At 34.9% G+C, this 144,179-nt stretch overlaps 2 protein-coding genes, 3 long non-coding RNA genes and 3 pseudogenes across 8 annotated transcripts; 3 read left to right on the top strand and 5 right to left on the bottom strand.

The window, feature by feature from the left end:
• Positions 1 to 12,470: 12,470 nt before the first annotated feature.
• Positions 12,471 to 17,928, bottom strand: LOC120075741 (uncharacterized; annotated as a pseudogene).
• Positions 17,929 to 77,026: 59,098 nt separating this feature from the next.
• Positions 77,027 to 77,550, bottom strand: LOC150038217 (uncharacterized). Its single transcript, XR_016525124.1, has 2 exons — positions 77,414 to 77,550; positions 77,027 to 77,330 (listed from the first exon to the last, which is right to left on the bottom strand). It is a non-coding gene; the product is annotated as an uncharacterized LOC150038217 (long non-coding RNA).
• Positions 77,551 to 79,510: 1,960 nt separating this feature from the next.
• Positions 79,511 to 80,477, top strand: LOC150038216 (uncharacterized). The gene is made up of 4 exons (XR_016525120.1): positions 79,511 to 79,600; positions 79,775 to 79,879; positions 79,961 to 80,065; positions 80,144 to 80,477. It is a non-coding gene; the product is annotated as an uncharacterized LOC150038216 (long non-coding RNA).
• A 5,824-nt stretch (positions 80,478 to 86,301) lies between these two features.
• On the bottom strand, positions 86,302 to 116,009 carry ADNT1 (adenine nucleotide transporter 1). 2 transcript variants are annotated; one of them, XR_016528622.1, is made up of 9 exons: positions 115,658 to 116,009; positions 115,154 to 115,202; positions 114,842 to 115,005; positions 114,194 to 114,231; positions 113,949 to 114,061; positions 113,623 to 113,736; positions 112,730 to 113,074; positions 111,127 to 111,328; positions 86,302 to 86,419 (listed from the first exon to the last, which is right to left on the bottom strand). XR_016528622.1 is itself a non-coding variant. In XM_039046845.2 (8 exons), the coding sequence occupies exons 1-8, from the start codon at positions 115,813 to 115,815 to the stop codon at positions 111,245 to 111,247; spliced, it is 1,065 nt and encodes a 354-aa protein (XP_038902773.1). In that variant the 5' UTR covers positions 115,816 to 116,009; the 3' UTR covers positions 110,939 to 111,244. The 2 variants fall into 2 exon arrangements, 1 of the variants encoding a protein (XP_038902773.1); XM_039046845.2 differs by lacking the exon at positions 86,302 to 86,419 and having other exon boundaries at positions 110,939 to 111,328.
• Positions 86,364 to 88,867, bottom strand: LOC150038215 (mitochondrial adenine nucleotide transporter ADNT1-like; annotated as a pseudogene). Its single transcript, XR_016528623.1, has 3 exons — positions 88,754 to 88,867; positions 87,885 to 88,227; positions 86,364 to 86,615 (listed from the first exon to the last, which is right to left on the bottom strand). The product of XR_016528623.1 is annotated as a mitochondrial adenine nucleotide transporter ADNT1-like (transcript).
• On the bottom strand, positions 88,964 to 92,122 carry LOC120081068 (uncharacterized). 2 transcript variants are annotated; one of them, XM_039035760.2, is made up of 2 exons: positions 90,206 to 92,122; positions 88,964 to 89,106 (listed from the first exon to the last, which is right to left on the bottom strand). In XM_039035760.2, exons 1-2 carry the CDS (start codon positions 91,869 to 91,871, stop codon positions 89,096 to 89,098), a joined length of 1,677 nt encoding a protein of 558 aa, XP_038891688.2. In that variant the 5' UTR covers positions 91,872 to 92,122; the 3' UTR covers positions 88,964 to 89,095. The 2 variants fall into 2 exon arrangements, with proteins under 2 accessions (XP_038891688.2, XP_038891680.2); XM_039035752.2 differs by lacking the exon at positions 88,964 to 89,106 and adding an exon at positions 89,450 to 89,775.
• Positions 106,957 to 109,546, top strand: LOC120067493 (uncharacterized). Its single transcript, XR_005478990.2, has 3 exons — positions 106,957 to 107,139; positions 108,346 to 108,691; positions 108,861 to 109,546. It is a non-coding gene; the product is annotated as an uncharacterized LOC120067493 (long non-coding RNA).
• Positions 116,010 to 137,501: 21,492 nt separating the features above from the next.
• On the top strand, positions 137,502 to 138,886 carry LOC150038214 (uncharacterized; annotated as a pseudogene).
• Positions 138,887 to 144,179: the final 5,293 nt, after the last annotated feature.

Below are 144,179 nucleotides of genomic sequence, written 5' to 3'. Positions count from 1 at the left end.
GTTTGCAAGTGTTGTAAACTACTACAAATGGTAGATCCTAACCATTCATGGGGAGACGTGCAAGCGGGGGTGTCTTATACAAAGAGTTTATATAAGACCTAGACCACGAGATGACTAGATTCCGTAAGATGGAATTCACTCTCAAAACAAGGATAAGTAGAGAGATTGCTCCTTTAAGGGCTGATTTCGGGGCTTGAACATAGTGGCCATAGTTTCTCTTTGGAAGAGAAGACTCAGTCATAGTAGGACTATGAATTATGTTCATTAGAGAGATCAGTGGTATTTAAGGAGACAGATGTAACTACATGAGCATAACGGTTATTGGCCCAGCTATACTTACGAACGATCTGTGAAGGGTTGTCGCACTACTGATTGGTTAAGAAGGACACATTATATATCTGTGGTAAGGAGAGTTCAGCTGTTGGTTTTTAGTGGAGTGCCTAGCAGTTAACGGATGGTGGATCCTGTGGCTAAAGAGTTTAGTCAGTTATTCACGTACTGTTGGATCTTCGAGCTACAGGTTCATAAGGTCCTCTTGGTAGCTCAATGGATTTAGTTGAGGATCAGTTCTTGGTGTTGATTTGAAATGTTCAAATTGACAAGAGGTATTTTGATTATATATGATATAATCGGTATGATGTATGAGATACATCTAGTGGAGGATTGATGTAAATGAGATTTACATTAAGTACCATGGAATAGAAAAAGAACTATGGTTTATATGTTTCATGAGATGAAATATTAAAACTATAGGTTATAAATATATTATGATAAGTTGGTTATTATTTATATTTATAATAATATTAATTATTAGATAATTAATTCTTTTTCTTTAGTAACCAATTGAGTGGGTGGTTATTGGATTTTCATGGTAACCGTGAGATAAATGGAAAATGGTTTTCCTAATTTTAGTAAAAGATTTACAAACTGTTAAAAAGTTTTCATAAAAAGTTTTGGAGATTTCTCTCTCGGCGAAAAAGGATCTCACGGAGTCGTCAAGTTAATATAGATTTACTAAAAGACGGCTTGGGCGAGCTAAACGATCCTATAATATTTACTAAACGGTCGCATAGTTTTGCCAAACGATCGCTTGCCCAAAGTAAACGATCGTATAGAGTCTGTAGGCGATAGACCGAGCTAAACAATGAGCTAAACGATCTCATAGCTTTTGCTAGATGATCGCTTAGCTTTAGCTAAACGATTGGGCATCGATCTATACGATAGGTCTCCGCCATCTCCCACTTGCCTAGTCGCGTACACGATCGATGTTTCCTTATTTTTCTGCCTCATTCCAAGTTCGAACAGAGCCCACCCACTGAATTCTCACATCGAGAATGCCAAGGTAGCCTTGTTGGTGGTGTCTTACTCAACTCGACACTGTCGAGGTGCTGTGGAGGCTGTTCGTGCTGTTGCTGAGAAGTTCGTTCGTGGCCGAGGTGATTGTTGAGGACGAGCACGAAGTGTTTGTGCTGTTTTGCGGTCGTGTAGATCGAGCATTCGAGGTTGCTGTTGTTTGAGCGATCGTGCACAAAGGAGCGTGGAGACGCATTTTAAATGTTCGTAGAGTTTTTCTCTTTGTTCATTTGAGTTTTTCATGCTATAATTTCTGTAAGAATTGTATAACCGCATGTTTCTGTAGACGACTATAATATGTGATGTTCATTCATGATTGTGATTTGGATTAATCTTATTTTCACTGCTTATGAAAATCTTGAATTCAATTTCCTTTAATTGGTATCAGAGCCAGGTTCTCTGATATTCCAAATTACAACTCTGAGTTGAACCTCATTTTACAGTCGCAGTGGATTTCTACATTTGTGGTTAATCATTTTCTACATATGTGGTTGCGTTGATGAATGTTTCGTGTTTAAATTGCCTAATGTTAAAGCTTTCGGTATTACAAAATGTTAATTGTAAGGGCCCCGTGTTTTTGGACGAAATTAACATCGCAATCGAGTCTGTAATTCAAAAGGTTTGAGTTTATCGTGTCGTTCGTGATGATGCTTCGAAGCATGGCGATGCGGTTCTCAACGAAGAAGAAGACCAAGCGTTGGTCGGATCGTGTAACCTCAGGTAAACAATCGTTGGGATTTAACTAAGCGATTGTTTAGATTTTTCTAGACGATCATGTAGTATTTTCTAAACGATCGTTTAACTAATGCTAAGTGATAGGGTAAATCGTTTACTCTATCGGGTAGCGTTGGTTGCCCGATCGCGTAGGCGCTGGAGGTAAACGATCGTAGAGGGAGCATGTGATTCTCATCCTTTAGTAGAAGGCGCATGCTAGATGATCGTGTAGTTAGCAAGCTTCATCGCGTAGTAACTACCTATGCGATTGCGCGTATGCGATACGGAGGCGCTAGCTAAGCGATCGCTTAGGTGATGGTGCTTTGCAACATCATAGTCGTTTAGACGATCGCGGAAGGCGGGCATGGTGCAGAGCGTGCTAAGCGATCGTGTACTTCAAGCTTCATCGCTTAGTAAAGTTAAGCGATCGTGTAGTAAATGCGCTAAACGATCATTTAGCTCTGGGAGCACTAGTAAGTGATAGGGCAAAGCGTTTGTTTTATCGTGTAGACGATCGCGGTGTGCTTAGTACACGATGGTTGGAGAAGCGATGCTTTGCTCGAGAAGTTCAAGACCCGGTTCACCTGTTTGAACCGAAGACTCCTTGTCTTTGTAAGTTAGCTTTCTTTTTGTGTTTTTAAGGCAATTTCACCTGGTTCATCAACTTTGGTTGTTTATACATGTGATGTATGGTACTTATATGCCAAAGTATTTGTCATATAGTTAAAACCCACCTTAGGTTGTGCAATTATTTATGCATCATGTATTATAAATGTTATAATATTGCATGAAGAAATTACTTGAAAGCATGCGCATGCATCATGAAATATAAGAGTTATATTTTACATGCAGTGAGCATTATCATGCGTCATCCTTTTATTATAAGTGTTATAGTCTAAGGGTGAATGGAAGCATGTTTTGCTTGTTTCATTGCTATTTTGTATAAGTGTTATATAAAAGAAGTAGCAATGAATGGACAATGCATTGAGCATGACACTTAGGCTATTTATAAGAGTTATGAATGTCTTGCATGTGTTAGCTTCGTATTGTGGTGGTTGTTTCTGTTAGTGTTATAAAGGAAATTATACCTAAAATCAATAATTCAAAGTTGCATGCAGACTTAGGGTGAACTCAAGTTTTTTAAAAGGGTTTTAAAATTAGATTGAGATAGACCTAAGTTCAAGTGGTTCTAAAGAGTTTAATAACCTAGATTAATCTTTTAAAATCGGTTTAATAGGTTTAAATTGGTTAAATAAAAGATTAAATTTTTTGTAAACCTATCTATAAGGGACCTTTTGTCTAAGGTGAGTTCTGGCAAGGCTGGGGTTCTTAAGTTGACGGAAATGTAACACCCCTACCTGGAAACCTACCTGGAAAGGTGAATTAGATAGATTTTCAACAAGCATGCAACGTTTTGGTCAAAGATTCCGTTAAAGAATTTAATGGATGATGATCAAAAGTTATTTCACTATCCAAGGTAAAAGTTACTCTTGGGAAAACCTAAAAGTCACTTAGTTAAAATCCTTAGCCGTGTTTTTTCTAAGTAAGCTAAACCCTAGGTCATAGAATACTCAGTGGGAGGAAGAGGCGTATCAGATATGTCTATGATTCCACTCACGTTTCTCCCTGTATGTTCACACCGTGAGATTCATGCTTGGCCTCGTGGTGCCCAAGATGCATCCCCCTTCGGATGGTGTTTGCATGAGTCAATATCAAGGTGGATGGAGAGAGTGTTTATAGTAAGTGGGTGAAGGGTGTGTGTTAACATGTCATATGGTCTTTGTCATCGGTTCACACCGTGAAATCATTTTGTACTCCCTCGTGTTGCCTTTGGTGTGTCCCCCTTCGGATGGGTTTTGTGTAGTTGGTCAATATCAAGGTGAACTCCAGAAATGAACAGGGTCGCTTAGGTTTTGCCCCAATCGGATTTTTTCCCCTTCGAATTGGCCTTTTGGGATGGACCTTTAGGGCTTAAAATGATGGGTCACACTTACGGGAGATTGTTAAGTAAGTTAATGATCTCTTGGCCAAATCAATGATGGCTAGTCGTTATAGGAGCAAAAGTTGTTCTGGTATTAATGACTGGTTGAGATTTTCTCAATTTAGAGGAGGGATAACTAACCTCCCTTCAGTAGCTTTTGTCCTAAACCTTTGAAGCGTCATTGCGAAACTAGATGTCACATGGGGTTCACGTTAGTTTTGCTAAAACCTTATTGGATATTGTTTTGTTTTACAATCGGTATTTGCTTAAAACCTAACGTAGGTCAATGTGTTTTTCTTTTCAGTAACTCGTTAGTATTTCTGTCTAAAGCTTTTAAAATGAATGATTACTTACAGTGGAAAGAATTGTGTGAAACGAATTTCGTGAAAAACGACTTCCATCCCACTACTCTCCAAAAGAGGAGACAAGACAGTAAATATGATTTATTGGTCTTGGAGACATGTCTGGTAGAGAATGATAATTCTGTCTAGATCCTAGATTCAGGTGCTACCAATCATGTCAGTTCCTCTTACCAAGGATTCAGTTCCTGGCAAACGTTGCCATAGGGAGAGATGACTCTTCGAGTCGGTACTGGTGAGTTTGTTTCAGCTGTTGCTGTAGGCAAGCTGAAGTTATTTGTTGACATGAAACGTTATCTGTTACTTGATAATGTTTTTGTAGTTCCTCATATTAAGAGGAACTTAATCTCGGTTTCTTGTCTCATTGACCAAGGCTATACCATCTCCTTTTCTGAGAATAAAATGTTTATTTTCACGAATGGAATGGAGATTGGTTATGGTTCAATGGAAAATAACTTATATGTACTAAGGCTGTTAGTCATAAAAGTCTTGTTTATCACTGAAATGTTCAATACGGCAACAACAACTAAAAGACCAAAGGTTTCTCCTACGGAAAACGCCCATCTTTGGCATCTAAGGTTAGGTCACATCAACCTCAATAGGATTAAAAAGTTGGTGAAAAGTGGACTTCTAAAGAGTTTAGAAGAAAACTCCTTGTCAGTATGTGAATCATGCCTCGAAGGCAAGATGACCAAACGACCTTTTACTGGAAAAGGTTATAGAGCCAAGGAAGCCTTGGAGCTTGTACATTCAGACCTCTGTGGTTCGATGGATGTTAGAGCTCGAGGTGGGTATGAATATTTCGTCTCTTTCATAGATGATTATTCAAGGTTTGGGTATCTCTTTCTAATGCAATGTAAGTCTGAAACCCTTGACAAGTTCAAGGAGTGTAAGGCTGAAGTTGAAAACTTGTTAGGTAAGAAGATAAAAACACTACGATCTGATCATGGTGAAGAGTATATGGACCTCTAATTCTAGAACTATATGATAGAACATGGGATTGCGTCCCAACTCTCAGCCCCTGGTACACCTCAGCAGAATGGTGTATCATAAAGGAGAAACAGAACCTTGTTTGACATGGTTCGGTCTATGATGAGTTATGCTCATCTTCTAGATTTGTTTAGGGGTTATGCAGTGCAGACTGCATGTTATATCCTGAACAACGTTCCCTCGAAAAGTGTTTTTGAAACACCTTTTGAGTTATGGAGAGGTCGTAAAGGTAGTTTACGCCACTTCAGGATTTGGGGTTGTCCGGCACATGTGCTAGCGACTAACCCAAAGAAGTTGGAACCACGTTCGAAGGTTTGCCTTTTTGTAGGCTACCCCAAGGAAATGAGAAGAAGATACTTCTATGATCCGAGTGAGAACAAAATGTTTGTTTCCACAAATGCTATCTTCTTGGAAGAAGATCACATGAGAGATCATCAGCCACGAAGTAAGCTCATTTTACGTGAGATCTCAAGTGAGACTGAGACTATTGAGGGTTCAACAAGAGTTGTTGAACAGGCCGACATATCAACAAGAGTTGTTGAGATTGGAACGTCTAGTCAACCAGCTCAAGAGTTGAGACTGCCTCGATGTAGTGCGAGCGTTATGAACCCACTGCATCGCTACATGGGTTTGACTGAAGCCCAAAACATCATTACGAATGATGGGGTCGAGGATTTGTTGTCTTTTAAGAAAGAAATGGAGGACGTTGACAAAGATGAATGGGTTAAAGCCATGAACTAGGAAATGGAGTCTATGTACTTCAATAACGTCTGGGAGCTTGTTGATCCACCTGATGGGGTAAGACCTATTGGGTGTAAGTGGATCTATAAGTGAAAGAGAGGTGTATATGGAAAGGTGCAAATCTTTAAGGCTAGACTCATGGCAAAGGGTTATACCCAGATCGAGGGAGTTGATTATGAGGAAACTTTCTCACCTTTGTCATGCTGAAGTCTATCAGGATTCTCCTATCCATAGCCACATTTTATGATTATGAAATATGGCAATTGGACGTCAAGACTGCCTTTCTTAATGGTAATCTTAAGGAGGCCATCTATATGACACAACCAGAGGGGTTCATCGTTCCAGATCAAGAGAAAAGAGTTTGCAAGCTTAATAGGTCCATTTATGGGCTAAAACAAGCATCTAGATCTTGGAACATCGATTTGACACTGTTGTTAAGTCGTTTGGCTTTGACCAGGATGTTGATGAGCCTTGTGTTTATAAGAAGATCATCAACAACTCAGTAGCTTTCTAGGTACTGTATGTAGATGATATCCTACTCATTGAAAATGATGTAGGGTATTTGACTGATATTAAGAAGTAGTTAGCTGCCCAGTTCCAAATAAAAGATTTAGGTGAGGCATAGTATGTTCTCGGGATCCAGATCATTCGGGATCACAAGAATAAACGGTTAGCCCTGTCTCAAGCATCGTACATTGATCAAATGTTGATCAGGTACAGGATGCAAGATTCCAAGAGGGGTTTGTTACCCTTCAGGCATGGAATCATTTTGTCTAAGGATAAATATACTACGACACCTCAAGAAGTTGAGGAGATGAGACAGATTCCCTATGCTTTTACTGTAAGAAGCTTGATGTATGCAATGTTGTGTACTCAACCCGACATTTGCTATGCATTAGGAATTGTCAGTCGTTATCAGTCCAATCCAGGATTTGATCATTGGACGGTAGTCAAGAAGATCCTCAAGTATCTTTAGAGAACGAAGGACTACATGCTTATGTATGAAGATAAAGATCTGATCCTTATAGGATACACGGACTTTGACTTTCAGACCAATAGAGATTCTCGTAAATCGACATCGAGGTCAGTGTTTACTCTGAATGGAGGGGCTGTAGTCTGGCGAAGCATCAAGCAAGGATGCATCGCGGACTCCACTATGGAAGTTGAATATGTAGCGGCTTGTGAAGCAGCTAAGGGGGCTTTTGGCTGAGGAAGTTCCTTTCAGATTTCGAAGTTGTTCCAAATATGAATTTGCCGATCACACTGTATTGTGATAATAGTGGGGCTATGGCAAATTCGAAGGAGCCTCGGAGTCATTGTCGGGGTAAGCATATAGAACGAAAATATCACTTGACCAGGGAGATTGTGCATCGCGGTGATGTGATAGTCACAAAGATCGCATCGGAGTACAACGTTGCTGATCCCTTTAGAAAGGCCCTCACGACAAAAGTATTCGAGGGTCACATGGAGAGTCTGGGTCTGTGGGACATGCAGCATCTTGTCTAGGGCAAGTGGGAGATGATACTGGGGTATGCCCTAATTTATTGTATATTGTACATTTTTTATTGTATTGTACATTACTCTCTTGAGTCATTAGGACAAGTGGGAGATTGTTGGGATTGGTGTCCTAATTCTTTCGGAGTCTCGTTGTTTTGTAAAGATACACATTGTTTAATGAATAAAATAAGTATTATTTAATTCTGGCATTTACTCATATCCAATAAACAAAGCTTCTTGGTTATCTTATGTGAACTTAAGCATGTATATGTGATATACAAGAGAATCATGCCTTAAGTGATAACCTAAATAGGTCTGTAGTATAAGGATTAAGGTGGGATACCTGATCTTGGTGACACTACGGATATAACCCGCTTTATAGAGGTTTGCAAGTGTTGTAAACTACTACAGATGATAGATCCTAACCATTCATGGGGAGACGTGCGAGCGGGGGTGTCTTATACAAAGATTTTGTATAAGACCTGAACCACAAGATGACTAGACTCTGTATATAACGCCGTTGATACTAGAGACTTACATCTCACCTAAAAAACCATAGTTGACACGACCTCAATCCTGAGTGTTTTGGGAACTCCTACCTTTGAAGGCGATCCTTTGATTAGTATGGGTGAGAGTGGCCAGATTGCCAACTCAACATGCCTACCTTTTTGGGGACTTGTCTGATCTGGGAGCTGGGAACTCAATCCACAAGATGAAATTCACTCCTTTCCCGAAGCAGGGATAAGTAGAGAGATTGCTCCCTTAAGTGCTGATTCCGGGGCTTGAACATAGTGGCCACAGTTTCTCTTTGGAAGAGAAGACTCAGTCATAGTAGGACTATGACTTATGTTCATTAGAGGAATCAGTGGTACTTAAGGAGACAGATGTAACTACATGGGTATAACGGTTATTAAGCCAGCTGTACTTACGAGCGATCTGTGAAGGGTTATCGCACTACTGATTGGTTAAGATGAACACATAATATATATGTGGTAAGGAGAGTTCAACTGTCAGTCTTTAGTGAAGTGCCTGGCAGTTAACGGATGGTGGATCCCGTGGCTAAAGAGTTTAGTCAGTTATTCACGTACCATTGGAGCTTTGAGCTACAGATCCATAAGGTCCCTTTGGTAGCTCAATTGATTCAGTTGAGGATCAATTCTTGGTGTTTATTTGAAATGTTCAAATTGACAAGAGGTATTTTGATTATATATGATATAATCGTTATGATGTATGAGATACATCTAGTGGAGAATTGATGTAAATGAGATTTACATTAAGTACCATGGAATAGAAAAAGAACTATGGTTTATATGTTTCATGAGATGAAATATTAAAACTATAGGTTATAAATATATTATGATAAGTTGGTTATCATTTATATTTATAATAATATTAATTATTGGATAATTAATTCTTTTTCTTTAGTAACCAATTGAGTGGGTGATTATTAGATTTTCATGGTAACCGTGAGATAAAAGAAAAATGGTTTCCCTAATTTTAGTAAAAGATTTACAAACTGTTAAAAAATTTTCATAAAAAGTTTTGGAGATTTCTCTCTCGGCGAAAAAGGATCCCACGGAGTCGTCAAGTAAATATAGATTTACTAAATGATGGCTTGGGCGAGCTAAACGATCGTACAATATTTACTAGATGATCGCATAGTTTTGCTAAACGATCGCTTGCCCAAAGTAAATGATCGTGTAGAGTCTGTAGGCGACAGACTGAGCTAAACAATGAGCTAAACGATCGCATATCTTTTGCTAGATGATCGCTTAGCTTTAGCTAAACAATTGGGCATCGACCTATACGATAGGTCTCTGCCATCTCCTACTTGCCTAGTCGCATACACGATAAGTGTTTCTTCCTTTGTCTACCTCATTCCAAGTCCGAACAGAACCCACCCTCTGGATTCTCATACCGAGAATACCAAGGTAGCCTTGTTGGTGATGTCTTACTCAACTCAACACCGTTGAGGTGCTATAGAGGTTGTTCGTGCTGTTGTTGAGGAGTTCGTGACTGAGGCGATCGTTGAGGACAAGCGCGAAGTGTTCGTACTGTGTTGCGATCGTGTAGATCGTGCGTTCGAGGTTGCTGTTATTCGAGTAGTCGTGCGCAAAGGAGCGTGGAGACGCATCTTCAAATGTTCGTAGAGTTTTTTCTCTTTGTTCATTTGAGTTTTTCATATTGTAATTTCTGTAAGAATTGTATAACCACATGTTTTTGTAGATGGCTGTAATATGTGATGTTCATTCATGATTGTGATTTGGAATAATCTGATTTCCGTTGCTTATGGAAATCTTTAATTCGATTTCCTTCAGTAAGAGGGTCACGAATTCACTTGTTTAGTATATGGGTTTAACAGAAATACTGGCTATGGTAGCGGATGGTGAAGTTGAGGATCCATTATCTTACAAGAAGGCAATGAAGGATATTGACAAAGATGGATGGATCAAAGCGATGGATCTCGAAATAGAGTCTATGTACTTCAATTCCGTATGAGATCTTGTAGATCAACCTGATGGAGTTAAACCTACAAGTTGTAAATAGATCTACAAGAGAAAACGGGGTGCTGATGGGAAGGTACAAACCTTCAAGGCTAGACTGGTGGCAAAGAGTTATACCCATACCTAGGTTGAGGGAGTTGACTATGAGGAGACTTTCTCACCTGTTGCCATGCTTAAGTCTATTCGGATCCTCTCGTCCATTGCCTCATATTATGACTATGAGATTCTTAGATGGATGTTAAGATTTCCTTTCTGAATGACAATCTTGATGAGACAATTTACATGGAGCAGCCCGAGGGATTCATAACCCAAGGTCAAGATCAAAAGGTTTGCAAGCTTAATCGGTCCATTTATGGACTAAATAAGCTTCTCTCTTGGAATATAATGTTTGATACTGCAATCAAATCTTATGGCTTTGATCAAATTGTTGATGAGCCTTGAGTATACAAGAAGATCATCAATAGTTTAGTAGTTTTTCTAGTGTTAAATGTAGATGATATCATACTCATTGGAAATGATGTAGGTTTATTGACTGAAGTTAAGAACTGACTAGTAACCCAATTCCAAATGAATGATTTGAGAGAGGCTCAGTTTGTTCTGGGTATTCAGATCTGTAGAGATCGAAAGAGCAAAATGCTAGTTCTGTCTCAAGCATCTTATATTGACAAGATACTTGTCAAATATTCGATGCAGAACTCTAAGAGGGGCTTATTACCTTTTAGGCACGAAGTTACATTGTCTAAGGGACAGTGTCCTAAGACACCTCAAGAGGTTGAGGAGATGAAACGGATCCCCTATGCATCGACTGTGGGCAGCTTGATGTATGCGATGTTATTACTAGACCTGGCATCTGCTATATAGTGGGGATAATCAATAGATATCAATCTAATCTAGGATTAGATCACTAGACCGCCATTAAAAACATCCTGAAGTATCTACGGAGAATGAGGGATTACATGCTCGTGTATGGTTCTAAGGATTTGATCCTTAAAATATACACAAACTCTGATTTTCAGACTGGTAAGAATTCTAGGAAATCCACACCAGGATTAGTGTTCACTCTTAGCGAAGAGGCAGTAGTATGGAGAAGCACCAAGCAAGGGTGCATTGCTGACTCCACTATGGAGGCTGAGTATGTAGCGGCTTGTGAAGCTGTTAAGAAAGCTGTTTGGCTCAGGAAATTCTTGACTGATCTGGAAGTTGTTCCAGACATGTCAAAGCCCATCACACTTTATTATGATAATAGTAGTGTTGTGGCTAATTCCATATAAGAGAGAAAAGAACCTACAGGTTGTATTGTATATGATACAATATTAAAAACTATTGCTTTTAGATGTAGATGAACAATTTTTATTCATATAGCCTAATCCCTTTTTATCATTAGAAGATTTACCTTTATCTGATTTTTGTGTACCAATAATTAATTTCTTAAGAGACTCTTTTGCAAGTTCAAGCTCTTTAGTAACAAGCAATTCTTTTTCTTTAAGCACATGTAAAAGATCATTTTTCTCATAATTGTCACATTCAAGAAACTTAATTTCATCAACAAGAGAAAATTTATCTTTTTCTAAAGATGTATTACTATTTTCTAAAATAAGAATTTTATCTTTTAAGCTAGCAATTTCACCTTTCAACTCTAACGAACAAGATCTAATTTTCTCATTTTCATCTCTCAAATAATTCAATTTAGTTTTCAAACCACATGATAAAGATTTAAGAACATCATTCTCATTTTCAAGAAAAGTAATTTTGTCATTCAGTGCATTTTTCTCATTACAACAATCAACAACTTTATTATGCAACAACATATCAGTAACTCTACTTTTCAAACAATCATTTTCATCTATCAAAGATTTATTTTCAATAGACAATGGCTTAAACATCTTTGATATTTTAAGTAATAAAATAAGATTTTAACAATGATTTATGTAAAAGAGTAACCATTTGTAGGAGTGACAAACTCAAACAATGAATATTAGTTTAAAATGATTTATGAAAATTTTATCACAAACAAGAGAGCAACCAACTCTCGTACTAGCTGTAGGATCTGTATGGTAACCCTATAGGAGGTGTGAAAAGGGTTTAATAAAACTAATCAAAACTTTTTACTAATGTGAGCCAAATTAAACAAATTAACAAACTTTTCATTAACAAATAATTTAAACAATAAATTCATGCAAATCAACCCAAAATAGCCAATTAATTAAAACTAACACTTTTAAGCATCCAATTTGATTCTAATAAAAAGATTGGTATGAGATATGTAAAGATCAATTCAACCAATCTAAATAAACAATAAGAAATTATAAGGAACAATTATTGCAATTAATTTCATGCAATAAAATATAACAACAAATTAATTGCAAAATTAAAGTAGAAGAGGGATAGAAAAATTAACACCGAAAATTTTATAGTGGTTCGACACAACCGGCCTATATCCACTTCCCAAGCTCCTCTTGGGTATGTCACTACGAACTTAACTCTTTCCACGGCTTAGAATCGAACCGCTACAACATTCTTTTTTTAGGTGCAAAAACAAACCTGATTCTTTCCACAGTTAGGATCAAACCGTTACAATACTCTTGTTATGAGTTCAAGAGTAAACTTTTACAATAGATTTAGAAATGATGAACAATATGAGAAAAAACTTTCTAAAAGAGTGAATTTACAAATTGTAGCACTCAACAAATTAATCCTCACAATAAAATAAATATCTCAAGAATAAGATGAAAAAGAAAAAATGAGAGTTTTGAGAGAATAACAATGGTGGCTTTGAGGATTGTAAATATATGTAATTGCTATTATGATCTGGAGAAGAAGACGAGTTTAAATAGAGAGGAAAAATTGTTGGAATCCACATTTAATTTGGGCCATTGGATCTTGGAAAAGAAAATTGAATTGTGGAGATTTAAACCCAACTAGTCGTTAGACACACACACACATATATATATCTCAAATCATTTTCTTTTAAAACCCGTGTCCAACTAGCCGTTAGACATAAATATAAAATAATATTATATTCATTTTCTTTTTAAATTCATTTTCATTTTAAACCGATCCAAAAATTAAAAGCTTCACCATGTGTTATTCCTCCTATGCTCCAAGTGGCACCTTTCAATTGATCCATTTTGATGAAAAAGGTATGTCACATCATCAAATTGGGATTTTTCCATTATGCTTGTTTTGCCTATATTTTCTTCGTTTGAGCTCCGATTTGGGTGATTCAAGTTGTGTTGGAATCGTTGTTCCAAGATTTTCAAATACTCAAATCATCAATAAATAAAAGTAGTCTTGTTATCATCAAAACATTAATTAATTTGAGATTAAGGGCCAAAAAGCCAACAACGAGATGTGGGGCTGACATCTTAAAAGGAAACCATGAGTTGGGCCTTGCATGGTGAAGACACATAAGATTTGCATGCAAGTAGGAGGTGTCAACGCTGTAGGACTTGAGGGGATGATGAGGATGGCTTGGAATTGCCTATAAATGCCACAAGAGGAAACTTAGGGTGTTAAGTGAATGCCTATGCGTAGGGGAAGAGCAACCATGTTTTGAGCATGTTGTCCAGGCGTTGAAGAAGGTAACCATGCATTGGGGACAGTGGACCATGCGTCCAACTAGTGCTGAGGAGGGCCACCCTGTGATCGCTACTGTCCTAAGTTGTTTCAGGGCCTAGGTTCACGTTTATTGGAGTTGGTAAGCTAGGTTTAGGACCATAAAGGTATTATAAGATTATTCTAGCCCTAAACATGAGATTCTTGTTAAATTTGGACCAATATAGGCTCGAGATCCAAGAAGGAACTAGGAAGCCAGAAGACTTGGAAAGAGAGGAATTCTCACTGACGAACGATAGTGAAAAGAGTCCGAGTTGCTACTTGAAGTCGAGGTTTCCCACAAGATGAACTTCTTAATTGATAGATGGGCCAAGTTAAAAAGTGAATAATTGTAAATTTACTAAGATGTTTGAACTTTATTATGTTGTAATAAAATAATAGTTTTTAATCATTTATCTTTGGCTAAGATTGACAGTAGAAAGTTGGACTATAGATGCCATGAAAGGGTGGTACCTGTCGTCCTTACATCTCATTTCAGGTGAAAGAGGTGAGTTCGGGAGTGGGTGTTACATATCAACCACTTCATCCCCTCTACCGCACATCCCTTATGTGATAACGAGTGGAGACCATCGACTGAAGACCTCTATTATGCAAGTCGTTTCACATTTTCTTTGCTTTTTGCACACTACCTACTTGACAAAGCTTTTGAATGAGATGCGTATAAGAGGAAATTGAAGGCTACAACCCTTACTCTAGCAGCTCCTTTAATAGGTTTGTGCTCTGCAATATCTTCCCCTCTCTGCAAAATCCTTGAATCGGAGTATTGTATGTTACAACATCACAAACTACATCTTTACAAGGCCTTTCTCGAAAGAAGTCGTATGCTTCATCTATCCTTCCGTGTAGACACACACCTGTAATCACTATGTTGCAGCTCAGAGTGGTTTCTTTATAACCTTTATCATGCATTTCCTTATATAGCTTTAAGGCCTCATCCAAATTTCCAATCTTATAAGTTGTATGTATACTCATTTGGAAGAAATCCCTTATCAATCATCTCAAACCACAACTTTCTAACATATCCAAACCAACTCATCTTACAAAGCCCACAAATCATTGTTGTATACATGACCATATTGAAGGAACTATTATCAAAGAGAATCCATGAGCGAAAGCAAGATCGTTCCAAATACATTGTGATAAAATTACAAACATTCACAAACATACCAACAAGTTATGCATTTCAGAACAAATTACGGCATGCTTTTAACAATTAATACAAAGGAACGAGAGACATACCTTTTGAAGAACTCTTCTTTTAACTTTCTCTCGCTCTTGCAAAGAACTGGGATCAGCAACCTCTCGCTGTCACTGCAATCGTCTACCCAAATCTCTCGCTGTCGCTTAGCACACGAACAATCTTCTCCATGAATAAGCGGCCTTACGGACACCACCATCAGTGACCTTGGTATTCTCGGAGTGAGAATCCAGGAGGTATGGGCTCTATTGGATTTGGTAGAGGGAAGGAAGAAATAACGATCGTACTCAATGACCAAGCAAGTGGGAGAGTAATGTGTCTGTCGTATGATGGGTGCTTGATCATTTAAAAAAGGTGCACGATCGTTTAGTAAAACAGGTTTGATCGTTTACACGACCGTTTAGAGAAAATCGCAACCACGCGATCGTTTAGTAAAATGCTACACGATCATTTAGATAATGGCGTGTGTACATGATCATTTAGACAAACACTTGAAGCTGTCACGTAGGCTCTTGTGAGCTAAACGATAGACAGTGTACTTGATATGAAATGATTCTTACAAAATGAAAACAATTTTCATTTTATCCTTTAATTATGAAAACTAAATATAACCTCCCATTATCACGCACGGTTAAGGAGAAACCACCAACAATTATCTCATAATTTTTTAATTATAAATAAATATAATAACTAACTTATCATATTATATTTATAACCTATAGTTTGAAACCATAGTCCTTTTTTCCTTTACTTGATATAAATCACATTAATATCATTTTCCTCCAATTAATGTATCTCATACATCATATCAATTATATCATATATAACTGAACCAGTTTAATCATATCATATATAATCAAACTCCCTCTTGTCAATTTAAACACTTCAAACTGACCCAAAAACTAATTCTCAACTTGAATTCATTGAGCTATCAAGGGGACCTTATGGACCTGTAACTTGAAGCTCCAACGGTACGTGAATAGTTGACTAAACTCTTTAGCCACGAGATCCACCATCTGTTAATTGTCGGGCACTCCACTAAAGACCAACAATTGCACTCTTCTCATCACAGATAAATTTCTGTGTCCATCGGATATAAACAGTCAACAGTACGATAACCCTTCACAGATATTCGTAAGTACAGTTGGACCAATTTACCATTTTGCCCTTGTAGTTACATCTAACTCCTTAAGTACCACTGATCCCTCTAATGAACAATATATCATAATCCTACTATGAGTGGATACCTCTCGGGCCACGAGAAGGTGTGTAGCGCCACATCGTTCAAGCCCCGGAATCAACCCTTAAGGGAACAATCTATCTACTTACCCCTGCTTTAGGGAAAGAGTGAATTCCATCTTGTGTAACTGAGTTCCCAACTCCCCAATCAGACGAATCCCCAAAGTGGTAGGTTTGAGTCGGCGATTTGGCCACTCACACCCATGCAAATCAAAGGACCGTCTTCAAAGGCAGAGTTCCCAACTCACTCAGGATTAAGGTCATGTTACCTATGGTCATCCTAGTGAAGTGAAGTCTCTGTCATGAACGGCGTAATATAACGAGACTAAACACTTCATGGTCTGGTCTTATACAAACTCCTTTATCGACACCCCCACTTACATGTCTCCACATGAATGATTAGGATCACACCATCTATAGCACGTCACAACACTTGTAACTATCTACAAAGTGGGCCACACCCGTAATGTCACCAGGATAAGGTTTCCCTTCTATATCCATATACTACAGACCATTTTGGTTATCACTTAAGGTATGATCCACTTGTATGTTTTTGCATACATGCTTAAGTTACAACGACAACTAGGGATCTTAGTTTATTGGTTTGTGGTAAAGCAAATAAAGCATCTCATGTTTCATAGACAATAGTGAAGAAAATATCTCATATTATTACATCACAAGCGTTTGTTCAATACAGGTGTTTACAAATTACAGGACCCAACGAGAGTTTAGGGCATCAACTCCAACACATATCAGGAGCATATCCCCAACCCTTAAAGCCATTGAAAACCTCAAATGCCTACAACTGCTTCCTTTTCTTGCAGAGCCCGTCAAGGATTTCTTGGTAGGTTAAAATATCTGGATTACGATTTTTAGCTATCATTGTGTGAAGAAGTTCTATTAATCTATCATAATTCTTCTCCTCACAGAACCCAGAAATCAATTTGTTGAAAACATCATTACAAGGGGCCAATCCATCTTCTAAAGTCTGCTCAAAAGCGCATAAGCTCTCGACACCTTGTTATCGCTGCAAAATGTCTAGATAAGATATGCTAGTCTCAATCCCCACATCCTTCTGCACACCATCTTCCATCATCTCTTTTTACAGTTTCCAAACAAGATCAGTCCTCCTAAGCTTAAGATAATTCTGTAAAGCAAAGTTCCAAGTCTCAATGGATGGACGATATCCAGTCTCTTTTAACACATCAGATACATCAACAGCTTCCTCAACCAAACCACCCTCACAAACATATCGAATGTAATTCTCCAAAGAAGCAGACTCAGAACTAAAACCAAAAGAATGAAAAAAAGATTTAGCGGGAACACAATCCTTGGCTTCCAAAAGAGCATAAAAAAGCGTGTTGCAACTGACTGGATGGGGCAAGAACTCAGGCTGTGAACTCAACCAGAGAAAAAACCTCAACAAAAGCAAAACAGTTTAGCTACTTCAAAAGCTCGCGAATAAAGATGGGTCATGGAAATTGAAAGAAGAGTAATCAAAAAGTAGAGTCTACTCCCATCTGATTTGTTCCTAATGACCTTACATACCTCTTCCACAATCTCACTGACGTCTTGCCGACAAGTAGGATTCAATAATTTCTCACTCGGTTCAATCTCTTCATAACTATTATTTCCTCCGTTCATTTCCACTGAAAGATTCCAGATGTGGATCCTAAGGTTCTTGAAAAATCGAGAGTTTTGGCGAATGGAGATCATAAGAGATGCAATATTAGCCATAAACCACTAATCCTCTGATTCTCATAGGTAGAATTTCTTATTCTCCACAGATATATGAGCTGATAGTAACCTAATTAAAGATAAATGGAGGAAACGGCGACAATCTAGAAACTTAGAAGAACAAGTATAAATTAAAGAGGTTCGTTCAAAATGCAATCGGATTATAATAGTTCACACAATTGAATCCAAGAAATACAAGATGAAGTTAAGCAAACCAGAGATCTTGGAGCTGCCAATACTGCTAAGGAGAACGAGGAGGCGGAAAGGAAAACCATGGAAGAAAGCGTGGGTGGCAGAAACGGAGAATCATTTTTTTCTCCTGCATTCTGTTATCGTAGGATAATTGTTTTAAATGCTCAATCTACTGAAAATGTTTTCAAAGCAATGATTGTGTAGATAGATAGTGCATTTTGATTTATTTATAAATAAATTGATTCATTTTTTTTATTTAAACTATTATATTGCCTAAAAAACTCATGTCCTAATCCTTGAATTTGGAATGATTTTATCTGGATGTTTGTCTATAGTTCTCACTTCTCACATTGGTTGAAGAAATGTTTGAATTAATCTCTCGGAGAAATAAATAAATAACTAAATGCTTGAATTCATATTTAGAATTTTATAATAAAAATAATTTTTGAAAACATTAATGGAAAGTGAAATATATATATATATATATATATTTTAAGTAGTGTTTATAAGGTTATTTTTAAAAAATAAAATGGTGGTACAAAAACAATTAAAAATTAAAAAATTTAGGAAAAACAAAACATAACATGTTCTCAATTTTATATGTATCTCCCGACTTCATGTTTTTCCAGCATCCATCATTTGCATCAATAGTTTCTTCAATGTTCAAGTCAAACATAGCAAACTCTAGATGTAAGGTTAGTATTCCACCGTGTTTATTCACTTTTTTCTTTAATTGATAAACAATAATGATTTTATAGTCAATTAAACATTTTGTTTTGCTACAAACGAGCATAGGTAAACTAGCATACAGATATGTAAACGACCCAAAGGGCCATGATTCAAATCCTTTTGTCCTATTATACTATTAAAAAAAAACTTTTGGGCCATAAAAATGATGAAAATAGTCCTTGATTTTCTTCCAAACATAAGCCGATAAACATAATAAACTAGAAAATTAGAACGTTTGATCCGGATTAGGGGTTAAAATTGTTGGGTTTTATGTCCTAAAACTCGTAGATATTGAATGTAATTAAATGACTGTCATTAATAAATAGTTATTAATGTTTTTATCAATAATCGTTGTATTTAACTGTATGTAGAGACATACAGGGATTGATGTTCAGCAAACTCATAAGACAACCTTGTCTATTGATATTGAATGTAACTCATAAGACTAAGGATTATAATCGTTGGAGCTTCTGATCTACAAGTCCATTAGGTCCCATTCCTAGCTTGTAAAGGGTATTGAGGTAATTTGTCATAAATTAAATTTGAAACGTTCAAATTCAGAATTGAGAATTTCTTAATGTATGTTGATACATTTAAATATACAATTTAATTTTAGACTTTATTATTAATTTTGGATATTATTCAAAATTAATAAACGAGAGAACGAAATATTGGAAAATAGTTCATATATTAATTTGATATGAATAAGATTCATATTGAAAACTATAGGTTAAAAATAATGTACATTGGATGCACATTAAAACTATAGGTTAAATGAGAGAAATGTTTTTTAATATGATTCAAATGAGAAATTAAATTAAATATGTGATATTTAATTGGATGCTGAATTAATTGAAGAATTAATTAATTAATTAATGTAATTTAATTGATTAAATCAAAACTATATGTTAAAATTAATGTACATTAGATGCACATTAAAACTATATGTTATATGAGAGGAAATCATTTAAATATGATTTAAATAATCATTTAATTAAATATGATTTAATTAATTTAAATTAAATTAAATTAAAAAAATTAACTCCCTATTTTAGGGAAGTTACTAGAAAACGTAGGATCAATCCCACATTTTTCCATCCCTCTCTCTAACCAAAGAGTTTTGTTTTTGCAGAGGGAGGAGAAGGCTCTCAAGCTCTTTGTGCGTGTTTTCTTTTCTGAGAAAAGAAAGAAAAATTGTTCTGTGATATTCCCAAATTCCAAAAGAGAAAATCTCACAATTCTCCATAATCTTAATTCTCTACAAGAATAGGGGGTTTCCAAGTGGTGGTACCTAATCCCAATTTAACAGAGAAATTCTACAGAATTATCAAAAGGTTTGCAAGGTAGGATTTCTTTCCCTGTATAATTAGTCTTTTTGGGAATTGCATACTTAATCGATATTATCTTTTATTCCAATGCAAAATTATTTGATTTTAAATGTCAATTTGAAAAAAAAAAAAAAACGAAATGGTTTTGTGTTTTGGCTAGTGCCTTAGGGTTTTCATACCGGTACCAAAGCCAAATTGTATTATTAATTTGGCAATTTATTTATTTTTTTCATTAGTTTGGTGAGATTTATTGTATTATGAATGTTATGGTTTGCAATTGAATGTATTCTGTAATATTTAGCCTTAGATTTACAATTTTGATATGATCAATGTAAAGGCCCCTATGTTTTTTGGGCATTATTGTTGTAAATTCCTCTGTAAGTCCGGGTCTAGAATTAGGGTTCGTGTCGAGGAAGTTTGAGACCAATTTGGCCAAAAATCGCAATTCTTGCACAATTCTGCAGAGGATTAGGGTTAGTAAAGCGGGTCCGGTTTGACTGCGGTTCAGTTAGTGGTCCGGTTCGGTTGGATTGGCTTGGTTCGCAGGTTGATGATTTGTTTCAGGCTGGTTCAGGTTGGTCTGGTCCGGTTCTAAATCGACAGAAGAAATTTTAGGATAAATTTATCTAAAATAGTGTAATTTACTTCTTTATTTTATCCCAGGGGCCAAAATTGCAGGTTCATTTGTTATTTAAATGCTTTGTAGATGTCATTTAAAGAAATCCCACCTTAGGTTAAACATGTTTGTGCATTTTTTGCATATTATAAGTATTATAATGTATGGTATGAAATGCATGATTTATAATTCCAAGGTTTATTTAATGTATGTGATATATAAAATATATGAAATTGGAGAAACTTGTTACATGACATTAATTGGAAAATGTAATTAGTTATATTTATTAATGTATATGAATATGCTTGGTTGACTTTCATAATATTATTATAAGTTATTAATTAAAATTCAATATGCATTGAGCATGACACATCCAAAACTTAATATAATGGTTATATTAAAGTTATGAAATGCATGTAATATGGTTTAATTTTTGAAGTACAATATGATTGTTAATTAACTAAAATCATAGCGAGCATATTATAGGACTAATCATTAAAATTTGTAATAGTTATAAAAATTAATGATTAGCAACCATTAACCTATAATAAAGAATTGCATGCAAACCTAGGATCTGAAGAAAAATATATTAATTTTAAGTTCTTTAAAATTAATTAGACCTAAGATCATATTTCTAATTAGATTAGAATAATTACTTAGTTTCTTTCAAAATAGTTTTAAAATTGACAAAATAGGACAAATAGGATTAAAGTTATAAGGGAACTCAACCAATACAGTTTTGTCTAAACTTGAGGTATTTAAGTTGATGGTTTATGTAATACCTCCTAACTGGGAACTAGATCGGAACCTGAGTTGAATTAACCGAGGTCCTATTAGCATGCAATGCCACTAGGTAAATTAAATGGTTTCATACACCTAGAACTTTAGTATAAAGTCCTTTTTATAAGAGTTATAATAGGCATAGACTTACATAGATTCATTAGCTGGAATTTAGCTAAGTATAACAAAATCCTAAAATAATTATAACATTTTTATGAGAGAAAAATGATATATAAGATATATCATTTTTACACTCTCACATTCCTAAGAGTTCACACCATGAGATCCATGCTCGACTTCATATTGCCCTAAGCACGACCTCCCTTCAGAAAGTGTTTGTAAGGGTCAATATCAAGGTGAATAGGGGAAATGTTCAGAGTAAATGGGAGAAGTTCACGTGTCAATGTATCATACGGTCTCTTTCATTAGGTTGCACTGTGAGATTCTTTTGATCCGCTTGCGTGCCATCCTAGAGCGACCATTAATGCGTTATTTTATGATATGGAAATGTGGATGAAATGCGGTGGTGAAATTGCATTGAGCACTCAAGTTTTCTCAGTGGAATCCAAGTGTAAATTCCACTGAGTTTCTTGGTAAGTCCATGATCGAACTTAGAGACTTGTGAAAACAGGTTGCGGGTGGTAATTTTTAGGAAAACTTTGCAGTAACCAAATAAATCAATAGTTGTTGAGGTTGTTGTTTGCGGTAATGAAAAAAATAAACAAATGCGGCGGAGTTTGAAAAGAGTTAAATAAATGGAAGATGCGATGAGTATGCGATGAACAGGTTGAGAAAAGTTTCGGCTAATACTTCCTAGGATGCGTTCATGCTATGCGATCATGCAACATGCATACAACAGTAAACCACCTCTCGGTGCGAATGCCATGGCTTCTAAGACTAAAACGCATGCGATATATGCGATAAGTCTATAAGACCTACACATAAGCCTCTATTCTTATTTATGCGATGTCAAAATGACACACACACAAATAAGGCGACCATATAATATCATTTGCATCTCTAGGATGCATGTGATGCAGGTTGACAAACAGAGCTTATTTCTAAGTCTCTATCTCTTATTTATATAGTTCTAATCTTGCTCTCTCGAGTCTAGATTCTAACCTAGCTCTCTCGAGTATGAGGTTCTTTCTTCAGACTCTCTCTCAAGTAGCTCTAAAGGGGTATTTGGCATAGCATAACACAAGATAATCGCAAGCAATGAACTTCCTAGGTCATGTTAGCTTAATTCTTCTCAACCCATTCAACTAGTTTAGCTACTCATGCGTGCTAAGAGAGTGAACAGATGTAGAATAAGAACTTCCATTGTATAAATATAAAGATGAAGTACAAAATAAGAATGCAAGTATAGAATAAAGAGTCTGGTAGCAATCTCTTGCTGCCCAGGTTTTTACACTGTTTTTCTACTCATGTTCAAAAGATAATCTTGCTCTCGCGAGAGTTGGCCCACTCTCTGCTTCTACGCCTCAAGATTCTCTCTCGAGTTTCCTTGAGTGATCTTCGGCATCTCCACTCTTCTCGTGCTCTGCCTTAAAATAAAAAGGATAAACTATGGACAAAGACGAGCTAAGTTCTCAAATTCGTGAACAGGTGAACCCCTTTTCTGAAGGATGCCTTTGGTATTTATAGGACTTCCAGGGTGAAAGGTGGCTTCTCTCTCATGATTGCTCAGATGGGACGACTTTAATTTCCTGACTGATGTGCAGAATATTTGTCACCGAAAAGTTGAATGTACTTGTTATCGTTAACGGCTGTCAACTTAATTCGGATTCGACTGTCATCAACTTTCTATCCCATCGTGATTAATTATGCCTTTCACCCAAATGCGCCCACCAAGTTGCACTGACCAGGTTGCGGCAATCCTTCTTGAGCAAAGGTTGCAAACATAATCATCACAAAGCCTTGCGGTAATGCTATGCTCGACTAATGATTTCCTATGATCGCAATTTCCGCCTGCGTCAATACATTTTTTTGCACAAAAACACAAAAATCAACTGTTCCCATGCGATGAACGCATGCGACCGCAATATTATGAATTTAATGCTCTTGGACGCAATTTAACATGTTTTATCAACGCAAGCCAACATTGTTTAAGAACTTAGCACTATGATAACGTGCATTTCTACCCATTATCACTCCCCTAAATTTAAACAATGCTTGTCCTCAAGCATAAGTTAAAGATCTTCTTTAGCAAGTCGACCGTAATGTTCTTTTCCTAGATTTCTCAAGGATACTTCGTTCAAATTCTATATACCAAAGTTTCCTTAAGTCTTGTTCAAGTCTCTTCTTAAAATATTTCTAAGACCTAGGTATCGCAAGCCTAACCTTCAAAAAGACTTTACTAAATTCCGGGACATCGCATGATTTATTTCAAAAAGAAAATTTTCCACCGGGGTATCAAATGATTTTATCCTTGCATATTTCTTGACATTATTATTTTTTCTGACCTTGTGCTGATCCAAGTGCCTTGTCTTCATTTTGACTTGCCCCCACGTGTGTCATGCGGACATCCAACTACGAGCAATGCACTCTTCCTCAGACTGAACTGATACCTTACTTGGCAATAGAGTTGCGGTCATTTATTTATGCATTGATCCTGGTGACTTACTTTCATTTTGGCTTGCCTCCACGTGTGTCATGCGGACATCCAACTACGGGTAAGTGCCTTTCATAAGTTAACTCTTATCAACATGGGTTTCCTATTGTGTTGATAGTGGAGTTGTTATTCTCAATTTTTTTTCAAAATAGCAAGGTCGAAAATAAATACCTCATCCCCAAATTTAAAATGCGGCAATGTCTTCATTGCCAAAAGATTGAAATAAATCATGCGATGTTCTTAGAAAGCTCCGTAAAGAGAGTTTGAAAGAAAGCTAGTGGACCCCTAACTTCTAGAAATATTTCATGAGGTGACTATCTTAAAGTTAAGTTGACTCTAGTATATACGAAAGAAATAGAAGCATGTTTTTCATTATTGAAATCATAATTGGCAAAGAGACAATATGCGGTACCCTACTAAATTTATCTATGTCAAATGATTGCGGTAATCAAAGAGGATGTGGTGATAAATCTTTTAAACTAAAATGCGATGCAATGGTGCAAAATTTGAAATAAAGACAAGGAAGAATACAAACCCCAAATTTGGCTATCACCCGTACTGTATATTGACGCATCCTTCTTTGCTGCGATCTCTCTTCTTTGGATTGCGGTGATGGAGTGAGATACGTTGCTTCTTCGTGTAACACCTCCGTAATCGTGTGCCTCGATTGTTGAAAAAATAAAAAACAGTGAGAATCAATACAACAAAGTAATTACGATAGTAGATAACAACAAGTATGATGAAAGTTCAAGAAGTAATGGTGCAGGAAAAAAATGTTCAAAAGAGTTGCGTCCCTGATGAGATTGAGTCATATATTAACTCAGGGACCGCTTATTCCAAGCTTGGCTTTTCACTTCCATGGTGGCTTTTCCCTCTTTTCTTTATCCTCTGGAATCTTTATCACCTTAATCCGGAGCTTTTCCTCATGAATGTTCATTACGATCTTCCCCTTGCGCACATCAATTTGAGCGTGACCAGTCGAAAAGAATAGTTGTCCGAATATGATAGGCGCATCTTCGTCCACTTTATAATCCAAAATGAGGAAGTCTGCCAACATGATGAATTTATTGATTGAGATTGCGGTATTTTTCAACTCTTCTTCAAGGTATATCTGAGATCTGTTCGCGAGCAGGAGAGTTTCCTTTGTGGACGTGAGTGTTCCGACATTCAATTGTTTGAAGATTGATAGCGGCATTATGTTTATACTTTCCCCAAGATCACATAGTGTTTGGCCATTATAGACCCCCCCCCCCCCCAATAGAGCATGGTATCGTGAAGATTCCTGGGTCGCACATTTTTTGTGGGATCATAGCATTTTGCGCTGCAGCCACTATTGCGATCTTGTCTTCATCATTCTGTTTCTCTTTCAATCTTTATGGAGTTGCTGGTGGTTGGAATTCTTTTACCTCAGGATCTAGAGGCTTGAGGGTGGACGCAACTTCAAGGTTCATTTTCTCGGGCTTTTTCGAACTATAGGTCAACGGGTCCTCGGTTGTTACCGCATTCAAATTGGTCACGACGGGTTCCTCCCTTTCTTCCGTAGTCATTTTGTCGCTTAGCACAGAAACTGCTAAGCATTGTTCCTTTCTGATACCCCCAGTGTTGCGAGGAATCTTAGTTGAGCTCGGCAGTGCTCTTTGCGGCCTATTTTTCAGTTCACCGCAATCTGTCCCATCTGAATTTTGAGGTTTCGAATGGATGTGGCTTGATTCTGAAGCACTGATTTTTTTTTCTCAATAAACTGCTTCAGCAAGCTCTTTAAGGACGAAAATTGCGATGATTGCGAGATGCTAGCTTGACTATGCGTTAGACCGTTATTTTGCGGGAAAAATCTGGGTGGCCCTCCTTTTTGTGCCATAGGTTGGAAGTTTTGTTGTTGATTTTTCCATGCAAAATTTGGGTGGTTTCTCCACCCGGGGTTATATGTGTCGGAATAGGGGTTGTTCTTTACGAAGCACACTGACTGCGGATTTGTTGGGCATTCCTCCATTGAATGAGCGTCTCCACAAATGACATAACTTGTGGTCGTTTGAGCAATTGCGTTGACCTGTCCTTGCTTCACTCCCATATTATTAATTGTGATGCCTTGTATCAAACTCATCATCGCAGTCATTTGATTTTGCAGAGAGGTGATGGCCCTGTTGTTTGCGTCATTATCTTTAATTCTTAATATTTGGTCGCTTTCCCTCCAATCCTCGTGATTTTTGGAAATGTGGTCAAGTAAACTCTTGGCCTCCTCATATGTTTTGTCGAGCAGACCACTAGCGGCTGCCGCATTGGCAGCGGTCTGCGAAAAGGAATTCAGTCCTTGGTAAAAGATCTCCATCTTCAGGCAGTCTAGTAAGCCATTATGTGGATAGTCTCTTACCAGCCATTTGAATCTCGCCCAGGCATCGCTGAGCGATTCCTCATATTCTTATTCAAAATTTGTTATTAATTTCCTTCTCCTAGCATTCTTAGTTGGTGGGAAATACTTCTTCATAAACTTTTCCACCACCTGTTCCCACGAAGTTATCTCCCCCGGTTCGAGAGAATATGCCCATTTTCTTGCCTAATCACACAAGGAAAATGGAAACAGAGTCAGTCGAACTTCTTCGGTAGAGATATTTGGGAACACAAAAGTATTACAGATTTCTATGAAGCTCCAGAGGTGGGCGTGGAGGTCTTCGCCACGCCTTCCTCCAAACTGCCCACAGCTTGGATCATCTACAACATTACCGACTTCATTTCAAACCTTGATCCATCTAACACTGGCCTCATGATTCTTGGAGAGAAATCGTAGAGGTTGGGCGACGCACAGTCTCGGATAGGTCTATTGCGGTCATTCGCCAGAAGGATGGGGTTGGCCATTATATTGTTCGCGTTCGTGGCCCTTTCTGCCGATTGTTCCACCATTCTTGGAGTTCTGTCTTGTTGTTGATGGTTGTCTCTCAGTCTTCTTCTGAATGTCCTCTCAATCTCCGGGTCCTAATTCACCAGAGATTGAGAGTTTGCAAAGAAATTAGAAAAATTACCTTTAGCACACTATTTTGCCAAAGTCCCCGGCAACGACGCCAAAAACTTGATGCGTTATTTTATGATGTGGAAATGTGGATGAAATGCGGTGGTGAAATTACGTTGAGCACTCAAGTTTCCTCAGCGGAATCCAAATGTCAATTCCACTGAGTTTCCTGGTAAGTCCAGGGTCAAACTCAGGGACTTGTGAAAACAGGTTGCGGTGGTAATTTTTAGGAAAACTTTGCAGTAACCAAATAAATCAATAATTATTGAGGTTGTTGTTTGCGGGAATGAAAAAATAAACAAATGCGGCGGAGTTTGAAAAAATTTGAATAAACGGAAGATGCGATGAGTATGCGGTGAACAGGTTGAGAATAGTTTCGGCTAACACTTCCTAGGATGCGTTCATGCTATGCGATCATGCAACATGCATACAACAGTAAACCACCTTTCAGTACGAATGCCACGACTTCTAAGGCTAGAACGCATGCGATATATACGATAAGTCTATAGGACCTACACATAAGCCTCTATTCTTATTTATGTGATGACAAAATACCACACACACAAATAAGGCGACTGCATAATATCATTCTCATCTCTAGGATACATGCGATGCAGGTTGACAAACAGAGCTTATCTCTAAGTCCCTATCTCTTGTTTATGCAGTTCTAATCTTGCTCTCTCGAGTCTGAGGTTCTTTCTTCAGACTCTCTCTCAAGTAGCTCTAAAGGGGTATTTGGCACAACATAACACAAGATAACCGCGAGCAATGAACTTCTTAGGTCATGTTAGCTTAATTCTTCTCAACCCATTTGACTAGTTTAGCTACTCATGCGTGCTAAGAGAGTGAACAGATGTAGAATAAGAACTTCCATTATATAAATATAAAGATGAAGTATAAAATAACAATGCAAGTATTGAATAAAGAGCCTGGTAGCAATCTCTTGCTGCCCAGGCTTTTACACTATTTTTCTACTTGTGTTCAAAAGATAATCTCGCTCTCGCGAGAGTCGACCCACTCTCTGCTTCTACACCTCAAGGTTCTCTCTCGAGTTGCCTTGAGCAATCTCCGGCGTCTTCACTCTTCTCGTGCTCCACCTTAAAATAAAAAGGAAAAATTATGGACAAAGACGAGCTGAGCTCTCAAATTCGTGAACAGGTGAACCCCTTTTTTGAAGAATGCCTTTGGTATTTATAGGACTTCCAGGGTGAAAGGTGGCTTCTCTCTCATGATTGCTCAGATGAGACGACTTTAATTCCCAAACTGATGCACCGAATATTTGTCACTGAAAAGCTGAATATATTTGTTATCGTTAGCGGTTGTCAACTAATTCGGATTCGACTGTCATCAACTTTCTGTCCCATCGTGATTATTATGCCTTTCAACCAGTTGCGCCCATTAAGTTGCGCTGACCAGGTTGCGGCAATCCTTCTTGAGCAAATATTGCAAACACAATCACCACAAAGCCTTGCAAATGCTGTGCTCGACCAATGATTTCTTATGATCGCAATTTTCGCCTTGCGACAACACATTTTCTGCACAAAAATACAAAAATCAACTGTTCCTATGCGATGAACGCATGCGACCACAATATTATGAATTTAATGCTTTTTGGACGCAATTTAACATGTTTTATCAACGCAAGCCAATATTGTTTAAGAACTTAGCACTATGATAACATGCATTTCTGCCCGTTATCAACCATCCCTTCGGAGGGCCTGATCATAGGTTTCAAAACAACACAAACTCCAGAAATGGATAAAATTTCTTAGGTTAATTTTCAACAGTTGTCTTTCTTAACGGTAGCTTGTTGAAGCGTACTTTTGAAATTAAAAAATGAAAGTGTTGCACTTACAGGATGAATTAACTCATTTAATGAATCCTTGACCAAATTAATGGTAGCTAAGAGTTATAGGAATAAGAGTTATTTTGGTAGCTGAGATAGTCCCAATTCAGGGGAGAGATAGCTAATCACCCTTTAGTGGTTGTTGTCCTAAACCTTTAAAGTAGCGTTACAAAATCAAATCAATAGTTTATTTAAGGTTCTATGATTACCTGGTTTTGTTAAATTGATTAGATGTTTTATGTGATGGGTTAAGGCAAAGATAACTAAAACGATCGTTTGTTTGTTTGTTCTTCAGCATGTCTTCCTCAATTATTACTTTACTTAAAAACGAGAAATTAACCAGTGAGAATTACACAACATGGAAATCAAACTTGAATACGATTCTTGTTATCGATGATATAAAATTTGTCTTAATTGAGGAGTGTCCTCAGGTCCCTGCTCAAAATGCACCTTTAAATGTTAGGGATGCATATGACCGTTGGACAAAGGCCAATGAAAAGGCTCGAGTCTATATCTTGGTGAGTCTATCTAATGTACTCAACAAGAAGCATGAGGTCATGCTCACTGCTCGTGAGATCATGGATTCCCTCCAGGGTATGTTTGGGCAACCATCAATTCAAATCCAGCACGAGGCTCTCAAATACGTTTATAATGCACGTACGAAGGAAGGCTAATCAGTTAAGGAACATGTTCTTGACCTGATGGTCCAGTTCAACGTGGCTGAAATGAACGAGGCAGTCATTGACGAGCAAAGTCAGGTGTTCTTTATTCTAGAATCTCTTCCAAAGAACTTTCTTCAATTTCGCAACAATGCAGTTATGAATAAAATCCAGTTTACCATAACGACTCTCCTGAATGAGCTGTAGACCTACCAGTCTCTTATGAAAGGTAAGGGACCGGTAGAAGAAGAGGCAAATGTTGCCCATTCCAGAAATTTTTATAAGGGTTCATCCTCATGAACTAAGTCTGTACCTTTATCTTCTGACCTTAGAAGGTCTAGAAGAAGAAAGAATGAAAGGGGAAGGCTCCCTCTATTTGGAAGAGTAAGGGAAAGGCCAAAGTGGCCGACAAGAGCAAGTGCTTCCACTGCAATGGGGAAGGTCACTTGAAGCGGAACTATCAAAAGTGCCTTGCTGAGAAGAAGAAGAAAAATGAAGGTAAATGTGATTTACTTGTTTTAGAAACATGTTTAGTGGAAAATGATCACAATGCCTGGATACTTGATTCATGAGCCACTGATCATGTTTGTTTTTCTTTACAGGAAATTAGTTCCTTCTAGTAGCTTATTGAGGGTAAAATGACGCTCAAGATTGGAATTGGAGATGCCATTTCAGCTCTGTAGTTAGAGCTACGAAGTTGTTTTTTGGAAATAGATTTCTTTTCTTAGAAAGTCTGTATATTGTTCCTAAAATGAAAAGGAACTTAGTATCTATTTCCTACTTAATCGGACATATGTATTCAGTATTTTTTACAAGTAATGGAGCGCTCATTCTAAAAAATGAGGTGTATATTTGTTTGACTAAATTAGAAAACAACTTGTATGTGTTAAGACCAACTGAAACAAAATCACTTTTAAATTATGAGATGTTTAAGGCTGCTAATACTTAAACTAAAAGACAAAGAATTTCTCCAAGTAACAATAATACTTATCTTTGGCACTTAAGATTAGGTCATATTAATCTTGATAGGATCGGGAGATTGGTAAAGAATGAACTTCTAAGTAAGTTAGAAGATGTGTTTCATTACCTCCACATGAAACTTTCCTTGAGGGTAAAATGACTAAAAAACCTTTTAGTGGAAAAGATTATAGAGCCAAAGGGCCCTTAAAGCTCATACATTAGGATCTTTGTGGTTCAATGAATGTAAAAGCTAAAGAAGGGTACGAATACTTTATCTCTTTTATAGATGGTTATTCGAGGTATGGTTACTTATACCTAATGGAACATAAGTCTGAAGACCTTGAAAAGTTCAAGAAGTATAAGGCAGAAGTTGAAAATATGTTAGGTAAGACTATTAAAACACTTCGATATGATTGAGGTGGAGGGTATATGGATTTAAGATTCCAAGATTATATGATAGAACATGGAATATAATCTCAACTCTCAACATCTGATACACCTCAGCAAAACGATGTATCAGAAATGAGAAATAGAATCCTATTAGACATGGTTCTTCTATGATGAGTGATAGTTCTAAAAAAGAGCTATTATTCCTAATTTAATTTAGGCTTGTTATCAGGTTTACATGTTTATTTTCCTATTTTGTAGGCACCGAGCAACTGAGAAGTAGAATTGGTGATTTGAAGCTAATCGTGGTTAATTTGAAGCAATTTGGAGTAGATTTGAGCATCCAGGCTTCAAAGGATTCAAAAAGACCAAAATGCCCCTGTTGGAGCATCACAATGCTGCCCACAGTGTCGCAACGCTCTGAATGATCAATATCGCCACCATCACAACGCTCGATCTTGACGCTGGAAGATAGAAGTGCAGCATTGCAACCTCCTTTAGAGCGTTGCGACGCTGCGAACTTTGACGAAAATCTGGTCGAGCGCGCGCGCAAGTGAGTGTTGCAACGCTGTTTTCAGCGTTGCGATGCTGCCTCAATTTCTATAAATATTCTCTTCGGCCTTATGTCAAAATATGCTGAATTTGGGAGGCCAAATTGATGAAGGCTGAAGAAAAACTCGACCCTTCTTCTATTCCCTTCAATTTTTAGTATCTCTAGGTTAACTTTTCTTTTCGTTTTGGGCTGTAATCGATGGAATGATTGTGTATCTTGAATTTGTCTATAAATTGAGAGGTAAATTCCATCTAGTTTTTTTTAGCAAGAGCCCTGTGTTTAATTTCTTGAAGGTTTTCTAATTAATTTAACTGCAATCTTGTGAATTCTTTGGTGTGATTCATTTTAATCCTTATGGAGTTTCAATAAATGCTTCTGACAAATTAATTTGTAAAAATTCTTGTTTGCAAAATCTTTCTAGCCTATGCATCGTTGATTGATTAAGTTGCGTATATTAGGATCATATGTTTAGGGTCTAGACTTTTTCTGGCCAAGCTCATGTATGCCATAGTATAATCTTTCCAAATAAATCATGCTATAAGATATGGCTTTTCGGCTTGTAGCATGTCTCAACAATTGAACCATTTCTTAAGGCTTTTCAATTTTAACTTGGATTTCGCTAAGAAGGAAGAGTTGTAAATTAAATTAAGGTTGATTTGGTTTAATATCGAATTTGGCTAATTAGGCTATTAGATTTTCTAATAGGTTGAGAAATTGACAGATTCCGTGTAATTAACTGGTGCCTAATGAAAGAAATTACATAGGAGTCTATCTAATTTCTAGAGCAAGAGAAAGTTTCTAAACCCTAAACCCTAAATTACATAGGAGTCTATCTAATTTCTTTCATTATGTAATTACATAGGAACTCTCTCTTGCTCTAGAAATTAGATAGATTCCTATCCTATATTACATTTACCCTTTTATTTTAATTTCTCACATGTTACCTCTTCCACACAAAATCCCCAATTTATCGTTCTAGTTAAAAAATTAACTGAATGAAACCAATCGCTTTTCTCTGTGGATCGACTAGGACTTACCACCGTTACTACGTTTTAGTAGTAATAGGAGTAGTTCGATTTATAAATTTTCTTTTGTTTTGGTTTGGAGTTGAATTAATGACGTCGATCTCCAATCCGAACAATGAGTTATGTTCAATTGCCTAGCTCGTTTTAAGGGTATGCAGTAGAGATTGAAGTTCATATCTCGAACAACGTTCCGTTGAAGAGTGTTTCTAAAACACCTTTTGAGTTATGGAGGGGGCGTAAACCTAGTTTGCACTACTTCAGGATTTGAGATTATCCAACACATTTGCTAGTGACAAATGCTAAGAAATTGGAACTACTGGGTTGTATGTCCTAAAACTCGCAGTTTGTAATGTTGAACATTTTCTATTATCAATAAAGATGTTATTGATGTTTATTCAATAAAACTGTTGTTGAATTTGTAAATTGCGCTTGTAAAGACTAAATCCAATAAACTAAAGATCCATGGCTATTATACTAATACAAGAACTTTATGTGGTGGCATAAAGATGGATCAAGTTCAAGGAAATAGACAAAACGGTTTATAGTATATGAATAAGGTTGGGTGCCTTATTTTGATAACACTATCAGATGTGGTTCACTCTGTAGTTGTTACAATTCGTTGTAAAGTGCTACAAACGAAGTGATCCTGATTCGTTCATGTATTGACATGAGGAGCGGGGGCGTCCTACGTAATGAGTTTGCATAAGATCGAACCAAGAAATAAGTCACTCTTACTTTATAACGTTGTTTACTGTTTAAGACTGACTGTTTCAAATCAATGACCTACGTAACTCGACCTTAATCCTGAGCTAACTATGAACTCTTGTTTATTTAGGATTATCCTTATATTTTCATAGGTGAGGATTGGCTCAACAGCGCCGGCTCAATATACCTACCATTTCAGGGGTAAGACCAGGTAGATAGTTGGAGACATAAGGTGCAAGACGAAATTCAAACTTACCCAATTTAGGGATAGTAGAGAGGTTGTTCTCTTAAGTACTGAATCCAGGTCTTGAACAAGGGGCCCCACCCTCTCATTGGCTCGAGAGGGACTTGGTTTAATGATTGGATCACAAACCAATTGTTCATTAGAGGATCAACGGGACTTAAGGAACAATATGTAATTTCAGGGGTAAAACAACAATTGACCCGCCCATAATTACGAACAACATGTGAAGGGCCGACTTACTAATTATGGTTAAATCAAGTGGACATAAATATCTACAGTGAGGAGAGTGTAACTATCGAGCTATAGTGGTGTAACTCGGTAGTTAACGAATATTGATTAATTCGATCTAAAGAGTTTAGCCAATTAATCTCAAATCGTTGGAGCTCATGATCTGTAGGTCCATAAGGTCCCTCTACTAGCTCGTAAATCTTTGATTAGTATATTGAGTGAATTTGAAGCGTTCAATTTCGATTTGGGAATTAAATTTGAAGTGTTCATATTTTAAATTAAGATTTGAATTTGAATTGTTCAATTTCAAATTAGGGTCTGGATAATTATATTCGATAAAATTAACATTTAATTTATCGAAATTAAATATAATTGAAGAGTTTAAAAATATTTAAATGATCATTTAAATATTAATTACATGAATTGGACTAATGTTTGTATTGGATATTTAATTAATTTAATATTTTATATTAAATTATTATTTAATTAATTAAATTTGTTTAAGTAATTAAAAATCAAATTGATTTTCATTTTTCAAATTCAATTTTAGTAATTGAATTTTATGTTTGATTAAATTTTTGAATTAAATCAGTAGAAAATGAAAGTTAATTTAATGATGGTGGAATTGTCCAGATTTTGGATTTTTTTAGTGGACAATTCCACAATCCAATACCTATTCCACTTCTTCATTGCTTCTTGAAGTGTCAAGAGGATGATGAAGTGGGGATTGCATGTATATGATACATAAAAGTTTAGAATTTCTGAGTTTGACTGGGATGAAGACTAAATTTTGGAAATTCAGCAAAAACTCTCTCTATCTCTCAAACCCTATCCAATTCCATACACCATTCACTTTAATTTTGAGTTCCAACACTCAAATCCAAGTTGGAGAATAGTAGAAAAGACTCTCTTGGTGGTCTACTGCTGATTTGAAAGGTCAAATTTGTGGAGAGCAGCTTGGATTTGAAGGATTCTTCAAAAGTATATGTTCTAGAAACCCTCTATCTAAAAAACTATTTTTGCATACTTTTAGAATCAAATTAAATGTAATTAGAGTACTTATTCATACCGATTACTTTCGTTGCATGCTTGTATGTTCAAACAATTGGTATCAGAGCAAGATTTAAGCACTTAATTAATGTTAATTTCGTTGGGAATGTCCTAGAACTCACAGTTCATAAATTTTGTGTTAATGTTCTATTTATCAATAAAATATTATTTAGTATTTTATTCAATAAAGTTGTTGATATTGCATTCTATTATGAAAATCCAATAAACATATCCATGGCTATAGTATGAATACTTTAACTTTATGTGGTGACATAAACGGGATCAAGTTAATAGTGTGTAGCCTAAATGGTCTATAAGTATATGGATGAAATTGGGTATTTCATCCTTGTAACACTATTGAATGCGGTCCATTTCATATAGGTAGTACAAATGATGTGATCCACAGATCATTCATGTAGAGACATGTGAGTGGGGGCATCCTATGTAATGAGTTTGCATAAAAACTGGACAACGAAATTGTAACTTTTCTTTATAAAGATCGTTTACTGTTATAACTGACTATTTTATACTAATGTAACCTAGGATAACTCAATCTTAATTCTAAGCTAGCTATGAACTCCTGTTTATTTAGGATTGTCCTTTGATCTGCATGGGTGAGAGTAGTCCCACAACATTACTCAATAAGCCTTCCATTTTGGGGATAAGACCAGATAGACAGCTGGGGACATAGCCCTGCTAGATGGAATTCACTCCTACTCGTTTTAGGGTTAGCAGATAGGCGTTGCTCTCTTAAGTGTTGATTCCAAGTCTTGAACAATCGGGGTCCCGCCTTATCATTATAGAGAAGGACATGATTCATAGGTAATATTATGAATCAATCGTTTATTAGAGGATCAGTGGAAACTTAAAGAACAAGATGTATTTACAAGGGTAAAACGGTAATTTTGACCCAACTGTAATTACGAACAACCTATGAAGGATTAACTTACTAATTATAATTTACATGGACAGAATACATCTACAGTGAGAAGAGTGCAACTATCGAGCTATGTGGTGTGGCTCGATAATTAACAAATAGTAATTAATTCAGTTTAAAGAGTTTAACAAATTAATTACAAATCATTAGAGCTCAAGATCTGTAGGTCCATTAGGTCCTTCTACTAGCTCATAAATTGGAATAACAAATTGAGTATTGATGTATGAAATTAGGGTTATGAATTTGAAATGTTCAAATTCAATTTTAGGGTTTTCAATTGATTTTATATGATACAATTAAAAACGTTTAATTTAGTTGAAATTAAACGAAATTGAAGAATCAATTAATATTTAAATTATAATTTATATATGAAATTGAATCATATTGGTGGAATTGGTGTTTTATTGATTTAATATTAAGATGTTAAATTAACTTTCTATTAATTAAAAATAAAAATTAGTTTTATATAAATTGATTTTATAAAAACAAAATTTAAATAAAATAGTTTTATTTAAAATAAAAATCAATTTTAGGAAAATTGATTATAAAACTAAATTAAAGAGAAAGTGGATTTTGAAAAAATTCACTATCTCTTTAAGTGGTAAATCACCAAATTCCATCAAATTCTTCATTAATTCTCCAAGTAGGAGTTGCCCTCTATGCAGCCCTACTATTTTGCATGATTTTAATCTATATATACAAGTTTCATGCAGAAAGAAAGTAGAGAATTCTGAGTTTACTTACTGAAGTGCTAGAAAATTGAAAACCCTACTCCACCCTCACTAGTTCATCCTTAGTTCAGTTTGATTTGAGTGTTTCTACCACACATTCCTTCTTGATAGGGTCCACAATGGGACCAAGACGGGGTGGGAGGGCGTCCCCCGTCCCCAACCCCATGGGGGAAATTCACCCCAGGCGGGGACGGGGGCGGGGATTCCCCGTCAGGGAACGGGGTCCCCGCAGAGCCTTATTCCCCATTTTCTCATGAGGATTCCTCCACTAGTTCCCCACGGGGAATCCCCTACCATATTCAATTTAGGGTCTTTTTTTAGTTTTTTTAAGTTTGGGCTTGGCCTTTTAGGCTTAGAGTTAGAAATTGGATATTTAATATTGGGCTTCAATCCAACACTATACATTATAAATATATATATAAATAAATTATTTTATATTTTATAAATATATATTTATAAAAATATAAATATATCAAATTGGGGTCGGGATCGAGGCGGGCATCCCCAGACGGAGCCCCAAAAATTTTCCCCGATTTGACCCCATCCTCGGTCAAATCAGGGATTCGGGGCGGGTCCCTGAGGAATTTTGCCAACCCTACTTCTTGAGCATAGTGGAGAAAATCTTGGTGGTGGCCTTGTTGAAGAATCAAACTTAATCTTGGTGAAATTCTGTTGAATTCGTGGAAGAGATCTTCAAAGGTAATATTTGTTTCAAACCCTCTTATGAATGTCATATGAATAATATGTTTAAAACTTGAATTAAATGTAGTTTAAATGTTTATTGATTTTAAATTCTTTCGTTACATGTTATATTACTCCTTCAAATTTGAGTTTGGTGGGTGAATTTCTATGGATGCATGTTTGGTTGACTAATATGGTTAAAATCCAACTTTGACATTATATTTCTCTTTGGTTATAAAGTTTAATTTGTAATTGGCTCTTGATTGATAAGCTTATATGTGTGCGATAGAGTTTAAATTTTTATTGGAGCCAATAGAGTTAAAATTAAGTTGTAATCGAAGATGGAAGTAAGCTAGGTCAGCAGCAGAATACTGGATTTAAAGCTACTGCCAGGTAGAGTTGTAATGCTGCCCCAAAGCGTTGCAACACTACTCTTGATGAAACCCATGGCGTTTCAACGCTGGGGTTGAGTGTTGCAATATTGCTCATCGCAGCCCAGAAAGGCACATGTTCATGAGCCGATGCGTGCGTGTTGAATTTTATATCCTAAAACTCGTAGTTTGTAAAATGATAAATATTTACTATTATCAATATACTTGTTATTGATCTCATAAATTGTATGAAAGTCTAAATCCAATAAACTAAGACCCATGACTATTATTGTATGAGTACTTGAACTTTATGTGGAGATATAAGAGTGGATTGGGTTCGAGTAAATAGTCAAAATGTTCTATGGTACATGAATGAGGTTGGGTACCTTATTCTGGTAACACCATTAGATGCAGCCTACTCTGTAGTTATTACAAAGAGTTGTAAAGTGCTACATAAGATGTGATCCTAATTTGTACATATTATGACATGAGAAGTGGGGGCGTCCTATGCAATGAGTTTGCATAAGATCAGGACCAAGAAATAAGTCACTCTTACATTATAACGTTGTTTACTGTTTGAGACTGACTATTTTACCTAGATGACCTAAGTAACTCGATCTTAATCTTGAACTAACTATGAACTCTTGTTTATTCGGGATTGCCCTTAGATTTGCATAGTTGAGGGTTGGCTCAACAGCGCCGGCTCAATAAGACTCTTATTTCAGGGGGTAAGATCGGATAAATAGCTGGGGACATAGGGTGTAAGAGGGAGTTCACGCCTACCCGATTTAGGGATAGAAGAAAGATTGTTCTCTCAAGTACTGAATCTAAGTCTTGAACAAGGGACCCCACCCTATCATTGGGCTGAGAGAGTTTGGTTTGGTGATTGGATCACAAACCAGTTGTTCATTAGAGGATCAGTATGAACTTGAGGAATAAGATGTAATCTCGGGGTAAAACAGATATTTGACCCAACCGTTATTACAAACAACCTGTGAAGGATCGACTTGCTGATTATGATTAAATCATGTGGACATAATATATCTACAATGAGGGGAATGCAACTATGGGCTTTAGTGGAGTGACCCATTAGTTAACGAATGGGGATTAATTTGGTTTAATGAGTTTAGCCAATTAATCTTCGATCGTTGAAGCCCATGATCTGTAGGTCCGCAAGGTCCCCCTACTTTATATAGTTATATTTTTAATATTTTATAAATATATATTTATAATATATAAAATAACTTTTTTATATGTATGTTTATAATGTATACTATAGACTTATAGTATTGTGAGCCCAATATTAAATATATAAATTCTAAATTTAAACTCAAAAGTCAAGCCCAAACTTAAAAAATTAAAAGAAAAAAATGCAGAATCCCTGCAGGGATCTAATAGGGGATTCCCCACGGGGAAGTAGTAAAGGAATACCTGCGGTGGGGAATCCGCGCCCCCGTCCCCGCCTTCAAATGGCAGGGACGGGGGTGGGGATGGAGGGGAATTTCCCCCACGGGACCGGGGATGGGGGACCCTCCCCCGCCCTGCCCTAGCCCCATTACCAACCCTATATACTTATATGTTTAATTTTAGAATTAAACGTAATAGGAGAATTTATATATTTAAATATGATTTAAATATATAAAGATGAAAATGTGTTAAAATTAATTTAATATTTGATATTAAATTAATTAAGTTTTTTTTAATAATTAATTTATGAAATTAATTAATTTTTCATTTTTAAAATCAAATAGATTTTTTTAAAATCAAAATTTGATTTTTGGATAAAATTGAAAAATTAAAAAACTAAAACACTTAAATGGAAAAATGGGTTTTTCCATTATCCATCTTTGAAGTAGCTCATATATGAAGCAACTTCTTGCCTATGTCTTCTCCAAGCATGAACTGCAACTCATGCAGCTCTTCTCTTTGCATATTGATCTACAATATAATGAAGAGATTGGAGTGAAAATCGGGCATTCAATCTATAGAATTTTGAGAGAAAATTCGGTTTGAAGAATGGTTCTTCAACAAGGTTGCTACAGTGAGCTTTTCTCTTTCATCCCTTGATTCAGTTTATTTTGAGTCCTACAACTCAATCTAGAGTACCAAGATAATAGTGGGGAAGATCTTGAGGTGGTCTACAACAAGATATGGAGAAGATAGCAACTGAAGATGGAGCTTTGAAGAAGTTCTACAAGAGGTATGTCTTGAAGCCCATTTTTCTGCAGAAACATGCTTTATATTATGCAAAAATTAGTGAATTTGAGTGCTTAGATGATTCTTCTGCTTCCATTGCTGATGATACAATCCTACAATTAGTATCAGAGTATCAAATAAGCATTCAATTCGGTTTAATTTTGGTTTTGTGGGTGTTTTATATGACAAATATGAAATTGATGCACTGATATGGTTTTATGAGTTTTGGTTGTTTAATTCTCTTTAATCTCTCATTTAAATTTGTAACTGGCTCTTGCTTGATGAGCTTTAATGTGTTCCCAAGAGCCTGTAATTTATTTGGAGTCATTAGAGTTGAAACTAAGCTGTAAATCGGAGAAACAAGCGAAGGGGTCGAGTTGCAGTTCCAGAAAATCAGCCTCTGTTCTTATCGTCGCTGTGGTTCCAGTTGCTAAACGATCGTCTAGCTTCAGATGCTACACGATGTGAAGAAAAGCTAGACGATCATATAGCAATGGGCGCTGGTCGTTGTGATGTTGAACGCTAGACGATCGTGTACCTATGGGAGCTAAACGATGCGTTCAATTTGCTATACGATAGCATTAAGCAATCGTTTAGCTTTGACGTGGGAACTAAATGATATGTTGAATATACTATACGATGGTACTATGTGATCGTTTAGCAACAATGCGCTCTAAGCGATGCGATGAAGTGGTACACGATAGCACTGAGCGATTGTCTAGATGCAGAGCTAAGCGATTGTATAGAGGAAGTGCTAAGCGATGCGTTGAAGTTTCTATGCGATGGAACTAAACAGATTGTTTATCTTTGATGCTGAATGATGCGATGATGTTCTATACGATGGAGCTAAGTGATCGTTTAGCTACGGCGGATACTAAAACGATGACATCCAGTGTTAGACGATGGTTTTAAGCGATTGTTTGATTCTATGCGATAGAACTAAGCGATAGCTATATGATCACTAAGCGATGCGATGAAGAGCTATACGATAGCCCTGAGCGATCACTTACCACGATAGTTTATCTTTGATCGGGAGCTAAATAATGCGTTGAGTTGCTATGCGATAGCACTATGCGATCGTTTACCTCTATGTAGCAGCTAAGCGATGCGTCGAGTTGTTATGCGATAGCACTAGCGATCGCATACCTTTGCACGGTAGCTGGTCGATGCGTTGAATGCTATGCGATGGCATTAGATGATCGTTTACCTTTTCGCACGCTAAACGATCTCGCAAAATGCAAGACGATGGTCGTCATTGTTAAACGATGAGACTTAGCGAGATGTTGAACATGTGCAAGGGCTGCCGGTTCGACCGGTTCTCTTGTGTCTGGTCCGGTTCATCTTCGAATGGTTCTTGGTTGGTTCGGTTCAGACGGTTTGGGTCTGGTTCAAGCTACTTGAGTTCGTTTTAGAGCAGTTCGAGCGGTCCGGGAGTGGTTTTGAAGTTGTTTTGTAATAATTAGGCTTCGTTTGCTTGTTTTTGCCAAAACTAAAACCATATCAGTGTGTTTAATTATTTATGCATTTGATGTATGTTATAAATAATAAATCTTGTATCTGCATATAGTATGCCATTTAGATTTAAAATCCCACCATAGGAAGCATGTAACATGCATTGAAAGTATGTTATAATTGTTATAATATATAGTATGCATGTTAGGGTTTCTTGTATTTAATATAAATATTATATTAAATGTTGAATGCCTCATGTATGTTGTGGATGTATAACATGTCTAAATTTTATAAGTTTTTATAAAATTGGGTTAGACATTTAAAATCCATAAACAATAATTGCATGCTCACGTAGGTTGATTACCTGTTTTAATTGTTAAAACTTGTAAAACGAAGGTTACAAACTCAATCGGTATATAATCCTATCTAAGGCTAGGGGTTCATAAGTTGACGGTTTACGGAACACCTCCTACCTGGGGATTATGGCCGAATTATTGAGCATTGGTAACCAGTTTTATGAGCATACGTGAGTGATGTGAGGTAATAAAATGGTTTATCACCTAGACATCATAGGTTAAAATCCAATTATAAGAGTTATACTTTGATAAACCATATAAACTTAGGGTTGTTTTATTAGCCGAAAAGAACCTAAGTATAAATATACCAAAATAGAACACTTTAATGGCAGTTTAATAACTTCTATATGATAGAGTTATTAGAAAACTTCAGTGGGAGATTAATAACATATACGATACGTTATTTTTAGCTCTCACGTCTCTAAAAGTTCACAATCTAGATTTAAGCGGTACTTCGTGTCACCCCGAGAGTGACCTCCCTACGGAGAGTATTTTTTAGCTTAAATCTAGATTTGGGTGAATAAGAGGAAGTTGTTCAAATATAAGTCTATTATACGATAAATAGATTTCAACTACCAGGTCTCCACATAGTTTAAACCGTGAGATCCATATGACACTTCATGTCACCCTGGAAGTGGCCTCCCTATGGAGAGTGTTTTGTATGAGTCAATATCAAGGTAAACGAAGGAAGTAGTTCATAGTAAGTGGGTGAAGGATATGTGTCAATATATCCTACGATCTCCTCCATTAATTTTAAACCGTGAGATTCCTATGTTGTGCCTGCTGGTTTGTTTTAGGCGGCCCTTTGCTAGTCATTTAGTGATGGCTATCCCCACGGAGGGTTGTAACATAGGATTCGAAACAACCCAGGCTTCAGTAAAATGAATAGGGTCTTATAGTTCCGTCTTGGATGTTGTCTTCTATTTCAGAGGCAAATTCATACCGTCCTATAGGATCTGAAAATGGCGGGTCACACTTACAGGAATTACTAAGTTGTTAGTAAAGATCTTGATCGAAAACGATAACTAAACGACTATAGGAATAAGAGTTATTCCAGAGACAATAGGAATAAGAGTTATTCCGGGGATAGTGTTTGGTAAAAATTGTTTGTTTTAGTGAAAGAGTATCTGACTGCCCCACGGTAGCACATATTCTGACTCACTAAAATATCGTTGCAAATAAATAATGGTTATGGGTACATTGTTACTTTTTGCTAAAACTTGACTTTGGATTTAGTTAAAATTTACTAACTAGAATTTTTTTGAATTTTATCAGCATGTCGAATTCTAGAATACTCGCTTCCGATGTACATAACAGTAAAACAAAATCAACAAACAAATTACTAGCGGTTGATTATACCAAAAGAGTTTTAACAGAGGATTGTCCTCTATCTCCTAACTCATCTGAAATTATGAATTATGTAGATGAGAAATCGTGGATCAACTAAAGACTCTGGGGTTCCAGCAGGCCACTGCTACATCCATTTCATTAGGAATTGATGATCTTTTAACAATCCCTTCTAAGGGATGGCTAGTCCAAGATGCTGAACAACAAAGTTTGCTTTTGGAAAAACACCATCATTATGGAAACGTACACGTAGTAGAAAAATTACGCCAGTCCATTGAGATATGGTATGCTATAAATGAATATTTGCGACAAGAAATGAATCCTAATTTTAGGATGACTGACCCTTTTAATCCAGTCCATATAATGTCTTTTTCGGGAGTACGTAATACGTTTATCTTTCATCTTTTCTGGAGTTTCGATGGAAGGATTCATTCCTTTATTAATGCAACGTAGTCAACTCCATTTGTTAGAACAGCTTCCATTGAGTCTCTGCACCTACCCTTTTTTTTTTTCGGAAATAGGATTTGGCTCAGGATTGCCTATTTTTCATTCCAGGGTTTCTCTGAATTTGAAAGTTATCACCTAGTACTGAATTCGAACAACAAGATAAATATGATTTACTTGTTATCGAAGCATGTTTAGTGGAAAATGATAAAATTTAGATAATTGATTTAGGTGCTGCTAATCATGTATGTACTATCTCACAGGAAACAAGCTCCCGGAGACAGTTGATAGAAGGTGAAACAATCTTTAAGGTAGAGACCGGGGAGATTGTTTCAGCCAAAGCAGTGGGAGATATGAAGTTATTTATAGGAGATAAGTACATTTATTTGAAAAATGTATATTATATTCCTTCTATGAAAAGGAATCTAATTTCTATCTCCTATTTACTAGAACAAAATTATAAAGTTTTCGAAAATGGTGAAGTGTTCATAAAAATGGGAAATAAACAGATTTGCTTTGCAAAATTAGAAAATAACTTGTACATGTTAAAACCAACTGAGGTCAAAGCTGTTTTGAACATAGAGATGTTTAAAACTGCTTGGACTCATAAGAAGAGGAAGATTTCTCCAAATCTTTGGAACTTGAGACTGGGTCATATAAATCTCAACAGGATTGAGAGATTGGTTAAGAACGGTCATCTAAATAAGTTGGAAGACAGTTCATTACCACCATATGAGTCTTGTCTTGAGGGTAAAATGACAAAAAGATCTTTTTCTGGAAAAGGTCTTAGAGCCAAAGAAACCCTAGAGCTGATTCACTCAAACCTTTGTGGGCCTCTAAATGTTAGAGTAAGATGAGGGTTTGAATATTTCATCAGTTTTATAGATGATTATTCAAGGTATGGGCATATTTACCTAATGCACCAAAAGTTTGAAACTTTTGAAAAGTTCAAAGAGTATAAGGCTGAGGTTTAGAACCAATTAGGTAAAAAGATTAAAACACTTCGATCGGATCGAGGTGGTGAGTATATGGACACAAAATTCCAGAACTATTTGATAGAACATGGAATTCAGTCTCAACTCACAGCCCCTGTGTAACGATCCGACTACCTAGGACTTAAATTAGGCCGTTACTAAAATACATGCATGCATAGAATGTAAAACGACACTCTTTTATGATGAAATAAATGTTAAATAGATAAGGGGAGTTCAAAAGTTCTTTATTAAATGCAAATGTTAAAACACTAATAGGGTACCCATAAATCGCAAAGGTTAATAAACACATATGAAAAACAATTCTTAATAATAGGTTTCAAACATCAAACTAATCATTAGAAGAAGCATGAAAAGAACTCTAAATCTCATGATGCGGAAGCGTAAAAACTAGTCCCAGTGGCTCGATCACGAATTCCACATGTCCATCGCCAGTGCATCTCTACCCTTACCTAAAACAATAACATGAGAAAGAATGAGTATAAAATACTTAGTAAGTAACCCCACTACTAGGGTCAGGCTGGGCATCTATGTCCTCTAGATACCCACCTCTGGCACATATACACATGAAACAAGAAGGAGACTGAGTCATATCCTACTGTCGTTAAGTATGCCCACTAACTCTGGTGAATCCTGAAGGAGACACAAACTGGTGAATCTCAAAGGAAACACAAGCTGGTGAATCCCGAAGGAGACACAAACTGGTGAATCCCGAAGGAGACACAAATTGGTGAATCCCGAAGGAGACATAAACTGGTGAATCCTGAAGGAGACACAAACTGGTGAATCCCGAAGGAAACACAAACTGATGAATCCCGAAGGAAACACAAACTGGTGAATCCCGAAGGAAACACAAAATCTAATGGGCATCTAACTAATCAGTAAGGACATTCACACAGTCTCAACATCAAAATCATCACTGTACGAATCTATGACATACATGTAATCCTCAATACCATGGCTCTACCACATACACATATACCTCAACAACATGGTTCTACAACATACATGTATACCTTAACATCATAGTTCTACAACATACATGTATACCTCAACATCATCAGATCAGATACAATCATATGGAAACATATACCATCTCATACTAGCATTCAAGTGTCTATGTGCATATTTAAATAATTCAGATCTCGTGCTAGAATATACTTTGATTCATATCATACTATAAATGTATCATGCTAACATTTTGCCATAACATACATTTATCATGCTAGCATACAACTAAAGCCTGGCCCGTAGGCAGTTCCAGTAGTAAGATTACTTACCTTGATATTAGGTCGAACTAAAAAGCAATTGAATCTTTGTGAAATTCTTAAATCCTTAATCACGCCTAAACATAAACCAAGCTTTAAAATTAATAGTTAAGGCCAAATTCCAAACACCCAAATATTACAAAATATTTCCAGATAACCTTACCTAAGGTGGTCCAATTCGAATTCACCTTTCAAATCTCTAATTTTAAGCCCAAATAAGTAGCAAACCAAACTCTTCTTCATCTTGAATGAAATTCTTGAATCAACTCCTTAATCATAATTTGAAATTAGACTTACATGATTAAAGCTTGAATCAAATACATACATCACTACCAATGTCTCAAATAAATTATCCATATGTAGATTCGTCAAAAAATCACTTCCAAATGACTTTACCAAAATTTCTCAACAACCAAAATTAATTCGCAAGAGGGTAATCAAAGCATAGAACTTACCAAACTCGCTAAAAAAAACTCCAACTTCACTGAACAACACCTCAATACCTTCACAAACTTGAATCCAAAGTTGAAACACAATGGGTATCAACCAATTGATGCCAAAAGTAAATGAGTATTCAAGAATCAATTGAAAACAAACCCAAACGGCAGAAATCTTACCCAAATCGATAGATCCAGTGACGGCAAAAGTGAACGACACTTGAGCAGTGGTGGACGGAGGTTATGAAGAGGAAACTGATGCGGCGGCTTTGGGCGGCGTCGGACGGGCTCACGAACGTGAGGAAGAAAACGGGGGTGGGGTTTGACTTTTTATAAAAAAAAACAACAACAACAATAATAATAATAAAACAAAAAATGAAATAAATATAATTACATTTGATTCCTTTCCGTTTTATACTATTAAATTCCTTTCCGTTTCAAAAGAAAATTAATTCCTGCTATTAATTTCCAATTTGAATTTCAAATTGAATAATTTCACGTCAACAATTAAATTCCCGCACTTACACTTGAATTCCACAAATACCCCCCAACTAATAACAATTACTGAAATTCCAAATAATAAAGTTACTAAAATTACATTATTATTAAAAAAATATGCGAGGTGTTACATTCTTCCCTCCTCAAAGAACTTTCGTCCTCGAAAGTTCATTCTTGAAAAAAAAAACTCTGGGGGTGTTACATTCTTTCCTCTCAAGCTTCGGGTACTGGGCCTTCATCTCATCCTCTCGCTCCCAGGTAACTTCCTTGAACTGGTAATTCTTCCACAGGACTTTCACAAGCGCAATCTCCCGGCGGTGCAATGTTTTTACCTCTCTGGCGAAGATCTCTATAGGCTTCTCCTCGTAGCTCAAGTTGTCATTTAATTGTAAGGGCTCGTAGTTAACTACTTGGGACGGATATGTCACATACCTTCCTCAAAACAGAAATGTGGAAGACATTATGAACTGAAGATAGTGCTAGATGTAACGCCAATTAGTAAGCTACAGGGCCAATTCACTCTAAGACCTCGAAAAGCCTAATAAACCTCGAACTCAGCTTTACTTTCCTGCCAAACCTCATAATACGTGCCACCCTTAAGAACACTTTATCACCAATCTCAAATTTCAGGTCCTTACGTCTCACATCGGCATAGCTTTTATGTCTGCTCTGAGCTGGTTGCATACGAGCTCTGATCTTCTATATTGCCACATTCGTGGTATGCACTAACTCAGGACCTAGCAACTTCCTCTCACAAACCTCACCCCGACATACTGGAGACTTGCAACTCTTTCCATATAGGGCCTCAAATGGCAATGTGCCAGTGGCAGTCTGGTAGCTATTATTATCTGCGAGTTGCATTAAATGCAGGTGAGAGTCCCAACTCCCTGAAAACTCTAGTGCACAAGCACACAACATATCTTCCAGTATCTGGTTCAGACGTTCTATTTGACCATCAGTCTATAGGTGAAAAATTGTACCAAAATCCAATCAAGTACCCAATGCAAAACGAGGGTCATTGTTTGACATAGCTAACTAGTACTAAAAGAGGTGTAACAACCCCTTCCATGAATAACTATGAAACTTAAGATGTTGAAAATCAACAACACTTCTACACGTTCGAGCTGAGAACTATGAAAACGGTCATGAAGTTAAGAAAATCTTATATACTAAAAACATATATCTGAGCCTACCATGTCACAGAGAAAACTTCATATGTGCAGTGAAGGAACTGGTCATACTATATAATGCGTCATCTGAAGATACGTACCAGAAAAAATCTAGTCAACTGAAAATTGCTTCTACTCTAGAAGCGCCAATTGTGATGTCTTTCCTAGGGTCTACATGTCTGAGAATAACTCTGTCTAATTAAGTCTCACATTCATGAGAAACTCATCATGAGGCTCTATGTTGTCATTAGCTATAAAACTTGCTTGAGCCATCCTCATATTATTCTTTAGGCTTGAAACAATCACATATCATTACTTAGACCCCGCTGCGAACGAGTCCAGAATTCCCCCCGAAAATGAGGTTTTGAAGTCCCTGGATGCTAAAGCATAAGTCAATTGATAACACATTTTCATAACCTCATAATAACTGTAATTGATCCTTGAAGTCATTTTTTTAACAATAAAACCTTCTTGATTCATAAGTCCTAGCTTGGATTACTCGTACTCCCTAAAGCTAGTTAACTCATTGCCCATGCAAGAGAATACATACTATCTTGTAATACTCCAAACCCACTTTTAGTAACTTCTTACTATCAACTCAACTTTATTGCCATGTCTATCCCTTATACCAATGGTTATATTGGAAGATCCAACTTACTTACTTTTGTGCATATACCATTATTGTCTACCTCGAGTTGGATTATTTTCTTTTCTCAATCAAATTGATAGTCTTGCTAGTTCATGTTTCCAACACCTGCACACAAAATCAAAATCCCTTAAAGTTTATTAATGCCCTCAATGTTTTACGTCTTAACTAATGAAGCCTTAACATACCATATCAATAGTTCTCAAACATCTACTATTACTAGTAACTCCATTTTAACTTATCCCTTCTCAACCTTCTATTTCGGTAATAGATTCTTGTGTTAAAACAAAGTTCTATACCAATCACCTACATAAGCTATCTTTCCTAAAGTTCCACATGATAATGAGGTATTCTTCTTTTACACCAAAATAAATACCTTGTAACCCCTCTTATCAAGCCTTCAAACCATACTTAACTAGGAGTTTCGAACATATTAAATTTCTTTCTCTTCAAAAGAGTAAACTTTCTTGGATACTTTTCTCTCATTCACACTTATCTCTGATAAAACCACTAAATTCAAGACACCTCCCTTTTTTTTTCCACTTTCCATATGGAACATAATCTCTTTACTAAATTATATTTTACTTAACTCCTCCATAAATCTTATCTCTCTCACTAAGAATTTCCATCTTGTAGAATTCCTCTTTGCCAATTTGCATACGTTTAAAATCCAAAAGTCTTTTGTTTCTTCAAATCCGTCTAACTTGGATCTCCTTAATACAATAAGGCTCTGGGTTTAGTCTAGGTATACTAAAATAATCCTTCAACCTAAACAAATAACAACTTTAACCCCTTTAAGCCCAAGGTCATGTCCAACCATTTTAGCTTCCTTTAATGACATCTACCTAGCTAGATATTCCAAAAGAATTTTTTATATCATTACACATACTTTACCTAGTTCATCAAGTTGTAGTATTACCCAAATGATTATGACTTATGAATCCTTTCTAAAATTCTTCTCGAAATGTTGGGTTCTTAATACCTCAAAACCTTCAATAAATTTATAGACTCTTTTTTTTTTCTTCCTTATTCATAAAACAACTTTTAACCTTATACTTGAGTACTGGCCTGTGTATTTATACTACCACCGATTGCACTATCCAACACAAAAACATAACACTAGTCCTTGATCAATTCTTATCTCGATAATTTTATTCATTGGCTTAAACATTTAAATACCTTCATTCCTAAATTGTAATAACTCTACATAGTTTCATCAATCTTTAGCATCTCTGAACTGAGGCATATATTTGTTCGTTCCTAACATAATTTCCATGAGATAAACTAGTACCAAGTGACCTCATAATTTACTCTATTTTACTTTTCTTCTTTTGTAGTGTCGTACATGATAATTCTCTTATAATAACTTCTAACGAATCACTGACCTAGCATTAGAATATAACTGGTGCATTTAAGCTAAACAAATATTTTAATGCACAACTATCATAAAACTTGTAATTGATAAGATGTACCTGGCGATGACGAGGAATCCGTTCATGGGCCACGGGGACAACCTAGGCTTATATAGTAAGTCAGTCTACAGAACCCAAAACATGGGCTCTGATACCAACTGTAACGACCCGACCCCCTAGGACTTAAGTTAGGCCGTTATTAAATACATGCATGTATGGAACGTAAAACGACACTCCTTTATGATGAAATAAATGCTAAATAGATAAGGGGAGTTCAAAAGTTCTTTATTAAATGTAAATGTTAAAACACTAATAGGGTACCCATAAATTGTAAAGGTTAATAAACACATATGAAAAACAATTCTTAATGATAAGTTTCAAACATCAAAACTAAACATTAAAAGAAGCATGAAAAGAACTCTAAATCTCATGATGCGGAAGCGTACAAACTAGTCCCAGTGGCTCGATCACAAATTCCACTTGTCCATCGTTAGTGCATCTCTACCATTACCTAAAACAACAACATGAGAAAGAATGAGTATAAAATACTCAGTAAGTAACTCCACTACTGGAGTCAGGCTGGGCATCTATGTCCTCTAGACACCCACCTCTAGCACATATACACATGAAACAAGAAGGAGACTGAGTCCTATCCTACTATAGTTAAGTATGCCCACTACCTTTGGTGAATTCCGAAAGAGACACAAACTAGTGAATCCCGAAGGAGACACAAACTGGTGAATCTCGAAGGAAACAACACTGGTGAATCCCGAAGGAGACATAAACTGGTGAATCCCGAAGGAGACACAAACTGGTGAATCCCCAAGGAAACACAAACTGGTGAATCCCCAAGGAAACACAAAATCTAATGGGCATCTAACTAATCAGTAAGGACATTCACACAGTCTCAACATCAAAATCATCACTATACGAATCTATGACATACATGTAATCCTCAATACCATGGCTCTACCACATACACATATACCTCAACAGCATGGTTCTACAACATACATGTATACCTTAACATCATAGTTCTACAACATACATGTATACCTCAACATCATCAAATCAGATACAATCATATGGAAACATATACCATCTCTTACTAGCATTCAAGTGTCTATGTGCATATCTAAATAATTCAGATCTCGTGCCAGAACATACGTTGATTCAGATCATACTATAAATTTATCATGCTAACATTTTGCCATAACATACATTTATCATGCTAGGATACAACTAAAGCCTAGTCCGTGGGCAGTTCCAGTAGTAAGATTACTTACCTTGATATTAGGTCGAACCAAAAAGCAATTGAATCTTTGTGAAATCTTGAATCCTTAATCACGCCTAAACATAAACCAAGCTTTAACATTAATAGTTAAGTCCAAATTCCAAACACCCAAATTTTACAAAATATTTCCAGATAACCTTACCTAAGGTGTGGTCCAATTCGAATTCACCTTCAAAACCTCCAATTTTAAGCCCAAATAATTAGTAAACCAAAATCTTCTTCATCTTGAATGAAATTCTTGAATCAACCCGCTATCATAATTTAAATTAGGCTTACATGAATAAAACTTAAATCAAATACATACTTCACTACCAATGTCTCAAATAAATTATCCATATGTAGCTTCGTAAAAAAATCACTTCTAAATGACTTTACCAAAATTTCTCAAAAATCAAAATTAATCCACAAGAGGGTAATCAAAGCATAGAACTTACCAAAACTTGCTAAAACAAACTCCAACTTCACTGAACAACACCTCAATATCTTCACAAACTTGAATCCAAAGTTGAAACACAATGGGTATCAACTAATTGATGCCAAAAGTAAATGAGTATTCAAGAATCAACTGAAAACAAATCCAAACGGCATAAATCTTACCCAAATCGATAGATCCAGTGACGCAAAAGCGAACGACACTTGAGCAATGGTGGACAGAGGTCATGAAGAAGAAATTGACACGGCGGCTTTGGGCGGCATCGGACGGGCTCACGAACGTGAGGAAGAAAAGAGAGGTGGGGTTTGACTTTTTATAAAAAACAACAACAACAATAATAATAGTAATAAAACAAAAAGGAAATAAATATAATTACATTTAATTCCTTTCCATTTTATACTATTAAATTTCTTTCCGTTTCAAAAGAAAATTAATTCCTGCCATTAATTTCCAATTTGAATTTCAAATTGAATAATTTTACGTCAACAATTAAATTCCCGCACTTACACCTAAATTCCAAAAATGCCCTCTAACTAATAACAATTACTGAAATTCCAAATAATAAAGTTACTGAAATTACATTATTACTAAAAAAAATGTGCGGAGTGTTACACCCTGGCACACCCCAGCAGAAAGGAGAAACAGAACCTTGTTGGACATGGTTCGTTCCATGATGAGTAACGCTCAGTTACCAAATTCTTTTTAGGGACACGCAATTGAAACTGCAGTGTATATTTTGAACATAGCTCCCTCGAAAAGCATTTCTGAAACGCCTTACGAGCTCTTGATGGGACGTAAAGAAAATTTATGTCACTTCAGGATTTGGGGTTGTCCAGCACATGTGTTGGTGTAGAATCCTAAAAAGCTGGAACACCATCCAAAAGTATGTCTATTTGTAGGCTACCCAAAAGAAACAAATGGTGGTCTCTTTTATGATCCTCAGGAAGATAAAGTATTTGTATCGATAAATGCAACCTTCCTAGAGGAAGATTATATAAAGAACCATCAACCTCGTAGTAATCTAGTAATAGAAGAAATGTCTAGAGAAACGACAAATGTATCAACAAGAGTTGTTGATCGAGCAGGTCTTTCAACAAGAGTTGTTGAGAGAGCAGGTCCATCAACAAGAGTTGTTGATGAAACTGATACTTCACATCCTTCTCAAGAGTTGAGAATGCCCCGTCGTAGTGGGAGGGTTGTGCAACAGCCTAACCGGTACATGGGTTTAGCTAAAACTCAAGTCATCATACCAGATGATGGTTTAGAGGATCCCTTTTCTTTCAATCAAGCAATGAACGATGTGGACAAAGACCAATGGGTTAAAGCCATGGACCTTGAAATAGAATCTATATATTTTAATTCTATCTAGGATCTTGTAGATCAATGGGAAGAGGTAAAACCCATCGGTTTCAAATGGATCTACAAGAGAAAATGAGACCAATCTGGTATGGTACAGACCTACTAAGCTAGACTTGTGGCAAAAGAGTTTACCCAAAGAGAGGGGTTAGATTTTGAAGAAACCTTCTCTCTAGTTGCTATGATAAAGTCTATTAGAATACTCTTATCCATAGCCACATTTTATAATTATGAAATATGACAAATGGATGTCAAGACAACATTTCTTGAATGGCTATCTTGAAGAGAGTATCTATATGTCTCAACCAGAAGGGTTTATACAGCAGGGTTAAGAGCAAAAAGTTTGCAAACTTAATCGATCCATTTATGGGTTAAAACAAGCTTTTAGATCTTGGAATATGAGATTTGATGTTGCGATTAAATCTTATGGCTTTGAACAAAATATTGACGAACCCTGTGTCTACAAGAAAATCGTCAACAAAACTGTCGCTTTTCTGGTGTTGTATGTTGATGATATTCTACTCATTGGGAATGAGGTAGAATATCTAGCTGACGTTAAGAGATGGTTGGCTTTACAATTCCAAATGAAATATTTGGGAGAAGCACAGTATGTTCTTGGAATCCAAATAGTTCGAAATTGTAAGAACAGAACATTGGCATTATCTCAAGCATCTTATATAGACAAGATGTTATCTAGGTATAAAATGCAAAATTCCAAGAAAGGATATTTACCTTTCAGGCATGGAATTCACTTGTCTAAGGAACAGAGTCCTAAGACACCTCAATAGGTTGAGGAGATGAATCGAATTCCATATACATCTGCAGTTGGGAGTTTCATGTATGCAATGTTGTGTACTCGTCCCGACATATGCTATGCCATAGGAATTGTCAGCAGATTTCAATCTAATTTTGGTCATGACCATTGGACTGCTATTAAAAACATTCTCAAGTATCTTCGGAGAACAAGAGATTATATGCTCGTGTATGGTTCTAAGGATCTGATCCTTACTAGATACATTGATTTTGATTTTCAACCGATATTGATTTGAGGAAATCAACTTCGAGGTCAGTATTCACTCTGAATGGAGGAGCAGTTGTGTAGAGAAGCATCAAGCAGATTTGTATTGCAGACTCCACAATGGAAGTTGAGTTTGTAGCTGCAAGTGAATCAGCAAAAGAAACATAGCTGATCCATTTACGAAGGCCCTCTCGGCTAAAGTGTTCGAGGGTCACCTAGTAGGACTAGGTCTATGAGTTTTGTATCACTAGGGCAAGTGGGAGAATTTATGGGTATTGTAATGCCCTAGTTGTATTTGTACATTTTATTCTCTCCATGTAAACTCAACATTATATATATTTGTATATATTGATCCACTGGAGTTTTAGTACAAGTGGGAGTATTGTTGGGTTTTATGTCCTAAAACTCGCAATTTGTAAAATGATAAACATTTTCTATTATCAATATAATTGTTATTGATCTCATAAATTGTATGAAAGTCTAAATCCAATAAACTAAGACCCATAACAATTGTATGAGTACTTGAACTTTATGTGGAGACATAAGAGTGGATCGAGTTCGAGTAAATAGTCAAAATGATCTATGGTACATGAATGAGGTTGGGTACCTTATTCTGGTAATACCATTGGATGCGGCCTACTCTGTAGTTATTACAAAGAGTTGTAAAGTGCTACATACGATGTGATCCTAATTTGTACATGTTATGACATGAGGAGTGTGGGCGTCCTATGCAATAAGTTTGCATAAGATCAGGACCAAGAAAAAAGTCACTCTTACATTATAACGCTGTTTACTGTTTGAGACTGACTATTTCACCTAGATGACCTAGGTAACTCGATCTTAATCCTGAGTTAACTATGAACTCCTATTTATTCGGGATTACCCTTAGATTTTCATAGTTCAGGGTTGGCTCAACAGCGTCGGCTCAATAAGACTCCCATTTCAAGGGTAAGACCAAATAAATAGCTGGGGACATAGGGTGCAAGATACAGTTTACGCCTACCCGATTTAGGGATAGGAGAAAGGTTGTTCTCTCAAGTACTGAATCTAGGTCTTGAACAAGGGACCCCACCCTCTCACTGGGCTGAGAGAGTTTGGTTTGGTGATTTGATCACAAACCAGTTGTTCATTAGAGGATCAGTAGGGACTTGAGGAATAAGACGTAATCTTGGTGTAAAACAGATATTTGACCCAGCCGTTATTGTGAACAACCTGTGAAGGGTCAACTTGCTGATTATGGTTAAATCATGTGGACATAATATATTTACAATGAGGGGAGTGCAACTATGGGCTTTAGTGGAGTGACCTATTAGTTAACGAATGGGGATTAATTTGGTCTAATGAGTTTAGCCCATTAATCTCGGATCGTTGGAGCTCATGATCTGTAGGTCCGCGACGTCCCTCTACTAGCTCGTAACGGACTAGCTCTAGAATAACGTGATAAATCAATTTAATATTTGATATTAAATTAATTAAACAATTAATTTATGAAATTAATTAATTTTTCATTTTTAAAATCAAATAGATTTTTTTTAAAATCAAAATTTGATTTTTGGATAAAATTGAAAAATTGGAAAACTAAAACACTTAAATGGAAAAATGGGTTTTTCTATTATCCATCTTTGAAGTAGCTCACACATGAAGCAACTTCTTGCCTTTGTCTTCTCCAAGCATGAGCTGCAACTCATGCAGCTCTTCTCTTTGCATGTTGATCTGCAATATAATGAAGAGATTGGAGTGAAAATTGGGCATACAATGTACAGAATTTTGAGAGAAAATTCGTTTTGAAGAATGGTTCTTCAACAAGGTTGCTGTAGTGAGTTTTTCTCTTTCATCCCTTGATTCAAGCTTGTTTTGAGTCCCATAACTCAATCTAGAGCACCAAGAGAATAGTGGGGAAGAAAATTCGATTTGAAGAATGGTTCTTCAATAAGGTTTAGTTCGAGTCGGGTCGAGCGATCCAGATTCAAGTTGAAGCTGTTTTTGACTTATTTATGTATTTTTTAGTTTTTATGCTTGCTTAGGATGTCAAAGTTGAACCATATTAGTGTTGTTTAAATATTTATGCATGTGATGTATGTTATATTTCAATTGAAACATGTATGTGCATAATGTATGCCATGTAGATTTAAAATCCCACCATAGGAAGCATGTTACATGTATTGGAAATATATTATAAAGAGTTATAATATACAGTATACATGTTTAGGGTTTCTATAATTTAATACAAGTGTTATATTAAAATAGAAATGCCTTTGATATATGTTATAGATGCAAAACATGTCTATTATTTTATAAGTTATTATATAATTGGATTAGACATTAAAATCCATAACAAAGATAGGTTGCATGCTCATGTAGGTTAACCACTTGTTTTAATAGTGAAAATAGGTCATTATCTTATAAAACTACAGTTACAAACTCAACTAGTATATAATCCTGTCTAAAGTTGGGGGTACTTAAGTTGATGGTCTACGAAATACCTCCTACCTGAGGATTATGACCGAATAATTGAGCGTTGTTAACCAGTTTTATGAGCATGCTTGAGCGGTGTGAGGTATTAAAATTGGTTTATCACCTAGACATCGTAGGTTAAATTCGAATTATAAATGTTATTCTTTGAGAAACCACATAGACTTAGGTTGTTTAATTAGCCGAAATAAACCTAGGTAAAAGTATACCCAATCAAGTATAACACTTTAGTGGGAGATTAACGCTAACATATATGTTATATTGTTAGAACACTTCAGTGGGAGATGAATAACATATATACTATGTTGTTAGAACATTTCAGTGGGATATGAATAACATATATGATATGTTGTTAGAACAATTCAGTGGAAGATTAATAACATATACGATATGTTGTTCTTAGCTCTCACGTCTCTAAGAGTTCACATCTTGAGATTCATTAGCAAGGTCATAGGAAAAGTAGTTCATGGTACGATTAAATGTATACGATATATTGATCTTAGCTCTCACATTTCTAAGAGTTCACACCGTGAGTTCATGCTGGGAGTGACCTCCATTCGAAAAGTGTTTGCATGAGTCAATAGCAGGGTGAATGGGGGAAATAGTTCATAGTAAATGGGTGAAGGACATGTGTCAATGTATCCTGCGGTCTCTTCCATTAGTTTGGACCGTGAGATTCCTATGTTGCGCATGCTATCGTTTTTAGGTGGCATTAGCTAGTCGCTAACCACAGCTATCCTCTCGGAGGGTTCTAACATAGGATTCGGAACAACTGAAACTCTAGAAATGGATAGGATTTCTTAGGTCCATTCCTAACCTTGACTCTTCAATTCAGTAGCATCGTTGAGGCCGACTTCTGAAATCTGAAAATGGAGGGTTACACTTACAGAATTACTAAGTGTTAATAAGCTCTTGACCGAAAATGGAAACTAAATGACTATAGGAATAAAAGTTATTTTGGAGATAGTATTTAGTTAAGAATGTCTTGCTTTAGTGAAGGAGTATTTGACTGCCCCTCGGTACACTTATTCTGACTCACTATAGTATCGTTGAAAATAAATAATGAAAATTGGGTACATTATTACTTTTGCTAAAATTCAATTGGGTTTAAAAGTAATTTACTCATTAGAATTTGTTTAAATTTTCAATATGTCGAATTCTTCAATATTACATGCTTCCAATTTAATTAAAGTTAATTCAACATGGAAATCGACTATATTGGCAAACGATGATCTGAAATTTGTTTTAATAGAGGAATGTCCTCTATCTCCCAACTCATCTTTAAAGGAAAAAAGTTTTCAACTTCATAGATGAGAATACGAAAGTAGGGTGACAAAGTAAATATGATTTACTTGTCATTAAGATGTGCTTAGTGGAAACTAATAAAAAAAACCTAGATAATAGATTTAGGTGTCGCCAATCATTTCTACTTTCACTTAGGAAATTAATTCCTAGAGATAGCTTACAAAAGGCGAAGCAACCTTTAAGGTAGGGACCGAGGAGGTTGTTTCAGTTAAAGTAGTAGGAGATATGAAGTTATTTGTTAGAGATAGATATATTTTACTTGAAAATGTTTATTATATTCCTTCTATGAAAAGAAATTTAATTTTTGTCTCGTGTTTGCTAGAACGAATTATAAAGTTTCTTTTGAAAATAATGAAATGTTCATTATTTCAAAAGGTCTTAAGATATGTTCTGCAAATTTGGAAAACAACTTATATGTTTAAAACCAACTGAGGAAAAAGTTGTTTTGAATATACGGATGTTTAAAACAGTTGAAACTCATAATCAAAAAAGAAAAATTTCTCCAAATGCCTATCTTTGGCACCTAAGACTAGGTCATATTAATCTCAATAGGATTAGGAGATTGGTTAAGAGTGGGTTTCTAAACCAGTTAGAAGATAGCTCTTTACGACCATGTTGTCTTGAGGGTAATGATAGATAAAAATAACATGCAACGGAAGATATCAGAATCAATAAGCACTACAATTACACTTTTTGAGTTTATAAAGCACACTAAAATAGTTTTGCAGAAAAGAGGGTTTCATATTAGAATACCTTTGATGAACAACTGGAATTCTTCTTCTCCTCTATGAATTTGATCTCACAAACACCAATGGACCATCACAAAAATCCTCTCTACTATCCTCTAACTTGGAATGAGAGGTGGAATCTCAGAATTAAGGTCAATTGTATTAGATAAGATAAGGGTTTGGAGAGAAATTCTAGAAAAAACAAATTCAGCTTGCATGATCCTTTAAATCTGATGAAATCAGATGTATTTAAGCAAATTAATCATGCAAGCATTTTAGTTTTAGCTTAATGACACCTGAAGAAGCTGATTGTGAATGGGCTAGGAGTTTCAAATGGATGAAAACACCCCAATTAGAAAGGAAAAAGTTGGATCATTCCACTCAAAGTGGAATTTCCATTTAAAATTCAATTTTGATTTTAATTCTTATTTTCACTAAAATTAAAAATAAACTTAAAACTGGATCTTGATTTTTTAAAAAAAATTATTTAAATAATTAATTAAATAAATTTAATTAATTAATTAAATAATAATTTAATATCAAATATTAAATTAATCAAACATTTAGTTTATACATGAATTCTATTTATATAAACCAATATTTAAATATTCTAATCTCTTCGATTTTGTTTAATTTAAAACAAAATTATTAAACCCTAAATTGAATTTGCATATTTCAAATTTAAAACCCTAATTCCGAATTTGAACATTTCAAATCTACTTAATTCACTAATCCAAGATTATTTTATGAGCTAGTGGAGGAACCTTATGGACCTATAGATCATGAGCTCCAACGATTTTAGATTAATTGGCTAAACTCTCTAGACCAAATTAATCAATATTCGTTAACTAGCGAGACACACCACCATAGCTCGATAGTTGCACTCTCCTCAATGTAGATATATTTCTGTCCATTTTAACTATAATTAGTAAATCAATCCTTCACAGGCCATTCGTAATTACAAGTAGGTCAAAATTACCGTTTTACCCCGTAAATACATCTTGCTCCTTAAGCTCCCACTGATCCTCTATTGAACAATTGGTTTATAGTTCAACTTATAAACTATGTCCTCTCGATCATGAGCGGGCGGGGCCCTGTTGTTCAAGGCCGGGAATCAGTGCTTAAGAGAACAACCTATCTGCTAACCCTAAGTTGGGTAGGAGTGAATTTCATCTTGCAAAACTATGTTCCCAACTATCTATCTAGCCTTATCCCAAAATGAGAGGCTTATTGAGCAGTGTTGTCGAACTACTCTCACCTATGCAGATCAAAGGATAATCCCGAATAAACAGAATTTCATAGTTAGCTCAGGATTAAGATCGAGTTACCCTAGATCATTGAATTTGAAATAGTCAGTTTTAACAGTAAATGGCCGTTATAAAGAAAAGTGGCTATTTCGAGGTCTGGTCTTATGCAAACTCATTGCATAAGATGCCCCCATTCACATGTCTCCACGTGAATGATTTTGGGATCACATCATTTGTATCAGTATACAAAATAGGTCGCATCCAATAGTGTCACCAGGATGAGGTACCTAATCTCGTCCATATACTTATAGACTATTTTGGTTATATACTAAAACTTGATCCTCTTTTATGTCACCACATAAAGTTTATTGGATTTTTATAACAGAATGCAATTGTAGCCATGGATTCGTTTATTGGATTTTTATAACAGAATGCAATATAACCCTTGTTGATCACTTAATGCGGTAATAGATAAATGATTTACCTTGCGTTACTAAGCGATCGTTTAGTAAGTTACCAAGTGATGCGTTGTAAATGTGATGCAATTATGGTGTATATTTGCGGTGATAATTTATGTGTTGCACATGCAAGTTTTCCTAGTAAAACCCAAGCATAAATCTCACTAGGTTTCCTGGTGAGTCTAGGGTCAAACACAGAGACTACTGAGTTACTATGTGATAGTAAATTTGATTCCTTTGTGGTGGCAAAAACAAATAAGTTGGATGGTGTTTTGTTTAAGTATATTTCCTATGCGACGGATTCAAGTAAAGAGTTGATGAAATCGAGAATTAAAATGAGTATGCGATGAATGGGTTGAGAAGGGATTTAACTAACACTTCCTAAGATTGCGTTCATGTTATGCGATCATGCTACACACACACAACATGTCATCTCTCAATGCAAATGCCATAGTTCCTATTTTTAGGACGCATGCGATGTATACGATAATGTCGATAGGACTTATGTCTAAGCCTCTATTCTTGTCTATGCGATGATGAATGATGCACACATACACAAGGTGACCACATACTATCATATTCTATTTCTAGGGTGCATGTGATGCATAATAGCAAACAGAACTTATGTCTAAGTTTCTATCTCTTGCTTATGCGGTTCTAATCTGACTTTTTTAACCCTAGATTCTAATCTGAATCTCTCTAGTCTAGATTCTTTCTTTAGACTACTTTCTCAAGTACCTCTAAAGGGTGAATGATGCATACATAAGACAAGATGATCGCATAAAGTGTAAATCTTAGGTCATGCTAGTTAAGTACTTCTCAACCCATTCGGAGATTTAGCTACTCATGCGAATAATGAGAGATTGAACATAAGTTGAAATGAGGTTTCCATTGTCTATAAATTAAGTGCAGAATACAGAATAGCAATAGAATGTAGAGATAAGAAGCCTGGTAGCAATGTCTTGCTTCCTGTGGCCTTTTACACTGTCTTTTCACTCCAACTCTGCCCAGATGAATATCCTTGCTTTCGCAAGTGTTGGCCCTTTCTCCTTTTGTAACGCTTTCCGACAGTCTTTCGAGCTATCCAGGAATGATCTCTCGGCGCCTTCTTCTCTTCACTCGTCTCCTTCTTCTAAGTATAAGAATGACTATGAACAGACTAACGACTATCTATCTTGTATATGGTCTCTATTCTATATGGCGAACTCCTTTAACGATGGTGGCCTTCGATATTTATAGAGCTCAAAGTGAAGAAGATTTTCTCTCTAATGATTGCAATGATGGATGGTCATTAAATCTCCTGCTTTGATGCGCTGATTAATGGTCACTGAAAGTTGAGTGTACTTTCTACAGTGTGTCGTTAACGACTTGTCAACTAAATTTGAATTCGACCCTCATCAACTTTTCGTCCCATCATGATTTATTATGCTATCACCTTGATGCGCAGTCTTTATGCGGCCACCTTCCTGAGCAACTTCTCACGAACGCATACGATCGCATGACTTTACGATTGCAATCTTTCAATACCTGCGGACGCCTAATTCCTTTGATCGCTATTTAACTTGCGCCAACGCATTTTTCCTACACAAAATTAGTAAATTAGCTGCTTTTATGTGATGGGTGCATGCGATCGCAATTTCTTCAGTTTAGTGCTTTTGGACATGATTTTGTATATTTTTACCGTCGCATTCCCTCATTGTTTTACTTATTTGCGTTGTAATAACGTGCATTTCTACTCATTATTGTTGGATTTTATGTCCTAAAACTCGTAGTCTGTAAATTAATAAACATATTCTGTTTTGTTTTTCAATAAAATTGTTATTGAAATTGTAATCTTGAATCTAATAAACTAAGGTCCTGAGGCTATTTAATGTAGTTTGAAATTTATGTAGTGACATAAATGTGGATCAAGTTCAAATATATAGCCAAAATGGTCTATAGTATATGAATAAGGTTGGACGCCTTATTCTGGGAACACTATGGATGCGGCCCATTTTGTAGTTAGTATAAACGATGTGATCTTAAACCGTTCATGTGGAGACATGAAAATGGGGCATCCTATGTAAAGAGTTTACATAAGACTGAACCATGAAGTAGTCACTTTTTACGTTCTAAATGTCGTTTAATGTATAAAACTGACTATTTCGTTAATTGATGACCTAGGTAACTTGATCTTAATCTTGAGCTAACTATGAACTCTTGTTTACTCGGAATTATCCTTAGATCTGCATAGATGAGGGTAGCTCATTATCGCTAGCCCAATAAGCCTCCCATTTCAGGGGTAAGATCAGGTGGATAGCTGGGAACATAGGGTGCAAGATGGAATTCACTCCTACCTATTATAGGGATAATAGATAGGTTGTTCCCTTTAGTACTGAATCCAGGTATTGAACAAGGGGCCCCACCCTCTCCTTGGCCTAAGAGGGGTTCAATTTATAGGTTGGATCTTAAACTAATTGTTCATTAGAGGATTAGTAGAACTTAAGAAACAAGAGGTAGTCTTGAGGGTAAAACGGTTTTTATGACCCAGTCGAGATTACGAACAACCTGTGAAGGATTAACTTACTAATCATGGTTATATCATATGGACATTAATATATCTATAGTGAGGGGAGTGCAACTACGGGACTATAGTGGAATGATTCGTGAATTAACGAATGTTGATTAGCTTCGTTTAAAGAGTTTAACCAGCTAATCTCGGATCATTGGAGCCTATGATCTATAGGTCCATTAGGTTCCCCTACTAGCTCATATGGAATAAACTTTTTAACAGTATGATAGAATAATCCGAAGTGTTCGAATTAGGTGAAGAGAGAGAAACCGACAAGTATATGTGATATAGTGGTCGATTTTTCAGTTTAGAAATACAACTTTAATATTTAAATGTGATTTAAATATCAAGAATATGAATATGTTCATATTTGGAAGCTCAGAAATAATGGAAATGGTCAAAGATGTAAAAAGTCAAAGAGTTGACTTTTGACTTTGAAAAGTCAAACTTTGACCGACCTTATATTCAAATGTGATTTGAATTTCAAGAAAATGAATGCTGATTCATGCTCGAGAGGTCAAAATTAGTCAACACAAAAAAATCATCAAAAGTCAAAATGTTGACTTTTTGGTCAAAGTTTGACTTTGACAAAATGACTATTTTGCCCTTTGACTAAAGTTAGTGGGAAAATCCAAACTTTTGTTGGATAATTCCACTAATAAGATAGTGGGTTAGGTGTTGGCTTATAGTGGAGACATCAAGCCCACTTAGATAGTGGATTTTGAGGTGTTGGGTTTTTATGAATTGGTTTCATGCAATTTTTGCATGGCACTTTTCTATAAATATGGGCTTGCAATTTGGATTAAAAACTTTTGACTATTTGCCAATTTTAGTTTTCAAAATTTTGTTGGAAAAATAAAAACCCAAACCAAAAAATTCTATCTCCTATTTTCCATCTCTTTCTCTCTCTCGGTTTCTTCATCCATCGAGTCCCACAACCCGGTTCTGAGTCCAGAGGAAAGTAGGTCAGTTTTAGTGGTGGTCCGGAAGAGTTCGGGTCAAGATTCAACAAGGAAAACATTTTTCGGGAGCTATAAAAGTTGTATTCTATCCCTATTAATTTACTGTTTTTTCCTTCATTTACATGTTAATTTCCTTTTAATTAAAAGCAATTAGAGTGTAATTAGATCCTTATTCCGCTGCGTATGTCTCGTGTTCCATCAGTTATCACACCCCCAAATTTAAAACGATGCTTGTCCTCAAGCATAAACTAAAGATTTTCTTTAAAGAGTTAGCCGCCTTTTCCCTACCTAGATTTCTCGAGGTGCCTTATTCAAATTTTATGAACCAAAATCTTCTTAATTTCTATCCTAGTTTCTTCCTAAAATATTTCAAATACTTAGGGACTGCAAGTTTAACCTTTAAAAAGACTTTATTTGTTTCCAGGATATCGCATGATTTATTTCAAAACTTTTTCCAACCGGGGTGTTTCCAAATGATTTTTATCCTTGCGCGGTTTAGACATTCTTTTTGTGACCTTGCGCTGATCCAAGTGCTTAACCTTCATTTTGGCTTACCCCCACGGGTATCATGCGAGCATCCAACCATGAGCAAGGTGCTCTTTTTCAGTCTAAACTCATGCCCATTTGGCAGCGAAATTACGATCACTTGATTTATGCGTTGATCATGATTCCCACCTTCATTTTGGCTTGCCCACATGGGTGTCATGTGGACATACAACTACGAGTAGAATGTCGAGATAAGAAGCCCAGTAGCAATGTCTTGCTTCTCGTGGCCTTTTACATTGTCTTTTCACTCCAACTCTGCCTAGATGAATATCCTTGCTTTCGCAAGTGTTGGCCCTCTCTCCTTTTTTAGCGCTTCTCGGCAGTTTTTCAAGCTATCCAGGAACGATCTCTCGGCGCCTTCTTCTCTTCGCTCATCTCCTTCTTCTCAGTATAAGAATGACTATGAACAGACTAATGGCTATCTATCTTGTATATGGTCTATATTCTATATGGTGAACTCCTTTAACGATGTGGCCTTCGGTATTTATAGAGCTCAAGGTGAAAAAGCTTTTCTCTCTAATGATTGCAATGATGGGCAGTCATTAAATCTCCTGCTCTGATGCGCCGATTAATGGTCACCGAAAGTTAAGTGTACTTACTACAGTGTGTCGTTAACGGCTTGTTATCTAAATTCGGATTTGACCCTCATCAGCTTTCCATCCCATCATCATTTATTATGCTATCACCTTGATGCGCAGTCTTTATGCGGCCACCTTCTTGAGCAATTTCTCGCGAACGCATACGATCCCATGACTTTTCGATCGTAATCTTTCAATGTGCGTGGACGCCTAATTCCTTGGATTGCAATTTAACTTGCGCCAACGCATTTTTCCTGCACAAAATAAGTAAATTAGCTGCTTTTATGCGATGGGCACATGCGATCGCAATTTCTTCAGTTTAGCACTTTTGGACATGATTTTGTATATTTTTATCGTCGCATTCCGTCATTGTTTTACTTATTTTCACTGTAATAATGTGCATTTCTACCCGTTATCACTAAGCGATGAAGCTTGCTATCCAAAACGATCGTCTAGGTAAACGATTTACCTTGTGTTACTAAGCGATCGTTTAGTCAGTTAATAAGCGATGAAGCTTACTGCCCTAAACGATCGACCAGATTTACCTTGCGTTAAGCGATACGCGAGCATCATATCGTCTACACGACCCATTACTCAGTGATCACGTAACCGATCTTCGACACAATGCGATCAACCCTTGATCGCTTATCTGATCGTCTACACAATGCGATCATTAGCGATCGTGTACCCCATCGACTGCATGATGCAATCAACACTTGATCGTATACCCCATCGTTTAACTGATGCAATCAACAGCGATCGCGTACTCCATCGTCTGCACGATGCGATCAACCCTTGATCGTCTCCTTCCTCGAAGAACCACAACGCTTGCTTCGTTCTTCTTCACGAACGACTCAAAACTCAAACAAACTTTGAATATAAACTCGATAACGATTATTAATGCCCAAAAAACACAGGGGCCTTTACAAACAACCGTAAATGTAAAAGCATTAGATCAAACCGAGGTTAACATCCACGAAAACATCCATAAATCTGCACATCCATAGCAATTTAACGATTAAACAGTGTAGAAATGCACCCACCAGGAACGTATTTGCAATTCTTTTGCAGCAATGAATTGGAATATCATAAAATCGAGTGCTCTGATACCAATTGAAGGAACTCTTATTCAAGAGTACCTACGAGCGGAAGCGGATCTTTCCAATTCACTATAATAGAATTACCACATATACATTCAAACATACTTTCATAATGCTAAAGAGATCAAGAAATCATACCAAATGAAGATTTCTTCTTCACAGCGAGTCTGAAGCCTAACCATCTACCTCGAATAGTCACCACTCGGACAGAAGGAAACGGAGAAGGCAACACCACTCAGACCCCTCAGTATTCTTGGAATGAGAATCCAAAATGTGGGCTTTGTTCGGATTTGGTAGAGGGAAGGAGGAAGAGTGACCGTACACAATGATCAAGCAAGTGGGAGATGCGGTCGTCTATTGCATAGATAATATGCTTGATCGTTTAAGTGAAGTATACGATCGTGTAGTAAAAGTAAGCGATCGTATAAACGATCGTGTAGGAAAAGGTAAATGATCGTGTAGGAAAAAGGTGAGCGATCGTCAAAACGATCTCGTAGGAAAAAAACTAAGCAATCGTCTATACGATCGTTTAGTAAATATCAGGAGCTAAACGATCGCTTAAGAAAAAGGTAAACGATTCTTTAGATAATAGTGTGCAACAGTGTAATCGGTATGCGATCGCTTAGCAATATCGTATATGTAAGCGATTGTGCAGTCACTATCATATAGGCACTGATTTTCAAAACGATGACACTAACTTTTTCACAATATCTGCGCACACCGAGATCAACACACCGTCTGCTATTTATAATGCATTCATCCGTTATTTAGAACGAAGAGGCGCCTTCCCATTTCCTTTATAACCGTCCAATGAATGTGATCTTATCACATTCATAACTTATAAATTAATATCATATATTAATTATAATATTTTTCCTCTGCTAGATATAAATCATATTTATATTCAATTTCCTCCAAATTAATGTATCTCATACATAAAGTTAATTATATCATATTTAATTAACTCGTTCAATTATATCATATATGATCGAACTCCTCTTGTCAATTTGAACATTTCAAATTAACCTAAAAACTGACTCTCAACTTGTATCTAAGCTACCAAGGGGACCTTATGGACCTATGGCTCGAAACTCCAACGGTACGTGAATAGCTGACTAAACTCTTTAGTCACAATATCCGCCATCCGTTAACTGCCAGGTATTCCACTAAAGACTGACAGTTGAACTCTTCTTTCCATAAATATATTTCTATGTTCATTGGATATAATCAATCATCAGTACGATGACCCTTCACAGATGCTCGTAATTACAGCAGGACAATTTACCGTTTTGCCCCTGTAATTACATCTTCCTCCTTAAGTACCACTAATCCCTCTAATGAATAAAACAACATAGTCCTACTATGTGTGAACACCTCTCAGGCCATTGAGGTCATGTTACCTATGGTCATCCTAGTGAAGTGAAGTAAACGGTGTTATATAACGAGACGTTAACACTTCGTAGTCAGGTCTTATACAAACTCTTTGTATAGGACACCCCCACTCTTATGTCCCCTACACGAATGATCAGGATCAGACCATCTATGACAAGTCACAACACTTGTGACCATTCCACAAAGCGGGCCGCATCCGTAACGTTACCAGGATAAGGTTTCCCTCCTATATCCATATACTACAGACCATTTTGGTTATCATTCAAGAAATGATCCACTTGTATGTCGCCACATACATGCTTAAGTTACATACAGATAACCAGGGATATTAAGTTTATTGGTTTGTGGTAAAATCTAAATGTGCAAAGTCAAGTAGTGAAGTAAATATCATTTATACTATACATCACAAGTGTTCGTACAAAGTTGTTTACAAACTACTGGATACGAGACTTTAGGGCACAAACCCCAATAATATCAACAACAATTTATTGAATAAAATACTCAATAATACTTTTATTGATAAATAGAATATGTTAACAATATTTATGAACTGAGAGTCTAGGACATTCCCAATAGGTAAGAAAAGGTCTTAGAGACAAAGAACCCTTAGAGCTAGTACATTCAGACCTTTATGGTCCGATGAATGTTAAAACGAGAGGAATATTTCATTAGCTTCATCAATGATTATTCAAGATATGGCTACATTTACCTAATGCATCATAAGTTCGATACACTTGAAAAGTTCAAGGAATATAAGGCAGAGGTTGATAACCAATTAGGTAAAAAAATTAAAACACTTTGATCAGATCGAGGTGGTAAGTATATGGACTTAAAATTCTAGGACTATTTGATAGAACATAAAATTTAGTCACAACTCACAGCACCTGGCACACTTAACAGAATGGTGTAGCAGAAAGGAGAAATAGAACCCTGTTGAAGATGGTTCGTTCTATGATGAGTTATGCTCAGTTGCCATGTTCTTTTTGGGTTTACGCAATAGAGACTGCGGTGTATGTATTGAACATGGTTCCCTCGAAAAGTATTTCAGAAACACCTTACGAGTTATGAAGAGGACGTAAAGGTAGTTTACATCACTTCAGGATTTGGGGATGCCTAACACATGTATTGGTGCAAAATCCAAAGAAACTGGAACGTCGTTCAAAAGTATGTCTATTTATAGGCTATCCTAAAGGGACAAAAGGTGATTACTTTTATGATCCTCAAGAAGATAAAGTGTTTGTATCGACAAATGCGACATTCCTATAGGAATACCACATTAAAAATAATCAACCTCGCAGTAAGCTAGTATTAAGTGAGATGTCCAGAGAAACTACAGATAGATCAACAAGAGTTGTTGATTGAGCATGTCCTTCAACAAGAGTTGTTGATGAAACTAGTACTTCACATCCTTCTCAAGATTTGAGAATGCCTCGACATAGTGGGAGGGTCGTGCAACAGCTCGATCGGTACATGGATTTAACTGAAACTCAAATCATCATACCTGATGATGGATTAGAGGATCTATTGACTTTCAAACAAGCAATGGAAGATGTGGATAAGAACCAGATGATAAAAGCCATGGACCTTGAAATGGAGTCAATGTACTTCAATTCAGTCTGGGGTCTTGTAGATCAACCAGAAAGGGTAGAACCTATTGGTTGCAAATGGATCTACATGAGAAAAAGAGACCAAGCTGGTGAGGTATAGACCTACAAAGATAGACTCGTGGCAAAAGAGTTTACCCAAAGAGAGGGGGGTAGACTATGAAAAAACTTTCTCTCCAGTGCCATGATTAAGTCTATTAAGATACTCTTATCCATTGTTGCTTTTTATGATTATGAAATCTAACAGATGGATGTCAAGACAATTTTTTTTTAATGACTATCTTTAAGAGAGTATCTATATGTCTCAACTAGAGAGGTTTATTGAACAGGGTCAAGAACAAAAGGTTTGAAAGCTTAGTAGATCCATTTATGGGCTAAAACAAGCATCTCAATCCTGGAATATGAGATTTGATACTATGATCAAATCTTATGGTTTTGAACAGAATGTTGACGAACCTTGTGTTTACAAGAAGATTGTCAACAAAATTGTAGCTTTTCTGGTTTTGTATGTTGATGATATTCTACTTATAGGAAATGAATCAAAATTTCTTGCTGAAGTTAAGAGATGACTAGCTACATTCCAAATGAAAGATTTGGGAAAAGCACAGTATGTTCTTGGGATTCAAATAGTTCGGAACCACAAGAACAGAATAATAGCCTTGTCTCAGGCATCTTATATAGACAAGATGTTGTCTCGATATAAAATGCAAGATTCCAAGAAAGGTATGTTGCCTTTTAGGTATGGAATTCATCTGTCTAAGGAACAGTGTCCTAAAACACCTCAAGAGGTTGAGGTTATGAAACAAATTCCATATGCATCAGCAGTAGGGAGTTTAATGTATGTCATGTTGTGTACTTGTCCCGACATATGCTATGCAGTTGGAATTGTCAGCAGATATCAGTCCAATCCTGGATAGATCAATGGATTGCCGTTAAAAACATCCTCAAGTATCTTCGAAGAACAAGATACTATATGCTTGTGTATCGTGCTAAAGATCTGATCTTTACTAGATACACTGATTCTTCCAGACCGATATAGATTATAGGAAATCTACTTCGGAGTCAGTATTCACTCTAAACGAAGGAGTTATAGTGTGGAGAAGTATAAAGCAATGTTGTATTGTTGACTCCACCATGGAAGCTGAGTATGTAGCTGCATGTGAAGTAACCAAAGAAGCAGTGTGGCTCAGAAAGTTCCTGACTGATTTGGAAGTAGTTCCAAATATGCATCTATCGATCACTTTGTATTGTGATAATAGTGGAGCAGTTGCCAACTCAAAGAAACCTATAAGCCATAAGTGCGGAAAACACATCGAGTGCAAGTGTTAGTATAATGCATCTGCCGATCACTTACAAAAATACTAAGTGTTAGTAAGTTCTTGACCAAAAATGGAAACTAAATGACTATAGAAATAAGAGTTATTCTAGAGATAGTATTTAGTCAAGAACATCTTGCTTAGTGAAGGAGTATTTGACTGCGCCTCGGTAGCACTTATTCTAAATCACTATAGTATCATTGCAAATAAATAATGAAAATTAGGTACATTATTACTTTTGCTAAAATTGAATTGGGTTTAAAAGAAATTTACTCATTAGAATTTATTTATTTGGGATTATTCGGGATAGTTAATGTAATTAAATGACCCTTATTAATAAATAGTTATTAATATTTTTATCAATAAGTGTTATTGATTTTTTATTTAATTTTATCGTATTAACCCTAAAATCCAATAATCTAACATCCTAGGTTGTCTTATGAGTTTTGAACTGTATGTAGAGACATATAGGGATCAATGTTCAAGATACAACCTAAAGGGTCTATAGTATAGGGATAAGGTTGGGTATCTTATCTTGGTAACACTATGGATACGGCCTACTTTGTATTTGATACAAACGTAGTGATCGAACACATTCATATAGGAGACACGTGAGTGGGGGTATCCTGTGCAATAAGTTTGCACAAGACCGGACCGTGAAATAGTAACCACTAGATGTAACTCCATTGACTAATTAGGTTTCTATTTCAATAGGATGACCTAGGCAACTTAGTCTTACTCCTGAGTATATTATGAACTCTTGTTCACGAGGAATTGTCCTTTGATTTGTATGGGTGAGAATGGTCAGTTCGCCGACTCAATATGCCTACTGTTTTGGGGATAAGACTGAGTGGGTAGCTGGGAACATAATCATACAAGATGGATTTCACTCCTCCCCGACTTCAGAGTAAGTAGACGAGTGTTCCCATAAGTGATATCTCCGGTGTTGGGGTTGATGCCCTAAATCTCCTAGGGTCTTATAGTTTGTAAATATTGTTGAATAAACTCATTATGTATTTAATAAAATATTTTATATTTTATTCATTGTCTATAAAATATATGATATTTTAGTTGCATTAACCACAAACCAACAAAATAACATCTAAGATTATTTTTGTAACTTAAACATGTATGTAGAGACATACAGGTGGATCATGTTTAAGTGATAACCTAAATGGTCTGTAGTAGATGGACAAGACTGTATAACTTATCTTGGTGCTACTGCGAGTATGACCCACTTTGTAGGTGTTACAATTGTTGTAAAGTGCTACAAATGATATGATCCTGATCATTCATGTATAGACATGCGAGTGAGGATATACAAAGGAATTTGTATAAGACCGGACCACGAAATTTTTAGTCTCATTATATAACACCGTTCATAATAGAGACTTACATTTCACCAGGATGACCATAGGTAACATGACCTGAATCCTGAGTGGGCTGTGAAATCCTACCTATGAGGGCGGTCTTTTGATTTTTATTAGTGAGAGTGGCCAGATCGCCGACGTAACAAGCCTACCATTTTAGGGATTCGTTTGATTGAGGAGCTAGGAACACAGCTACACAAGATGGAATTCACTCATTCCTCGAGGTAGGGGTAAGTAGATAAATTGCTCCCTTAAGAGCTGATTCTGGGTCTTGAACAATGTGGTCTCACCCTCTCCTGGCCCGAGAGGGGTTTAGTCATAGTTGGACTATGATCTATTATTCATTAGAGGGATCAGTGATACTTAAGGAGTTAGATATAACTACAATGACAAAACAATTATTTGGCCTAGTTGTATTTATGAGCAATTTGTGAAGGGTCATCATATTTGATTGGTTATATCCAATGGACACAAAAATATATCTGCAGTGAAAAGAGTGCAGCTGTCAGTCTTTAGTGGAGTGTCTGATAGTTAACGGATGGTGAATAATGTAATTAAAGAGTTTAATTAATTATTCATGTATCGTTGAAGCTTCAAGCTACAGGTCCATGAGGTTCCATTAGTAGCTCAATAGGATTTAGTTGAGAATCAGTTTTTGGGTTAATTTGAATTGTTCTAATTAATAGAGGGATTTAATTATATATGATATAATTAAGTTGTTTTAATTATATATGATATAATTAAGTTGTTTTAATTATATGTGATATAATTTTCATAATGTATTTGATACACTATAACTCAATGGAAGGAAATGAGTATTTGAATGAGATTCAAATATAGTTTGTATGGATTAGATTCATAGTTGTTAAATTTAATATAAATAAGATTTATATTAAATTCCATATTTAAAAGAGAAAAGAAATTATAGTTTATATTGTATGTGATATAATATTAAAACTATAGGTTATATGTTATATTCAATATAACATGTAATTTAATATATATATATATATAATATGATAAGTTAGTTATCATACTTATATTACTATTATTTTAATAATAAGGAAGGGAGTTACAACTTCTTTCCCCATCTTTTCTCTCCACCCACATTAGTGAGTGGTGGTTATTTTATGGCGAGGAGAATAAAAAGAAAGATGTTTTCTTCTTTTTATAGGCTGTTTTTTGGATAATTGAGAAAGAGAAATACATAAGTGTTTTGTGTGTTTTGTCTTGGGTTTTTTTTAGAGTTCTCAATCTTCCTCATCTACATTAAGTTTTTCCTCTTAACCAAAATAGTCAGAGCTCACCACTCCTGGATTCTCACCCTGAGAATACCAACGTAACTTTTGTGGTAGTGTCCAATTTTGTTCGAGGTTAATCTTGAAGAAGGTCTTCAAGTTGTTCGTGATTTGTTCGAGGGAAAAACGTGAAGAAAAGGTCTTCAAAGGTGAGGTTTCATGAAACCCTTTAATTCTTTCTAAAGCATGTTGTAATTTAGAAACAAATACATATCTTGTTTATGAAGAGTAATATAACATGCAACGGAAGAATTCATATCAATAAACACTCTAACTACACTTAATTTGAGTTTTAAACATGCTACTCATGATATATTCATAAGAGGGTTTGAACAAAACATTACCTTTGTAGATCTCTCTATGAATTCAGCAAATTTACACAAATTTGAGCTTGATCCTTCAAGTAGACTACCACTAAGATCTTCTCCACTAATCTCAAGAAGGAATGTGTGGTGGAAATACTCAAATTGAGCTGAATTGGTGATGAACTTAGGTGGGTTTTGTGGTTTTCAGTTTTTCGGTTTTGCAGCAATTCAAGTGTGTAACTTAGGTTACCCTCTCAATTCCTTGCATGAAGCTTCAATATATAGAATGAATTCATGCAGGAAGGAGGGCTGCATGTAGGGCAGCTCCTTGGAGTTTAATTGAAGATCAAAATGGATTTGGGTGATTAACCACCCAAATGATGTTAGTGGATCAATTTTTAGAAAAAATCTACTAACTCAAATCAATTTCTATTAAATTGATTTTTTATTTAAACAAAACTATTCTATTTAAAAAATAGTTTTATAAAATTAATTCAAAATAATTAATTTAAATAAAACCAATTCTAATTTTAATTAAATCTTTTTAATTAAAAATTATTAATAAAACACTAATACCACCAATATGATTCAATTTCATATAATTAATATTTAAATCATAATTTAAATATTAATTGATTCTCCAATTTCGTTTAATTTCGACTAAATTAAACGTTTTAATTGTATCGTATACAATCAATTGAAAACCTTAAAATTGAATTTGAACATTTCAAATTCATAATTCTAAATTCAAATTTTATCCAATCAATACTCAATTTGGTATTCCAATTTATGAGCTAGTAGAGGGACCTAATGGACCTATAGATCATGAGCTCCAACGATTTGTAATTAATTGGTTAAACTCTTTAAACTGAATTAATTACTATTCGTTAACTATCAAAGCATACCACTATAGCTCAATAGTTGCACTCCTCTCACTGTAGATGTATTTATGTCCATGTTAACCATAAGCGGTAAGTCGATCCTTCACAAGTTGTTTGTATTTACAGCTAGGTCAAAATTACCGTTTTAACCTTGTAAATGCATCTTGTTCCTAAAGCTCCCACTGACCCTCTAATGAACAACTGATTCATAATACCACTTATGAATCATGTCCCTCTCTATCACGAGAGGGCGGGGCCCCATTGTTCAAGACCAGAAATCAACACTTGAGAGAACAACCCATCTGCTAACCCTAAGACGGGTAGAAGTGAATTTCATCTTGCAAGGCTATGTCCCCAGCTATCTACCCGGTCTTATCCCCAAAATGGGAGGCATATTGAGTAGTGTTGTTGGACTACTCTCACTCATATAGATCAAAGGATAATCCTGAATAAACAGGAGTTCATGGCTAGCTCAAAATTGAGATCGAGTTATCCTAGGTTATTTTAGTATGAAATAGTTATTTTTAATAGTAAACGATCGTTATAAAGAAAAGTGACTATTTCAAGGTCCTCCCATTCACATGTCTCTACATGAATGATCTGTGGATCACATCATTTGTATTACCATACAAAATAGGTTGCATTCAATAGTGTTACTAGGATGAGATACCCAATTTCATCCATATACCTATAGATCATTTAGGTTTTATACTATCAACTTGATCCTGTCTATGTGACCACATAAAGTTAGAGTATTCATACTATAGCCATGGATATGTTTATTGGATTTTCATAACATAATGTAATATCAACAACTTTATTGAATAAGATACTCAATAATATTTTATAGATAAATAAAACGTTTAACACAAAATTTATAAACTTCGAGTTCTAGGACATTCCCAACAGTTTATTTGTTTACTGTAAACTTTGTATTCAATGAAAATGAAATTTAGTTGATCCGCTTCCGCTCAAGGTTCTTTCCCATTAGAGTTCCTTCATCCGGGACTTGAACAAAGAACCCTACCCTGTCACTGGCATGAGAGGGGTTTCTGTTTAATGGTTGGACCATAAACAGGTTGTTCATTAGGGAAGCACTGGTACTTAAGGATGTAGAGGTAACCAAGGAGTAAAATGGTAATTTGACCCAACTTGTGTTACGAACACTCGTGAAAGACTAACTTGTTGTGTTATTGGTCTATATTCGTGGATATAGAAACATATCTGTAGTGAAAATAATACAATTGTGGGTCTTTAGTGGAGTATACCCATAGTTAATAAATATTGATTAATTTGGTTAATGAGTTTAGCCAATTAATCTCACATCCTTAGAGCTTCTGATTTGCAGGTCCATTAGGTCCCATTCCTAGCTTATAAAAGGTATTGAGATAATTTGTCATTAAATTGAATTTGAAATGTTCAAATTCAGAATTGAGAATTTTTTAATGTATGTTGATACATTTTAATATAAAGTTTAATTTTAGACTTTATTATTAATTTTGGAGAACGAAATATTTGAAAATAGTTCAAGTATTAATTTCTCGAAAAGTATAGATGTGCAATGGATACGCATACAAACTATAGGTTAAATGAGAGAAATATTTTTTAATATGATTCAAATGGGAAATTAAATTAAATATGTGATATTTAATTGAATAATTAATTAATTATTTAATTAAATTGATTAAATCAAAACTATATGTTAAAATTAATGTACATTAGATGCACATTAAAACTATAGGTTATGTGAGAGAAAATCATTTAAATATGATTGAAATGATCAATTAATTAAATATGATTTAATTAATAAATTTATTTCATTTAAATTAAACAAATTAACTCCTCATTTTAGGGAAATTAGGAGAAAACGTGGGATCAATCTCACGTTTTTCTCTCCCTTTCTCACCATCTCTTTAACAAAAGGGTTTTGTTTTTGCATAGGGAGGACAAGGCTCTCAAGCTCTCTGTGTGTGTTCTCTTCTTCTTGAGAAAAGAAAGAAAAATATATTCTCAAATCCTAAAAGAGAGAATCCCACAATTCTCCATAGCCTCAATTCCCTACAAAAATAGAGAGGTTTCCAAGTGGTGATACTCAATCCCAATTCAATAGATAATTTCTACACAATTGTCAAAAGATTTGCAAGATAAGGTTTCTTCCCTTGTATAATTAGTCTTTTTGGGAATTGCATGCTTAATCGATATTATTTTTTATTCCAATACAAAATTGTTTTGATTTTAATACCAATTTGAAAAAAAAAAGGAAATGATTTTGTGTTTTGGTTTTCGCTATGCCTTAGGATTTTCATCCCTTCACAAACATGTTGACATTTTTCTATAAAGATCAATTATGTTTAAATTCATTTCATTTCATTTCTTTATTATTTTGAGTTAAGATATTTGCAAGTTTTTATTTTCTTTTTTACATCACAGTGGTATTTGTAATTTATTAATTCGATTTGTTTTGATTAAATGATATGTTTTCATTATTGACGTAGTTGACATTAGTATTTGATATAAAATGTTAAGAAATACAAACATAGCTCGCATATAACATGCATTCACTAGAAGAAATTCGGGCTTTAATATCGGTTTACATTATTGACGTAGTTGACATTAGTATTTGATATAAAATGTTAAGAAATACAAACATAGCTCGCATATAACATGCACTCACTAGAAGAAATTTGGGCTTTAATATCGGTTGGCAACCGACATTAAAGATAGTGTTATTAAAGCCCTTTAATGTCGGTTGCCCTTAATGTCGGTTTTAAACCGACATTAAAGGGCTTCAATAACACCAATAACACAACATTCAATGTCGATTGCAATCGACATTGAAGGCCTTTAATGTCGGTTGCAACCGACATTAAAGGTCTTTAATGTCAGTTGCAGCCGACATTGAAGCCTTTTTTTTTTATTCTTAACCGATATTGAAGCTCGAATCTGTCCGTTTTATCAATTATTGTCCGTTTTTTAAAGTTCCCTTGCCAAATCCATTTTTTTGGTAAAAAAGTATAACATGACACATCATCATCGAACGTTATGGCGATGACATATTATTCATATATGGATTGTAAATCTATTACATTTAATCCCGCAAATTCTGTTATAGAATTATAATTTAAAAGGCGTACAATAATTCAGGCCTTGAAAACACAAATTACAAGTAATACAAAGATTATGATTTTACAAGGGCAACAGAATCTTCCGTATAAGGGAAACACAATTTTATTTGTCTATAAATTTGGGAGGGTTTGAGAGATTAAGAGATGTAATATACGTTGTTGAGATGGACTTCATTATCAGAATTCTTCTTCTTCAGCTCATCCAGCAACTACTGAAGAATTAGAAAGATTTAGAATTTAACTTCAACTTAACAAGTAAAGTTACTGCACACAATAAAAGTTAGCAGCAGACCTCGGCCAAGCGCATGGAGGGTCCTCCAAGCTGCATTTTCTCCATAATAATGTTGCGAGTTGCCGATAATAAACTCTCCCTTCGCATCCCTTCGCTTGTCGTACTCCCGTGGTAATCAGATCCATGCCAATAGTTCCTGAAAGTTTATTGCAAAGAAGCAAAATTGAAGTTAGGATATGAGTTAAGAAAACACACATCACAACACACAAGAACAATATCAAGTTCTAAAACAAAATTCTCTTAAACCTAACTTCTAGTAGAGAGCCATACCTTGAACATATAAATTTATACAACACAAATTAAGCACCTACCTTCAAACGATGTTTTCCAAGAGGAGGCCGTAATTCTCCAAATTTTGTGGGTAATACTTTATCATCAGATGATAAGTTTAAGAGTTTTAACAAATCACCTATGAGACAAGTGCTATCAGAAACTAATAGAAGAATTTTACTTCCCACAAGTAAATCAAATATTTGCAATTATGGAGACCATGCTGCTGTATTCATAGTGCTACTCACAATGTTGCTTTCCTGCTATGTACATGCATGCCAAATCAATGGGCTAGATGTATAAGAGAAACCACAAAGCGCACATACCTATCAATATCAGATCAATAACAATTAAATATTTCTCTGAAACTTTGATGATTATTGACCTAATATTGATAGTTGTATGCCTTCTATGGTTTCTTTTATACATCTAGCCTATTGATTTAGAGAATATAGAGAGCACGAGTGTAAACTAAGACACCATCAAATAAATGAAACTAGCATCATACACTAACCAAGTTTAGGGAGCATTGCATCAACAATCTCTGGGTCAACAGGAACTGGACATTCATACATATGTTGATTTCGGAAAGAGTGAAAAACGCTATTTGCCAAATGCATAAATCAATGGCAGGGGGAAAGAGATTCCGCCGACGGGGATTTAAGGCGTCGCGGATTTAAATATAACTCCCGATGTTGTATAGCTATTGTTGGGAGATATGCACTATCTCCTAACGCTGTATCCTCACCTGTCGACCAGCCTTGAAAGCAAATTACATTTATAGGAACTGTCGACGGTATAGAAGTATGCATCGGGAGTTCTATATATAAAGCCCTAACTTTCCTCTCCAATTTCATTTCATCTCGCAGCGTCTGATTCTTTTCTCTTATCCAGCAACGTTTTCTCCCACCTCCATCTGTTGCGCTCAGTCTCCCGTTGTCACCCCAAAGTCTTCTTTATCGCCGACCGCCTCCTCTCCCTGCAAGATTGCCGATTGTCTCCTCCCCTATTTTAGATTTTTTATTGCGTCTCACTGCTGCTTGAGCCTCCGTCGATTCAAACGTTCGTCGCACGCAGTCCCTATTGGTCAATTTCATATCTCCCTCAGCAGTGAGTATTTTTCCCTATATCGTATGGATTGGGAATGAAATGGTAACTTTACCCTATATTCAGAGTTAAATTTTTGTCAAAAGTTATGAGTTTTGGGCTAAATAAATTTCATAGTTAATTTGTGCATCAATAACTTAAATTTGTGCAAATATTAGTGGCATTAGTCATGAGTTTATAGACATCTTAACGCAGTGGGTGAGTGTTAGTAACATAACTAATTCTGTAGTATAGTTTGATGAAATTGAAAATATAAGGTGAAAATTGATAGTACACACAAGTTTAGATATAAAAATTGGATTTATCACATTTCTTTCTTTATTTCTCTTTCTTTTTTCCCCAAAATTTCATGTTCTCATATTTAATGTACAATAAAAAAGACTGGGTTAAATTATAGAACTCTTTCAATTCTTCTCACTTGAGCATTTATTTAAAAAGGAAAAAAAAATGTCCCAACTATATCCATTAGGCATAAACCAAAAGGAACAAAACTGAAAACAAAAAAAATATATCCAAAAATAGACAGTCATAATAAGAAAAAAAGAGTAAATAATCACAAATAAAAATGAATCCAGGCTACCAATGCACAAGCATTGAAAATAGCGGGGCTACTAATACTATAACCATCGTCCAGTTAGTGTCAGGTATTATTTCATTTATATATTTATTTCGTTATCATTTTATGTAAGAATATAAATTAATTATATTTTTTATAATTTTAGATGGAGTGGTGTACTAACTGCTTCTGAACAGCCAACAAATATGTTGTTCGTCTACCGAAAAATATTTGACAAACTGATGCACAATCAGGTAACAAATGTATATATAAATGAATATTTAAAACATTTTGAATGTATACTTTTTTTTTTTGTCAAATTATTTGGATACCATACACACAACAGATTTGGTCATTCCTACCTAATTACTGTCATGATGGTGAAGACATTTGGTTGACTGTTAGCCCTCTTATATGCTTCCATATAGTAGAGTGACATCATCCAGATCGTGTATTGAGACAGTTCGGTCTGCGACAAACGATACCTTCATTGTCCTATACACTCCTAGCACTACACCAGATTGATTTGAGAGGTAAGCACTACTAAGACTGGCGTCGGAATCCACGCGGAATATATATCCTACTAACATGGACGACATGATCGTTATGCACAGGGAGAATTAACAAATGGGCCAGCTATATCCGATGACTACTTTTCATGGTACAATTCAATCACAAGGCAATTTACCATATTTGATGGTGCTTACTATTACTGCATGGTAAGAGATTTAAAATCAGACATTTTCCATATATATGATATGAATATTGTTTAATATTTATTTTTTTTCATTATATAGAATAAATTTATTGGAGATGTACAACAATATTCAGTGCAGCACAACTTACTAGACTTGGGTTCAATGTGTCAGCAAACATTGCTCAACATAGAAGGTATTATTCAACAAACAAGACGACTCAATGTTACTAACACTGATCAAGGACGTATTCATCATAGACGACAACGACAACAGGGTCAATTTAATTTAGAGGGACACGAAGAAAACCCATGAGGGGTAAGGGCCAGAGGGGTCGTTTTAAATTTCATGTAAACTTTCATTTTCAAATTGTAAATTAAAGAACTAATTGCAAATCTTCTTTAATATCATGAATTTTTTTTTAATGAGTGCAAAATAATTATGTTTCCATTGAAGATTAAATATATAATTAAATTTAATAATGAAGGAATTTATGGACCGTTCCTAAAATCTTAATATTGTTGTACATCTCCAATTAAAAAAAATTATTCAATTTATTTAAAAAAGAAAAAAGAAAAACACTATCATGGACCCTGTCCACGAGTTTTCATGCGACCGGTCAACCAAGTCAGTCGACGTGGTGCTGACGGGATTAAACGGTAATCGTGTACCCCATACACAATTTTTCCACATGGCAATCGTGTACCCCGTACATGATTTCACTATCCTACTTTTGTCAATAGTTTCAATACTCACCTATTTTTAAAAATACTTTCTCATATACCTTATTTTTATCGATAGTTTGAAAAAATACTATATCTTTTAACAAAATCCTCTTACACCTAACATTGAACATATATAACAAACACACAATAATAATAATTACTTCAAGTAACCACTCTTCATCTACTTTCAACTTAATGACTATAACTTTGATATCTCTCGGGTTCTACTCTATAATATTTTTGCATTTGAATGTCATGCAATGCTTTGTATTTCAATGTGTCATGCGAAAGGAATTCATCCACTCGATACTAATCTACGTAAAATTTTGGATTATTCTTGGTTTGCTTTTAGGTTTAAATGTATTCTACTTTCGTTCAAAATCCAAATGGGAGGGTAAGATGGATAAAATGCAACCTAAGTTTTTCTCAAAATGTGACAATATAGAATCTGAGTTATCATTGTAAGCCTAAAGTGTCTCAGTGGGTTACACTTGTATAAATCACTAAGTTTGTTTCCGGTTAAGGTAAAGAAATCATTTTCCCTCATTTTTATCTGTCAGACTTCTCTGTAAATGGTTGGCAAATATTTTCAAACTATGCTCAAAACTTCTAGTCTGCTTAATTTTAAAATTATGTTTGTGGCCTTAAAAAGGCAAATAAACCTTGGAGGTCTTACTTTATTTTGCAATTTAGTTTGGTTTATCTTAAAATTTAAACAAATGTTTCCTCCTCTATAGACAAAATATTCATATACATTGGCTCTATATATATAAATGGTTACAAGCCATAAATTAACCATAATTTTTTTATTTAAATAATACATGTTATAAATCTATCACCAATTATCAAGTTGGTCTGAAAAAAATATTATAATCAAGGATGAACAAAAAATAGATCAAGCATAGAAATAAGTTATCAACTGAGTATAGAAGGGATTGACGAGTTTTTAGATGTGACGAAATCTCATGTTAATGATTATAGACAAATAAGATGCCCATGCAAGAATTGTATGATCGCAATGTAGGAGTCATTAGATGTTGTGGAACAACATCTACTAACATTTGGAATATCTCCCTCTTATTATGAATTGGTATATCCTAGAGAACCAGTCGACTTATCTAAAGGATTTGAGAGTCATACAACTCACTCAATATCCAACGATGAACCAAATACTGTAGAGTGTAATATTGTTGAAGAAAATGAAATATTGAATCTTTTAAATGATCTACAAGTTCCAATTGAAAATGAAGATACAGATCAAGAAGACATTGAGAATGAGATGCACCTTGATGATCAGGAAAGAGATATCACAAACTTTTTTTAGGATTTAATAAATGAAGCAAGCAATGAACTATACCCTAGTTGCTCACAACTTTTATCGCTACACTTTTTGGTAAAGTGGATGCATATCAAAGTTCTCAATGTTAGAGTAACAAATCGTTTGAATGCTACTAGAACTGTTAAAAGCAACATTTTCAACCGGAACCACTATATCTACTTCATTTTATGAAGCCAAGAGAAAATTATGTGACTTAGGGTTGGTTATTAGTACATTCATGCGTGTAAATGCGATTGTGTATTTTATTGGAAAGAATTTGTTAATTGGCAACATTGCCCAAATTGTGGTGAGTCTCATTATAAAGTTAACAATGACAAGGATAAAAAATCACACATAAGATTCTTCGCCATTTCCCATTGATATTGAAGTTAAAGCGATTGTTTGCATCAAAAGAAGGCACTTCTTACATGAGATGACATAAAGATAAATGAGTTCAAACAGAGGATGAATTACGGCATCCAATCGATGAAGAGAGGTGGAAACATTTCGATCGTGAATTTCCCAATTTTTCCATAGACCCACGAAATATGCATTTGCGGTTAGCTTCAGATGGGTTTAACCCATTTCAAAATAGGAGTATTTCGTATAGTATATGGCCCATGGTGTTAGTTTTTTATAATTTGTCACCTTGGAAATGCATGAAAGAGACAAAATTTTCCATGTCTTTACTCATACCTAGTCCAAAATCCACTGGTTAAGAATTGATGTTTACTTGCAGCAGTTGATAGAAGAATTGAAAATTTTGTGGAATATTGGTGTCATAACTTATGATTGTTTTGTGGGTGAGTTCTTTCAACTACACGCGACCTTATTGTGGACCATTTAATGACTTTATTACATATGGGGACTTATCTGGGTGGAGTAAAAAGGGTTATCGAGTATGTCCCATTTGTAAAAAAGATAACTAAGCGGATCAGTGCATCGATATGCAGGAAACACAATCAGAATCAGATGACGGTAACTTGTGCCGCAGCTGAGAACTACAAATCTGGTTGGCATGCAGTTGGGATGCGAACAGAACGTGAGGTGATAAGCGAATGGATCTGAAGACTGAGACGCAAACAGATCTAAAAACGGAGATCGACAAAGTGATCTACAAAGAAAAATATGTGAATGGATTTGAAGAAAATGAACGTGGGTGCTTAGATCTGCAACAAAACCAGAATTAGGTGTTCGAATTTCAGGTCGACGGCGCTGTATCCGGACGGATCTAAAGTTGACGGAGACTTGCAGTGGATCTGCACTGAATTGAGGTGAATAGGATTTGGTCGAGAGTAGGGTAGATCCAGTCAACGGTGAAGCTTGGTCGTCGGCGACACTGCGAAACGGATGAATCGAATGGATCTAATCTAATCTGTACTGAACGGATGACTTCTCCGATGATGTGGGCAGGTCTAATCTGGATGATAAAAAGAGATTGGCTAAACCCTAGATGTATGAAGCTCTGATACCATGTGAAGAATTTTTTGATATTTTATTAAATCAATATCTATTATATTTTTACAATTGGAAATAACATATAAATATACGCAAGAAGAGTTACAAAAAAAGGTAAATCTCTTAACAAATAGCCTAAATGTTGCCCAAGATGCATATATGAGAACATGTTTTATCATTAACATAGGGCTAATTTGCTCATGAAACTAAAAGTTAATATGATAATTTCTTTTCTTTAATATAAAAAGTGGAATATGAGGATTTGAACTTCTGATCTTGAAAGATGAGTAGATGCCTATTTTCATTGATATGACAATTTAGTACCTATAATATGAAGGAAGCAACCAAATGTTTGATAGGAATACAATTCAAAATTATTCTAAATATAAGAAAGATAAAGATTTGGACCATAAAAGAATAAATATAGTAGATATATGAAAATACACCATATAACAAGAAAATAATATTGCATTAATCTTTGATTTTACAAATTAGCTTATGATTTGGCATCTTTTTTTTATGTATGTAAAGTCAAATTAAAATTTTCATGTATAAATAAACATTTTGGCTAGTCATCAAATATAACTCAATACAGCTTTTAGAATCTTTGTAAGGATCGTTTGTCCATGATGGTGGCATCTTCTACATCCTTGTTTATTTTTCCTTTTTATTTTATGATCTTGACTTCTTTGGATTCTAATAGCATATATAGCCCATTTTTACTGTCATAATAGGATATGAACAAGTAATTGGTAAATAGAATCAAACAGTAGAAAATTTCTCCATTATTATAACAAAGCAGTTAGCATATATTTCAAGTTCGGTCCATGCTCACTCATTAGTAAAGAAAGTTCCTATAAATCTCTCAAAGTTTCTGTGTCTTCTTAAATAGTCATATAGTGGCCCAAGCTCTTTTTGTGCGTTGTTGTTATGACCCCGGTCGTCATAATGGATCAAGGCTTATGTCATGTTTATTTTAAAACAAAAAACTCAGTAAATCAACTTCACTCCTCCATACTAAATAACATAAGATTCTATCTCAAAATATATTAACAATAGGAGAAATAGCTCATGTATTAAGATTACAAAGTCCTTTAATTTTAATAATATGAGATACTCAATATCCAAGTTAACTCAGTTTGGCTACTTCACTCTACTTCTTTCACTCAATAAAGCATCTTCACTCCTCATTCCAAATCATTATAGAGGAATAAAGAAATTATAGTCCTCCATATAATAAAGTATCCGAATGTTCCCTCAACTACCCATAGAATAAAGAAAGATTATTACCTTCCTCTTTTGGAAAAAAATGAAAAGGAAAAAAAGAAAAAGAAAATCTCAAGCTAAAAAGGAAAAATGATTGTCGCATATAAAGATATCCAATTTTTCCACAGGGTCCCGTCCCCATTGGGGGAGGGAGTGGAGGAAAAAATTCCTCATGAGCTAAACGGGGACGGGGACGGGGACGGAATATGCATTCCCATACCTGCCCCCGCCCCATTCCCCGTCCCCGCTCCGATTAGCTTCTACATATTTATTTAGCATAGTTATCTAATGTTATGTTATTATTATTATATAAATAGTATATTTAAATTTCAAATTTTAATTATTTATTACGAAAGATAATGAATATGTTTAAATTAAATATTTAAATTTATATTATATATGTGAATAATTTGATTTATATTTATTTCTGTCTACTAAAAAAATTAATTAACTTTTTTTGGGCTAAAATTTTAGTAATTTATCTTAAATTCAAATTGTCATGTAAAACTAATAAAGTTAATTATTTAATTATAATGGCTCATATTAGTGATTTAAATTAATTAACTTTTTACCAAAAAATAACGGGAAAAAAATTTCTGCGGAGAATCATTGCCCCGTTTCCCGTGAGGATGGAGATGGAAAATGGCATCCCGATCCCATCCCGTAGACATGTCTAGTCACATATCTTTTAAGAAGTCGACCCAAATGCTTTTTAAACATAGTCGAGGACCGTGCCTTAGATTAGGTAAAATAGCCTTTCTCTGGTGCCATAGGGTCGCAAAGCTCAATTCTCATATTTGGTGCAATTAAAAATAATAAACATAAACTAATTAAAAAAACTGAGCCTTTAGCTAAATGTACCAACCAAATTGATAAACCCATCATATTTTTCTTCCATAGAATAAATCAAAGATGTTAGTGAATGGAATCTTTAGAACTCAAAAACAGTTCTACCAGCTATAGAACAAATTCTGTTAAAAGGTTATCCGGTTAATAATATCTTTTTTAGGCAAAATTACTTGCATCTTAAAAACTTGTTACGTACCTATGTGAGTATGAAAAAACCAACATTGGATGAATGACAATATTCAAAACAAAGGAGGTTAAAAAGTTTGCATTTGAACTGAGCAACGAAGGGCTGAAACATAGTAGATCGTGGTAGCAAAGCCACTCTGCCACAATTTTTAACCTCGGTATTTAAACTAGAAATTTAATGGAAATAAAGAAAAAGTAGTTATACAACAGGCAGAAGAGGAAGAGGCCAAGAGAATATAAAACACTGATATGAAGAATTTCAGCTATTTCGATTACAAGCACTGTTCAGTGTACACTATATATCATGCAAATCAAACTTAGTGTCTTCAGTATCACCCATTTCAATTAAAAAGTCGGTTCACATAAGAGCAAATAGTGAAAGAATAGCACGAAAACTGAAAAACAAGATTCAATAAAAGCTCTGCTCTCCCAAATGTAACGGAGGCATTCAAATGTGCTTATTCTATCGTCAAAACATTTATTGACATAGCATAAGAATAAAAGCTTATACTAGCACAAGTTTGTAGAAAGATATTTAAAATCAGGGAAGCAAATTACAAACACACTCAATACTGCCTTAAACTAGTTCTTGGAGAGGACAACTAAAACATCCTAGTTTACCATCCCCCTGCCTACAAAAATAGCAGACTGTTCAACCATTCAACAAATGTAAGTTAGTACCCAATAATCAGTCTGAGATCCTAATCTCGACTCCCAAAACGTCCTTCACCATTTTGTACGTCACAAATGCAATTGCGATTGATGCGATGACCTGAACAAGGAGCAGGCAACAGAATCAGAAAATATTCTTGATCAAGGGAAATACTATTAAAAAGTCAATTCATCAACCAACTTGTAATAGTTATGCTGGTCAAATTTAAGCCAGGAACGATATAAACCACCCAAAAGAATACGACACCAAGTATTCAAAAGAAGGGACCACGAGGGGATGCAATTAGTCAATAGTTCTAATCTAAATGGGATGAATGGGCATCATTTATAATAATTAATAAACATAAACAACAATCTTCAAATTTCTAATATAACAAAATCAAAGTTGTCCATGGAATATAGATGACGTGAGTACAACTTCAAACAGCTCTACAAGGAGAATTTTAAAAAAAATCAAACCATTTTCTATTCTGCATAGTAGAAATCCTACATTTCTCAACGCCTCAGATTGTAAGGTCAAACAATTATGTGGAACAGTCCAGAATCCAGATGAGGCGCGCCCAAACACACAGGTTGATTTCTTTTTTTAAAAAAAAAAGTTGAAATAAAAACTGAAAGCAAAACCTAATACTACATGCATGTCTTCTTAAAGAAATCAACTCATGTTTTGAAGTCAAGATAATCTCCGCTAGTCACTGGTGTAGAGTAGCTACTATTCCTATCGTTTGTGGAGTTGTTAAAACAAATGTCCATGGTACTGGTCATTATAGTAACTTCTGCTCGTAAGGAGTAGCCCACTATCTTGGTTTGAGTAAGGGTGACAAGAACGCGAATCTCTCAACAATGCATAGCTTAACCTTACTTGTGAACTATTTACTTAATATTTTTGTCAAATAAAGCTGCAGTTCCAACAAGGGGAAAATCTTGGGAACTCTAATTGGAGCTCGCTTATTGGGTTTATTTTGTTCAGAAAACAGTTCCAGGTATTATCTTTGAAGATTGGCTTTCGAAAACCCATACCCATCATCACATCAGCATGCATGCACAATATCTTCCGGAAACAGTAAAGATCTAAAACATCATGACAACAATCACTTCTGCCGTTTTCTTAAGTTTTCTAAAACCACCCAAAACTAGCATGGCTAAACAATCTCTTATCATCAAGTTGAGGCTAATGTATCATACAATATATATACACGGTTTAAAAACCATTTCCAAACAATCCACCGACACCTCATTGATCCCTCAAACTCTGCATACGGAATCTCATTCTCCCATCAAATTCAGAATTATACCTCAATCAGTCAACTTCTAGATAATGCAACATGTTAATATAAACAAGCAGAGACAGAGAAAGAGCATTTCTAACCTTCACTGAGTTGGGAACCAAACCCTTATACAATGCTCTAAAGCCTTCATAACGAACAGCTTTTCTAAGAGCATCAACCATGCCAGTGTACTCAAGGGATGCCTTACTTCTTCCATCACCAGCGACAACAGAAGCAGCATTATTCCAGCCCACCATCTGCATTCTTCTACAAATGACATCAAGAGGATAAGCAACAGTTGACCTACTGTTCCAGCAGCAGCTCCACATCCTAGGCGTGTTGTCACACTGAGCTCTGAATCTTCAACAATTCCAAATGGTTTATTTTTAATTAACCAATCTCGAGTGATTCATACACAGCAAAGTTAAGACCCACGTATGGAACCTGCAAAATGAAATGTGCTAAACTTAAACTTCATGCACGAAGTATGTAAACAATCTATCTTCTAGAATCCATAAACTGTATCCAAACAAGTTTTTAACATTGAGAAGATAAATAATACTAAAAGAAATTGCTCATTAGTAAAAGCATTTGGAATGAAGGTTTACAACAAAAAAGCAAATACTTGATGATAGATCATTTTCTAAAAATCTAGGACATGGAAATGGCACAAAGCCATCTATTAAAATATGTATACCTTTTTTTATAGATGATGATTCTCCGCTAAAATTTGTAACAATTTATAGTTATGAAAATGATAAAATATATAACACTTCAAGAGACTAAAGAAACCAGTTAAATTTCTAAAGACTAATTTTCCCCATATACTTTTTAGTGCACTTTGCTTCACTCAACTGAAGAATCCTACTACACATCTCCAGTTTCTTATTGAGCAAGAACCTCATCATCGCACCTAAAAAATACTTAGAATGACAGTACATATTTCAAAAGATAATTATAATAAACTTACAACTCCGATGACAGAAGGAAGCCAACCCTTGTACAAAGCCCTTGGACCTTCCCGGAGCACCATTGAAAGAGCATGGAATATTCCTCTGTACTGGTAAGGAGACTTATCTGTCTGGAAACAAATTCCTTTCCTCCCTTAATGGGTGGGTGGAAACGAAACACGGAGCTGTGTTTCGAAGATGAGAATGATCCAACATATTTTGTAACTAGGGATATTCGATCTTTAGCAAAGAGCAGTTGATCAATCAGAAAAAGTGGGGAAATTTGCTGGAGGATTTAGTCACAGCAAAATGGTATATGCTTCTTTCAAAGTTTTGCTATCTATCTTAAATTCTAACTGCAGCTAATGAATACCTGAATAAAAACAAAGCAAAAACTGTAAGTTGTGAAGAGATTCCCTGCCTGCCCTGCCAAAAGCGAGAGTTCTGCAAACCACAACAGAAGATGCTGAAGCTGCTCTTTTCGCCCACAGAAATGGCTTTGGAAACGGTAGGGGGAGGGGTCAAGCATGCATGAAAAAGAAAACAATGTATGAAACTTATATTTTATTAGAACCGGACTTCATATGAGATGTGTATTGCTTTGATACTGATCTTAACATTTGGAATGAGAATTAAACTTAGTGTGAAATTTAACACGATTTTGCAATAACGCAGCACATATGGTAGGAGCTAAGTTACATCACATGGAAATTCTATAACCCAATGCGTGCAAATAATTACTCATAACCATGAAGTGGAGTTAATCTAATAAATGAGCTGCATTGTTTTCATATCAACTTCTCATATATGAAATATTGACTCTGGACCTAAGAACCACTGCATAACTTCGCTACAGAATTCTCCACCAACAACATAACATAGCTTTGACAAAACACAAGGTTCTAAACACTGTTTCCACATGTCAATCTTCTTCCAAGTTGAGAACATTTTTCCCAGTGGAGATGAATCAGAGAGGTTATTCGGTTGATACAAGAACAGCTCTCCGAGTTAAAAAGATCCCTTCTAACACTTCATCTCCCACCTTCAATGAGTTACGCGAAAGCAAATGAGAAATATGATTGACAACACGGGTTTTAAGATGAGTAATATAATTCATCAATCTGCCCCATGTCCAATCCAATGAATGAAAATTCGGATATATTCAAAATTGCCGATGAACGTCCCCCCAACCCAAACAACAACTTGAGCAAATTTACAGCCCAAAGAAGCATTTGACGGGTCTGCTTTAAAAAAAAACATCGACGACCGGAGTATGACCATCTTAAACTGGCCTCCTAATATATAGAGATTCTCCTACTGATTGAAATTTATGATTTCCTCTAGTTGTGATTCAACAAACTGATACTTGTTTTCACATAGTTTATTCAAGAGATAACTGAGAGTGTCTTCTTCTAGTTCATATCCTACTCTAAGCATTGAGCCTATGACTGATAAAGAATCATCTAATTTACCTATTTGAATGAGACTCTGAACCAACTTAACAAAAGTTTGCTTTTGAGGCTTGAGATTGCTCTTCAACATAGTTATCAACCACTCCATCCCCTCTACCACACATCCTTGTTCACACAATCCATTAATTATGTGATCACGAGTGCAAACCATTGGCTGAAGACCTCTATTATGCAAATCATTCCACATTTTCTTTGCTTCTTGCACACTACCTACTTGACAAAGCTTTTGAATTAGATGAGTATAAGAGGAAGTTGAAGGCTGCAACCCCTGCTCTAGCAGCTCCTTAAATAGGTCTGTGCTCTGCAATATCTTCCCCTCTCTGCAAAATCCTTGAATCAGGGTATTGTATGTTACAATATCGCAAACTACATCCTTGCAAGGCATTTCTCGAAAGAAGTTGTATGCTTCATCTGTCCTTCCGTGTAGACACAACCCTGCAATCAGTATGTTGCAGCTCAGAGTGGTTTCTTTAGAACCTCTATCATGCATTTCCTTATATAGCTTCAAGGCCTCATCCAAATTTCCAATCTTACAATATCCATAAATCAACGTGTTGTACGTATACTCATTTGGAAGAAATCCCTTAACAATCATCTCAAACCACAGCTTTCTAGCATCTCCAAGCCACCTCATCTTACAAAGCCCATGAATCACTGTTGTATACATGACCATATCAGGAGCATATCCCCGACCCTTGAGGGCATTGAAAACCTCAAATGCCTGAAGCTGCTTCCTTTCCTTGCAAAGCCCGTTGATGATTTCCTGGTAGGTAAAAATATCCGGATTACGGTTCTTAGCTATCATTGTGTGAAGAAGTTCTGATACTCTATCATAATTCTTCTCCTCACAGAATCTAGAAATCAATTTATTGAAAGCATCATTACAAGGGGCCAATCCATCTTCTAAAGCCTGTCTTAGAAGCTCATAAGCTCTTGAAACCTTGTTATCGCTGCAAAATGCCTGGATAAGATACCCCACAGTCTCAATACCCACATCCTTCTGCACACCAGCTTTCATCATCTCTTCATACAGTTTCCAAATAAGATCAGTCCTCTCAAACTGAAGACAACTCCGTAAAGCAAAGTTCCAAGTCTCAATGGATGGACGATATCCAGTCCCTTTTAACACATCCAATACATTAACAGCTTCCTCAACCAAACCACCCTCACAAACACATCGAATGTAATTCTCCAATGAAGCAGGCTCAGGACTAAAACCAAAAGAATGAAGAAAAGATTTAGCGGGAACACAAGCCTTGGCTTCCAAAAGAGCATCGAAAAGCGTGTTGCAACTGACTGGATGGGGCAAGAAGTTAGGCTGCGAACTCAACCAGAGAAAAAACCTCAACGAAAGCAAAACATTGTTTAACTGCTTCAAAAGCTCGCGAAAAAAAGACGGGTCATGGAAATTGAAAGAAGGGTAATCAGAAAGCAGAGTCTGCTCCCATCTGGGTTTGTTCCTAATGACCTTACAAACCTCTTCCGCAATCTCACTGACGTCTTGCCGGCGAGTAGGGTTCAACAATTTCTCACTCGGTTCAATCTCTTCATACCCTTTATTGCCTCCATTCGTTTCTACCGAGAGATTCCGAATGTGGATCCTAAGGTTCTTGGCAAATCGAGAGTTTTGGCGAATGGAGATCATAAGAGATGTAATATTAGCCATAAACCACTGTTCCTCAGATTCTCATAGGTAGAATTTCCACTTCTCCGCAGATATAATAGCTGAAAATAACCTAATTGAAGATAAATGGAGGAACAGCGGCAATCTAGAAACTTAGAAGAACAAACACGAATTAAAGAGGTTCATCCAAGACGTTATTCGGATTACAACAATTGAATCCAAGAAATACAAGATAGAGTTAAGCAAACCAGACATCGTGGAGCGGCCAGTACTCCAAGGAGAACGATGGAAGAAAGCGGGAGTGGCAAAAGGATTTCTTACCTTATAAACATATGATTTTACCGATTCACCGATGCACTCCACGCACTTGCCAATACAAAGTTACTCGATCTTCGATGGCTTGTCACTCGTTTCTTGATGGTTCATCACTCGTTCCTCAATACATGATCACTCGATATCCAGATGCATGGTCACTCGATACGACTGCAATCGACACGTGTATACTCTACTACTTTATACTCGATTCTTTTGAATTCTTAACTCGTTTGAAGGCGTTTAAAGTCCATTATTTCACCACTTCTGTGTTAGCTCAAACTATTTTCTCTGTTCTTCCGATTATATATCTTTCTACGACAACACCTCTACACTTAAGACTTTTATCTCTACATTAAGTAACATTCTTCTCCTTGTTTATATTTTGTTATCATTCATCTCGTTCTTTGTTATATTTTGGCATCATGTTCTTCAATATGCACATGCATGTTACTCGATACTCAACCGATGCGGTTTTCATTTATGTTTTCATATCTTGCTTGTTTGATTGGGCCTCAAGTTTGCTTCATTTCGGTTTTCATATTTTTGTTATTTCGAACCATCTAGAGTTTTAGGGTTTGAGTAGGATAATGCATGAAATTGGAAAATCAAATCGAATGCTCGATAATCAACCATCTAGTCACATGTAATGTAGCAAGTAAAGGACATCATGTAGCATGTATCGGGTATCAAAAAATCGAGTATAGTGTATCTTGTACCGTGCATCGATTATTGTACATCGTGTATCAAGTATTGAACAGAATTCTTACTTACCCCTATTTTTTGTTATTCTATGAAGTATGGCTAGACAATTCAAGATTCCTTCCCTGGATCGTTTCTCAGGCCAAGCAACCAACCTATTCTCTCACATTAGGATGCCTAACAAGATAGTGAACGAGAAGTTTACTCCCACTCAGCTTGCCCTCTTCAGGAAGATGGTGTTTGGACGATTCATGGATATGGACATTATCTTCAACAATCCATTAGTCCATTACATTCTATTGAGGGAGGTTGAAGACGATAGGAATGATGCAATGACATTCGATTTGAATGGTAAGGTTGTGACAGGAAGACTTTCTACAGGTGACAGGATTGTGGTAGTCACCTTGTCGTACCCTCCCATATTACCCTCTTAATCCGGTAGAAAATGTGACGATCAGTTACCAACCCTTTTATGGCACCCACTACCTGACTAGCCTCCTTAAATTTCTTAAGAAACTCAGGTTCCCGTATATAACATTTAGCAAACTAAGAAAACTTAAAAATAACCTCATAACACCAGGGTCCAACACACAACATAAATACATCATAATAATTATTACAAGGTTTAGTGGGTCCTAACATTCTTCATTGGTCCCTAGCATGAATAACACATATGTACATACATAGACAAAATAGACACCTAGAATGTCATTGTAGTCTATGAGCTAGTCTTAAGTCCTTGAGTGGCAGAGCAGCAGGGCAACTAACCTCTGGGGAGATGAACACTACCTGGGGAAAAGGAAAACATTTGAAAAAATGAGCTACTAGCCTAGTGAGTGACTAATAAAACTTAATCATCATGCTTAAAACTGAAAACTACCAAACAAACTCATACTTAAAACTTTTAAACATAGAATCTCCAGAAACAATAAAATATCATAACTTCTTAATACCTTGTTGAGAGAGAACTCTTTTTCTCAATCCTTCAACTTTTATCCTTAGTTGATGTGGAGTAATCTCAACACAACCAACATCAACTCTACCTACGTGCATGTGGTAATAACTAAGTACCGTCATACCTTAAGTACTATAGCCAAGATACCTTTTCAATCCCACTGTCCTTCAGTATCGGGTTCATCATAATCATTATAAAAACTTACTCATTAAAACATGTATACATAAAAGCATAGCAACATGAAACATATGCTTTAACATTCTTATCATAAAATCATGAACTTCTAACGCATGCTAGTAACATAAAGTAAATATTTCTTGCACATGCTTTCATAACTTCTTTAAATTAAGCATGCATTAATAGGCACTTTAAAATCAGTTTGTTTGGAACTATCTTAAACATCTTTATAAATAAAGCTAGCATGAGTCTGAACTTTTTAAGTAAAACACGAGTTTACTAAAACATTGAAAAAACACTTAGTTTTTTCACTGACAGCCTTAGGCGTCCTTCCTAGGGTTGATAAGCCTTTTCTATTGGCATTAACCCTATGGAAATGATAAACATATTTGATCAATGCTATTTGTCTCCTCGTGAGACTAACTCACATAAACAAGCTTAACATTCAACGTAGAACATCATCCTTCAGCTCAATGCATACCTTCCTTATGTGTTCAACACTTAGGAAATTTCTTGAGCTATAAAACTTAGCTATGCGACCAACAATGCCTCATTAGGTGTCAACGCATGCCCATGCGCCCACTTAGCCGCACGCCACCATCGCATCACCTTAACACTAGTGCATGCCCTATCGCCCACGGTGCAACCCTTGGCCAATGCCTCAAATGCACACTGGCGCAACATCTCGCATCAACCTTCCATTGCATGTGCCTGCAGCTTGCTAAGCTGCTTGCTTGCTCAACGGTTGTAGCTGTCTGCTTATTCAAACCAAAATTCCATATTCAACTTTGAGCTCGAATAACTTATTTTTTAGACCTTTTCTTGGAAAAATTCTTTCTACAATCTTATTTAAAAATGTCTTATCTAAGCTTCAAATTCCACATGGTCTGGTCGGAATCCTTCGATCTCTACTTCTGGCCTAGATTCATCTGAGAACCTGACCTTCTTGAAGAGTCCTTCAAATTTCAACTCGAATCTCTAAGAACTCCTTTTAGCAGTTTAGGGCCATCAACTACACTCATCAGTCGTTCAAATGGCTCTGAAATCACCTCTTTTGCATAATTAGACTGCTCAAATTGACCTTTAAACTGAGGCCTTCTTTTTATACTATGAACTGCATGCCCTTCTTTAAACCTTAGGCTACCATCTCATCCACTAAGTGGGTTTATTTCTCCTAACCTTGACAGCTAGCCCACTTAAATTGGTGATTAAGTTGAGGATTCCCTCTAATTCAATGCTTGGTTCCTGAATTCATTACAAGGCACACTCACAACTCACAACTAACTGGTCAGCGCACACTCGACACTCACACTCGACACTCGACACTCACAACTAACTGGCCTCTTGTACACATCGCCTTGTCCCTTGGTCATCGCATAACTTCCTCATACACAGCCCTTCGCCTAGCGAACACACACTACAACCCTATCGCTTAGGCATCTTACCACGCACGTGCATCCATGCCCATCTAAGCTCAACATAAGGCTTGGCCAACGCATGGCAGTCCCTTCAGTCAACACTTAGTCGTCTACTCCTTTCCTCATGCTCAACATGCGCGCAACTAACCTCAAGATGCATAGGCTGTTGCATGCCTCAACAAGACCTTCAATGCAAAGCTTTCTTACTTAGCCAAATTTCCTTCCTTCTTTTAATCATACATATTTACACCTTTAACATCTGAAAGCCTAGATATTCCATACCTAGAATATTTTTCTTCTTCTTCTATCTTTCTCAAACTTCATCTCTACAACAATATTAACTCATTCTTAAACTTAATTAACATACTAGTTAACATACTTGAGTAGGGAAAATAGGGTATGGGGTTTCCACACCTAATCCAACAATTGTGAGGAGGGGTGAAGCAGTTAGATCACTGCGTAGTAGGTACCTCAAAAATGATTTTGCAGGAGACATTCACATTGGTACCTTAGAGATAATGTACAAGGAGATGAAGTTTGAGAACGACATGGATATTGTAAAGATGACATTGGTATATTACACTTAATTGGGTATGATGGGAAGGGAGAAGACGAGGGCCAATATCGACAAGACCTTATAATTGATGTGGAGGATTTGGAATATTTCAATTCCATGGATTGGAGAAATGTGTTATGGGAGAAGACATTACTTGGACTACAAAGAGGATTGAGTGGTAAGGCAGAGAACTACAAAAAAAGGTCCAGGTATAATAAGAACTACATTGTCAAGTACAACCTACCGGAATTTTTTACATGCATTTCAGGTTATATCCATTCACTAGTCATACGAGATATACTCATTGTAGTGTCAATGTCACTTATTACTTATTCTTGTTTTATAATCATTTAAGAATTATGGTAGGTGTGGGCATAAGAGATCATTTCAATGGTTGCTGAAAAAGTTGCAACCCGACTGAATAGACATGTCGTACCTCGATTTCTGATGTGAGAGTGTACATACTCATTGTCAACCAAAACAATACAATGAGATATATTTGAGTCCATCGAGGTTAATGTATTACATCACAATTTACTTGGATTTAAGGTGAATATCACATATAACTAATAAATTGTTCGTTGTTTTGTACAGACAAAGATCATACCCACACCATTGTTCATGTCCGATAGGGAGAGGTGGTATAGGGACACTAGGGTCGATGAACGACTCGTATACGAGCGTATTGATGTCGAGACGAGCTCCTAAAAAACACATAGATCACACCATGATGAGGATGCGCATAGTAACTCTAGTGAATACAAGAATTACGAGCATCGATTTCACAAGCCAGAACTCCAAAAGCATCAGTCTCAGAGCTCCTTATCGATGAGCGCGAGATTCACCCTCCTCATAACGAGTCTCATGAGCTCCCTACTGACGAGCATGTGCCTCTAAATGAGAAGCGAGTGTCATCTCGACCAAATACATCCCATTCTGAGCCCATGAAGGGTGTAGGCATTCCCACATCACTCCATGACATAGACCAGATAATGTCTATGATGGAGCATAATTAGACGATGTACAGTCAGACTTGAAAGATGTAAAGTCTGACTTGAGTGTCCTTCAGACCAGTGTACAAACAATCATCAACCTACTGTGGTCATTGTGTTAGGTACGTAATATCATCTTAAACTTGTTCTAATGTAAATCTATATCATGTTGTATTTGACTAACGTACTTCATAAATGATATAGGATTTATACATGGAGTCCATCGAGACTATTGACCCCATTCCTCCACTTTCCATCGAGACTAGTGACCTCATTCCTCCACCTACCACTGAGTCTCGTGACCTCATTCCTCCATCTTCCATCGAGTCCCATGACTCATTCCTCCACCTTCCATCGAGTTCAGAACCTCATTCCTCCACCTTCCACCGAGTTGAGTATGGAGAGCTTACGATAAGATAAAATGCATGATTTTAGATTGCAATATGGTCCGAGTTGTGGGAATATTAATTTTTATTAGGGCTTTCTATGTAAATTTTTTGACATCTATGTAAACGTATGTAAACTTTGACATTATTTGTAAATCAAACCGAATCTAAATTTTATCGAGTATCGAGTAATATACATTGAGTATATAGTAACATGCATCGAGTATTGTTGAGTAATTGTGTACCGAGTATTGTAATTTGAGTTAATGTTTATCGAGTATTGTCGAGTAATCATGTATTGAGTAACGTGTAACACGTATCAAGTAGCGAGTAACGGATATCGTGTAACATGTAATGAGTATCAAGTAACAGTATCGTGTATCGTGTATTTATCATAATGTCTTTACATTACATAATGAACAATCTATAATACATAGTAATAAATTATCAAGTATTTATCAGAGTTTGGGTCCCTGAGTCTGGGTTTGGGTCCCCTGAGTCATCCTTGCCCATTTGTTGAGTTTGAACGTATCAAGTGATTCGTTGCACTTTTGTCTGTTATGTCCCAGTTGGCCACACCGTCCACATTTCTTTAATGTAACATATTCTCCAACAAATGGTATCCTGTTTACCCTTCATCTACCAACCTATACCATTCTTTTTCAGTGGGAGTATTTTTACCTCGGTATACCCTGATGGCTTTTTTCATTCGAATACATGACCTACCAGGTTTATTGATTCCATATATGCTAGTACTAGAGAACCAACACTATACAATCTGCTGCATAGAGTAAATGAATTGATATTGCGCTCTTTAGCTATAGCCGTAGCGTGCAAACATGGAATCTCCAAACACTGAAATTGCATGCAACTACATTCTCGAGTGTTAAGGTTGACTATACCATCTAATCCACCATCCTTGACATGAAATCTATAACAATAGATTGGATTTACTCGGTATTGCCTACTTTTGTCACACTCTAAACCTATTATGTTCTCTACATACATTGAGTGTGTCGATGTACTATTAGACCAAATTGTTCACCACTCATGAAACCAACCTTGAAGTAGACCTCTTATGTATTCAAGCAACAAAGTTATTGGCAACTCCCTTGCTTCTTTAGTAATAGCATTAAAGCATTCAGCACTATTATTGGTCATGTTATCATATCAGTTCCCAGACCGGTAACATCATGTCCACCGCTGAATATCAGCATCCTCTAAATATCTAGCAAGGGAATCGTTGTTGTAATTCACTATTTGGACCCAATGACATTTGAACTCTGATTCTTGATACGTTCTACAAGCATCGTGAAACAATTTCCCTATGGCTCATCTTTAGAGTATTTCTCTACGTTCCTTTCCAAATGGAAGGTACAAAGTTTGTGGTTAGAATTAAGGAATATGATATCAACGACATTAGCTAGACTCTGTCCATGGTCTGAGACGAATACAAAGTTAGGGCATTCTCTAGTTGTTGTTTTAATGTTTGTCATGAACCACTTCAGGGTTCGGTCATTCTCACTATCAACAATTGCATATGTTAGTGGGTATAGTTGATTATTACCATCCATTGCAACACCAACTATCATTGTTCCCTTATACTTACCCTTTAGATGAATGCCATCTACAGTAATCACAGGTCGACAACCTAAAACCTCTTAAACTTGCACCTAGTGCCATGAACATGTATTTGAAATATTTTAATTCTTCAAGCTCGATCTCAAATAAAATTCCAAGATTTTCTATCTTCAAAGCCTCACCATATGAATGCAAGATGACATATGATTCCTCGGCATCCCCCTTGCAAGAGCAAAAGCAGTTTCCCTCGCACGTCATGCCTTGTCATAACTAATATTGACACTGCACTGATACCACATATCCTCAATAATATAGTGCAGTTTATCCCCCCGACCAACGTCGAACTTGTCCTTGATTAAGTGACCAATAACGTGAAGGAACTCATTTTACAAGGAGATCCTTGAGCAAAAGCGGATCGTCCAAATTTCATTTTTTATTGAAAACTAAATTTACAATAGACATACAAGATATGCATTCATAAACAAATTACAGCATGCATTTTACAAGGAAAAAGGGTTCAAGAGATATCACCTTTGAAGAACCTTTCTTCGTGTAATTCCCTCGAACGGTCACGAGCCTTGAACTCAGCAACTTCTTGAAGACCTTCTTCAAGAACTTCACGAACCAAATAGAGAGAACACTACCACGATGAGCCTTTGTTATTCTCAGGGTAAGACTTAGGAGTGGTGGGCTCTGATTATTTTGGTTAGGAGGGATTGTTTGAATTTTGGAGGAAGAAGATTGAAGAACACACAGAACGTTTCTAGGAAACTCTCAATCGTACAACAAAGTCTTTCAATTGTGTAAGTGTTCTTAGGAAGAAAGGAAAACTATATTCTTTTATTCCTTTTGCCACAAAATTGAATCACCACTCACTAAGATGGTTGGAGAGAAAATAGGAATTTATTATTAAAAAATAATAAAATAATAAAAATAAATGTAATAACTAACTTATCATATTATATTTATATTAAACTATATGTTATATCAAATATAACAAATAACCAATAGTTTTAATATTGCATCATATACAACATAAACTATAGTTTCTTTTCTCTATTTTATGGTATTTACTATAAATCATATTTATATTAAATTTAATAATTATGAATCACATTTCATAGAAAATATATTTGAATCTCATTCAAATATTTAATTCCTCCAAGTAAACTATAATGTATCAAATACATTATAACAATTATATCATATATAATTGAATCAATTGAATTATATTATATATAATTAAATTCTCTCTTATTAATTTAAACAATTCAAATTAACCCAAAAATTGATTCTTAACTAAATCCTTTTGAATTACCAAAGGGATCTTATGGACCTATAGCTTGAAGCTCCAACAGTACATGAATAATTAATTAAACTCTTTAATTACATCATCCACCATCCGTTAACTGACGGATACTTCACTAAAGACCGACAACTGCACTTTTCGCACTACAGATATATTTTTTTATCCATTGGATATAACCAATCAACAGTACGATGACCCTTCATAAATTGCTCGTAAGTACAGTTGAGCCAAAGTACCGTGTTGCCCATGTAGTTATATCTAACTTCTTAATTACCACTGATCCCTCTAATGAACAATAGATCATAGTTTTACTATGACTAAACTCCTCTCGAGCCAGGAGAAGGTGTAGTGCCACATTGTTCAAGACCCGGAATCAGCTCTTAAGGGAGCAATTTATCTACTTACCCCTGCTTCAGAAAAGGATTGAATTCCATCTTGTGTAACTGTGTTCTCAGCTCCCCAATTAGACGAATCCCCAAAATGGTAAACTTGTTGAGTCGGCCATCTGGCCACTCTCATCCATATGAATCAAATGACCGCCCTCAAAGGTAGGAGTTCATAACTCACTTAGGATTAAGGTCATGTTACCTATGGTCATCCTAGTGAAATGAAAGTCTCTATTATGAACGGTGTTATAATGAGACTAAACATTTCGTGGTCCGATCTTATACAATTTTTTTTGTATAGAATATCACCGCTCGCATGTCTAATACATGAATGATTAAGATCAGATCATTTGTAGTACTTTACAACAATTGTAATACCTACAAAGCAGGCCATACTCGTAATGTCACCAAGATAAGATACCCAACCTTATCCATATACTACAGTCCATTTAGGTTACCACTTAAACATGATCCACCTGTATGTCTCCACATACATGTTTAAGTTACAACAATAACCTTGGATGTTAGTTTATTGGTTTGTGGTTAATGCAATTAAAATATCACATATATTTATAGAGAAAATGAATAAAATATCATATATTATTAATCACATAAAAGTTTGTTCATACAATGTTTATAAGTTATAGAACCCTACGAAATTTAGGGCATCAACCCCAACAATCTCCCATTTGTCCTAAGCTAGTGGGGTGTACAATATAACAAAATACTAGTACACAAAATAATAAACTAGGGCATAATACACCCAGTACAAGATAACGAATGTGTTGGCTTGCTTGTGGTCATGATTCAATACTTCAATTGAGCATGTGTGATTGGGTGTGCATTTAGTGATATTGAAAATATCACATCTGTCTATTTTAATTTCCCGAACGGCCCATTTACAAGTCGAGTCTAAACACCAATCCCTATACATTTTTTGTTCGATTTTTTAACCCCTGCTCAAAGTTGTTCTTAATGGCCAACATTGCTAACCATCTCCACATCATTCTTACTAAAGAAAATTTGATCTACTTCAACTGTATCCACCAACCTTATGGACGACTGTGGTTGCATGATCAAGTCCCCCGTTCTGGCGTTACTACCAGATAATATATCATTCAGATTTTGGCGAGGCACACTCCCAACAAAATGGCCAAAATCATTTGACAGAATCGGAGCTGGTTGTTCTTCATTTACAATGTTGGATTTTATGTCCTAAAACTCGTAGTTTGTAAACAATAAACTTATTATGTAAATTGATAAAGTTGTTATTGAAAATATGAACTGCTTATTTCGTTTTAGAAATAAATCAAATAAAATAAAGATCCATGACTATTACATAAGTTCTTGAACTTTATGTGGAGACATAAGAGTGGATCAAGTTTGAGTAAATAGTCAAAATGATCTATAGTATACGAATATAGTTGGGTATCTTATCTAGTAACACTATTGGATGCGGCCCACTATGTAGTTGTTATAATTTGTTGTAAAGTGCTACAAACGAAGTGATCATGATTCATTCATTTATTGACATGAGGAGGGGTGGCATCTTATACAATGAGTTTGCATAAGATCGGACCAAAAATTAAGTCACTCTTACTTTATAACGTTGTTTACTGTTTAAGACTGACTATTTCAAAGCGATGATTAGGTAACTTAACCTTAATCCTGAGCTGACTATGAACTCCTGTTTATTCGGAATTATCCTTAGATTTGCATGGGTGAGGGTTGGTTCAATAGTGCTGGCTCAATAAGCCTTCCATTTCAAGGATAAGACCAGTAGATATTTAGGGACATAGGGTGCAAGACGGAATTCACTCCCACCCGCTTTTAGAAATAGTAGAGAGGTTATTCTCTTAAGTGCTGACTTCGGGTCTTGAACAAGGGGCCCCACCCTTTTATTGGCTCGAGAGGGACTCGGTTTAGTGATTGGATCACAAATCAATTGTTCAATAGAGGATCAATGGGACTTAAAGAACAAGATGTAACTTACTAATCATGAAGGGTGAACTTACTAATCATGGTTATCAAATGGACATAATATATCTACAGTGAGGGGAATGCAACTACTGGGCTTTAGTGGAGTGACCCGGTATTTAACAAATGGTGATTAATTAGGTTAAAGAGTTTAGTCGGTTAATCGCGAATTGTTGGAGCCCATGATTTGTAGGTCTATGAGGTCCCCCTACTAGCTCATATCGAACTAAACCTCAGAATAGTGTGACGAACAAATTTGAAGTATTCAAATTCGGTTTTGGAGCAAAGCAGTAAATATATACGATATATTTAACCTAATGTTTAATTGTGAATTAAACATAAAGAGAGTAGCAGATATTTAAATAAGATTTAAATATCAAGATTATGAACATGGATTCATATAAATTGGGATCAGTGTTGGATTTAATATTAAATTAAATTAATTAAATTGTTTAATTAATTATTTAATATTAATTTATTTTTTAAATTGATTATTAGAATTAATTTTGAAATTAAATGGAATTGCTCAAAATTGCGTTAAAAGTCAAATTATTGACTAGGTCAAAAATGCAATGGAAGTCTAATTGTTGACTTTGAACTTTGAGAGTCAAACTTTGACCATGTTAGTGGAAAGATCCAACATTTGTGAGTGGGAAATTCCAACTATTGAATTGTTAAGTGTTGTCTTCATTTCAGACACTTGTCTCACTTAATCCCACTTTAAGTTGGTAGATTTTTTAGTGTCAAATTCTCATCAAACTCAAAGTTGCATGTTTTGCATGTAATGGTCTTTAAAAGGGAGTGTTTATTGAATTTCAAAAACACTTGGCCTTAGTGGAAATTGATGTAATTATGTGATAATCTCATCTATTTTTTCTCTCAAAGTTTTAGCCTTTTTCCTCTCCAAATTAGTCACTCACTGGATCCCACCATCCTGTTCTAAGGTCAAAGAATAGTCGGAAAGATTATCATGGTGGTCTACGAACCGTTCATGAGGAGATTGGGGCTAATTTGAAGAAGATTCAAAGTCTGCAAAGGTTGTATTCTTTTCCCCCTTTTATTTGTTTCTTTTGCATGCTTAACCTAATGAGAGTACTTTAGATCTGTTTTTCTTCTGTTGTACATGTGTTCGTTCCATCACACAATAGAAGGACCATTCCCAAAAAAACTTGGATTGGTTGTTCTTCATTGACAACAAAAGGATTACTCCCTAAAACAACCGGGGTTGTCTGTTCTTCATTCTTAACATTTTCCTCTTCTATCATCACATTCTCATTTACACATGTCCCAACATCTTCTATTGTCACATTCGAATGCAATACATTCGCTATATTAACATCGATGTTGTCATTTTCCAATGAGACACCTAATGGACAAACATCATGCTCATTGACATCACCTCCACACGTGTTGGTATGATCTCTCTGGATAATCAAATGTTGTCCTGTGATGAATTTCTTCGATTTTCTCAAGATTTACAAATACTTATGGTCTAGTATGGTCGTATTCTGAGAGGAAAAATTTAACATCAGCATCGTCCATTAAGCATACTGGAGGAGAATCAATATCCATCTTATATGTCACCCTCATTATAATATTGAACTCTGTCGAACTAACTTGCATGATCTCATATACTAGATTTACCAACTCATTATACATCAATGTGCTCGGAACTAGCAAACCCTTCAAACGACCTCCAGTATAGTATTCATCTGTGTCATCCCATGTACTGCCATAACGTAAGAATATATACTTCTCCATCCTTCAAGAAAAACAATACAGAAAGTAAGCAGTTAGGAAAATAGGTAACTGTTAAATACTCGCTATACTCTCTACTCGCTACTTGCTACATGATACTTGATGCTCGATACTCATCACTCAGTACTCGATATTCTCAACTCGATGCTTACTGTTTCATAGCTCTCTCCCCTCATCCTCGCTCCACTAGGAGCTACTTGCATGTATCAGTGCACACTCACAAACTCACACTCACTCATTCTCTTTGCTATGTTTGTATATCTCGCACATCGTCGGAAAAGCAAACAAACTGAGCAAGAAAAAGCACATTTACTTACTTGAGGTGTGAAACAATATAGTGAAATAATCTCAATGCCTTTATAACTTGATCTCCATCAAGAAAAACAGGTTTTGTGAAGTTGGTTTTTTTTAAGGGAAAATGATCTCGATTTTCTTTTTTGTGTTTTGGTTCTATTTGTTCTTAGTTAATAAAAAAAGTTACTTCACATTTCAAGAAATTGATTTGAAAGAACCATGTACATTGTCAGAAAAATTCTCAATTTATGTATGTTTGTACATGAGCATTAACTACAGAGCAGGTTCTGACGACACAGAGAATTCAAAAGAATCGAGTATCGAGTGTGACGTGCTAAGAAGCACAGACACATATACGGATACGATACGATACAGCGATATGTTAATTTCTAAAAAACTAAGATACAGATACGTTGAAGATACGTTATATATATATATATATATATATATATATATATATATATATATATATATAATATAATGTTTAATAAATTGCTATAGTACTTATTTTAAATTAGATTAAAATAGATTCAAGAAGAGAGTGAAAACTTGAAAAAAAAATCCAGTAACGTCGAGTCATTATTGAGCGACCAGAGTAGGCTGTAGGAAAGAAATAAAAGATGAAGATTGAAGAATGAAGTTGAAGATGAAGGGAGAGAAAAGGGAAGAATGAAGATTTAATTACGTTTCGGATTTTTTTTATTTTTTATGTTTTTATCATTTTTAATTTATTTTGTTTTGGATTGCTTAATTTAAGTGGACTTTTATGTTTGGAAGTGATTTTAAAATGGTTAAAAATCATTTTTGTCATTTTCAAAATCACCGTGAAAGATGTTTAATCCTTCAAAACTAATTTTGATGATATAAAAATTGCATTTAAAAGTGTAAATTTGAAAACTAAACTAATTTTGAGTAATTAAAAGTATGTTTTCAAGTGATTTTAAAAATTAAAAAAAAAAGTGATTTTTGATGATTTTAAAATCACTCCTAAACATGCACTAAAATAAAATGGGCTGTGGGTTGGGCTTAAATTTGAAAAAAAAAAAATTACCCACATATCCCCTTCACGTATCTGGAGGCAAATACGCATATCTAAAAATTAAAAATAAAAATAAAAAATCAGATACTTCAAATCACGTATCTACCACGTCTGGACGTATCCGTATCGTATCTGTATCTGATACCAATTCTCTGCACAATTAGAAGTATTTGTGCTTCCTAGATGACGTGGATATGATCGAGTATATGTGTCGATTGCAGCTGTATCGAGTGACCATGCACCTGGGTATCGAGTGATCGTGCATTAAGGAACGAGTGATGAGCCATCGAGGATCGAGCAACTTTGTATTGGTAGGAGTGCGGGTGCATCTAAGGGGCAACTCGGTAAAATCACATGCTATGATGTAAGCAAAATGCCACTTTCCATTACTTTCTCTATAGGTGGCTATTTTTCGTTTGGGTCATTCATACAAAATAATCCAATGGCAGAAACGAGAGAATCATTTTTTTTTTCTAAATCTTAAATTTGTTATTAGTGATATAATATTTTCTAAAAAGAAACGAGGAGACTCTAAATGTAAAGTTAGTATTCTAATGTGTTTATTCACTTTTTTCCTTTAATTGATAAACAATAATGATTTATAACGAATGAAACTTTTTTTTTTTTTTTACTATAAGCGAGTATAACTCAACTAGCGTACGGATGTTTACAATCTAGAGGTCCTTCATTCGAATCTCCTATCTTTATTATACTTTAAAAAAAAAACAAATCTTTTGGGTTATAAAAATGGTGAAAGAAGTCCTCCATTTCTTTTCAAGAAATGAGAACGTTTTTCATATGGGTTAAACCGCGCTTTACATATTTCTATAGAGATCGGTTGTGTTTAGATTCATTTCATTCTTTTATTATTGTGAATTAAGATTTTTGCAAGCTTTTATTTTCTTTTTTTAGATTAGAATAGTATTTGTAATTTGTAATTTATTAATTCAACTTATTTCGATTAAATGATATTTTTTTTTAATTAAAACGTAGTTTGCATTATCATTTGATATAAACTATTAAGAATACCAACATAAGCATAGCTCACACGTGACATGTGTTAGTAATCATAAAGATTGATATTATGATCCTCTACCACTCTACCTAATGTGCTAAAAAAATGTTGAAGCATATGAAGCCGAAACTCCTTTATGCCCTTTCCACTTGTGGGTCATTTAAACCAAAACTTGCCTACCAAGTTTGTGTGTTGTTCACGGCAATTTGAGACTGGTTTTCAGAAAATAAAAAGGAAGAAATATTGTTGAGTGAAAGAGCTCATGCAAAAGGATAATTTGTGGTGAGTAATGTAGAGTGACTCCTACGCTTTTTGTTTAAGAGAAAAGTGGGGAAAAAATCATTCTTTGTAAATTCTTTTATTTTTCTCTCTGACATTTTTAGTGAAATCTACCTCGATAGCAAAGAGAACTAGACGTAGCCCACATAATTGGTGAACTAGTATATAAATCAGGTATTATCTCTCTTCTCTTAAACTTGTTTTATTATCGTATTGTTTTATTATTGTTTTGTTACTTGGAAAGAAGCTTAGATTAGTTTACCTATTCTTGTGTGCTTGTGAGTTCCAAACTATTTATTTTGCAATATTTTGGAACATGTTTTGAGATTATTTATTAATATATATTATTTGAAGAGTTGTTTTTAAATATAAAAAAATGAATCAAAATATTTACAAAATATAGCAAAATTTTATAACTATCAATGATAGATACTGATAGACATTGATAGAATTCATTATTTTAGATTGTATTATCCCCACTCCCCACAATCAAACAACTTTTTAAATTTTTACATGTAATATGATTTTCTGCAAACTGTCAAATAAAAATCTAAAATCCATCTTTTGTAATCATGAATTTTGAAATGATTTCTAACTAAATCCATATTCAAATAGAAGATAAGAAAATTTATATTATATTTCAAATTATTTAAAAACTAATCCTTTTTAGTTAAAATCTTATTAGAAAAATATAAAAACAAAATCTCATTTTGACCGTATTTTTTCTACCATAAGAATGGAAAATCTGAAAATCTGTCGACTTTGAGTTGACGGTATAAATTCACGCTAGTTGAGTTATATTTACATTCATTTTGACAAATTAACTAGTAATTAAAAAATCTTACCTAAAATTTGATCATCTAACAAATAATTCTAAATCAAGACAGAAATCACACATTACTATTCAAAAGTTTTATATATTTCTATTTTTATATATTTCTATTTTGATAACTAAATTTTAGTAAAATTTGTCTGAATCATTGTTTTTTATTGTAAAAAAAAAATCACATATGAATTTTTTCTAATTATCAGTCATTGAAAAGTCAAAACTGTCAGGTTTTAGCATTGACTAAAATTAACTACAAATAACTGAATTAATGATAATCCTTAATTTGCTAACTTATTATTAGACCAATTCACAGCCAAAAAAGAACCATCAAAGCAATAGCGTAAATTTGAAACCAACATTTGTGAAGGTTTTGACTTTGCGGTCCAAACCTTCCCCACAAGAGAACAATACAAATTCAACTTCCCAAAATTCATGTTAGTTTTTTTTTTCCCTCTAAATTTTCCCATTGACTAATGTTTCTGCCTAAGCTTAAGTTAATGTATTCCGATGAATTTTAATTTTGTCAATACTTTAACAGAATTTTGTCTCAGATTTTCAGGTAAAAAAAATGATGGAAACTACCAAAAATGAAAACAATTCTAAAGAAGAACAAGAATTGAGAGAAGAAAATGAAGAAGAAGCCATAGAATCGAGTTCGAGTTCTTCGTTTCTACCTGATTTGAACCTTCTATTTGTGCTTCTCTCATTAATTTCTCCAAATTTAAATGAAGATTCAAACAGTGAAAATAGTGAATCGATGAAAATGAAAGAGATTGAAGCTAATAACACCTATAATATTGGACGATCGGGTGTAAGAAAGAAAGATGTGATTGAAGCCAAGTTTGAAAGTCGTCGACGAGTATCACAAAGGTCTCATACAACAATAAAGGATCACAGGTTCTCTTCTATACACCAATTTCTAACGTATTTGCAATAATTTTAAAAAAAACGAAATCAATTTTTGGAAATTTTCTATTTATAAGAATTTTCCAAATAAAGTATCTAGAAATAACTTTAAAGTAATCAAGTGAAAAATTTTAAGCTATTGTTATTTTGTTCTATACAGACACGGGAGGAAAATGTGAAGCAATCAATGAAGAAAGACAAATGGTTATTAAAAGGAGATGAGAATATATGTTACGACTAATATATAAAAGTTTTGACATCATCAGCACATGAAGAAGATGCTCAAGTGATGTTGACACCCTTCATGGTCAGTCAAATATGTTATATCATTATCATAGGGCTAATTTGTTCGTCAAACTAATAGTTGACATGACAATCTTTTTTTTAATATAACAAGTGAGGTATGAAAATTTAAACCTCCAATGTTGAGATATAGAGTAGATGTCAATTATTGCTAACAAGGCAATATGATGCAAGTAATATGAACAAGGTAATTAAAAGTTTGATAGGAGTACAAATTCAACGTCATGAATTACATATATACAAAATATAAGAAAGACATAAGATTTGAACATTAAAAGAAAGAATATGATACATATTTTTCGAGTACAATAGAGACGGGAAGGATTCACAAATTTCGTAGTTTTACAAACTAGCTTATGATTTGTGCTAATGTGTAAAGTTAAATTAAAATTTCCATGTATAAATAAACATTTTGGCTAGTCTTCAAATATAACTCAATATAGCTTTTAAAATCTTTATAAGGATTGTAGGTCCGATGGAGGCATCTTCTACATCCTTGTCTATTTTATTTTATAATTTTCACTTCTTTGGATACTAATAGTATGTATAGCCCCTTTTTATTGTCATAATAGGTTATGCACGAGTAATTGGCAAATTGAATCAAACAGTGGAAAATTTTTCCATTATTATAACGAAGCAATTAGCATATATTTTAAGTTGGGTCCATGCCTACTCATTAATAAAAGATATTCCTATAAATCTCTCAAAGTTTTTCGGTGTCTTCTTAACTAGTCATATTTTGTTGTTCTGTTTGTGTTGTTGTTATGACCCCGATCGTTATATATGGATAAATGCTTGTGTCGTGTTTATTTCAAAACAAAAAATCTCGGTAAAACAACTTCACTCCTCCATGTTAGATAATATGAGATTATATCTCAAAATTAATGGACAATAAAAGGTGTAGATCATGTATCTTATTAAGATTGTAAGATCTCTTAATTTTAACAATGTGAGATACTCAAAACCCAGGTTATAACTTGGTTTAGCTACTTCACTCCCCCTCCCCCTCCTTCACTCGATAAAGCATCTTCACTCCTTATAGAAATTCCAAATCATTAAAGAAGAATAAAGAAATTATAGTCTTCCATGTAATTAAATACCTTAATGTTCCCTCGTTTACCTATAGAATAAAGAAAGAGCATTACCTTTTCCTTCTGAAAAAATGAAATGAAAAGTAAAGGAGAAAAAAATCTCAAGCTGAAAAAGAAAAACTATTGTCGCATGTCTTCTAAAAAGTCAATCCAAATGCTTTTTAAATATATTCGAGGATCGTGCCTTAGATTAGGTAAAATAGCCTCTCTGGTGCCAAGCAATGCAAAGCTCAATTCTCATATTTGGGGCAATTAAAAATAAATTAATTAAAAAATTAAGCCTTTAGCTAAAATATACCAACCAAATTGCTAAACCAATCTTTTTCCATACAATCAATCAAAGATGCTAGTTATTGGTGTCTTTAAAACTCAAAAGACAGTTCTCCCAGATATAGAATAAATTTTGTTAAAAGGTCATCCTGTTAATAGTATATTCTTTGGACAAAATTACGTGCAACTTAAAAACAGCTTTGTTTCGCACCTATGTGAGTAATGACAAAGCCAACCTTGGATGAATGACAATATTCAAAACAAAGGAGTTTAAAAGATTTGTGACAAAGGGCTGAATCATAATGGAAATAGCTTGAATATTAACCTCACCACTTACAATACTCGTAGCATAAAGATTTTAACCTCAGTATCTGAACTAGAAATTTCATGGACATACAACAGCAACGGGCAGAAGAGGAAGAGACCACGAAAATATAAAACAATGGTATGAAGAATTCAGCTATCTCGATCTCGATTACAAGCACGGTTCACTAGCAAAGCAAACCTGGTATCTTCCAGTATCACCCATTTCAATTTAAAAGTCGATTCACATAGGAGCAAAGGGTGAAAAGAATAGCACGAAAACTGAGAAACTAGATTCAATAAAAGCTCTGCTCTCCCAAATCTAACGGAGGCATTCAAATGTGCTTATTCTATCGTCAAAACATTTATTGACATAGCATAAGAATAAAAGCTTATGCTAGCACAAGTTTGTAGAAAGATATTTAAAATCAGGGAAGCAAATTACACACTCAATATTGCCTTAAACTAGTTCTTGGAGAGAGGATAATTAAAGCATCCTAGTTTACCATCCCCACCTTTGCCTACAAAAATAGCAGACCGTTCAACCGTTCAACAAATGTAAGTTAGTACCCAATAATCAGTCTGAGATCCTAATCTCGACTCCCAAAACGTCCTTCACCATTTCGTACGTCACAAATGCAATTGCGATTGATGGGACGACCTGAACAAGGAGAAGGCAGCAGAATTAGAAAATATTATTGATCAAGGTAAATACTATTAAAGTCAATTCATCAACCAACTTGTAATAATTGTTCTTGTCAAATTTAAGCCAGAAACGATATAAACCACCCAAACAAATACAACACCAAATATTCAAAAGAAGGGACCACGAGAGGATGCAATCAGCCAATGCTTCTATTCTAAATGGGATATGAATGGGCAGCATTTATAACAATTAATGAACATGAACAATCTTCAAAATTCTAATATAACAAAATCAAAGTTGTCCATGGAACATAGATGACGTGAGTACAACGTCAAACAGCTCTAAAAGGAGAATTTTAAAAATCAAGCGCCCCCCTCCCTCCTCATTCTCACCGGTTGGAGCACTTCTTTTAAAAGCTCACAGAGTATTTCACATGATTCTTGATTTTGTGTCTTTTCAGTTTATTAAACAAAAAATTAAAAAACAAAAGTTGGTACTTGATAGGCTATATATCTAGGTGCCCCACTAACCACCCACCCACCAAGGATATTAGATACCCAACATTTCTCAATGCCTCAGATTGTAAGGTCAAACAATTATGTGGAACAGTCCAGAATCCAGATGAGGTGCGCCCAAACACACAGGTTAAGTTCTTTCCAAAAAACGAAATAAAAAATGACAGCAAAACCTAATACTTCATGCATGTCTTCTCGAAGAAGTCAACTCATGCTTTGAAGTCAAGATAATCTCCACTAGTCAACGAGTAGCAACTATTCCTATCGTTCGTGGAGTAGTTAAAACAAACATCCATGGTACGTAATTAAAGTAACTTCTGCTCCTAAGGAGAAGCCCACTATCTTTGGTTTGAGTAAAGGTGACAAGAACGTGAATCTCTCAAAAAAAGAAAAGACTTAGACAATGCATAGCTGACCTTATGCATACAGTATGTACTTAAATATTTTTGTCAAATAAAGCTGCAATTCCAACCAGGGGAAAATCTTGGAAACTCTAATTGGAGCTTGCTTATTGGGTTTGTTTTGTTCAGAAAAGAGTTCAAGGTATCATCTTTGAAGATTGGCTTCAGAAAATCCGTACCCATCATCGCATTAGCATGCATGCACAATACCTTCCGAAAACAATAAAGATCTAAAACATCATAACAACAATCATTTCTGTCGTCTTCTTAACTTTTCTAAAACCACCCATAATATCAAGTTGAGGCTAATGTATCATACAATATACATACACAGTTTTTTGCCAAACAATCCACTGAGATCTCATTGAACCCTCAAACTCTCTGCATTAGGAATCTCTCACTCTCCCATTAAATTCAGAATTATATCTCAATCAGTCAACTTCTAGATAATGCAACATGTTAATATAAACAAGCAGAGACAGAGGAAGAGCATGTCTAACCTTCACTGAGTTGGGAACCAAACCCTTATACAATGCTCTAAAGCCTTCATAACGAACTGTTTTTCTAAAAGCATCAACCATGCCAGTGTACTCTAGAGATGCCTTACTTCTTCCATCACCAGTGACTACTGAAGCAGCATTATTCCAGCCCACCATCTGCATTCTTCTACGAATGACATCAAGAGGATAAGCAACAGTTTGACCTACTGTTCCAGCAGCAGCTCCACATGCTAGGCGTGTTGTCACACTGAGCTCTGAATCTTCAACAAGTCCAAATGGTTTGTTTTTAATTAACCAATCTTTAAGTGATTCATAAACAGCAAAGTTGAGACCCACATATGGAACCTGCAAAATGAAATGTTCTAAACTTAAACTTCATGCACGAAGTATATAAACAATCTATCTTCTAGAATCCATAAACTGTATCCAAACAAGTTTTTTAACATCGAGAGGATAAATAAAATTAGAAGAAATTGCTCATTAGTAAAAGCATTTGGAATGAATGTTTACAACAAAGAAGCAAATACATGATGATAGATTATATTCTAAAAATCTAGGACATGTAAATGGTAGAAACCCATCTATTAAAATATATACCTTTTTTATACATTGCAATGATTCTCTGCTAAAACTTTATTATGTTTTATAGTTATGATATGATATAATATATAACACTTCAAGAGACAAAAGAAACCAGTTACCAATTTCTAATGTTACTAATTGCAATTTGCAATATTACTACTTTCCCCCTTTACTTTTTAGTGCACTTTGCTTCACTCAACTGAAGAAACCTACTAAACATCTCCAGTCTTTAAGTGAGCAAGAACCTCATCATCGCACCTAAAAAATACTTAGAGTGACAGCACATATTTCGATAATTATAATAAACTTACAACTCCAATTACAGAAGGAAGCCAACCCTTGTACAAAGCCCTTGGACCTTCTTCCCGGAGCACTGTTGAAAGAGCATGGAATATTCCTCTGTACTGGTAAGGAGACTTATCTGTCTGAAAACAAATTCAGGGCAAATGAAGGAAAATTCAATTTGATTAAAAAGAACATCAAGATGCCACAGGCTCACAACATATAATGTGGTATAATATCACAACATTGATCCATATTCGGGATTATAAATGCTCAGCATTGAATAAGAACTTGAAAACTCATTGAAAATATGTTAACACAAAGGGGCAAGGAACTGAGAAATGAGAATGAGTACCTGCACGGTTAGTCTGCCTCGCACCATGTCCATAGGGTAAGTTGCTGACATGGCAATTATTCCAGCACAAGCTCCAGCACCAAGACGTAGAAGAGGAGTGAGTTGAGCATCTTCTGCAAAAATAATGGCAAAAAATCTTAGATCAAGATTTGTGCAGAAAGATGGGGGGAGGGTGGAGCAACTCTCGTGATCTTACATAATTATCATATAAAAAATTTGATAAATGGAGGCCAAAATGAACTTACGGTCACCAGTCTGCTCCCTGTAAAAGTACAGTATTCCCCTGTCAATAGAAAAGGACAAAATATCAGCAATTTAGCAAGTACTAGAGAGAAAATTAAGGGATCTAAGGGGTGTATCCAAGATGTATGGAGGTTCCCTAACTGGCACATTAGTAAGATTACCAACAATTATGAACTGCTTTGCAAATCAATGATCATGCTTTAGTCCATCTCCACCCTTCAGCAATTAGATTTTTCTAGTAACTCTATTCTCACATGACGCACTGTGTTGAAAGACCCATAGTACTCTATCAGATCAATCTCTTTTAAAAACTATCTTCAACAGCCAACAATCCTATTTGTCAGAATGAAACCCACTACTGATTTCAGATGACCAATTACTAGACTTACTTTATTCCTAATAGAAAAAGGTAATTTCTACCATGTACTGCCAGGATAAGACAATAGCCAACTTTTCTAGCCATGTGTGGTTCTGTCGTTGCAACCAACAAATCAGTATGTGCAACAATGTTATTCATACAAATTCAAGAAAAATAAAGCACTGCATCCTTCAACATGTGCATGAAAGTTAACTTAGAATACTAAAGTCAACCATTTCTGATGGAAAAATGGAAATTGATCATCGTGACAGAACATTGACTTAAAACATACCTAGAAGCTTGCTCATAGCTGAAGAATTTTACTGCTGAATTTGGTACTATACGAGCACAATTAGTACCATTGCCTTTGAATAGTCCTCGAAAGCCCTCAGTTCTCCAAATATATTTCAAGCCTTGTATCGTTCCATTATATTTTATGCTATGAGGATTCTGGACCTGTTTGTAGAAGTAGCTAAATAAGACACTGTAGCTATGTATACCCTACTTCGTCTCCAAGCCCATAAACCTCGTGAGTAGTCCGTATGCTAACAAACTGATCGATTAATCAATGGCAGAAAACTAATAGTGAATAGAATAGACGAACCTGTAATAATATCTTCAAACGCTCCAAAGGGGCAACAGCAGTTCGCGACCTGAAAAGATATGAAAACCTTTCAGAATACGGATTCACTGTAAAATAAACTTATATATGAAATTTTGAAACTCGGGTATCTCCGAACACTACAGAGAAGCGACGAAGTCAAATTATAGGAAAACCTGAACAATACACGCATTAAACATTTACCGACCATCTTTCCCAAGTCAAAAATAATGCCACACCATCAAGTTCAATGGTCGGTCTGATTTACGAATTGAAAGCATGAACAGCCCAAAACACACTTATTAAGTTCTTCTCTCCCACATTTTCTACAATACAACGAATCAAAGCAACAAGGACAACAAAATCCTCGACCGACGAACTATAACTTAATCATACGTCCTATAATTTTAACAGGCAGCCAAAAGGAGGGAACAGAAATACGTAATCATTCAAAAGCCAATTTATATCGATAGAAATCGCAGTTTACAGGGGGAAAATGGAACTTACACTCCGCCGGCGACTCCACCAGCAACCAGAGATTTACAGATGCTAAGCACAGCATAACTGGGTGCTTTGACGCCTTCTCTCGCAAGCTTCGCCTCCTCTGCCAGGTTTACGATCGTAGAAACAGCCGATTCGCTTCGTTTGACGTCTTCCGAAGCCATAAAAGAGATCAGCGATACAGAAAACGAACTCGAGGCTCACCGAAACCCTAAGTCGCCGTAATTGAAAGCCTGATCTCGGCTTCCGAACAAAGATTCCGGTGATTATCGGAGAGCAAGGTTTGGCATTTCTCTCTTTCGTCAGTGTTAGTCGGGGAGGGAAGGAGGGGTGGGGGCGTTGCGGCTGCTGCTGCTGCGAAGTCATGAACCCTTTTGAAATCTCAAAACTACGACCGTTAATTAACGCCGTTTATTTGATGTTGATTGACGGCGTTTATTGAAGGTTCGGTTTCTTTTTGGATTGAGATGAATTCTCAACCACTAGATTTACACTTCTGTAAATAGCGAAAGCGGTGTACTCGCCATCAAGAAGATGACACGTGGCACTGTGAGGAATGTTCTTGTGTAGGAAGGGACACCGTATCATCAATGTCTCACCAATTAGATTCCACCGTCAGGGTAAGCGAATCAGATTTTCTATTTTGATTTTTCCAGTTTTTTCAGCGTGGCCGAAGGATTCGAACTCAAGGAGTCTTTGTTTTGATTTTAATGGTGTGGGCATCTGATACACTTATTTTGCAGTGACATAAGATGTCGGACATTAGATTCTTGGCTTTCTTAATATGTTCCTATATCCGAGGGCATCTCCAAAGTGTAATGCATTCTTAACATATGGTATACTAGTTTTACTTTCTTTTTATCTTTTTTTTACATTGTAGTTGTTTTTCCTTTTTTAGCCCGATATCAAAGTTTAGAATAATATTTATTTTATTGAAAAATTTTAAACTAGTGTATATTATTTTGCTAAAATAAATTATATAAATTTAAGACATTCCCAATTAATATTTATTTTGTTGAAAAAACATAACATTATGTAAATTTATTAAAAAAATCTTAAATTAAGGAGTAGAATTCCTACAAAACAAATACATTATCTGAGTATTACCATATATCTTAAAAAATATTCTTACAAAATAAATGTAGTTTATCTAATGATGTTAGAAACCTATAATTCACAACATTAAAAAAAAAGACACCCCTATGAGTCCTTTGTTTCTCGTAATTTCATAGGGTATGTTGTATAAATTCAAATTGGTTTAAACTAATAAATAGTCGTAAGGTTTTATTTGAACATTGTGTAAATTTAAAACATTTTTTTTTAGAAATCCTACGAAATAAGTACATTTATCCAAATTTTCGAATATCACCAAAAATATTCATACGAAACAAATATGGTTATCTAAATATGTTAGATATCTGTAATTTTGAACATCTTCTAAAAAACAAACAACCTACTTAAAACGATAGTTAATGTCTTATTCAATGAACTAGGTTTTGATTGACACGCATAATCTTTAGATACAAACATGCAAAACCGCTTCGTTGTCATTACCAAAATCTGTATACAAAACAAAACAAGCTACCATTTTTTTTAGTGAACAAGCTACCAATTTAAGCCATCAACACTAATTTGTTTTTCTTTTTTTTAATGGTAACCTCATTAATCCTTTTAGTTCTCTTGACTTATTTGGTTGATTAACTATTCATTACTCATTGATCTATTAAAAAAAACTATTCAGTACTCATTCGCCAGTAAAAAATTAAAAAAATTAAAAAAAATTAAAAAGTTTTTTAAGAAAAAAATGTCAGTAGCATTTGAATGAGAACTCCGTATCTTTTTTTGATTCAACCTACGCTTCCGTGAAATAAATAAACAAAATAAAAAGTCTCTTTGATTGTATTTATTTATTTTTTTATACTAAAAAATATAATATAATTTTTAATACAATAGAAATAAGGAAATTCAAACCACAAATATCATTATCGTTAAAACATCTGTATTTTAGTTGAGTTGTGCTTGTTTAAAAATAAAAATTAATATTTTTGTTGTCTTTACTCATTTGTAAACTGGTGGCTACATTTGTCTTACTTTTTGTATACTTGTTTGATATTATATGCATTGCACGTGTTAATTATATATATATATATATATATAATTCATGTATAAAAGATGTTAAATAAAAAGGATTGAAGAAAATAACGTTGAATTAAATTTTGGTTTTTAAGTAAAATAATTGATTAAACTGAAGGAACGGTGAAGTTCGAATGTGGAAGCGGAATTTTACACATAATTACAAATTTACATAATAATAATTTATGCAAAACCATAAATTTTACAGCATGCTTATCACAGAAGAGGGAATTAGGGAAGAATAATAAAAACTTATCCTTGAAGAACAACTTCTTCACATAAATCTTCCTTTGATCCGATCACGAACTCTCCGATGAGGAGACCACCAAGCGAGCCTTTTATATTATCTTTTTTATAGATAATTGGCTAGAGGTGTGGGCTCTGCTTCTTTTGGTAGAGGAAGGAGGAATTCGAGAGGGAAGAATTTTTTCTTCTCAGTGTGTTCTTTTCTCAAGATTACTAGAGAGTTATTCTACCTAAAAAAATAACAAGAGGAAGAAGAAGATCTTCAGCCAACCTATCATAACCCCCCACACATGTTTAATTGAGAGAAATATAAGAGAAACTATAAGTAATATGTTATATTTGATATATGTATATATAATAAATTAGTTATTATATTTATATGTATTTATATATTATATATAATTTAATTTTGAATTAAAATAAATGAGGGAGTTAACAACTCCCTCCCTACTTTTACTCTCCATCACTTATGATGTTGAGAGAGGTTACGGTGGATTGGTCCCTGGGTTTTGCATTTGACGCAAAAGGAGAAAGAAAATCTCTTTGGGTTATCTCTAAAAAACCTCGAATAACACATAGAAGAAAATTTGTTTTTCTTCTTCCTCTCCTCCCTTTTCCAAAAGAAGTAGAGCTCATCACTTATGCCAAATTCTCATCCCAAAAGAATACAAAAGGTTCTCAAGTGGTGGCGTCTTCATTTGAGATCTCAGTTCTTGGAGATCGAATTGGAAGACTAAAATGTTAGTGACCGGATCAAGGGACTATGCGAAGATTATTGGGCTTCAAGGATAAGTCCTCTTTCTTCCCTAATTCTTTTGTGTAAATGCATGTTGTATAATTTTTTTTATTATAATGCAATTTTTTCTTGTTTTGTAAAACTTCAATTCTGTAAATATAAAATTGAGACCGATCCTTTTCCGCTGCGAACCTTCACTGATTCCCTTCAATTAATATCAGAGCCAAGTTGAGAAAGTGGACTATGAAGAAACTTTCTCACCTATTGTCATGTTAAAGTCTATTGGAATTCTCTTGTCCATAGCCACATATTATGACTATGAAATATGGCAAATAGACATCAAGACTACCTTTTTGAATGGTAATCTTGAAGAGACCATCTACATGAATCACCCAGAAGGATTCATTAAACAAGTCAAGAGCAAAAGGTTTGTAAGCTTAATTTGTCCACTTATGGACTGAAACAAGCATCTCGATCATGGAATATAAGATTTGATACTGCCATCAAATATTATGGCTTTGATCAGAATATTGATGAGCTTTGTGTTTACAAGAAAATCATCAACCCAGTAGCTTTCCGCATGTTATATGTAGAAGATATCCTACTCACTGGGAATGATGTAGGTTTTTTATTGATGTAAAGAAATAGCTAGCCGTCTAATTCCAAATGAAAGGTTTGGGAGAGATGCAGTTTGTTCTAGGGATCTAGATCATCAAGGATCATTAGTATAAAAGGTTGGCCTTGTCTCAGGCATCATATATTGACAAAATGCTTGTCAGATATTCGATGCATAATTTCAAGAAGGGTTTATTACCTTTCAGGCATGGAATTGTATTATCTAAGGAGCAGTATCCTAAGACTCCTCAAGAGGTTAAGACAATGAGACAAATTCTCTATGCATCAGTTGTTGGTAGCCTTATGTATGCAATGTTATGTACCAAACCTGAAATTTTCTATGCAGTAGGGATTGTCAGTCAATATCAATCCAATCCAAGATTAAATCACTGAACAACGGTCAAACAATTCTCAAGTACCTTGGGAGAACGAGAGACTATATGTTTGTGTATGGAGATAATGATTTGATCCTTACAGAATACATAAACTCTAACTTTCAGACTGATCAGGATTCTCGAAAATCCACATCAAGGTCAGTGTTTACTCTGAATGAAGGAGCTACAATTCAGTGAAGCATCAAGCAAGGATGCATCACAGACTCCATTGTGGAAGCCGAATACGTAGCTGCTTGTGAAGCTGCTAAAGAGGTTGTTTGGCTTAAGAAGTTCCTTACTAATTTGGAAGTTGTTTCAAATATATCTTTGTCCATCATACTTTATTGTGGTACATTGGTGTTGTGGAAAATTCTAAGAAACCTAGGAGTCATAGAAAAGGCAAACACAAAGATTGGAAATATCACTTGATTCGAGAGATTGTGCATCGAGGTCACAATTGTAATGAAGATTGCTACGGAGCACAATGTTACTAATCTGTTTACAAAGGCTCTCATGGCTAAAGTGTTTGAGGGTTATTTGAAAAGTCTAGGTCTACGGGATATGCGACATATTGTCTAGGCAAGTAGGAGATGTTACTAGGTATAGTGTATGCCCTAGTTTATTGTATTTTGTACTTTATTTGTATTGTACATCTAGCTCCCTAAGCTTTAGGACAAATGGGAGATTGTTGGATTGATGTTCTAAATCTCTATTTTATTCTCGTAGTTTGTAAACATTGTATTAACAAATTGTTATTAATAAGATAATTGTTATTTTATGAGCATACACTCAATCTAATAAACTAAGATCATAGGATATTTTTGTAATTTAAACATGTATGTAGAGACATACAAGTGGATCATGTTTAAATGATAACCTAAACGGTCTGTAGTAGATGGATAACATTGGGTACCTTATCCTAGTGACACTACGATACATTCCACTTTGTAGATGTTACAAGTGTTGTAAAGTGCTACAAATGATCTGATCCTTATCATTCATGTAGAGACGTGTGAGCGAGGGTATCCTATACAAAGAGTTTGTATAAGACTGGACCATGAAATGATTAGTCTAATTAAATAACTTTGTTAATAATAGAGACTTACATTTCACTAAGATGACCATAAGTGACATGACTTGAATCCTGAGTGAGTTGTGAACTCCTGCCCATGAAGGCGATCCTTTGATTTGTATAGGCTGGAGTGGCTAAATTGCCAACTCAATATACCTACCATTTTGGGGATTCGTCTCATTGGGGAGCTTGGAACACAGCTACACAAGACGAAATTCACTCCTTCCCTGATGTTGGGGTAAGTAGATAAATTGCTCACTTAAGGATTGATTTCGAGGCTTGAACTGTCACATCCCCTCCCAGATTACTCTATTAATCTGAAAGAAAATATGATTGCAATAGTTACCAACCCTTTTGTTGGCACTTACTGCCTACTCGCCTACTTAACCTGACTTAGAAACCCTGGAATACATACACACATACTCATAAACATACTAAATAGATTAACAAGAATGTATAGAGTAGGAGTTTAATCACGCTAGGAGTGTATTGTATAAAATAAATTGGAAGAATAAGTTCTAAGTATAAATGATGCATTGATGCTTTGATGTGTTTATGTGATTGTAACGCGTTGGTGCGTTAGAGATATGCAACAGAACGCACAACACTCCACTATTGACGTTCAAGTTTTCCTAAACTAGACCCAAGTATAAATCTAATTTAGGTTCCTGGTAAGTCCAGGGTCGAACTCAGGGATTCAGTTAAACTAACGCAGACCTTGTGTTGTAGCTATTGTAGGGGTTTCCTAAATGTATGAAGAGAAATGTGTTATTTACACTAAAGTATTGTGCTTGTGCAAGAAGATACAAAAGAGTTGAGTAGTGAGTGATGGATCATGTGAAAATGGATTTTAATGTGAGTGGTATGCGTCGGTTTAAGATGAGTGTACACAAACCAGAGTGTGATGTGGATGAGATGGGATGATTTGCTTATCTTTGTTTATGCGTTAGACTTTATTCAACACTTCTCAATGCGAATAACATACAAAACCTATCTCTAGGATGTATGCGTCTAACACATAATGCAATAGACATCAGTAAGTCTATCTCTAGATGTACTAGGCGTCCTACTGATGCTGGCTTATTTATTCTTTCGAATAATCTAAGCTAAGTATGCTTTCACCAATTGATCAAGATGGCTTAAGCATTTAAAATGAGATTTTGAATAAAGTACAGATGCATTCAACATAAACAAGAAATAAACAATGACAAAGTGTGATGGATCAAATATATGAATTTTATAAAGAAGCAGATTGTCTTTACAAAAGCAATATTTAATCAGATGAAATGAAAGTGATAAATAAGATGAAAGAAACTGAGTCAAGTCGCAGAGTACAATTTCTTATATCTCTTTGGCTTAATCTTGTTGTGTACAATCACTTGTATAGAAGTTGGGTGAAGTGTCTTTCTCAAGCTTGACTTCCTCCGCTCCCTGACCGGCGGTGATGGTAGTTCTCAACCCTTCTGATCGTCTTGGTACCACAACACAGTTTCTAAAGAACTAAAACTATGACTACTCTAATTGTGAGAGTGAGAATCTTCAAAATTTCTGTGTATGTATATGTATATCTGTGTTTTGGAGGGTCTTCATCTATTTATACGCGTTGGTCATCTCCACTTGGTGATGGGCAGCATTAAAGTCCATGCTTGGTCAGCCGCCTGACACTCAGAAGCTTTTCAGACGCCGCCTGCTGCAGGTGCCCATACTTGCAAGTGGTGATTTGACACAAACAGCCTGTATCAATGAATCTTCTCTGCGTTGAATTCCCTCCGACGCATGGCGCATGCGTTAGAAATTTTGCCTGCGACACTTTTTACTCATACGTTAGTTTCTTGTTGAAATCCTGCAATATAACGCGTTAGTGTCGCAGTATTTAGTAATAAAACTTCTTTTGCATGAGTTTACTAATGTTTAAGTAATTCCATGCGTTTCTTCTAAAAAATGAGGAGAATTTATCATTAAAAACCTTAGTTGTTCCAACTTAAGAGCAAAAATAACTTGTATTTCTACTCATCGCTTTCCCGTTTTTCAACACTTTTCAAACTCCGCCGCATTTGTTTATTTTTCATTAACGCAAACAACAATCCCAACAATTTATTTATTTTTCCAGTTATCGCAAAGTTTTCATAAAAATTACCAATGCAATCTGTTTTCACAAGTCCCTAAGTTCAACCCTGGACTTACTAAGAAACTCAGTGGAATTTACACTTGGATTATGCTGAGGAAACTTGAGTGCACAACGCAATTTCACCATCGCATATCATCCATAATTCACTTCACAAAATCAAGCATCATGTACCAGGTGCTGAGAGTTGGGATACAATTCCATGATCTATCATATAGTTCTAGAATGTTAAATCCATAAACTCTCCGCCTCGATCAGATCAAAATGTTTTAATCGTTCTATTTAATGCATTTTCAACTTCAGCCTTGAATTCTTTAAACTTTTCAAAATATTCAAATTTATGTTGCATTAAATAAACATACTCATACCTTGAATAATCATCAGTAAATATGATGAAATATTCATAACCTTCCCTAACTTTTACATTCATCGGACCACAAAGGTCTGAATGTACTAGCTCTAGAGGTTATTTGGTCCTATGATCTTTTCTAGTAAAAAGTCTTTTAGTCATCTTGCCTTCAAGGCATGACTCACACACAGGTAAATAATTTTCTTCTAACTCGCTTAGAAGTTTATTCTTCACCAACCTCTCAATCCTATTGAGATTAATGTGTCCTAGTCTTAGGTGCCAAAGTTGAGCATTTTACTTAGGAGAAATTCTAAGTCTTTTATGTTGAGTTACAACAGTTTTAAACATCTCTATGTTATGGAGGGCATTTATTGCTAACAACCTTAACATATACAGATTATTTTCTAGATTTGCAGAATATATATCAACACCATTTTTTTGTAATAAACACTTTATTAAAAGAAAAGTTAATTTGATAAGAACTTTCTAACAAGCACTTTAAAAAAACTAAGTTCCTTTTTAACTCAGGAACTACAGATATATCATTCAAAACTAGAAATCTATTCTGTAAAGTCAACCGGAGACCTCCCACTGCCACAGCTGAGACGACATGCCTGGTTCTAACTCGCATCGTCATCTCACCAACATCAAGTTTCCGCAAGGAATTAATTCCCTAAAATGAAGAACAAACATGGTTAGGGGCCCTAGAGTCAATAATCTAGGCAAAATCATCATTTTCTACTAAACAAATTTCCAAGACAAGCAAATCATATTTACCTTGTTTGGCCTTCTTCTTTTTTGCCAAATATTTGGGACAGTTCCTCTTCCAGTGCCCATCTTGGTTGCAATGGAAACATTTTCCTTTGTCAACCCTGATAGGTTGTCTACCCTTTGGTGCAAGAACTCCTGGGTTAGCAGCAGCCTTCCCCTTTCCACCTTTTTTCTTTTTCACTTTTTGGTGCCGGAGGAGAAGGTACACACTTAGTTTCAGAGGTCGAACCTTTATGGAACTTTTTGGAAGATGAAACAACATTTGCTTCACCCTTCTTCTCCTTGATTTTCAACAAGGATTGGAAGGTCTGTAGCTCGTTGAGTAGGGTAGTAAGGTTGTAGTCAATCTTATTCAAAACAACATTGCTACGGAAGTGCAGGAAACTTTCAGGTAAAGTTTCCAGTATGATGCGAACTTGGCTGGCCCCATTAATGCTTGACCCATTCAGCTCCACCACGTTGAAGTGGATCATCATGTTCAGAATGTGTTCTCGAACAGATGCCTCTTCTTGCGTACGAGCATTAGAGATGTACTTGAGAGTGTCGTGCTTGAGCTGTGCAGACAGTTGTCCAAACATTCCCCTCAAGGATTCCATGATCTCATGGGTTGTGAGCATGGACTCATGCTTCTTGGCCAAGACTTCATTAAGACTTGCCAAGATATACGCTCGGGCCTTCTCGTTTGCCCTCATCTAACACTTATATTCTTTCTGAACGTTTTGAGGAGAATTGAGAGGTGGAATGGGAGGACACTTCTCCATCAGGACGAAACGCAGGTCATCGATGATTAGAATAGTGTTGATCGTGTTTTTCCAGCTAGCATAGTTTTCGCCCGTTAATTTATCGATGGCTAGTAAACTAAGAGTAGCGGTAGCTATTTTAAATTTGGTGAAAAAAGAACAAACTACTTTAGTCTACTTGCATTAAACTACTTTTAAAAAAACCAATCCAGTTTTAGCAAAATAATCTAGTGTACCCAAAGTGACATTTATTTTGCAATGATGCTTCAGTGAGGCAGGACAAAAGTCACCATAGGGTAATCAAGTGCCCTTTCACTGAAATGAGACATTCTCAACCATTAGACAAAAATACTCATTGTCCTTGTAACTGATAATCACCATTGTTCGGTCCAAAATTTGTTAACATCTTTAACAATTTTGTGTAAGTGTAGCCCTTCATTTTAGGTTCTAGAGTCTCGCTTCAATTGAGTCAACCGTAGGGAAACAATGATTGGAACAAGAGACAAATGCAACCCTATCCATTTTTAGAGATCAAATAAAGCGTCATGCAATACAACCATCCTTTAGGGGACACCCACGATGCCTCAAGGCGATGCATGAAACTTTATCAACCTAAAGAGAAAGACTGAGGGATGTGTTGTGACACGTCCCACTCCTACTTACTATAAACATTCTCTCCATTCACCTTGATATTGGCATACTCAAATGCCACCCGCAGGGGGACACCCATGGAGCCTCGAGGCCGAGTTCTATCTCAAAAACATCCGTCAACAATTTATCCACAACCATTCATTGCATAAATAGAATGTAGATCATAAAAACCACCAGTACTGTAGACGATTCAATACAAGAATGGAATTTGGAATCAGAAACCTATAACCTAGCTCTGATACCAATTGAAGGATCTCGTATGAGGAGAACCTTGAGCGAAAGTGGATCGACCAAATTCCATAAATTATCGAATATAAAGTTTACAGTAAACAAACAATGGATATGCATTTAAAATTAAATTACAACATGCTTTTGCAAGAAAATAGTTCAAGATACATCACCTTTGAAGAACCTTTTCTTCACTATCCTCCCTCGAATGGAATCACGAACCTTTTGAAGACCTTCTTCAAAATAACCTCGAATTAGAAAACCCAAACACTACCACAATGAAACCTTGGTATTCTTAGGGTGAGAACCCAAAAGTGGTGGGCTCTGACTATTTTGGTTTTGAGGGAGAAGGCTTAAGGTGGGTCACACTTACAAGAATTACTAAGTTGTTAGTAAAGATCTTGACCGAAAACGATAACTAAACGACTATAGGAAGAAGAGTTATTTTGGGGATAGTGTTTGGTCAAAATTGTTTGTTTTAGTGAATGAGTATCTGACTGCCCCTCGGTAGCACATATTCTGACTCACTAAAATATCGTTGCAAATAAATAATGGTTACGGGTACATTATTACTTTTTGCTAAAACTTGACTTTAGATTTAGTTACAATTTTCTAATTAGAATTTGTTTGAATTTTATCAGCATGTCGAATTCTTCTGTAATACTCACTTCCGATGTACATAACAGTAAAATCAAATCGACAAACAAATTACTAGCGGTTGATCATACCAACAGAGTTTTAACAGAGGACTATCCTCTATCTCCGAACTCATCTAAAATTATGAATTATGTAGATAAGGATGATGAATTCGAACAACAAGATAAATATGATTTACTCGTTATCGAAGCATGTTTAGTGGAAAACGATAAAATCTGGATAATTGATTCAGATGTCGCTAATCATGTATGTACTATCTCACATGAAACGAGTTCCTAGAGACAGTTGACAGAAGGTGAAACAATCTTTAAGGTAGGGACCGGGGAGATTATTTTGGCCAAAGCAGTGGGAGATATGAAGTTATTTATAGGAGATAAGTACATTTATTTGAAAAATGTATATTATATTCCTTCTATGAAAAGAATCTAATATCTGTCTCTTGTTTGCTAGAACAAAATTATAAAATTTATTTCGAAAATGGTGAAGTGTTCATCAAAATGGGAAATAAACAGATTTGCTCTGCAAAATTAGAAAATAACTTATATATGTTAAAACCAATTGAGGTCAAAGCAGTGCTGAATATAGAGATGTTTAAAACTGTTGGAACTCATAAGAAGAGGAAAATTTCTCCAAATGCCTATCTTTGGCACTTGAGACTGGATCACATAAATCTCAACAGGATTGAGAAATTGGTTAAGAACAGTCTTTTAAACAAGTTGGAAGACAGTTCATTACCACCATGTGAGTCCTGTCTTGAGGGTAAAATGACAAAAAGATCTTTTTTCTGGAAAAGGTCTTAGAGCCAAAGAACCCCTAGAGCTGATTCATGACCTTTGTAGGCCTCTAAATGTTAAAGCAAGAGGAGGGTATGAATATTTCATTACTTTTATAGATGATTATTCAAGGTACGGGCATGTTTACCTAATACACCAAAAGTTTGAAACTTTTGAAAAGTTCAAAGAGTCTAAGGCCGAGGTTAAAAACCAATTAGGTAAAAAGATTAAAACACTTCGATCGGATCGAGGTGGTGAGTATATGGATATAGAATTCCAGAACTATTTGATAGAACATGGAATTCAATCTCAACTCACAGCCTCTGGCATACCTCAGCAAAATGGTGTGGTAGAGAGAAGAAACAGAACCTTGTTGGACATGGTTGATTCCATGATGAGTTACGCTCAGTTACCAAATTATTTTTTGGGACACGCAGATGGATTGCAATGTATATTTTGAACATGGTTCCCTCGAAAATTGTTTCTGAAACACCTTACGAGCTCTGAAGAGGACGCAAAGGAAATTTATATCACTTCAGAATTTGGGGTTGTCCAACACATGTGTTTGTGCAAAATCCTAAAAAGTTGGAATCCATTCAAAAGTATGCCTATTTGTAGGCTACCCAAAAGAAACTAAAGGTGGTCTATTTTATCATCCTCAGGAAGATAAAGTATTTGTATCGACAAATGCAACCTTCTTGGAGGAAGATTATATAAAGAACCATCAACCTCACAGTAGGCTAGTAATAGAAGAAATGTCCAGAGGAACGACAAATGTATTAATAAGAGTTGTTGATCGAGGAGGTCCTTCGACAAGAGTTGTTGATGAAACTGATACTTCACATCCTTCTCAAGAGTTGAGAATGCCTCATCATAGTGGGAGGGTTGTGCAACAGCCTGACCGGTAAATGGGTTTAACTGAAACTCAAGTCATCATACCAGATGATGATTTAGAGGATCTGTTGCCTTTTAATCAAGCAATGAACGATGTGGACAAAGACCAATGGATTAAAGTCATGGACCTTGAAATGGAATCTCTGTATTTCAATTCTGTCTGGGATCTTGTAGATCAACCAGAAGGGGTAAAACACATTGGTTACAAGTGGATCTACACGAGAAAACGAGACCAAGCTGGTAAGGTACAGACCTACAAAGCTAGACTTGTGGCAAAACGGTTTACCTAAAGAGAGGGATTAGATTTTGAAGAAATCTTCTCTCTAGTTGCCACGATAAAGTCTATTAGAATACTCTTATCCATAGCCGCATTTTATGATTATGAAATATGGCAAATGAATGTCAAGATAGCTTTTCTGAATGGCTATCTTGAATAGAGTATCTATATGTCTCAACCAGAAGGGTTTATACAGCAGGGTCAAGAGCAAAAAGTTTGCAAGCTTAATCGATCCATTTATGGATTAAAACAAGCTTCTAGATTCTGGAATATGAGATTTGACGCTACAATCAAATCTTATGGCTTTGAACAAAATGTTGACGAACCCTGTGTATATAAGAAGATCGTCAACAAAACTGTCGCTTTTCTAGTGTTTTATGTTGATGATATTCTACCATTGGGAATGAGGTAGAATATCTAGCTGACGTTAAGAGATGGCTAGCTTCACAATTCCAAATGAAAGATTTGGGAGAAGTACAGTATGTTCTTGGAATCCAAATGTTTGGAATCGCAAGAACGGAACATTGGCATTATCTCAAGCATCTTATATAGACAAGATGTTGTCTAGGTATAAAATGCAAAGTTCCAAGAAAGTATCTTTACCTTTCAAGCATGGAATTCACTTGTTAAGGAGCAGAGTCCTAAGACACCTCAAGAAATTGAGAAGATGAATCGAATTCCATATGCATCTGCAGTTGGGAGTTTCATATATGTAATGATGTGTACTCGTCCCGATATATGCTATGCTATAGGAATTGTCAGCAGATTTCAGTCCAATCCTGGTCATGACCATTAGACTGCTGTTAAAAACATTCTTAAGTATCTTCGGAGAACGAGAGATTATATGCTTGTGTATGATCCTAAGGATCTGATCCTTACTGGATACACTAATTCTGACTTTCAGATCGATATTGATTCGAGGAAATCAACTTTGGGGTCAGTATTCACTCTTAACGGAGGAGCAGTTGTGTGGAGAAGCATCAAGTAGAGTTGTAATGCAGACTCCACAATGGAAGCTGAGTATGTAGCTGCAAGCGAATCAGCAATAGAAATATAGCTGATCCATTTACGAAGGCCCTTTCGGCTAAAATGTTTGAGGGTCACCTATTAGGACTAGGTCTACGAGTTTTGTATCACTAAGGCAAGTGGGAGAATTGATGGGTATTGTGATGCCCTAGTTTATTGTATTTGTACATTTATTTCTCTTCATGTAAACTCAACATTGTATATATTTGTATATATTGATCCACTGGAGTTTTAGTCCAAGTGGGAGTATTGTTGGGTTTTATGTCCTAAAAACTCGCAGTTTGTAAAATGATAACATTTTCTATTATCAATATACTTGTTATTGATCTCATAAATTGTATGAAAGTCTAAATCCAATAAACTAAGACCCATGACTATCGTATGAGTACTTGAACTTTATGTGGAGACATAAGAGTGGATCGGGTTTGAGTAAATAGTCAAAATGATCTATAGCACATGAATGAGGTTGGGTACCTTATTCTGGTAACACCATTGGATGCGACCTACTCTGTAGTTGTTACAAAGAGTTGTAAAATGCTACATACGATGTGGTCCTAATTCGTACATGTTATGACATGAAGAGTGGGGGTGTCCAATGCAATGAGTTTGCATAAGATTAGGACCAAGAAATAAGTCACTCTTACTTTATAACATTGTTTACTGTTTAAGACTGACTATTTCACCTAGATGACCTAGGTAACTCGATCTTAATCTTGAGCTAACCATAAACTCCTATTTATTCGGGATTGCCTTTAGATTTGCATAGTTGAGGGTTGACTCAACAGCGCTGGCTCAATAAGTCTCCCATTTCAGAGGTAAGACCGGATAGATAGCTGGGGACATAGGGTGCAAGAAGAAGTTCACACCTACCCGATTTAGGGATAAGAGAAAGGTTGTTCTCTCAAGTACTGAATTTAGGTCTTGAACAAAGGGCCTTACCCTCTCACTGGGCTGAGAGAGTTTGGTTTGGTGATTGGATCACAAATCAGTTGTTCATTAGAGGATCAGTAGGGACTTAAGGAATAAGACGTAATCTCGGGGGTAAAACAGATATTTGACCCAGTCGTTATTACAAACAACCTGTGAAGGCTTTACTTGCTGATTATGGTTAAATCATGTGGACATAATATATCTACAGTGAGGGGAGTGCAACTATGGGTTTTAGTGGAGTGATCCATTAGTTAACGAATGAGGATTAATTTGGTCTAATATGTTTAGTCGGTTAATCTCGGATCCTTGGAGCCCATGATCTGTAGGTCCACGAGGTCCCCCTACTAGCTCGTAACGGACTAGTTCTAGAATAGCGTGATAAGTTCATTTGAAAGGTTCAAATTAGAATTAAGGAAATTAGTAATTATATGAGATATAATTACATGTTTAGTTTTAGAATTAAACGAAATAAGAGAATTTATATATTTAAATATGATTTAAATATATAAAGATGGATATGTGTTAAAATTAATTTAATATTTTATATTAAATTAATTAAGTTTTATTTAATAATTAATTTATGAAATTAAGTAAATTTTCATTTTAAAATCAAATTTTGATTTTTAGATAAAATTAGAAAAATTGGAAAACAAACACACAAAATAGAAAAATGGATTTTTCCATTATCCATCACCTAAGTAGCTCACACATGAAGCATTAACATTGCCTTGTCTTCTCCAAGCTCACACAAGAAAGGTTCTTCAACAAGGTTGCAGCAGTGAGCTTTTCTCCTTCATCCCTTGATTCAAGCTTATTTTGAGTCCCATAACTCAATCTAGAGTACCAAGAAAATAGTATGGAAGATCTTGAGGTGGTCTACAACAAGATATGGAGAAGATAGCAGCTGGAGATGGAGCTTTGAAGAAGTTCTACAAGAGGTATGTCTTGAAACTCAATTTTTCTACAAAAGCATGTTTTATATTTTGCCAAAATTAGTGAATTTGAATGCTTAGATGATCCTTGTGCTTCCGCTACTGTTGATACAATCCTACACTTTGTATAGAATATCCCCGCTCGCATGTCTAATATATGAATATTCAGGATCAGATCATTTGAAGCACTTTACAACAATTGTAACACCTACAAAGCGGGCCATACTCGTAGTATCACAGGATAACGTACCCAGCCTTATCCATACTACAAACCATTTAGGTTATCACTTAAACATGATCCACCTGTATGTCTCCACATACATGTTTAAGTTACAATGATAACCTTGGATGTTAGTTTATTGGTTTGTGGTTAATGCAACTAAAATATCATATATTTTATAGACAATGAATAAAATATTAAATATTTTATTAAATATAAAATGAGTTTGTTCATATAATGTTTACAAATTATAGGACCCTATGAGATTTAGGGTATTAACCCCAACAGTTTACATTTTCTCAAAGAGAGAGTTATACCTAACTTGAAAAAAATGTAACAAGATGGAGAGAGAGATGATTGAAATGAGATCTTTGATATCTCACCTACTCTAAGTTCAAGTATGCTACTAACTAGTAGAATCAATGTGGTTTATGTTAATGTTTTCTTATTATTTAATAGTTTACTTTATTTTTTAAAGAATCTTTTAATATTAGGGAAATACAAGTAAACATCTCCTAATGCATTAAATGAACCCTTGATTGACACGTTGCTATTGACTCGGTGGTATCTTTACCTTCAGAAAGTGTTTATTATTTGTTTCTTATATTCTTATTTATTACTTGTAGATTATTAAACTTCTTTTAGAATAACAAACTTTTTGTAAGTTTCTCACCATGTTATATATTGCTCTTTATATTGCCTTGTTGATAGAGTATTAATAATTATAATGTTCTTCGCAAGTACAAGTTGCTAGATTTGTGTGGTATAAGAGAGGTTGTTACTAAAGGTCGATGGTCTTCAAATGACCCAAAAAATCTTGTTCATCATATTCCCCTTGGTCCACAAGCAGTGAGAGTTTGGGTAGACTTGCCAATAATATATGACACATTTTTATGGAGGCCAAACTCACAACGATGACATACATAAAAGATGCAATCGACAGTACAGTTGCATGGTCATCTGATAAAATTTTAATTAGTACATATATTTATCGATTATTTTATTTCTTTAGTTTAATAACCTTATTTAAACTTTTTATTACTTAACATTTTTTTTTGTAGGTTGATGAAGGACTATCAGTGCATGCATCTCCAAGTATTTTGTGGTCGGCTACAAACACAACTAAGTTGAAGTTATTTTGGAATTTGATATTGACATATGTTGTAATTTATAAATTTATGCTTTGTTTCATCTCCAAGTTTCTAGTATACTCATTACTATATCTCCTTTTTGTTAGGATATATGAATCTCGTATTGAATGCTTATTATGATAACATTCATTTTGGAGATTATATAAATATAATTTTATTTGATTTCTAATGTAGAAATGTATGAAACACAATAATAGGATTATAAACATATTTGAGAGGTTATAAATTTGCAACAATAGGATTCATTAAAACTATAAAAAGCTAATAAATGCTATGAATACAAAACGTTGACAATAAAACTTATTATAGCTTTTATTAAATTAATAATTATAATTGTAAATAAATGTCATAATAGATAAATGATAGCTACATATTTTTGCTATAAGCTTTTTCAAAAATGTTATTTTACATGTTACAAAGACCAAATGTGCTATTTGAAGCTTGTATTTATAGCATTTACAAAACGCTATAAAAAATCGAATATTTCATAACATTTAACAAGTACTATAGAAGGAAACTTATTGTAGCATGTAACAAAACGTTATAAAAAGTTGAACTTTTCGATATTGTTTAAAAAGTGCTATAAAAAACTCAATACTTTTAATAACACGAGCTGACACGACTTTGGACAAAATGCTATAATAGACCTACGATAACAGTTTTTCAAAGCTATCATAAATCTTTTTTCCTAGAGTGAGTGTACGTCCTTTTTTATTGACTTATGGAAAAACTCTTATATAATATGCCCACATTTTCATATTTTAGAGATAAATTATATTGCTTTTGTCAAATTTATATTAACTCATTCAATTATTTATGGTTGATACATATATTTTTTTCAATCAAAGATTTCATCATGACCAAAATTTTGATTTATCTAATGCAAATTTTTAAAATTAATTTTGGTTTTAAATTTTTTTTGAGAAGAATTTTAGTTTAAAATTTTTAATAAAATTAAAAAAAATATATATTTGAGGGTTGTTTTTAAATATAGGAAAATGAACCAAAATTTTTACAAATATAGCAAAATTCTATTGTCTACCACGGTCTATCGTAAATAGACTGTGATATTTTACTATTGTTTATAAATATTTTCAACAATTTTTTCATCTAAAGTAATTTCTCTATATCTTAATATCAAATGTTTATTACATACATTCAATTTTGTCAACATGTCCTCTCACTTTTAAAAATTTAGTAGTAATTAAAAGAAAACTATATAATATTTTATTTATTACATTCTAAAAATTACTATATTTTAATATTTTTAAACTAAGCTATGATTTTACGTGCATATGCACGTATTTCTTTACTAGTTTTATATATCATTTGATTATTTACTTATTTTCAAGATTAATTTAAACCCATCTAATATGTTTAAACATTTTGAGTTAATTATTTAAGTCTCGTTTGATAACCATTTTATTTTTAAAATTAAGCATATGGACACTACTTCCACTTTCAAATTTCTTTCTTTGTTATTTACTTTTCACCAATAGTTTAAAAAACAAAACTAAATTTTGAGAATTAAAAAAAAGTAACCTTTAAAAAGTTGTTTTTGTTTTTGGAATTTGACTAAGAATTCAACCATTATACTTCGAAAACATACAAATTATGGTAAAAAATATGGTAAAATAAGCTTAATTTTTTTTAAAAAAATAATAAATAAATTATCAAACAGAACCTTACTAATTAAAAAATATGCAATTTTATTTTTATCTGAATAATCTAATTAGGGAAAGCATTATAAATAGAAAAATTCTAGAAAAATTTAGATTTTATAGCAAAAAAAAGTTTAAAAAACTTTTAAATTTTTTTTTGCTATAAAGTGTAAATAGTTTTAAATATTTTTTTATATTTAAAAAAGCTCCATCTAAGTATCCCATTTATTTCCGACTTTAAGTCGAATAAAAAAAAAAATTCAATTGTTAGAACCTCTATGTTAGTTATTCAATAATTTTTTATTCGGATTGATTTGATTATGTGTTAATGTTTTTTATTATTATTTTTTTGAATAAAATTTTTTTTTAATTTTGATGTGGATAATCTAATTATTCACTTTATTTCAAACTTTAATTTAAATCATTATTTTTTTTTTCAATTTTGAAAAATTTTCATAGTCATATTAGTTACTTAGTAATTAAAAATATTATTATTATTTATTTTGATTTGGTTGATTCAATAATGTGTCGATGTAAAACTTTAATTTAAACTATTTATTATTTTCTTATTTTGTATTAATCATTTAATAATAACAAAATGTCTTTTTTATTTTTTTATTTTTGTTGTATCTGGACTTTTGTAAAACTAGTGGCTGTATTGGTTGGAAAAAACTTAGGTGCAGCCTGACACGTGGCCATATATATATTTTTTAAAATAAATTTTCGGTGGATAGAAGGAGAACATAAAGGTGACTAGCAGTAGTCTTACATTTTCTATATAATCACTTTCTTTTATTAAATATTGATGTATAATTTTCAATTTGGACAGGTAGGTCCCAAAATAGTTCAATAGGTCTACATGACGTAGACAATATAAGAAATTATTGTTATAAATACAACTTTAAGACAATTAAAGATGAACAAAAGCAAATAAATCAATAAATTGATGAAACCCAAGCTACTGCCAAGATCGTCATGAAGGAAGTTTTTTATGTAGCTTCTTTAGTGGAGGTGTAATGTTTGATGGACCCACCTGGAAATTAGGTCAAAAGTTTTGAACTCATTTTCGTCGGATCGCTATGACAATCCTAGAAAGGTGAATGAGGTTTATTAAGATTATTAATTTTTTTTCAAAATGGGTGCAATTAAGCAAATTAATAAACCTTTTTCTAACCAGTAGTTTAAACAAAAATTGCATGCAAATAATTTCAACCCAAAGTAGCCAAGTTATTAGAATTGACACTTTTAAACACTCAATTTAATTTTAATAATAAGATTGATAAATGATTTGAAAATTTAAGAATTACCAATCAAATATGAAGAAGTAATTTCAAGCATAAATTATAACAATTAATTTCAAAATTAAATAGGAGAGGATACAAAAATTGACTTCGGTAGTTTTATAGTGGTTCGGGGCAACCCGATTTACATCCACTTTCCAAGCTCATCTTGGGTATGTCACTACGAACTTGACTCTTTCCACAGTTTAGGATCAAACCGTTGTAACAACTCTTTTTCCGGGATCAAGAGTCAACCCTTACAAAAGTTTGGAAAAATAAAGAGCACATTTGACAAACTTTCTAAAAGAGTGGATTTACAAATTTTAGCTCATAACAAATCAATCCTCACAATACAATATTTCTCTCTCAAGAATAAGATGAAAATAAGAAAAAATGAAGCTTGGAGAGAGCAATAATTGAGACTTATATAATTATAGAGGATTGTAAAAATAATGTGAAAGTGTTTTTAATTTTGAAGAAGATGAAGAGTTTAAAAAGAATGGGGTAGCGGAAAACCAAATTCAATTTGCGTAATTGGATATTGGTTAAAAAATTGAATGGTGGAGATGGAGATTTAAACCCGCTAGCCATTGGACAAACAAAAAATAATATAATAATATATATTTTAAATAATTTCTTTTAAAACCCAACATAAACCAAATGCACACCATGTGTCCAAAACTAGTTATTTAGCACAAAAATAAAATAATATTAAATCACTACTACAAAATCTACATTACTTGACACTTGTAGTTTTTAATTACTTGATGTTTCTGTGCAAAAACATCAAGTAATATGATTTTGGACAAAAAAATGTCAAGTAAAAGGGTTAAAAAAACAAAGATTGATGGAATATTTCGGATATTTTTATGCGAACCTTTACTTGACACGATTTTTCGTGTCAAGTAATATAAGGTCTTACTTGACATTTTTTTTTGTGTCAAGTAAAATGTAAAAAAAAATTTCCTAATAATATTTTTTTTTCTTACTTTAATGAAAAGTCCTAAATTTATCATTTCATTTTCTCCATTTCTCTCCTACCCCAAACCCTGGTCGTCCGCATTTCTCCAGTCGTCGCCACCCTAAATTTATCAGGTTGTCCATCAGTGTTGTCGTCCGTAGTCGTCCATTGCCGCTGAGATCCACTACTGGTGGTGTCGTCCAGTGGGTCGTCTGCTGCCGGTGGTGCCGTTCGGTGGGTCGTTCGCTGTCGATGGTGTCGTCCAATGGGTCATTGGTTCGTGGTACCACTGGGGTTTGTTGGTGCCATTGGGATCGTTCCCTACCGTGAATAAGTATATTTTTTTTATTTTTTTAAATTAAAAAAGTGAGCTTAGGACTTTAGTTTGCATTTTTGTTATTTGTATATATTTCTTTTAATTGAAATGTGTATATATTTGTTATGTGTATGTTTCTTTTTTCTTTTTCTTTTTTTGTTTTTTTTAGTTTGAGGATGCAGTTTGTGATTAGATTAGATGGTGTAGTTTGGGGATGCACTTACAGATTTTTTTTTTTTTTTTTTTTTTTTTTTTTTTTTTTAGTAATGCTACGGATGCAATTTGTTGAATAGTTGCAAGTGGATCCTCAGTTTGTGATTGAGGATGTAGTGTTTTTTTTTTTTTTTTTTTTTTTTTTTTTTTTTTTTATGTGTATGCAGTTTGGACTTTTGAGTTTGGTTGGAGTGTTGTGATTAGATTAGATTCGTTGTTTATTATTATTATTGCTGATATTTTGTTGATCTGCTTGGTTTTATTAGTTTTTGTGATTCTGTTGGAATATAATGTTTGATTATTTGGACCAAATTTTGGTGGGTTGTTTATGTTTTAGATGTTAATGTTGTTGATCTGCTTGGTTTTATGGATTTTTATGTCTTCAATCACCTTCCGCGAATAAAGATTCTTAAGTTCTCTATAAATATCAATTCCATCAAATTTTATAAGTTATATGAGTTATCTAATTTGAATTATTGTAATATTTTTTTGTAGTTCCAAGATTAGCTTATTATAAGTATGGATAAGTCATGGATGACGAAGAGTAGATTATCTAAAGAGTTTGAGTTAGGTGTAGAAAACTTCATCAAATTTAGATTTTCCAATACAAATAATACTACTATACGTTGTCCTTGTTTGAAATGTGGAAAATGTCAAAGTCATAATAGCAATGATATTAGAGATCATTTATATTTTAATGGGATTGATGAAAGTTATAAGATTTGGTTTTGGCATGGTGAGGAACTTCCTAGTTCATCCTTGCATGAAAAATCCTCTAAGTATAGGTATGAAGAGAATGATGTTGGAAATATAAAAGAAATGGTTGAAATTGCTCATGAGCAATATTCAAAAGATCTCAATGGATTCGAAAAGTTGCTTAATGATGCTGAGAAGCCATTGTATGAAGGATGAAAAAAGTTCACCAAGTTGTCTACATTAGTGAAGTCGTATAACTTAAAAGTTAGACATGGATGGAGTGACATTAGTTTCTCAGAACTACTAAAAGAATTAAAGGGTATCTTACCTTCTACTAATGACCTCCCTACATCAATGTATGAAGCAAAGAAAACATTAGGTGCACTAGGAATGGAATATGAAAAGATTCATGTATGCCCTAATGATTGTTGCTTGTATCGAAAGGAATATGCCAATACAATTGTATGTCCTGAATGCGGTGAGTCAAGGTGGAAATATGGTAAAGACACAAATAAGAAGAAGAAAATCCTACCAAAATAATGTGGTATTTTCCTCCTATATCACGTTTTCAACGGATGTTTAGAAGTGTTGAATGTGCTAAAAACCTGACTTGGCATGCTAATGAGAGACAAATGGATGATAAATTACGTCACCTTGCAGACAAATGGATGATAAGTTAGTTGACACTATGTGGCCAAACTTTAGTTCTGAACCTAAGAATCTTTGTTTGGCATTGTCAGTAGATGGAATAAATCCACATAGTGATATGAGCTCTAAGTATAGTTGTTGGCCAGTTGTTATGGTCATTTATAATCTTCCTCCATGGTTGTGTATGAAAAGAAAGTTTACGATGTTATCAATATTGATTTCAGGTCCAAAACAACCAGGGGATGACATTGGGATATACTTAGAGCCATCGATTGATGATTTAAAACTTTTGTGGGAAAGTGGTGTGCAATGTTATGGTGCTTATCAAGAGGAACTATTCAACTTAAGAACAGTTCTATTGTGAACGATAAATGATTTTCCAGCATATAGAAACCTTAGTGGATGTAGTGTCAAAGGTTATAAGGAATGTCCAATTTGTGGAGATAACACAACTTCATTAAGACTGAAACATGGGAAAAAGAATGGCATACCTTGGCCATCGAAAATTTATAGCACAAAATCATCCTTTTCGACGTCAAAAGAAATCATTTGATGGTTAGAGAGAACTTGGAAGTATTCCAGAACCTTTTTCTAGGGAGGTTGTATTTGAAAAAACTAAAGATCTTGATTTTGAAAGAGGAAAAAAAAAGAAGAAAAGAAATATCTCAAAAGGAAGTACCAAAGGTTGTTGGAATAGGATATCTTCTTTTTTCCAACTCCCTTATTGGAAACATCTCCATGTTGGACATTGCTTAGATGTGATGCATATCGAGAAAATTGTTTGCATGAATATCATAGGTGCACTTTTTGATATTCTAGGGAAAACAAAAGATAGATTGAATGCTAGACGTGATTTAGCGGATTTAAAAATTTGACCAGAGCTTACACCTATTAATGGGGATAAAAAACATCTTCCTTCCCCCTGCTTATTATACTTTTACTAGAGAAGAAAAACGTTGTGTTTTGAAGATGATATCAGAAATGAAGGTTCCTGAGCCACTCCTCCAATGTTAGAAATCTTGTGTCAGTGGAAGATTTAAAACTCAATGGTCTAAAATCTCATGATTGTCATGTGCTCTTACAACAATTGCTCTCCATTGCCATCAGATCTGTGCTACCAAAACATGTTCGATATGCGATAACTCGTCTGTGTATTTTTTTCAATTCTATATGTAACAAAGTCCTAGATGTTATACAATTAGAGAAGCTGCAGGAAGACATAATGATTACATTATGTTTATTAGAGAAGTATTTTCCTCCCTTATTCTTCACAATAATGGTGCATCTCACAGTACTCATTGTTAGAGTAGTCAAACTTTGTGGACCTATATATTTGCGATGGATGTATCCCTTGAAAGGTTCATGAAAGTGATTAAAAACTCTGTGAGGAATAGGCATCGTCCAGAAGGTTATATTTCTGAAAGTTATATATTACAAGAAGCTGTTGAATTTTGTTCGGATTTTTTATGTGGAGTAGATCCTATTGGACTTGGGTGTCAAAAGTCAAGAGACAATTCAGGAAATTCAGAAATTGATAGACCATTGTCAAGTGGAGTTCCTTACATACATGAACGAGATTTTTTATACCAAGCTCATCGATATGTCTTGGAGAATACAATTGATGTGCAACCATATATAGAGTAAGTTATTGTGACTTGGATCCATTTATTTCATTAAATACATGAATTTGAAGATAATTATATTTGAACATTTTTCTTTTTCTTCATAAGGAAACATATGATGACATTGGAATTACAACTCTCAAGTAGATCAAAAAACTAGAAACGGATTCAAGATGAACATAATCAAAATTTCATATCTTGGTTACGAGAAAAGGTAAAACATTAAATATACTATTTAACATAGCCTTTTGTCACTTATATTTTAATTATGTAACCTTTTGGTTCCCAGGTTGGAAATGAACTTGAAATGGGAGATGTGGAGGTATCAAATAACTTGAGATGGATTGCCCATGGTCCCTATCAAATTGTGACTACATACAATAGCTATGTTATTAATGGATGTCACTATCACACAAAGTCATATGACAAAAATAAAAGTGTACAAAATAGTGGAGTTAGTTTAATTAAAAAAACAATGCAAGTATCTAGCTCAAAAGATAAAAATCTTATAATTGGAGACATGTCCTTTTATGGGGTGATACAAGAGATTTGGGAACTAAATTATAATACATTTAAGGTTGCAATTTTTAAATGTGATTGGGTTGAGAATAGTGATGGCATAAAAAATGATGAGCTTGGTTTTGTGTTAGTTGACTTAAATAGAATAGGCCACAAGAATGATTCTTTCATATTGGCATCCCAAGCAAGACAAGTATTTAATGTTGAGGATCCAAGTGATGGTCGATGGTCTATTGTTCTTACTCCGCCACAAAAAGATTTTGAGGATCAATACAATGACGATGAGCTTGGAGATACTGTCTACATCGTTAAGGAATTCCTAAAGTCATGTTAGATATTGAATCTAGAATTGATTTGGATGAGAAAACTTCAACATATGTACGAGTTGATTGTGAAGGCACATGGATTCCTAAAGAGTAAATGTATGGGTGAGTTTTCACTTACTAATTAATTTTTATAATTTTATTGTATCTGACACCTAATTAAACTCTTTTCTATTTTTCAGGATAATTCTTACACCATGGAGATGGCAAGTGATGAGGACTTACAGCTTAGTTTGGATAATGTCAATGAAAATATGGAACCGAAGCAAGATGAAATACCAAACAAAAAGAAAAGGCGAACGCGAGGACCGACTATTATGCATAAGGTAACAAAAATTAGGAATGTAGAGGAGAAAAATTTGGTTGAATATAATGATGATGGAGTGCCGATTGGAGACAATGAATATAAGTTAAAATCTTTCATTGGATCTATTATGCATCATCATATCCCGATTATATATATCTTGGAAGTGTGTACCGACTGACTTAAAGGAAAAACTATTTAATATTGTTGAGGTATGTATATTTTCCTTTGTTGATGTATTATATTAATATTATACTTGAAAAGTAATAATCAAGTTTTTTAAATGTTTAGAGTGCTTTCATAATTCATGGTAGAAGTAAGAAGGCTATTCTCAAAACTGCGGGTGTTGTATTTCGTCAGTTCAAGTCTTGGTTAACAACACAGTATATTATCCTTTTTAATGATGAACCCCAACTTTTGTTCCACCTACCTTCGATGTACTCCCATATAATTGAAACACATCATTGGCAAGAGTTTGTCAAATCGAGATTACCTCCGGAGATCGAGGTATTAAACTTTTCATTAAGAACATCAATATTTGTCACTTTCTTGTCATTCTTAAGTTTAACTATTTTACAAATATTCTTATATCTAACAATATGTTTATTATGCAAAAAAAAATCACCTTCTTCTAGCGAATGTGATTTTGGACGAGATAATATGTGGAAAAAAGCTCGGATAAACAAAAAAGGATAGTATGACAATGGGGATGTCCAACAAGTCGCCAACCGAATAGTAAGATTACCAATGTTACATTTGCATGAAATTATTATAATATTTTATATGTGTTATTGAATATATATAATTTCCATTTAGGATGAGATCATAAAGAATAAAGATCCACTTTCCAAAAAAAAAAATGATTCACCGAATGATGTTTTGACTCAAGCCTTGGGTATTTCGGAATATGGTGGATGCGTACATGGGGTGGGTGGTTTCATTACACATACCGTTTAGGAATGAACATTTTACTCATATTCTATCTTCATTGTGCTAGGAAAGAGCTTCAAACACGATGCCGAAACAGAATGAAGTTACTAGTGCACCATCCAATTTATCAATATCATTGAAGTCTATTTTTAGGCACGTTAAAAAGGTAATGGTTGGTGGGACTAGTATTTCCTTCCAACTACTTGTTGAGCTCTTTGATTTTGGCCGAAAGAGTTATGTTCTACGAGAAGATGTGATCGAGTTTTGTAGCATGCAAAAAGTGAAGACTTTATCAATGGTGGCTTATATCGCGTAAGTAAATGTTATTTGTTTATGATATATTATCACTTTATTAATTAGTAGTAAGTTAATGTGTTCGATCTATTATTGTAGGTACCTACACTCATTCATTGTTGATTCAAATAAAGGGTCGAAGTATATTTTCGTAGATCCATCTCTTATATCCGTGGGCCAAAATACTCGAGAAATTAGAGCTCGGAACCTTTGTAGTAGATTAATGGCTTCTAAACATGGTCAATTAGTTATTGCTCCTTATAATCTCGGGCAAGTATAATTAGTTTTACTCATGTTCAGAACCTTATACTCATGTTCTACCTTTTCCTGTTTTGTTCCAATGTAGAATTGTGTTGGGATTATTGTACTTGAAAGCTCTTTGTACACTATTCTACCTTAATATAATGAGCTACCTTCATGTTCCATACTAATTAGTTGTGTATTTTGTTTAGTGATCATTAGTCGTTAATTGTTATCAATGCTTATGATGACATGGTGTACTATCTTGACTCATTAATAATAAGTTCACGAGAAGATATCAAATACATAACAAATATGTAAGCTAACTTTGCTTGAGTTTTTTTTTTTCCGTTGTAAAGTTTATTTCATTATGAATATTATATCATACTCTTTGATGAATGAAAGACAATGACCATTTTCCAGTCTCAAAAAAATTTGCAAAAGACTGGAAAAACCACATTCTGGAAAACAGTAAAGGTAAGTATAAGAACATTGAAAAATTTAACAGAATAATGTTTATTTAATGCATCTGTATGATATGTGTATTAATTGTTGGCTTTGTATTGTAGTGTCCTTTACAAGTGGGAACTGTCAAATGTGGGTATTACGTTATGAGATATATGCGAGAAATTGTGACTAAAAAGAAGAATATTATAACAGATGGGGTATATCTTTACTACTTATATATATTGTAACATTATAGATAGTGTAAATAGTAAATAAATATGTATATCTCACTTTCTATGTTTTATAGATTGATACGAGGAGCTCGTACTCGCAACTTGAATTGGATGAGTATGCATGGAATGAGCTGAATATTTAGGTCGCTATATCTAATGGACTTCCTATAAATTATGTATGTGGCTACGTGGGAATGCCCAAATTTTTTTTTGTGTAAATGTTTTGTTCAGCCATTATAGGTTATATACTTCAAATAAATGTGTGGTGGATGATAGAATTTTAGTCTTGTGATTTTTGGAATACATAGCACATATAGATTGGTCTTACAATTTTGGAATTATCGTATATTGGGGTGGGTTGATAGAGTACTGTAAATTTTTGGAATTATCGTACTGTTGTACGATTCGTCTTGTAAATTTCGGAATCGAATGTAGACATGAGTAATAGAAGAATGGAATTGTTTATTTTAGTATTCTCGATTGTTACGTTGGATATATTGGGCTGATATGTAGACCTGAAATATATGTGCAACTGTTTAGTTGATGAAATTGTCTTATTGGAACAAATGTAATGCAGGAAATGAGAAATGGAAATTAAATTTGAATGTTTAATTTGGAAAAAAAAAAGCATAGTTGACATTGGAAATGTGTCAAGAATTAGATTACTTAACCATTATTTGGTGTCAAGACAAAAATATATTTGACAAATAAAAAATGTCAAGAGTAATCACAATAATAAGTGTCAAGAATTAATACACTTGACATGTCATTAGTGTCAAGTGTATTATATTTCTTGACACGGAAATTGTGTCAAGAATTATTTCTCTTGACATTTTTACAGTATCAAGTTATGACATTATACTTGACAGTCGAATAGACGACCCTTTTATTAGCATCAAGTATACCCTCTACTTGATATTGGAAAAACGTCAAGTAATCCA

The sequence above is a fragment of the Benincasa hispida genome, chromosome 1, assembly GCF_027475165.1.
Source record: "Benincasa hispida cultivar pf3 chromosome 1, pf3_genome.v1.1, whole genome shotgun sequence".
Taxonomy (NCBI): domain Eukaryota; kingdom Viridiplantae; phylum Streptophyta; class Magnoliopsida; order Cucurbitales; family Cucurbitaceae; genus Benincasa; species Benincasa hispida.
This window is presented reverse-complemented; position numbering and strand designations above follow the sequence as displayed.

What these genes read in the sequence shown, in the direction of transcription:
- ADNT1 (XM_039046845.2), bottom strand. Translation starts at nt 115,815, where the DNA reads ATGGCTTCGGAAGACGTCAAACGAAGCGAATCGGCTGTTTCTACGATC. An exon ending in GTTTGAAGATATTATTACAG is followed by an intron (nt 115,006 to 115,153) that starts GTTCGTCTATTC and finishes TTCTACAAACAG; the next exon opens with GTCCAGAATCCTCATAGCAT. An exon ending in GAGGCAGACTAACCGTGCAG is followed by an intron (nt 113,737 to 113,948) that starts GTACTCATTCTC and finishes ATTTGTTTTCAG; the next exon opens with ACAGATAAGTCTCCTTACCA.
- LOC120081068 (XM_039035760.2), bottom strand. Translation starts at nt 91,871, where the DNA reads ATGGCTAATATTACATCTCTTATGATCTCCATTCGCCAAAACTCTCGA.